Source organism: Styela clava, chromosome 14, assembly GCF_964204865.1.
Source record: "Styela clava chromosome 14, kaStyClav1.hap1.2, whole genome shotgun sequence".
NCBI classification, from domain to species: Eukaryota; Metazoa; Chordata; class Ascidiacea; order Stolidobranchia; family Styelidae; genus Styela; species Styela clava.
The window spans coordinates 19,699,293-19,825,483 of NC_135263.1; the positions used below are offsets into that span (position 1 = coordinate 19,699,293).

The window sequence follows — 126,191 nt, forward strand, 5'->3', positions numbered from 1 at the left end:
TGTTCGAACCCCATGAAGCAACTGATTGGACAATGAAACAAAACATGTAGCAAAAAATGAAAAATATACTGCATCTAACAACATGCAAAATTTCTGGAATTGTCCTATAGTATAGAGTCACTTGGAATAGCCCAAAAGTGTTTGTTTTGTATTGCACTAATTACCGGTACCTATTCTTAGTACTAATGCAGTAATGTGGCCAGCGTAGTGCGGCCCCCTTACAATACAAAAATATGTGATAATCAAAGTGATTATGAACGCACTCACTGACGCAACAACAATAATAAAAGCAGCGTAAAGGTAAACAACAACAAACGAAGTAAAATAAACAAAAGCATTCTACGCCCTGCCCCTGGTGTTCCAACTTGAGTTTTAATCTGTGTTATAATTTTTTTTTATCTAGGGCCTATCGCTGTATTCAGTGTATTGTGCTTACAGGCTTAACTCACTACGTAACTACCGGTACAGTATACACAAAAACAACTTATATTTGAAATCCCAAAATCAGGTATCCAGAACCAGAAGTACACCAAAGTTACCCCAGCCCACACTCGCTCAGCCCACACTCAGACTGACGTCAAGGGGTTAACCAACTATTTTACTGACTTTATAAACGTAATTACATAAAAACTTGGTGACTCTGACAATATAGAGACCATATCTGATATACACAACGCAAATACAATACCAAGCACGGCCCAGTTACCCCTAGTATGGCCTGACAAAAACGAGTGTGAGCCAGCGTCACACGAGTGTGGGCTAGCGTCACACGAGTGTGGGCTGGCATCCCACGAGTGTGGACTAGCGTCACACGAGTGTGGGCTGACGTTCTGACAATGTTTCACCGTAAGTTAAGGCATCCTAATCGTTCACAGATTACTAAATTACATATATCCATGTTTAACTCAGCGCCAGAACCTCTCAAAGTCCGGCAATTGATGGCACAAAATAGCCCCAATTGCCGGGAAAATGAATCGAAATCAGCTGAACAATGATATCTCTAATCACTGTTGCCAGATATATAGGTGGACAAGCATGAATTCACAGGAAGGTTTCACAACAACAAAAATTTATATCTAAGCGAAATATCAAACCTATTCATTTCCATCAATAAGAATGAGGTATGAACAAATCGAATCTGATTTGCACAAATACATCTTTTAAAATAAAGATTGAACAAGCAAATTCAAAAGCAAATTGAGTAACATTTACCCAAAGAGATACATCGTCTTGATGGCTTTGAAGTCTGATTTCGGCACTTCTAATACTTTGTACGCCATGAAATCGACTTATTACATTATATATCCAATTATCCAACAAATAACGGAAAATTCAAAAATTCTACCGGGGGAAAGACTTTGAAATAAAAAAAGAATCTACATATGTATAAGGATAATCATAATTCCCGATAATGGTATTTTATGACAAAATGTAACAAGGAATTGAAACTTTTCTATCAATTTGTACATCACGAAATTTTTAATTCCTTGTTGCATTTTGTCATAAAATACCATTATCGGGAATTATGATTATCGTTAGACATAGATAGATTCCGGTTTTATTTTAGAGTCTTTCCCCCCGTAGAATTTCTTTATTTTTCAGTATTTATAAGCTGAGTCACTATTTTATATAATAGGCAAATTTCGGGATGTACAAATTGATAGAAAAGTTTTAATTCCTTGTTGCATTTTGTCATAAAATACCATTATCGGGAATTATGATTATCGTTAGACATAGGTAGATTCCGGTTTTATTTTAAAGTCTTTCCCCCCGGTAGCATTTTTTTATTTTTCAGTATTCATAAGATGAGTCACTATTTTATATAGTAGGCAAATTTCGTGATGTACAAATTGACAGAAAAGTTTCAATTCCTTGTTGCATTTTGTCATAAAATACCATTATCGGGAATTATGATTATCGTTAGACATAGGTAGATTCCGGTTTTATTTTAAAGTCTTTCCCCCCGGTAGAATTTTCTCAATATTTGATATTTGTAAAATAATTCACTATATAATATAATAAGCAATTTTCGTGATGTACAAATTGATAGAAAAGTTTCAATTCCTTGTTGCATTTTGTCATAAAATACCATTATCGGGAATTATGATTATCGTTAGACATAGATAGATTCCGGTTTTATTTTAAAGTCTTTCCCCCAAGTAGAATTTTTTGTTTTTCAGTATTCATAATATGAGTCACTATTTTATAAAATAAGCAATTTTCGTGATGTACGAATTGATAGAAAAGTTTCAATTCCTTGTTGCATTTTGTCATAAAATACCATTATCGGGAATATGATTATCGTTAGACATAGGTAGATTCCGGTATTATTTGAAAGTCTTTCCCCCGGTAGAATTTTTTTATTTTTTAATATTTTTAAGATGATTCACTATATAATATAATAAGCAATTTTCGTGATGTACAAATTGATAGAAAAGTTTTAATTCCTTGTTGCATTTTGTCATAAAATACCATTATCGGGAATTATGATTATCGTTAGACATAGGTAGATTCCGGTTTTATTTTAAAGTCTTTCCCCCCGGTAGAATTTTTCCAATATTTGATATTTGTAAGATAATTCATTATATAATATATTAAGCATATTTCGTGATGTACAAACAAATAGAAAAGTTTCAATTCCTTGTTGCATTTTGTCATAAAATACCGTTATCGGGAAATATGATTATCGTTAGACATAGGTAGATTCCAGTATTTATTGAAAGTCTTTCCCCCGGTAGAATTTTTTTATTTTTTAATATTTGTAAGATGATTCACTATATAATATAATAAGCAATTTTCGTGATGTAATAATTGATAGAAAAGTTTTAATTCCTTGTTGTACTTTGTCATAAAATATCATTATCGGGAATTATGATTATCGTTGGACATAGATAGATTCCGGTTTTATTTTAAAGTCTTTCCCCCGGTAGAATTTTTTTATTTTTTAGTATTTATAAGATGAGTCACTATTTTATATAATAGGCAAATTTCGTGATGTACAAATTGATAGAAAAGTTTCAATTCCTTGTTGCATTTTGTCATAAAATACCATTATCGGGAATTATGATTATCGTTAGATATAGGTAGATTCCGGTTTTATTTTAAAGTCTTTCCCCCCGGTAAAATTTTCTTATTTTTCAGTATTTATAAGATGAGTCACTATTTTATATAATAGGCAAATTTCGTGATGTACAAATTGATAGAAAAGTTTTAATTCTCTATTGCATTTTGTCATAAAATACCATTTTCGGGAATTATGATTATCGTTAGACATAGGTAGATTCCGGTTTTATTTTAAAGTCTTCCCCCCCCCCCCGTAGAATTTTCTCAATATTTGATATTTGTAAGATAATTCACTATATAATATAATAAGCAATTTTCGTGATGTACAAATTGATAGAAAAGTTTCAATTCCTTGTTGCATTTTGTCATAAAATACCATTATCGGGAATTATGATTATCGTTAGACATAGGTAGATTCCGGTTTTATTTTAAAGTCTTTCCCCCAGGTAGAATTTTTTTGTTTTTCAGTATTTATAAGATGAGTCACTATTTTATATAATAGGCAAATTTCGTGATATACAAATTGGTAGAAAAGTTTCAATTCCTTGTTGCATTTTGTCATAAAATACCATTATCGGGAATTATGATTATCGTTAGACAGAGGTAGATTCCGGTTTTATTTTAAAGTCTTTCTCCCCGGTAGAATTTTCTCAATATTTGATATTTGTAAGATAATTCACTATATAATATAATAAGCAATTTTCGTGATGTACAAATTGATAGAAAAGTTTCAATTCCTTGTTGCATTTTGTCATAAAATACCATTGTCGCGAAATAGGATTATCTTTATACATAGGTAGATTCTTTTTTTATTTCAAAGTCTTTCCCCCCGGTAGAATTTTTGAATTTTTCGTTATTTGTTGGATAATTGGATATATAATGTAATAAGTCGATTTCATGGCGTACAAAGTATTAGAAGTGCCGAAATCAGACTTCAAAGCCATCAAGACAATGTATCTCTTTGGGTAAATGTTACTTAATTTGCTTTTGAATTTGCTTGTTCAATCTTTATTTCAAAAGATGTATTTGTGCAAATCAGATTCGATTTGTTCATACCTCATTCTTATTGATGGAAATGAATAGGTTTGATATTTCGCTTAGATATAAATTTTTTTTGTTGTGAAACCTTCCTGTGAATTCATGCTTGTCCACCTATATATCTGGCAACAGTGATTAGAGATATCATTGTTCAGCTGATTCCGATTCATTTTCCCGGCAATTGTGGCTATTTTGTACCATCAATTGCCGGACTTTGAGAGGTTCTGGCGCTGAGTTAAACATGGATATATGTAATTTAGTAATCTTTGAACGTTTAGGATGCCTTAACTTACGGTGAAACATTGTCAGAACGTCAGCCCACACTCGTGTGACGCTAGTCCACACTCGTGGGATGCCAGCCCCCTCTCGTGTGACGCTAGCCCACACTCGTGTGACGCTGGCCCACACTCGTTTTTGTCAGGCCATACTAGGGGTAACTGGGCCGTGCTTGGTATTGTATTTGCGTTGTGTATATCAGATATGGTCTCTATATTGTCAGAGTCACCAAGTTTTTATGTAATTACGTTTATAAAGTCAGTAAAATAGTTGGTACACCCCTTGACGTCAGGCTGAGTGTGGGCTGAGCGAGTGTGGACTGGGGTAACTTTGGTAGAAGATACCGGTATCCATCTATCCAGCACTAAATTTTGCAAGGAGATAAATATAAAACCCTAAAAAAATCCTGTCACTGATATAACCGGGTGTAATTATCAAGCGCGGATGTCATGAGAATGAAGAGTTAGTTTTTTGGACACATCAGCGTACATAACGATCGTTTCAATATTATGTTGTTGTTCTTGTTAGAACTCTTCTCTTTCGTCATAATGAAATCGCTTTTCTCTTCGAATACTGGACCAATTGCTTTGAAATTTTCAGTGGTTTAAGATTGATTTTTTTGCCAGAAGGCTATTAATTTTACTTATTTCAAAAATTTCTGTGGACTCCAAGAGATTCGTTTTTTATGTGTCAGAATAAAAAATAGCGACACCTCGTGACGTGTTCATATGATTTAAGCACATCTCTCTTGTACAAACGTTTTATTTTAATTCATTATATGTTCCCGTCAGAATTTTTTTTCATTCTTTTTATTTTAGAATCTTGCGTGGGAAAACAAAAATAATACTAGAAAGCAATCAAAGCATGCATTCAGTTTGTCGAATTATAGCCCAGAATGGTTTTCGTTTTTTATTACATGTTCCTCAAATTGGATTGTGATATACCGTATTTTGCATTTCAAAAGTGATTGAGAAAGTATGCATCAAATTTGCAGTAAACAACGACCAGCACCGCCCCACTGCAGTCGCACTTCAAGTTAACGTTGGAATAAACTGTTTTTCGGATTGCGACGTCCGTCATAAGCGATAAATATAAGAAATCTCAGGAATGGGACGAGATCGGTGTTACAGGGATTCGGCGAATCCGAGTAATAGGTCAAAGATTCAAATCGAATCCTCCGAGTTCGTGACGCCACAAAGTAAACGTCAAAAACACATTTTCGACTGTGTTGCAACAATATGCGGTCACCATCATTTGATCTTGTAGCGCTACGAGTATATATATATATATATATAGATTTATTACGTGAACCTTTTGGGTGATTGTATAATAATCTACTCGAGGTAGATTGTTTTGGAAAGATTTGCGGGTGAAATAAACTACCGCTATAGTTGTATACTGGTGGTTGTCCGAAGGCGACATTTGTGCAGGTAAAAATAAGTCGTGGGAAATGTAAATCTTCATATACAACGAGTACAAACACTGCTTAAACACTTGTCAACTTGTCCGCAGGTTCTCGACAAAACAGATGGATCTAAGAGACTCCACGCCCAAAGTATTGCAGAATGCAACAGTCACCGGCCCACCATCGTCGAAGCCTTGTCAAAACGTAAATTGTATGACAATTCACGGTGACCGTACATTTGAACCCATGTTAGGGGATATCCGTAAAACCAAAAAAATTTCCATAGGTGCAATTGTCGTGGGTTCAAATGTAATTTATTCATATAACATTAATCGAGTCAATAATTTTTGAATACTGAATGAGTAGGGCTTGGCATATATTCGAATATTCAATTATTAGAATAGCAATTTAATATTCGAAAATTTGGTAACAAGTGACGCGACAGGTCACTTGCGCGTCGTTTAATCAAACGATTGGATTTAGTCGTTGTTATTCGAGGAATGATTTTTCTGGTAGGTGTCAATGGTAGCAACCTAAATTTTCTAAATTGAAAAGCGGCAATACAAAATACTAAAAATAAAACTGAAAACACCATGAGTTTTCTTTAAAACGCTTTTTTAGACATGTTGCAAATTGCAAAATTTCGGGTGCTACCGTAGTATTCGTATCAGGGCATTTCCCTCAGAATTCTTTGCTTTATTGCAGGGTCCGCAACCTACGGCCCGCGGAGCAATACAATCAGGCCCGCGACGCTTCTCTGAATTAAAGTAACAAAACATCTTTTTTTGCGATTATATTCTTTACGTGACAGAATTTATTTTGCGGCATGTTTAGACTAAATTTTATCATAATCTAACAAGTATATAATTCACAATTACTCGTTGAATGAGCCTATAACTTCATTATAATTAGGAATTCAATGGCAACCAAACGCAGAAAAGTTGAACGATAAGTGCAATTGGTTCAATATTCAAATGGTCAGTCTTCGGGCGCTGCTTAAAATTTTTAACTTCTGATCTGTATGAAAAAATGTGATTCATTGGCCATACGCCCGGCTTTTAACTTCCCAAAAATATGCGCGGCCCACCAATGACTTGCAACCTTTTATTTTGGCCTGCGAGCGACAAAATGTTGCCGACTCCTGGCTTTACTGTTGTACGAACAGCTCATATTTGTCGAATTCACAAAAATAGGAATCGCAGAGTAAAATGATCACAATTAAATTAATATTAAAGCAAGGCGATGAATATTTTTTATTTTTATTTACTAATATACTAATTATATTTTTAATAAGTACTAAATCAAGTTGTACTTTCTAGGATTTATAGCAGATAGTAGGATTTTTCTAACGGCGATAACAAATTCGCAAGATCGCAAATAATTTATATCAAAACTAAATAAAACCGGGCAATATATTCTCACATTATTATGTTTGCAGATTGCCGTGTCATTTAAAAGAAGTAATGCTTTCATCTCGTCATAGTCAACGCAACCGCGAGTGACCATGAACACAATTAAATTAAAATAGGAACACATTTTAAATTCTTGTCGTTGTCAGGAATTGAAGATTGTGCAACAAAAAAGGTCATTTATACACCAAAAAAGTCGGCCCTTTCAACAAAGGCGTAATTGCGTAGCGTTTCCGATTTTGAAATTCGGAAAAATTCTGTTGTGTTTGGTTTTATTACTTCTTCACACAGAGTACGGTTGCAATAAACTCACGTTGAGTCCGCAAAGGTTTTCGACAGTGACAAAAAAGTCCGCGACCAAAAAAGGTTGAGAAACACTGTGCTAGATACTCCATTCCGTCATGAAATTTTTTTACAACACTGTTATGCCGGGAATATATGATGATGTGAAAAATAAAATAAAGAATTTGTTGAACAGCGTCGTTGGACCCATAGTATATATTATGTGCTACAACAGAAGAATGGACAAATCTTCAAAATGATTCATTCATGATTATAACCTCCAATTTTCTCACTTGGAACAAGGGTGATTTACGCCGCGTTATGCCCGTCATTTCCTGTTCTGAGCTCGTGGGCTCGCAAACCTTGCTGCTGTCAGAAATTCGAAAACAAGAAAGAGAGTGGGGCGTACCTTTGCTACTGTAATATACGATGTATGGCACACAACTTTGAACTTGATGGTTCACGACGCCATCAGATCGAGCATTGATGTGGAAGCTATCGTGGCCGATGCCCATTGTATTATTGCTAATGCTAATGTTTGTTTAGATGTTTGAACCTTGGGTGTCGTTGCTTGATAACCAGCTTTGGTTCCTTGTGGCTTCCCTTCCCCAGTGTAATGTGTATTCAATGTTACTGTATTCGTCTTAATATTGAATGTTAATTTTTTTTACTGGATGGAAAAAATAAACTCGACTATGACTCAAAAAGAGAGTATATTTCAGCTATCCTTTCTTTTTAAACTTGCGACGCAATCACTTTCATCGAAACAAATCACGACGCATTGAAAAGAAAATTAGACTTCATTACCGCACTACAAATAGTTTTTACTTTTTTTCGTGCTTGCCAATACAGTTAGTGATATTTTTTCGAATTAAACGCCACGGGAAAGAAATTTGCGATGACCTAATCATTTTTGAAGAAACATTACAGTATAGAGGTGATTTATACCTGGGATTTAAAATCGGCTTCTAAAATCGGTCAACCATTTACGGACCTATAGTACTGATCTTTACAGAGGCGAAAGTACATATCGGGTGATCATTAAGTAAACACATGGACTTCCGGTTAGTCGGATAGCAAAATTATTGAGTGAAATTTCGGGCGCCATAGAACTGCTCAAATACATCTCCTGATGTGAAATGAACCCAATCAAAATTTAATGCCGTTGTTTTACCGTTCACCACAAATTTAAAAAAGTACAACTTGAATGATTGATTTCTTCTAGACTTCGAACACAACAATACTTACCAAACGAATTTGAGCATAAAACAGCGAAGCCGAAATGAAATTCCTCAAACTATTCACGAGTAAGTATTGTTGTGTTCGAAGTCTAGAAGAAATCAATCATTCAAGTTGTACTTACATAAATTCTCATTTATTCGTCCTTCTACATTACAAAATTTGCATGCACCCATGTAAGAAGCACTGTTCATGTTGATGAATTCAACCCAACAGAAAGGATGGACGTGATTCATATTATCTCTCAAATTAGAAATACCTCTTCTCATTACATTCCAATATAAATTTATAGTTCTATTATGAAAATTATCTCCAAAATAGAAACTATTATGACCGGAGCTCCACGCATTTTTATTAGATGCTATAGACAGCTAACGTCAAACAATAATGACGTTCCTCTCAGCAGCAAGATTCCCTTTATAGTCATGCTCCTATTTAATAACTACAGAACGATAGAAAATAAAAATGATTGAAATGAGCCTTGTCGGAGTAGATGGTGCATTCGCTAAAATAAAAATGCTGAGAACACGAAAATTTCTGTTTATGTGTCGCTTGCAATATATGAAAATACTGACAATATAAAAATGTCTATTTCTGTCTTGCAAAATGAGTATAAGAGTGTAGGCCTACACATTTTGTCAATATTACAAAAACTATTGTTTAGATAGGGATATTATACTCAATAAATATTCGCTTTCTCATGCACTAGAGCGCTTTTTGCTTCACGGCGATAAGGTAATCGTGTTTTTCAATATATATTAGCACAATTCATTAATTTTATGGTTGTGTTGCGCGAAATACTTTTAATATTCACTGCTTATCACACCTGCAAAATAGAAACATGCTAATTTAAATCCGGGTAAGGTGTTAATTTATACGAATGCCTACATTATTCACCGTGACATTCATCGCTGATCGAGGCACTGTTGGTAAAATACTGTATTGATTTATTCGCAATCACTGTATTATTTTGGACTGCGTGATGCCTCATCAGCAATGTCCTGTGCGACTGTTGTTACGATACCCGATGCTTCGTTATGAACTATTTTCTCCCCTGGTAAAATATGTTGTTTGTCACTGGCACCACGGCGTGACAACCAAGTCTGTTGCCATGCCTCCAGTTTTTGCCACATTGATTTTTCTTTCGCTGCTTTTGAACTGTCATCATCTCCAAAGTTTGTCTCCTGAGCTGATTCGGGCGTTAGTTGCATGTATAACAAGGTAATTATGACAAGAACAACACCTTCCAGAAATTGTAATCCACCGTATACCAAGGGAAAAAGGAAAAAACTCCCAATCATTTGGGCGGGAAATGCGACTTTAAGTATGGCTGCTCCCATATGACTGTTTTGACACCCTGTTTCAATTGCAACAGTTTTTCTTGCCGATCCCCGTAGTCCGCAAATAGTTGAGCCTATGAATCCTAAGGTGAACCTTGAATAGGATGATCAAAAATTAATAAAAACTCAAATTAAACAACCAGACTTGCGTCAACAGGTCCATGGTGAGCAACGTCGGAGATTTGGTCGTTGAGCACAAGCGTCTACATGTCGGCAAAGCAATGTTCATGACTAGGTTTGACTTAAGTTGAAACATCAACTTTATTTATATCGATCTCTTAGCACAAAATCAAACAGGAAATAAATACAACATTGATTCGTAACCGCTAGGTCGTTTCCATAAATTTTTCGAAATATTTTCGCTTTGGGATCGCAGTCAATTTAGATCTCAAATGAATTTGCTTGGTTTCATCTCCCTTCATGCATCAAAATGCCAGTTGCGATGATTTTGAAAGTGAACTATTGCATCGAACAAAACGTAAACAGTACTAAATAAGTACATGATCAAACATTCTGACCACAAACCTACTATTTGAATTTGTCAAAAATATTCACCAGTGACACGTATATAATATATATATATATGTTGCTTTACAATTATGGTTTACACTCTTTTTTAATGTTGTTTAGGCCAAATGTTTTAAATTATTGTTCTAGTCTTTAAACTTACCCGATAGCTGGCATAAATATGGCAATTAGCCATAACTTGGGTGGTATATTTCTCAATAATTCAGTTTCATACAGGAACACTGATATCACAATAAGGGCGGAAATTGTTAAAATCAGCAAAACTTTGCAAACCTGAAATATATTGAAATATATCTCTCTTAGAACATCACATCCGCTACCTAAATAACACGTACCATGCACTTTTGTATATATAGACCTTGCTGTGTTTAACGTCCAATTAAACAGGCGAATCACCGCAGCATATAACGCAAGAACAAAGTTCCCACAACTCACCGTCGTAATTTTTCCTGCTATTTCCGGCCATTTCCATTTTATAAATATTCCACACAGAGTGGGTCCAATCATGAGTGCAAACGACAAGATAATAGATGAGTAAGGGACTATTGTACCAAGTCCTGTATCAACTGGGAGCCAATGAGAACCATATAAGAACAAATTGAGAGGAATAAACGCCAAGGCTAAGATCGTTGAGGTCGTCGTCATAAGTATACTGAATTGTAAACAAATTGTAAAGATATTGAAACGAACCAATTTTTCGGCATGGAAGAGAGCAAATAATTTTTTTGTCAGAACTTTAAAAACTATCGAGGAAAGGGTTTAGGTGTAAAGTGATGTTGTTATGGGCATGTCTGCAAACTTACGACTATTCCAGCAATTTTTTTGGCGCTATACCAATATGGAGGTAACTCATTTTGTTCGCCAAGTTGTGTAAAGGGACTGAAACCTATCGAAAGGGGGACATGCACTTTGCTAACACAGACCCCGAACAAAAATAAGAAAAATCGGAATGAAATTATGGCTTAACCCTAACCTGGCACACATACTACGGGAGTATCATTTTTTAAATTTCACATGTATTCCTTTACTCAAGGGTTCGATGTTAATATTTTCACGTTTATACAGAAGTTATAACTTCATAAGATAGATTGTAGTTTAGAATGCAGGAACATTTGTATTGTTACCTTAAACTCATGTCTCCTTTGATTAAGCATGCTAAAATGTTTGATAATATTCCCCCTGGTACGCTAGCAGTAACTAAAGTTGCCAGTGCAGGAACAGATGATAAATTTGCGGCTTTTGCCAATCCGAAAGCTATCAAGGGCATCAAGATAAATTGTGTAAATCCTGCGACAAGAATACCAATAGGTTTTTTGATGTGTTTCCTGAGCAAGTCAATTTCAACCGAGCAACCTGGAAAATGAAAAGAAAGTAGTCGCACAATTCTCAAATTTATGACAGGATTTTTTACAAAGTAATTTTGTCAAAATAATTATCATAAACTGGAAGACCCTTTTGAAATTTCGAATTGAATTATTGACAAAATGTTCAGAAACATAACATTTATATTTACTATTGAGCACATTTCATCTGCAGCAAAACGTAAAAACATAGAGTAAGGGCTATTGCAAATAGATTAAACATTGATCCAATTATTTTCTTTATGACTAGATACACCAAGTAAAAAGGGAGTCACTTACCCAGACCAAGCATGACCTCAACGAGAATTAATATTGACAAAGCAGTCAAACTTTGACTTAGTCTTATTTTGTGAGGATCTCCATCGAATATAGGCTCATCAAGGAATACATGAGACGGATGTTTCAATGTTGTATTCAAGTCTGTCGTTATAGTCGTGCTTTTCACTGCATTAGTCTGTTCTGTAACAACTACGTTGGGTACCGTAGTCAAATTGAAAAATTCCGATATGTTCATCCTGATTAATGCGCCTATAGACTAAACGTATTGCATGACAACCTGGTTAAAGAAACAATGTAAAAACATTAGCGAGTGTGTCACTGAGCTGGAAACGTTAGTCTGTGATAAATTTGCCAACCGAACTACGTCTACTTTTTGTGCTAATATACAAGCACTGCCTTAATTTGAGATCCGTCACTCACCCAAAATGATCGCACCATAACGACTTTCTGCTCTGCTGCTAATCACAGCCGACATTGTCGGCTTTCTAAATCTAAGTGCTTCAGTCAGACGATAAAGCCTACGATACCATAAGTGTTATTACGCGCAGATGTTCACTCATTGAGTTCGATTTGGGGGAAATTTATTGACTTAATCAACGTATCAATCCGGGTTCAGGAAGGACGATAGGCTAAGTTTAAAATATTTTGTTACAGCTGCCACCTCAACTACAAGGTATATACTAAAAATTTCGTGACCTCGTGCTTGACCACATGCAAAACAAATCTGAACTGTAATGACAAATCACGGACATTCATTCCTAGTCAAAGTCTGAATGTCTCAAATAATCAGAGTGGTAACAATGAGATACCTTTCAATACTCAAGTTAAATAAAAATTCACAACAAAAATACTAACCGGCTAACGCAATCACATATCGGCATACACTGTATGTATATTCGGATCTCATCTATCGACAACCAATATTCCTTACTTGTTGACGCATCATCGTACAGGAAGCGTGTTGAATCACTAGTATGAATGCGCTTTCCTACCTGCTATAACCTATGTTATGTTATTTTAGCGTTCTATTGGATTTCTGTCACGAAATTGACAATAATAATATAAGAAGACCGTTAATCATGCGCCCAGTTACTCCATGATGAATGTAGGGACACCACAAAACATTGCCAGTGAATTCATTCGTACGCTCATAATGAAATAAACGCATGGCATTATTTTCTTTTCACCAGTAATCTATAAATCACAACATCCGATGCATGTCGGGTACATAAAATGATTGGCAATGTCATTCCGCACCCCATGGATTTCCGATTATATATATATATACTGTCCTGCATGGTGAGTATGTTAGGGAAATAAAAGTCGTTGATGATATAAGACTAGGGCGAATAAAATATTCAATTTTTGAGCATTGGGCTAATGATCCAAATAGAGCATTTTTTCGGGCCATGATTTCTGGGATATTTACTACATACATACACACGCATTTAGGTGTTTTTTTTTAATATTGAAATAGGTATAAAGATAAAATTATTTAAAATATAATTTGAACATGGTTTGGAAAATATTATGTTTTTTTTGTGTGATTTGTGAACTTTCCCAGTGTAGAGAGAAAACTCGAAAACATGCATGTAAGTGTGAAGAAAATTTTGGCATAGGACCAGAGAAAAATTACATTTATATATATATATATATAATAATTGGAGGGGGAGGGGGTAATTTCCCAATTTTCGTGAAAATAAAATTGGAAAAAAAATTATGTCATTTTTTTCCAGTTACTTGGTGTAATCCAGGGGCGAAGCCAGAATTTTTCCAAGGGGGGTTACCGTAAAATTAAAACATTGCACAAAAAGTGCAATTCACGACGACGTAATGCCTTCAAATTAAAATGTATGGTCGTTCACAGTGAAATTTCGCATTTACGTGTAGCCCACCTCTCCGCATTTAGAAATAAAATATTAAAAATTGCAAAAATTAATTTCGAAGAGAACTATAACCCGCAGATGTCAGTAGCGTCAGAATGGTTTATATATATATATATACAAAGACACGCTCGCATGTAGCGCCGATCAAATTCATGAAATGTGAAACTAGGTGACCGTACATTTGAACCCATGTGTATATCCGCGGGTTCAATCTATATGCGGGTGCTAAAACCCACGGGTTAGGGTTAGTATGGGTTTAAATATCCGTCAAACAAAAAAAATCCATAGGTGCAATAGTATGCAGGTGCAATTGTCGTGGGTTCAAATGTAATGGAACCGTGAAACTGTTACTTGGTATTATGGTTATTCACTAGCAAATATTAATTCTCACGCAACGGCGGATATCGTAGTTTAGTTTTTATATTTTGTACAGAATTGTGAGTTCACATCGGCGAAGATGTTAGAGACAACTAAGGAGTGCATTCAAAACACAAATTAATTTTATACAAAATAATTATTCATGACACTGCGGATGCGATATTTGTGAAGCGGATACTTGACATTTCTATGATTTTAATTTTAGATCGTTTCCGTGTTACTTTCGCATCAAATAATATTTAAAAAACTCCGCAAATTGGTAATCTCTTGAATACTCAGTGTTGAGTATTCACGTAACTCAGCTTTGGGTTAAAACACTGATACTAAAAACGGCAATAATGGCATTTCTACGTGGTCAAAATAATATTTCTCCCCAATATCGAAGCCCATGTAACCCGCAGCCCCCCACCCCGGAGCCTATGCCCGGAGTCAAACTTCCCAAATTTAAGATTAATAACTTCCAACTGAAACAGAAAAAGGCAAGTTTACTTCAAACTGAAAAATTTGAAGGTAAAATTTTGTTTTCTTGGAATGGAGAGCTGTAAAAAAGTATTGCAATTATTCACAATCCAAAATCGTTTTTCAAAACTATGCGTAATTAATAATTTTGAATACAACTTTCGAAGTGACAGTTGATTTTTCCTGTTTCAATTAAACGTTGTTGACCTTGCTTTGAGCAAATCCGCAACACATTTTATGAAACGTGCGGTTTTAATTGGCTTCTAATGGAATCATATATTTCCCGAACTGCCTTGGTTGACCCTTGCTTGAAGGAGACATTACGTCACAACTTTACAAAGATCAAATGATAAAATTTCACGTTGTATGATAAGCGACAATTTCCATCGTTTTCCTCTGATATGAAAATCCCCTCTATACATTTGAAATCAGGATTTTGGGGAAATACCCCTTCAAAATTGCATTAAACACACCAACTCTCGAATAGTTTCATCGCAATGTAATAATTGTCAGAAAATTACCCACAAAAATTGAAGGAAGAATGAAAATTTTCTGTGTACTTGCAATTTTAATCCCAGCTGTACAATGTCGAAGAAGTAGACAATTTGAAAATTTAAACGAATAGATTAAAGCATAATGATTATTGTAAATCAGTTTTAAATATCAATCCAAATCTTTATGGTGGCTTATAAAATTAAAAAAAACTTAACATACTGAAAATATTTTATATATACAACAAATCTTATAAAAATGAATTATATAAAAAGGAGTAAGGATTTTATATTTTATTCGTCGATCATTAGCTTATAATGTTATATACATTTTAATTTAAATAATAATGTATATGTCATATTATATATTTTGCCTTTTAAAATTTCAAGATTAAATCTTTAAAATAGTGTAACAACTAAGGTATATCACAACGCGATATTAACAATAAACGACATCAAATCTATTTATTCCGCCAAAGTACATACTGTATCCAAAACACTTTACACATAGGGATGTACCCTATACGTAATTTAAGAAAACAATATTTATATTTGTAACATTTACCATTTGCATAATATTACTCTCTGAAAGCAACAACAACTAAAAATGGAATTCTATCACGGAATACAAGTTCATGTTGATTCAATTATTTCAGTACCGAAGAAACCCAATGTAAATAAATACCAATTGTATCTATTTGTATTTTGTTCTGGACACTTTCTGTGTGGTTGTGAGATTGTTAAAGGACAGAGATGTTAAAAAGATTGAGACCAGAAAATTATGTCATGCCATGAAGTTGAAATATATTACTGCTGCCAAATCAATTCATTGCGTCAGAAATACGATAGGTCAGCAGACCAATCGCTCCTCAATAATAAATATAAACAAAGGAGCAATACTCAAATACATGGATATGAAGGCAAAAACGAAAAAGTACGAGGATGCAATCTGTCACAGTAACCTACCGGTACCGCAGCCTTCACGATTTCGCCTGACAACCAGATCGCGAAACCGCCAAAAAGTGGGCAATTTTTATGGCGTCACGTAATCGCTTGGAGTCCACAGAAATTGATTTCAAAGCCAGTGATCCAGTAGTTAATGAGTAAAGTACACGAGAAAAATTTCTAAAAACAACATAATAACAGAACGATCCATATGTAAGTTCATGTCCAAAAAGTGTCAGCTTAAGTTTTTTTCAAAATGATAAGTCTTATATGCTTTTCTATTTAACAGTTGTCTATGAAGTGCTGCGCACCAGTTTTGTTAAATCAGACTTTCTCATCAGAGGAAAGCCGAAACGCATAACAGGGAGAATAAACGGTTTTTGTTTTACAATTGTTTAATAATATTGCGTTTCACTAAGACCACTGAACGCCAACAAAACCGTTTGCGAGTTTTTGCATCGAAGTTTTAATTTGCACTCTCGAACAGGAAAGTTTTTCAAGAATTTTTTATGCTTACTCCAAGCTGAAAAAACGACTCAGGCGACGTACTTCTGTTATCTGAGTGAAAATATATATTCGTTTATCAGACAAATAAAAGAGTTCATATTCTATATGCGCTGGATTACTGCTCTCCAATCATTTTTTATCTTCTCGGTGAGGATTGAAATTCCAGAATTTAAATATAGCATCAAGTTTGAACTGAAACTGAAAAAAAAGTTATTTCCTTGCTATTCTTTTATTATTTTATTTTCCAGTTTCAGTCAAACGTTGTTAACCTTTCGTTGGAACGTGTGGTTTCAATTACCTATAATGAAATTTCAAGAAACTTGAAATTATTTCCTGAATCGGGTGATCGAGATCATTCGGTAATTTTTTTTTGCTTGATTGCGACATTACGTCATATTGTTCCAAACAGTATACGCTAAAACAAGATTTGGCTTATGTGGTTTGCGAAAATTTCGATCATTCGCCTCTGATGAAAATTATTTGGGGTAACCACGCTATTTTTTTACAAGATGGTATAAAAGATGTCAAAGGGTGAATAGTTTCACCATAATCTATTAAGTGTTCAGAAAAGCAACTGCAAAAATGGAAGCGAGAAATAAAATCTTCTTCGTGCTTGGATTTCTTACAATATTAATCGTCGCTGTACAATGTCGAAGAGGTAAGCAATGTGAATATTTAAACGATTAGATCAGATTTGAGCATAGCTATTTAAAAAAACAATTTCAAGTATTAATCCAAATATTGAATAGGGTCCTTTATAGAATAAAACAAAGATCTGAAATACAAAAACAAAGATCTGAAATACAAAAATACATTTGTTTTCAACCAGGTTGCGCCGCCATATTTTTAGCTTATCGAAATAATCCGTAACATTAATCTGTTGATGCAATGGATTGTTACAACAAAGCCAGCATTGCTCACTGATAAAAACTTCATCAACTTACATGATTGTCGCTATGTTTTGTGTATACATATATATACCAATAGCAATTCTTATATAAAGTATAAAATTCAAGAATATAATTTAACCCTGCTAAAACGCTTAAGCAACAAGTGATATTATTTGCAGGCAGATTCAACAAGAACTTCAACAAAGAACGCAGATTTAGAAATACATACATTGGCAAAACAGGGGTATGCCAATGGTTTTGTAGGATGAATGATAGAAGTAATAATTTCGAAAGAAACTGCAATAAGATGTACAGAAAAGGTAAGATTTTATATTTTATTCGTCACCTATTTATCCTATAATGTTACATATGATTTTAATAATTCTCAATATTAATGTACATATTATATATTTTCAAAATTAAAATAATATAACAACAAACAAATATTACAACGCGATATTAAATATCAACAACATAAAATCTCTTCATCCTCCCAAGGTACGTGATGTACCCAAAACACCTTACTACACCTCCATACCGAATACAAGAAACAATATATATTTATATTTGTACAGATCTCTGCGAGACTTGTCGTCGTAATATTTGCCATTTGCAAAATATTGCTGCCTGAAAGCACCAACAACCAAAAATGGAATTCTATCACGAAATACAAGTTCATGTTAATTCAATTCTTTTAGGACCATAGAAACCCAATGTAAATAAATACAATTCAAATTGTTTTATTTTTTTTTGTCCTGGGCACTGTCCGCGTGGTTATAGGATTGTTAGGGGGCAGAGGTGTTAAAGATAGAAATCAAGAAATAACGCCATGCCATAAGGTTGAAATAAATTACTACTGCCAATTGGAGCACGATGCACAGCCAGGGGATATCACATATTGGCATAGGACATGGGTGGGCAATTACTTTTGTGATTGGGTCGGATACAGATAATAGACTTGGTTACTGGACCGAATACTCAATGGTGTTGCGATTTCGGGAAATCCCGATATTGGGATAGTGGGCTTTTTCTCCGATCACGGGGTCATTTTGAATCTAATTCCGGGATTTAATACGTGGCGTAGTGTTATTCTAAAATGGATTTACTGCGTATTTCGTAAAAGGGGTCGTCACTGACTTGGTGACAAATTCCCTTGAAAGATTAAGAATCTAAATAATCAATTTAAAAAAATAGCAGCCACGGCGAAGACACTCAAATGAGAACATCCGGCTTTGGTTGCACGCGATGAAAACGATGAGGATCGAAGTGTGTCGTGAATGACATGCGGTGGTTGAGAAAGAAATGCTGTTAATATGAGACAATGTTTGTTGCTTTTTGTAATCTTGTGTGCTAAACCAAAACTTTCCTTTGAAGCAGCCTCTCGGGTAGATGAAAACATGATGAGGGCACGCTGTTGTTGTTTCAGCTTTATAACCATATTTGCTGCCTTGACTTTCAGTATGTTTGGCTAGCAATGTCTTTTTATATTATATTCTTTGAACACCGCACATGTTTCATTTCAAATTAACCAGGCAGTTTTTGATTGGCCATTGCTATGAAAAAATCCACTTTGCGTTTTTCACTCATTCTAATGGTTTTATTACAGAGGATGACAAATTACGGCTGCTGCGCATAGAAAGTTGATAGAAAAAGAAGCTCAATAGCTTGGCTTACGTTTATATAATAAGCAGTACAATGTAACAACAAGAGTCATTAAGACGCTTTTTGATAAATTCAAATTCACTGATGTAAAGCAATAGGTCAGGGTGGTCCAGACCCAGACTCGTCGCTTCATTATCTGTGTTCCGCGTCGCATTTCCGGCAGGGTAAACAAAAAATCTCATTTGGTGGCGTTTCGCCATAAAAATAGCCAGAAAAATCTTTTGACATATTGCTACATCACTGAATTGACTAGTTTTATGGCTAGCTGAGACTAGCGTAGTTGAATAATGTGCTTGGCTAGTATAAATTATTAACTGCTGTGTGTTTGTTTTGTATTGCACTGTTTACCTATTCTTGGCAATATTGTGGCACGCGAATAATACAAAAATAATAGTGTGGCCCTCGAGGCCGATAACCTTGAACCACCTGCAATAGGTATGTATTTGCAGCAGGGGGTGCAGTAATAACATTGAATGATTAGCAAGTGATGGGAGGCAGAATAATTGGATTTAAGTACTGAAATTGATGTACCGGGTAAAAGTAAAGAACATGTGTTGCGGAAATAAAAAAATTGGGCAGGTCTAAACGCTGATATATCAGGCCCTAGGGTTTTTGGATGACATAAATAATTCGGATGGATGATTTTGCACATTATATTCAGGTGCTGATAACACGAGGGGAATTACGGTATACGATTTGTTATTTTTTCGATATTTTCAACGGAAATTTATATCCACGAAAACTATAGTCATAATTCCAGCAGGAACAAGTGGGCGGGATGAAACATTCCAGTGGGCAGGATCCGGCCCGCGGAACGTAAATTGCCCACCCCTGGCATAGAATGTCATCTAACCCTGTAGTGAAAAATATGAATAAAAACGTACTAATGCAGCGCGTCGGAATGCAGACCGATAGCTCTTCAATAATAAATATAAACAAGTGAGCGATAATCAAATAATCAAGGCGAAAGCGAATTAGTACTGGTATGCAATCTGTCACAGTATAGACCAGGGGTCCGCAACTACTTTTTAGCGCGACCCAAAATATTTTTTTTTAACTTCTTGCGACCCAAGCATTTGGTAAACATGTAATTAGTTATTGATTTTAAGACTAGTGTCGACGCTAGCATTTTTCTTGCACAAAATTATATGAAACTTAGCACATAAAATTGTGAATAATAGCGTTTATTATGACGAATGCAAATTATAAGCTTTGTGCATAATACACAACATATCTTATCGAGGTTTAATTTGGCAGACGGCAGCTCGAGGATATTTTTCTACCTCTAGCCTTGATCTGTAATTGTATTTTATGTATGAAAACGCTGATAGGCGGGAAAAAATGTATTGGTTTTTTAATTAATTTTGGATGCTTTGCGTTTCAAGATCGCTGCTTTCAAGCTTTTGTTGGTAAGAACATGAGGAACGTTTGTTCGTAGGAACAAACAACACATTGAGGACGTGAATCATCATTTATAAGAATAAACGTGAAACCAATCTTTATACATTGTTCGCTGTTATTCCGCTTATATGTATGGTTTGAGTGAAGTATTTCTATCCGACGAGGGTGAAAAGATGAGTATTTTGTCGGGCGTTGATCCCCACTGCTATAAGTGCTCCGTACGGAGCCTCAGGGCTCCGCGAGCTATTCGTTCACTTAAAAAACTGACGCAGCAGCCATGGTTTTCTAAAAGGGAGAGGGTTCAGAATAGAAAATTCCCGAACAACACATCGCGATTAGACCACTTTATAAAAAACGTCTTTTTCATCGGATAACGAGATTTCTGTTGCATAAAATATTCAATCCATTGCCGACCCGAGAATTTAAAATGTCTTTTCATATCAATTCAATTGTGTTTCTCGTTGCTCGTCTTTGAGTTGACTAATATACTACGGCAACCATGAAATATATACTTGTTAAACCGTCTACTAGGAATGAATGGATTGAAATCGTATTTTTGAGTTGCTCTTCCAGCACCTAGGATTGTCGCAGTGTTTCGTTGTTAAAGGGAGAGTTTGCAGTCATGAAGCCAATTATATTTGATACCTTGATATATTTGATCGAATTCAGTCTATGCATGAATGGATCAGTGATTTCTAGATGCAGTAATGGGACAAATATCGGCCGACACAGTAAAATGATCAAACTTTCATTGAAGGGTTTAGAGCCAATGAAATGTAGCGTTGCCAACTGCCCTTTAATTCAGCGTATACTACATGAAGTTGCAAAGGACGCAGTTCGTACGTAATCGTTGGCATCGCTTTTACTATAAAATGTTGAAGAAAAATACTTTATACGTACCAGAGCACTATTGCTTATTTCGGATCAGCATCATATTGTCACAATTGAGTAACTTATATACCTAACGAACACAATCAACTGCGCTAAACCAGACGTATCCGTGGATTCATCCAATTGCAAAGCGTAATTTTAATCAGTTGACACCTAATATCTTGACCCGTTTCGCTGATACGTCGGCGAATGGTAAATACACTGTAATACAGACTTTGGGCATAGGTCAAAGTAAAAACTCCCAACTGAAACATAGAAAGAAAAATTCATCGCAAACTAAAAAGTTGAAAAACTTGCAATTTACGAATACAAAGTTTTGCTTGCTTGTAGTAAAGAGCTAGAAAAATGTCGAAATTATTTATAATTCGGAATCGTTATTTCAAGTTTCCCGCAAAAATTTTTTTACATTCAACTCTCAAAGCGTCAGTAGTTCCTTGCTATTCTTTTATCGATTTTTCCAGTTTTAGTCAAACGTTCAACTTGCGTTGAGCAAATACGCAATACATGTTATGTACGTGCGATTTCAAGCAGCTATAATGAAATTACAATGAAGCTTGAAATATTTCCTGAATTGTGTGACTTCCAAATCAATTGAAATCACTTTTTGCTTTATGAAGACATTACGCCATAGTCTTCCAAATAGTGTACGCTAAAATAAGATTTGGCGTTGTGTAGGCTTGCACGTAATTGACAAAAATCAATTCCGTAATTACGGCCAAATCGATTACGTAATGACCCCGTAATTGCGATATTTTTTTTCACACTTTCAAACCTATCATAACAACCAATTTAATCCACTTCTATTCCGAATGGGACATCGACAGTTGAGACAGTTTGGTTTTCATATTTCCGCCAGTACTACACGCCGGCGACAGATGCTAAATACAAATATCAAGGAGTGAATTCAAATTAATTTTATTGTGATTTTTATCTTTTGTGTTAACTTTGATTTTCCTTTATCAACCTTATCACCCAATTTTATGCGATCAATTTCATCATTACCAACACTGGTAAGTGGTAATAATTTATGAAACGATAGTTGACTTTTTTAAAATCGTATTAACGTATTAATACGAGTTTCGTATTAAATAAAAATTCCGGGTTTCTAATTTATAAATCAACGACGAGCGTATTCTCTCGTTTGATTATACTTGCGCTTGCCTCGCGACGAAGACTTGTTATTGTACCGTTTTTTTTACATTATCCGACTTTACTACCTAGTTAGCATTTTATAATAATTATTGATGCCGACTTATTGACGATATTCCGATTACCATGCTTCATTTTACATTAAATCATTTCGCGGCCTAAATGTTATAACATTATTTGCGATAAATTTAGATCAAATATTAATTATTTGCACATAATTTAAATACCGTACTTATATGACATGCCCTCTCCGAAAATACAAAGTTATATCGCAAAACAATGCATTTTGTGACATTTATTTTGCACTCGCGAAAATATTAATTTACTTTTCTAACTCAAGTCGACAATCCTATCGGCTAAAATTGACACAAGTTTGGTCGAGTGCCGGTGGTGTTTGAGTCGACGATAAATCAAAATAAGTTGCCGCATTTGGTAAAGACTTAAAGATTTTGTAAAGACATATTTGGCCGAAATAGTGCGAGGCATTGTGCAAACAAGGCCAAGTCCGGACAGATATATAACGATAAAACCAGTAACAGAGTATCAAGATTTTGTAATAGAAAATGGATCTCGCGCAGAATAAACATGGGAAATCCCGTCTTTTTGTTGTTTCTCTGCCGTCTGAATCGCTTTACCGATGCCGAAAAGACTAAGTTGCGTTGGTTCATTACGCAATTTCTCTTCCGTCGTCATATTGCTGTTTGATAAGCGCGACATTAATTATCACGGCATTTACAAATAGACCATGTTTGGTAAGTTGATCTCTTACATTCTTTAGTCATTTCACCCGAAGAAGTTGAAACCAGGTGTGTTGGCGTCCATCGGTCTCAACACAATTCTATACCATATCTACGCTTAATATGTACATTTGCCATGCTAGATAAGTTGATAATAGGTTAGTAAATGGCAACGCGTTATGCCTTCTCCATCTGCGTAACAAGAGAGAGAAAAACGGCTGCGAATACCGGAACTCTAACTTCTTCTACTTATTAAACTTCAATTTTTTACAATCGACGGAATTGACTGCTCTGAAGAGAGCTCGTTTCAATCGCGAAAGCGCTCCACCAATAATTACGAATTTACGTAATTCGTAACTTCGCTTCCGTAACTCGAAATAATTCCGTAATTCCGTAAATCCGTAAATTACGTGCAAGCCTAGCGTTGTGTGATTTGCGAAAATTTCCATCGTTCGCCTCTGATGAAAATTCCCTTTGTACATTTGAAATAGGGATAAAATGTTGTAGAAAAAGTAAAGGTAAGGAATATGCATATTTAAACGATTATCCAAAACACTATACTACACCCCTATACGGAATAAAAAGAAACAGTATTTTTTCGTACAGATATATGCAAGACTTGACGTCGTATTATTTGCGATTTACATACTTTTGAAAGCAACAACAGGTAAAAATGGAATTCTATTACGAAACACAAGCCCATGTTCATATAATCCTACTAGGACCATAGAAATCTAATGTAAATAAATACCACTTTAGATAAATTGTATTTTGCACTGGAGTGTGACAACGTGGTTTTAAAATTGTTGGCGGGCTGAGATCAGAAAATTATGCCATGCCGTGAAGTTGAAGGAAATTGCTTCTCCAAAAGGAAGCGAGGGATAGGCCTACAATCCCTACCTCCAGCGGATATTACTTACTAACGGAAGTTAAAAATTTAGCAAATATGCGCTCATGAAATGCAAACAGCATCATGTTAGGTTCAAATCATAACATTGTGTAACACAAGTTATGTTTCTGCCGTCTGAATATTATTTGTCATTATTTCATTTTTTATTTTGTTTTTGTATAAATAGCTTATCCTGGTTGGACCCTTGAGTTTCTTTTTGACGTTGCTTTTACTACCGAAAAAAAGCTGTATTTGTTTGTTTGGTAATTTGCGCTTGTTCAAATGTGAACCTGGCGCAATTGAGAAATATTGTTTTTGTTGAGCAAAATATGACTCTTTAACTCCGGCATTTTTGGAAAAGAGTTGTTTAGTGATCCCGATGAACCTGGCAAATTCCAATGTTTGAGCCTCGATGTTGACAACTTTGCATTGCGTTTTGTAGAACCCAGATCTCAAATTAAATCATCATGATATCTTAGTTATGTAAGCTTTATTTAGAACCAAGTAAGCTTTTTTTAGTCACCATATTGAAATGGTTGACTCTTTGTCTTCAAAAAATTCTGTTAGGATACATTGCTTCAAGTGCACTACTTTCACACATTATCAATAACTTAAATAATGAATGGGAATGATGAAAATTTAGATATGGCGAACTTAATTTATTTATATCAGCATCTAACTCAATAAAAAAAATATATGCCCTCAAATTAAAATGAGAAGTAAATAAGATATATAGAAGAAATAGATAAATGTTAATGACTATTTTTCAGTTTTTGCATTAAGTTCAAAAAGAGTAAAGTGCCCATAACTTTTCTCCATGTCCGACTAGCCTCAGTCAGTCAGTAGTTTATTTTTCACTTAAATGAAAATGCACTTACTGTGAACATAAATTTGACGCGAAAAACCAAAGTTGGTTATCGAGCAGCGACACCTGTGATAGAAGTCTAACTTTCATACAAGTTAAATAGGAATAGGTAAGTCGAACTATATATAAATTAATATATTAAAGTCCAAAAACCAAATTTGGTACAGAATAGAGACTCCGGGCACCGTCAAGTACAGAAGGGGTAACCATGGGCAACGAACAGCATAGCAACGACGAAAGTCTCAGTATAGTTTGCAAGATTGCGAGACATTCCAACCCAGTGGTTCTTAAAATAAAATTTATGTACCGTTAGCAAGGAAAAATTAATTAGAAATCAATTTAACTAGTGAACTTATCACTAATAAGGGATTCCAGCATGTAAGAAATTCGTTATTACATAGGATTGCCAACTTTACAAAATTTCAATAAAGGACACGGTGACATATATCCCTAGGTTTTAATTTTATTTACTTTCTATCATTTCCCTGAATTGTGTATGAAAACTATGATTTTGACGAAAACTGTCAATAGCTTTATAATTTACTGTTATATTGAGTTCGCTTTGAAGTTTTAATGAATCAATTAAATCGAAAAATAACGCAGTTCTCAAAAATATATATGCTTATAGTTTGCTAATAGTTACCTAAAAATATTAATTTATATAATAACAATTATAATGCATGTAAACGCATGCAAATATTGATAATTCGCAAATTCATACCAGGGACGCTTCAAGACATTACATCACAATGATTAAATCACTCAATCATGAGTTCATTAATTATGAGTCTTGGCATGTCGTTTTGCTGAAGTGCCTGTAATATTTTAACCTTGTAAGCATACAATCCTAAATGTTTGTGTAGTACTTTGTGCACTGTTGTACTGTTGTCCAATCGTCTGGCAGCGGTACGGATGGAATTCATAGGAGAACGTTGAAAGGCTTGCCGTACACGCTCGAAGTTTTCTTCATGTTCTTGGTCGCCCACTCCTCCTTGTATGGAACACTGTCCATGTCTTCATAAATTTCTTGTGCCATAAACGCCTGTAGTTTCGTTGAGTCTGAACATATGATTTTCTTAGGAAACTAGGATAGACATTGAGCTTTTTCTTGAGGAGTAGTTATTCCATTGGGGTTCGGTTCCTATAATTCAGTCATTAAACATAAGAAACTTTATCTGGAACAATGAATTTTAGTGTTAATAAAAACTTTACGAAATACCGATTAACATAAAACAATCCTCATTGCGTTATCTCATCATTTCACACATGGAAATTGTAAAGAGATTTTATGGACACCCTCTATTCCACGCAATAACATATTTAAACAAAAAAAAATATGATTTTCATACTGTACACACCAAGAGCTACCAGAAAAATCTTGGTGAAGAACAAAATAATTTTTGTTTTTGTTAAACTGTGTTATTAAAGCTTCCAGGGATTACGCATTCATGAATTAATTGGACAAAGAACATGAGGCATTGAAAAAATCGATATGTCCATGCTTGTTTGTGACGGTTGGGTCTATTGCGACAAACTGACGTAGTTTGGTGCTCCTGAAGTATGCGCACCAAGATGTCGCATAACCTGAACCCTAACCTGTCCTTAACCTGGTCATGTGCGCCATCTTGGTGCGCATACTTCAGGAGGTCCCGTAATTTTATGGGACACGAAGTAAACCAATGAATTGAATTTCCATCAATGTTATTGTTATTCTGGTTCAGGAGATTGCTGATGTTAGTTTAAAACGCTATCTCGTTATCTAGTGGAGCATTCATTTAAAATTTCCGTTACGTAAAATGGAAGAGGTCGCTCAAAAGCTATTGCTTTTTTCTTAATTTTCCTATTCCACAAAAATTGTTGGTGTATTTTATTAATTAAAGAGGAACACGTTTCATGGTTATGGTTAAACTCTATTCACTAACACTATCTGGTGTTACTAGTGGTGGTGATTAATAGTAAATATCTCAAAATGGAATCATGCCTAGCAGAGGCGTAGCCAGAATATTTTGCGCCCGCGGCAAACTATAAAATTGGCGCCCCAATCTCCAACAATTCAAATTTTAATGGAACATTTTATTTGAAGAAGAAGCAAAGCTATACAAAATATAGCATATGTCCATAATGCCCCACTCAGTTACTGTCAAAGACGATTTACATAGTCTACAATAAATTTATTTTTCTTGATTTCACTGTCGCAAACTGGTTAATCACGTCATCAAAATCTGTTTTTTCCAATGTTTCTCTTTCAACACTTAGATCAGGGGTCGGCAAACTACGGCCCGCGGAACAATATACTCCGGCCCGCGACGCTTCACTGAATTTTATTAACAAAACAACTGTATTGACGATTATATTCTTTACATAACAGAATTTGTTTTGAGACACTAAATTATAGTATAATCTAGCAAGTATATAATTTACAATCCCTCGTGTAAATTGATTATAGATAGACAAATGGCAACAGAACGTAAAAAAGTTGATGCTGAGTGCAAATGCTTTAATGGCGCAGAAAATGATCAGTCTTCGCGCGCTGCTTGAAATTTAACTGAAATCTGTGTGAAAAAATGTGATCCATTGACCATTCCCTCGGTTTTCAACTTTCTAAAATATATGCTGCCCGCCAATGACTTGCAACCTTTAATTTTGGCCCACGAATAACAAAAGTTTGCCGACGCCTGAATTAGAACATCACCGAGACGATCCTGTCCCATTGATGCACGCGAATACGACAAAATAAGTTTCAATTTGTTGGAAGACCATTCACAGCTTGCAATTGAAACTGGTATTGTTAAGAAAATTTGTAGAGAAATTCGCAGATTCGGGAAATAGTCGTCTCCAAAAGACACAATCAAACCAAGGAGAGTCAAAGTGGTTACTGGTTGACACCGATGCATCAAACTGAGTTGTTGCGATGCCGTTGCAAGTTGTAGTCATTATAAATATTAGGCCCAGGGCTTAGAAAACCACACTTTTTACGAATGCCGTTGCCAGGCGGGAACTGAACAATCCCTTGCCACCAAAAGTTAGGTCTGCATCGTGGGCTACCTGGAAACGTTTAGCAGCTTACCACGTATTACTCAAAACATGTATTACCAGCACTTCGCTGTTTAACATCATTCAATCAAATTCCGTTGCTTTTCGTCTCCAGCACAGAACTAATATATATATATCAACATACATCAGAGTGCGCAGGCAAGAACTTATTGATACAGAACCACGTAATGAACCTCGTGCATTTTGTTACCTAACGTTACCAAATCAATTTTTGCTTTGTTTCCTGGTCAGCTTTTTTGACCATTTGACCATAATTACGATGGAAATCTGACCGTGCGCGAGCTATGTGTCTGATGACGTCGGTGGTCGACGTAAGTGGTCTGACCAAGTGTGCAGTTGGCCATGTAGCCTACGAAGACTAGATGTCTGCCACCGGTGCAATCTTGCTTGTGACCGGTTTTTTACCCTTGTTGTGAAATTTTTCCATTTTGGCGCCCCTGTACCTTGGCGCCCGGGGGCATATGTACCCCATTGCCCCCCGCTAAGCTACGCCTCTGATGCCTAGAAGAACCTCTATTTATAGACATTGATTGTGCTGCATGTCCTGAGTTTAGTCGGAAAAAGTGCCAAAGGAGACGCCGATTTTTTTTGTAAAACAATACAAAAAATCACGACAGAGACATATAGCAATGGGGAGCATCATAGATTCTAAATTTAAAAATTTATCACAAAATCAATTACAACATAATAACTTCTTATCGAAGTATGTCATTAGATAGGCTCTATCCTAATACAATAATATATGGTTGCAGAATAATTTTTTATATTAACTTTAGTGACCTATAAGTTATAACGAGGCTTTACAAAAAGAGCCCATACTGTTGTGTGGTAACGTTCACACCTTTTAACTTTTCTGAGCTTAGGGCAATGAAGTAGGGTGTACGCCCCGTGTCTGCCCGGTTACGAAAGTTGTAATCTTTTTTAGACGAGGTTTTAGGTACAATCATACTACATGTCTATTTCCAAATTACTACCAGGCGTACGAAAACTTGTATACGGATATTAATTGAAATGGGAGCTAAATAATAAACACGCTTTCAACATATCGGTTGCTTTTCTGTCGCCGCCTCGACAAAAGCAAATAAAATTGTGAACTTGGTTACCAGGAACGCGCGACCCAGTATCATGTAAAGTTGAATTTTAATTAAAATAGAGAAGAATACCTATAACCTTTGTTCACTGCATCAAATTGTCTTCGAGGAGTGTCGCAAGAGAATAATGCTCTTGCATCAGACTCGACCATTGAATATTGGCGGCGCTATTTTATCCTTTTCATTTTAGACCAGAAGTTACGTAAAGTGGATTGCTTTAGCTGTTTGTATGTTTTGTTCCAGGCGCATACTCTCGACCAAAAACATTGAATTATCTCTATGATTTGGGACATGAACACCGCTGAAGCAAGGCTTTTCGTTTTTGAACGATTTCCATATGCAATTTAGTTTTCCCTACACTCCATCGAACCTCGGTGGCATACATTCGTCTAAGACGGGTTCTCAAACTGGGGCACATTTAGACTTTCCAAAGAGTACATTAGATCAAGCCTACTGTACAAGGATATTCTTCCCATAACTTCTCATCTGCATTAAAATATTTTATCACCTGACGTTAATAATTTGAAGACAAGACATTAGATTAGCAAGTCTTCTGAAGGGCCTATGTTAATTTACCTCAGTAGAAGCTTACGAATATACGATATTGTAATTGACAACTCAGCAAAAATGCGTCTTATAGGAAAAAACTTGCAGACGCCAATCTTTGAATTAGCCAACGATCTTGAGGTACACGGCGTATGATTAGCAATTATGGAATTTCGGCGTAGGCAGTTTAATAGGCTTTAAACTAGTCGGGTCACGTGGAGTGTTGCATAGGGCAACATTTTATTTCGCTGCAAGATTTGAATATGGTAGAAAATAAGCCGGTGGGAGGCGAATATTTCTAAATACAACATTTTTCCATGCAAATATATCTCGTTAACAAAAACCATTCGTTTGAATTCAAATCGCTCTAATGGTCATAACTAAATAGACTACATGTTGGAAACAGTTTCGCTCTTCAAAACGTGAAGTATATCACACATATACCAATCGAGAAATGGATTTCACTTTGAAAGTTTACAAATTTATTGAAAAATCATTGCACAACTGAAAATAATTTAACCGTAATACAGTACTCTAGTTCGAACATCTCCCGAAAGTCGTTCTTTCGGGTGCATACCACAGCCATATAATACATGATTTCCACTGGATGCCATATCCTGCACCTAAAACTTGGTCTCATGAAACTTGATCACCGACTCAATTCAGCTGGTTAATAAAGAAGAGTATCACAGCGTACAGAACATCACCAGACTTGCAAGGAGAAACTTCTTAGTCGCTCTCGAAAAAACATCTCATAAAATAGTGTCGTTAAATGCCAGTGATACTACTGCTTTGGTGTGACCATTGTATTCACGCTTTACAACGCCTTGTTCGATATTCCATAATCGAGCCATGCAGTCAGACGATGCTGCAGAAAAGAACAAAACGATATGATAGCTCATCATTGTAGAAGTGATAATAATAACGGAAGTTTTCACGAAATATTCACAAAATTCCATCACCCGTTGAGGATATTTTAAATTTAAGCAATGGTACCAAATGTGATACTGTGTATATTATATATATACAAATTACTAATTGGACAAAATGCTACCACCAAAGTTATGCTGTGTAAAGGTACCTGTTACAATATATTGAGAGTCCGCAGAAAACGCACAATCCCACATCCATCCGTGGGGAGGATCAGCTGGGTCTGTACTGTTTAATTTCAACGTTGATAAGGGTTGAAAGTTTGACGTTTGCCAGATTTTTACAGATTGATCGGCAGATGTAGTTGCAAGAAGCCTGTAACAAAATTAATAGAATTTGCAAGGAGCTTCAGGATAAACCGACAGCGAACGATCGATCCTTCAGGAACATTCAGAAAACACGTAATAAAGTTATAGCAAAATGAATTTGGTAGGCCGTGGCAAACTCTAAAATTTGGCCACCCCAGTAACCGTATTTTGGTCACTAAAATAAAGCCTTTAAAAATATGTTTTTGGTGATCGTTTTCCTAAATAATACTATGACTATGACATTATTTAAACTTGAACAATTCGAATTAAAACTAGTTCGGTTTGATTGTAATGTGTTTATGTTAAAAAGCAAGAATCGCAAACAAATTGGCTTGATAGCAAACACCATCTATATCTGATCACCATAGCTGAAGCAATATTTTCCGCGTCCACCAGACCGTGACGATGCTTCAGTGAAAAATTCCGCTATCTCGGCATACGAATTCGATTACAACGAAAGCATCCCCGAATAAGTATTATGAAAGAAATTTATGGACCGAGCAGCCTTATCGTACAGCCGCCGTCGATATAATTCAGCCAAACATCAGCTAATATAATCTGTTATGCTAACGCAGTATTTACCTACAGCAAAGTACGTCGATGAGGTCGTGCGCATTTAGCCCGAAGGAAATCAAAGTTAGAAACGAAAGATTTGTTAAATCACGAAAATAGAATTTAGATCATCAAAATGCGTGAATTATGCTACTTTCTTCGACGATATATTGTAGTTTATAGCAGAATAAGTTAATCAGTTTATCTATAAGGTACAAATATAAAATTCTTTAGATGAGAGTTATGGTTGTCGCAATGACTATTATTTCAAGTAATTCACGCTATTGCATGGCACTGTAAAGGGATGAATAAGATACATTTCCGACACTTAATGAGGAAGGTGTCGTACAATGACATAAAACTGAGAAGTAAGGCCAACTCGAAATAATGGCATACAAACTACAGCAGACGGATATGTACAATGGTTCATAATTTCTTTAGATTACAGATGAAAATAGAGTTTATTGAGTTTCCAAGTTAGTTCCGTGGTGTGTCTACAAAATTATTGTGAAAAATAAAACATTATTTAGATAGATTTTGCGGTTACCATGTGAAAGATTGCAGGAGAACCCAATAAAAATCGCACAAATATTTAATAGGACACATTTTGGAATTATCAGAGAACTCAGTGCCACAGTCACACGTATAAAATCAGTATAATGCTCAGTTGATCTAGCTCGAGACGACAAGCCCATATGGCGCAAACATAAAATAGTACAACTGTTACTATGGGATAATTGTTAAAGAGGGCGATTAGCACGGTAATTGTATGGTTACACACTTAGTCCTGGGAAAGGCTACAGTAACGTATGTATCTGAAAATAAGTTAGCAAGGGTGGTTGGTTAAAACTAGAATAGGGTCATGGCTTCTAATAGCGTTCGTTACCAGTTAATAGAATATCAATATAATAGTTCATCTCAATAATAATTTACTGGCCACTGAGCAACTACAATTATACCACGCTAAGCCGTTTTTCGGAGCGAGGTTGCAGAAGCGTGAAAAGTAATTAGACAATAGACATACGGCGGCACGATACGAATGTTTTGTTTTTGTAACTTCCAGACAAAAGAAAGTTGACAGCGTCAATAATTACGGAGGCGACATGAAACTATTGTTCAAAGGGAATAACTTGAAGAAAAAAAAAACGCTGGATTGTGAGCACATTGGGGCTATAAGCTTATGATATTGTGATGTGGAATGATTTATGTTGTGGGAAAACGATCGAATGTGGTACATTTCGTTAGGGACAGAAAATTATTTTATGGGCAAAATGGGCAGCCTTCCAAGGACTATATATTTCAGTGTACGTTGATTGTGATGTGGAATGATTTATGTTGCGGTAAAACGATCGAATGTGGTACATTGTGTTGGGGACAGAAAATTATTTTGGGGGTGACATAGGCAGCCTTTGTACCTTACTAGGACGATATATTTCAGTGTAACGTTATCTGTTATATGAAGTAGGCTGGAATATAAACAATTTTATATTGAATTAGGCAGTAAAGCAACAGAATGCCGAGGTTGTGAGGAATCGGCAATTCCATAAACACCCAATATCAAACATCAACGAGATCTATCCAAATTATATGAAACCGATTTGTGAATCATTATTTTGTTATATGTCAACAGAAATCGCCAAACAAGCGGTCATGGTGAATTATTCGAATCGGTTTAGACGAAAATTTGAAATCGCCGCCATCTTGTTTTTTTGCTATCCTCCAAAGGTTGAGGTGAATTCCCAAATTATTTTTTATTGAAGCTATATTTTACTAATATGCAATCCTGACATAAGGCTCTATTCTTCCTAGTGAGTTATTGATAAAACATGTTTTTTATTGTTGTGAACACTCAGCAAACTGTATGAGTGGTGGATTTTATGTTTTCAGTTATCCATTAATTCGATTAATGAATTAATTAATCATTGATTAACATCAATCCATTGATTCGAATAGAAAAACAAAACAAAAAATATGGTTTGTAAATGTTTCTAAAGCAATGCTGGGAAAGAAAGTTACGTCGGTTTACGACGTAATTTCCGAGGGTATGATGGTCACTGAACAGTCACTGTATGTATAGATCTACGTAACTATAAAAATGCGCACTTTGTGGTTGGCCGTTAGGTCCGAGAACTTAGACTATAATAATAATAATCCATTCGATATGACCAAAAAAGACACGCTAAGATTGATTGGATGACATTGCGTTGGCCGTACCTTACGCATTACTTCTAGCGATGACAAAACTATGTGGTCATGCGATATTTTATTTTTTTATATCCTGTCGATATGTATCTATGAAAGTTGAGTCAAAACCACACACATATCGACTATGCAAATAACTTATTCAGTTCAAATCGTCATCTTATCATAAAAGCAGCAAATCGTCAGAATCTTATCCAACGAAAGCAAGTGGTACCGGTACCTTGCAGCTGCTTATCAGAATAGTAATATGGAAATCGTTTTTCTCATAAAACCTTAGAAGCGAATCTACTTGGCAAGCAGAGCGAATATAGAATTTTTATAGTAAGAATTCTATAGAATGCGAGGAAATTTCCAACTAACTTGAACATAATGTAATCCTCAGTCAAAATACCAATTCTAATTAGACCAAGATGTAACTTAAAACAATTGAATGAAAAAGAAGATGTTTGTATGGTGAAATTTCTAACATCAAATTGTGTTTCAGACGCCAATTTTTAATACATTATTACATCTTAACAAGAAATTGAGCAAAGAAAATAGATTCGACAGGCGTATAGGCAACCTTATTTGAACTTTCTTAATAACTGTTGACATCAACAAGATTTCATTCGATAATCATCCCTTTCTAACTACCATGGGGAATGGCCCCAGCAGTGATAAAGAAGGAGGGAAAAGCGGAATATTGAAAAAACTATTTTCCAGTAAAGAAATTCGAATACTAATGGTGGGGTTGGACTGCGCAGGAAAAACAACAATTTTGTATAATTTGAAGATGGGAAAGATTGTGAGAACAATACCAACTATTGGTGAGCTCTTTTGTTAATAATATGATCATTATTTGATTCTATATGCAGCATATGGGAATAGGGGGACAAGCTGCAAACAAAAAGTATGCGGGTTGAATGGGCAAAGACAAAGTAGATCAGTCAAAAGGGTCTGTGATGTTTTTACATTTTCAGATAGTTATGCTCTAATGAGCAAGCCTAAGTGTTCCTGCGGTCTTCACCAGTCTTGGGTACCAGCAAGGTGTGTATGTACCGCATGCTTACATCAACAATTAAACTGCATGTAAGACATTATTACAAACTGTTTATTTAATATCTATATACAGGTTTCAATGTGGAGACAGTGGAATATAAAAACATAAGTTTTACAGTATGGGATATTGGAGGACAAGACAAGATCAGACCTCTATGGAGACACTACTTTTATAATGTGCAAGGTATATGGATTTGCTTTCATTTTAGGTACCGGCGAAAGAAAACAAGTAGCCTAACTAGTTAATGAAATTTTGTCAAAAACTTGGGTTCAATAATGGTAACCTGACCGTTTTTCTATTTGGTTAATGTTAAACATTTTGTTAGTTACTAGCTGACTTAACGAATTTATTAAAATGAGATGGTGGAGTACTACCTAATGACACATCTAAGACTAAATTTCTATTGGGAACTGGAAGATGAGATACAACCATTCAAGCCCTGGTTTACGCAATATAGCAATGCCATGCATTAATCATAAATCAGTAGAACTGAAAAGTTATATTCAAATAATCAGTCGTTTATGAAATATTGTGTCCCACAACTTGAAACTTAAATTTCTAGGTATAATATTCGTTATTGATAGTAACGATAAAGAACGAATAGAGGAAGCGAGAGAAGAATTATACAGCCTCCTTGATGAAGAAGAATTGAAAAATTGCGTCCTGCTGGTGCTCGCAAATAAACAGGCAAGAGGGCAAATTTGAAAATCAGGATTAGTGATTTATTTGTGATTTATGACAACGGTTAACAACGGCCTAAGTGAACTAACTCATTAGCGAGATTGATTTTTTCTTTTGGATATAGTTTCAAGATTAATCAGAGACGAACTATAAACCAAAACAATCAAAAATGAGCAATGTAATTTAACACATACTGTTAATTAAGTTTATTATGTGAATTTTATGTAATATTCTCTGAACACAAGACCATAGTCAAACAAAAATGAAGAAACTAGAAACACATATAGTGCTGAAAGCCACGAAAAAGCGAGCTAAGTTGGTGGACATGGAAACAGTAAGAGGGAGATTTTCGAGAATCTTCAGGGAAACTCAAAATTATTATTATCTCTTTTCAGGACTTGCCAAATGCAATGAGAGCAGAAGAAATTAGGAGCAAACTAAACATAAGCTCTCTCACATCACGACGATGGTATTTGCAGTCTACATGTGCAGTGACAGGTCAAGGATTGAATGACGGAATGCATTGGCTTGCCGCACAGTTTAAGACGAAGCATGGTGAAAATAAAAAGCAAAAAAAGACCTGATTTGAATTAGGCTACTGGCTTATTGACTCAGACATATCTCAGGCTGTGTCAGGCATAGAAGCATTGAGATAACTACTGGGTGGTGCAGTAATAAAATGCCTGAAAGTGTCACAGCTTCAATTGAACAATAAATTGCATAATGAGATATATTGCCTCATCAAATCTGCAGTAGGCCTACTTTAAATATGAAAATATAAAGACTTCGAATGGAAAGAGATGCTCCTATTACATATCAAACTATTTCAAATATTATGCTATTTTTAATGAATTTAAACTACCATTCACCGAATTAATAGAAGCAATGTCAATTTTTCCACTTCTTAGTTAGTTTCAACAATGCCACTGTGAATATTTGGTAAAACAAGCCGAAGTACATATCTGGAGAAAACACTACTGACATTCGAAAATAAAACAGTAAACATTTAGTGATCATTTTATGCAACATTTGGCCTTATTTTCTCATGAAACAGGTTCATTTTGCTAATAAATGAATTTTTTCAGAGGAATCTTGGACTAAAAATAGGTGGCGTACAATATCAATGATAACGCCATACTTGCCAACTAGTAAAATAATGAAATCGTCTTTGCCACATCTTCTTAAACTTATAGTTATATCATTTATATGCCCTGGAATTTTACTTTTAATTTTACTTGCAAGTTATACTTTTCTCATGAAGTTCACATATCAACTTTTTTATGAAATTGTAGTCAATTTTTTCTTCCATGACAGTCCACTCCTTTCACTGCTAATTATTAACCAAGCATTTCCTTTTTTTTTGTTGTCGATGAAATCTAATATTGCTCTTACTTTATTTGAAAAATTGTGAATTGAGCCCAAATTTCATTTCTAGCCATGTTATAATATATTGATAATGTGGTAAAGGTTTGTGTTTCATAGTTGAGTTAAGTCTTTGTTTTCTAAATAAGTTATGTAATCAGTCAACTGAGTATTTCTTCAGGGCGAAGCAAATATGTTTGTTTGGAACAGTTTAATATATTTTTAGTTGTCAACCATGAGAGAGAGAGAAAGAGAATTTTATGGATAAGAGAAATTTATTATTTCGTCAACCAAAATGATGCTGACGTTGAACTTGCTCCTGTTGCACAAGCTTATACCAGATACAAATGTGAATTGGCCTATCTTTTTATCTCAAAGTCATTGGGGCAAAGTAATACCAATATTAAAGAAATTTGAGCCCATGGATTTGTTCCATAATTTTGATATTCACTAGTAAATTACATATTTGTATTAACTGTCTTGAGCCCTACTGAACAATCCCTCTAGTAATTCACAGTTGGCACGGTGGAGCGGGCCACGGTGAAATAGCGCTAAAATTGGTAACTCCCGTCTATATAGCAGTTATATGTATTTAAACTAGTTTTGTTGATTGTTCAGATAATTTATAATTATCATTCACACATCAAATTTTCATAGAATATACTGAACACAATATGCAATGTGACTGTATCTAATTAAAATTCATAATGGAGGATCAAAAATATTTCCACCTTAAAGTATTGTTTTGCAGTTGAATGGTGGAGTTTATTGGAGTTAGGTCCATTGCATGCAGGGGCGGACACCCGGGGGGGCGGTCGCCCCCCCAATAATTTCGCAAAAAAATTTGATACATGTTGTTTCCGCCTTACAAAATTATCATTTCCGAAAAGTGCGATAGTCAAGCGCAATTAAACGGTTAATAGTCACCGATATTATAACTGTTTTCTCACAATAATGTGGACCAGAGCGTCTTCGGAGCACCTCACATTTTCGTGAAACATGCGCGCCCGCACGGGTAATACTCCGTCTTCAAACGCACCGCCGATCACGCGCCACGGTTTTTCACAACTAATTCATTTTTGTACAATTTAATATGATTTTCTCATTGTCAAAATCTTTCAATAGTGTTATTGTTGGCACTTGCGAGAGAAGTGAAAGAGGCAAACTGTGTTTCATTACAACAATTAATTATTATCGCTAAAAAATTAACTAGATCTAAAGCTGTTATAAACAATTTTCACCGCTGGACGTATCTTTTCACGTTATGGATTACGTGCAAGACCCAGCATAATTTGCGGGCAAAGATCAAAGCATTTACTATGTCGAAAAGTTGAAAAGCTGCAATATAAAATACTAAAAATAAAACTGTAAACAATATAGGTTTTGTTGAGGCCCGCGACAGTCTAAAAACGCTTTTCTAGGCATCGAAAATCGCAAAATTTCACAAGTTATGTTTGCTTGACCTTTAAAAACATTTCGTCACTAAAATCGAAACACGGTCAATTGTGAGCGGGATTTGCCTTTTTATCCATTACTTTCAAATTGACGTCGAAAATTTTCGTGTTAACATTAAACAAAGCTGACAACACGACTTTTCCCCGGTTTGTGATGATATATAAGATAATTAAAGTATTTTCGATCACTTTTTGTATTTATTTATGTATTTTTATTGTACTGAAATAACTTTTACTACGTGAGAATTGACAAAAAATTTATGGATTTTTCGGAAGGTTTTATCTTTAAAAATAATCGGAGTGACAACATTGCGATTGGTGCCAGTGTTACAAGTAAATCTCAAATTTATCAAATTCGCAAAATAGCAAAAATACGGATCAAAACAATATATAAACGGGCAGTTTACCACACATTTTTATGTCCCCGGATTGCCGTCGTGTGTTAGAATGGCTCTTGTTTTGTCGACTCAACCGTAGTTTAAATTGAAGACAATTAAAATAATGAATCAAGACATTTTGAATATGCCGGTATCGGTCTTTGATTGATTACTTTGCACAAGTGAAAAATCATTTTTCGTTGATAAAGTCGGCTCTTTTAACAAGTGGCGTAATCGCGGCGACTGTTCCGCGTGGATTTCGAGGCGGTGAATTTGTATTTTTGATTTACTAGTATACTTTATAATTATTTTCATTGTATGAAGTAAAATTGTACTATATGGGATTTTATATCAGATATCGAGATTTTTGTAACGGCGATAACGAGTTCGGAAGATTGCAAAAATACGTATCAAAATTAAATACATCAGGCAGCTTATCTCATATTTTTATTTCCCCATATCGCCGTGGTACTTTAGTTTAGTAATATTTTTATTTTGACCTAAGAAGTCGCAACCGCGAGTTACGCTGCACACAATTAACTCTTTTGATCCGTATAACATATATATTCGTACTACCATCCTTGGTCATAATAGTTATTTTCGGACTATTTTACGTTTATGTTCATGTTTTGTGAAGTATTCCGCACTAACTAAATCATTTTGAGCATCCAACTATGATCCGTGCTTGATCTGTCAACATTTTGTTTTTTTGTAAATTTTTTATTTTACTACTAAGTGAATTTTATTTGTGTAGGTATTTCAAAGCTTAGAGATACACGAAAGTATTTGTCATTACTTCAAAAATAAGTCATTTGAACGAGCGGGAAACAATTTCGCGCACATAATAAACAAACAAAGATTCCAGACAACTATCGTGGACATGCTCTCACATATCATTGATTATTTCGCGTTTCGCTTCGCTTGCGAAGCTGAGTCTGGTTTTTCTTCAAAGGTGACGTAACTCTCTTTCAGAAGAGCGCTTGGAATTTCGTTTCTTTGTAACACGTGTTCATCGAAGCGATAAGAGTGTGAAACGTTCTCTCAAAAATTTTTGAAATTTCTCTCTTCTTACACGCGTAGGGTCGAACGGTTTCGCCTACGTCACTTGGGCGCGTTTTAGTAGGAAGACGCGAAAATAAGCTTTTTAAAGAGATATTGGGGGTGTTCCTTGTACGTTTGGTTAACTGGTCATTACATATTATAAAATGGTACATAAAGTCGATTGTATATAGCGGAAAAAAAGGGTTAAATTAATATGTAAGGACATTTTAGAATCTCGTGGCTGTCATGGATCGACAGAAAAAAACATTATACGCTTAAATAGGCGGCTCTTTTAACTAGCGCGTAATCGCGGTGCTTGTTGCAGACGGCAATGGGAAGTTCCGACCTCAAATTTGTTATTTTCTGTTTGTTAGCGAGAGCCGTGGGCTAATTCTCGCGGAATTCAAGAAATTGGTTCAGTGACGCGCAAGTTCCGTGTCCGAGCCAAGCAGCCTAGGTAATCGATATATTAGTAGCAAAATGACATGCTAATACTTAGAGAATGACATCGACCAGTTATTGTTACGTGACGATACACGGCGCGGTGTTTTTCGGTAGGCGATCCAAGTTCGCCCCCCCAAAATTATGGAAAGTGTCCGCCCCTGATTGCATGTTATATACGACCTACCGCTACTCTAGCTATTTTTATAAAACAAAAATACTCACACTGAATCGGGACTAAATTTGCACTTCAATCCATATTTTTTGTGTGCATCGAGTTTTCTTCGAGGATTGAGTTGCATTATACCTTCCAATGTTTTAGCTGGAGAAACGCTCCAAACAAAGCAAGTTCCTAAAGGTAGAATACCATTACATTTGATATCCAAACAATATTTGGAGAACTACAATATTGGTTAATGGTTATTGAAATGTAGCTCCCATAGTTTTTATACTATCTCAGAGATAATCAAAAAGCCCCAACAACCCCATCACCAATCATATTAACAGCAAAGGTCATACGATAGAGCAGACATGGACAAACTACGATCCGCAGGCCAAATCCGGCTCGTTGGGTAATTCAATCTGGCCCGCCTGATGCTGCCACAACCGAACTGTAACCAAATTTGATGTTTTAGTTAAAAAAGTTCAAGGACTTTGTTGAGATTGCAAATTAAAGTTAGTTTTGGCCCGAGGCTTATTGTTTTCCACTTTTGCTTTGCAACACTGTAAATATTGTTCATAAAATGTAACTTTTTATGTCACACCTACATGGCCCGCGAGACTAGGTAGGCGAAGCTTTTGGCCCCTGGTTCAAAAATCTTGCCCACCCCTGCGATATGGTACTATAGACATCTTAAATACTCTTGGCATTGATGCACTCATTTTTCAAAATTTATTATAACACCTTGACTCGAGTATTATGTAATTTATCTTTACAGAAATATTTTGTTTTGTCTGAAGAAGATAGACCATGATCAAGAGAAAGCTCACAAATATACAGGCTACTTTGTAGAGATTACGTTAATGCTTATTTGTTTAAAAATATGATTATTTAGATAAGATTGTCGGAAGCAACATTGCACTTCATATAGACTTTTATGTCAATAGCATCGATTTGCAGGCTAGCAGTATTGCAATTCGCATTCCTATTTTAAAACAAAAATGAATTCAGGTGGTACTGGTATCATTTACTACTGTAATTACATTTTTAGTTGCTCGTACAAATATGTTATATTGAGACTTGCCAACAACAAAAGGTATTCCTGTAGTGTGTGTGTACCAAGGTAGAGTTAGGCCATAATTTTATTCTGATTTTCCCCATTTTAGTTCTATCAGAGTTCGGAGACTGTCGGTGTTAGCCAAGAGAATATACCCCCAGCCCATAGGTTCCAATCCCTTTACACAACTCGATGTAAAGTAGGTGAACAAAATTAGTTACCTCCATATTGATACACACACTTCTGGAGCGCTCAACAAATTCCTAAGCACACCACAACCAACTCAAAGATTCAGCTCAAAGCAACACCGACTACCCACGTATAAATATAGACTCACCATGTGTGTTCACTGCAGCGAGATAACTTGCATCAGGATCAATATCAACACAGTTAATACTAACATTAACTTCAGGTATCTAAATCATAGAAGAAAAGTTGCATCATAAAACAGTAATATCATTTTATTTAGCGAGATGAAAAAACAAATACCGGTATGCGATGCAAAGTAATGGAAAATAATATTCGGACATCATACATTTTTGTTATGTACTCATTGAATGTAAATAATGAATTCTTGAAATGTTCAAAATGTATACAAATGATCCTAAAATCTGCTCTAATTTGAAAATATCAATATTCAATGATATCAGATTTAGCCAAAGTCCAAAAATGAATATCAGTGTACCAGTTGCTCTGTTTTGTCAGATCTAAGATCCCAAACATTTATACATCCTCCCTGGTCAGCAACAATCATTTCTGCTTGATTTGGATGAAGGCATATTGATGTTATCGCAGCATTTACTTGAAACATTCTATTGCATTGCATGTTGCGAGACCTATATATATATATATAAAATATCAGAAAACTGTTCTTGATACAGTCAACGGAACGGATTGAAATAAATAAATCTAAAACCAAATCCACGGAGAAGCTACCAAAACAAATATAACATTCACAGAGCGAATCAATAGTCCAGGAGCATCAGCAATAGGTTGGTTGAACAGGAGTAGAACCAGTGCATAACAACAAGAAAACTTACCATAGTTATAGTAAATGTTATCAAAAAGCTTGTAAATCCATGGATTCCTGGTAATGGGATGTCCAATGAGTTTCTTACCTCATGTCCCATATCCTAGCCATATGATCTTCTCCACCCGTGTACATCCATTTACCATCTTCTTGAAAACCAACTGCAGTGACGTTTTTGTTCAGTCCATCATAACATATTATTGGATTTTGATGAGAGGACTTAATGTCGTACATTCTGAATAAAAATTGTCAACCATTACAAAAATTAGAGTGGAGTTGCAAGCCGAAACAATGAAGGATGTTAAATCTTGAATTTAGAAGTATTCATTAATTTATGTAACTATTACACTTTCTGAAACTCTTTTAACTTCATTAAACTATTACGATTACAAAAAAAAACAATGCAATACCACTAACCTGACATGTTGGTATCCCGCAGCGGCTAGGTGTTTCTTATCTGGAGTAATCTGCATCGCATTCACTTGCTGATGTTTGCGTATAGTGAGAAAATAATACAAATTGAAATTATATATCTTATAAAATGTTTACTTCTAGTATTCAGCAATTCCATGAAAACCGTCATCCTGGTTCAAATTACCAACTGCATTATTAATAACTTGAGAGTCATGTATTGAGTCTAGCGGGTCTTTGATGAAGGAAGAAAATCTCAGCGGTCACGACTTGGGTCATCTCAGATCAGTCGAACATTCCCAACTTTGGAAATTTCAACTTGAACCCTGGATTAAATGAACAACGAATACCTATCTTTTGAGATTATTAAAACAAAAAATTTATAAAAAGGATACAGAGTCGGGATGCTGAACAGTCTTTGTACAAAACCCACTATGGGCTTGCCAGAATCTGATTGTGTGATCATAACTACCAGTTGCCAAAATTACTTGATCTATTCCACCAGGATCACCAGACATTATGATGCTATAATCAAGGCTATAAAAAGGAAAAAGGGTGAAGTCCATTCAATTACTTGTAACAAACTGAAGCATATTCCCTGGAGTATTAAGATTCATATTGGGTTCAACTGACATAGAATGGTAAAATAATATTTCACGCCAACAAAGATGTATACCTTCTACAAAGTAAACTTACTGCAATTAACACTGGAGCACCACAATTGCAAGGCTAGACACAAAAAATTAGAGAACTATAAATTTGAACTGATGTAGTACACATGTCATAGTCATTGTTTTTCATAATTGACACTAAATGTCGTTACACATGCGGTAGAATTGTTTATGAGTCACATTCAAGTTCATAAACTTTCTTTATTAGATACATCTGTATTTTGTACATATTGCTAAACCTTGTATAAGCACCATGAAACTACAACACCATTATAATTTATCAACAGTTATCGATAAAAAAAGTCTTACTTTTAGCAGCATTCAACCCCTGACAGCCTGAGCTTAATATTGAGAATTGCACACTTCAAAATAATGAAATTTAACAAAGATGATACGTGCCCTTTGAATCCCAAGACATGAACAAGTTCTGGAACTAGTTTCCAAAACTTTTGCATTAAACTAACTTTATTAAATAGCATTGTCGTGCTCAATACGCCTATCATACAAATATACAAAAAGTCATCCCTAGTGACCAGTCCGTATTCTTCGGTTACTTATTGTTGGTGCATCCTGAGCTGCAACTGGATCCCCAACTTTATAATATCTTCTCTTCCAAACAGGTCCAGGTCTTTTCACAGCAGTTTGTGAACCAATGGGAAAGTTAGTGAGATAACAATTCAGCTTTGGTATTTCTTTTCCCAAATGATCTATTCGAGGTTCTTCACCAGGTAATAGGTTGGCACGTTGTGCCATTTTAATAGCTTTTGTTACTTTTAGGTGTTCTCGTAAACATAGTCCAGTGATAGAACGAGGAATCACATCTCCATTATTTGTCATGAACTGATTGAGTATTAATACATCTTCATATGTAACCTGAATTCCTCGACTACGTATTGGACATGTATCTTCTGGATTATCTCTATCAACAAACTTAGAATTGTCATCTTCGTACATTTTACCTTCAATTGTTGTTACATTATCTTCCTCTTTTATCTTAATCTCTCTGTATCCTCTAGTAGGCAAGATTCCAACAAGATTTAACAAACTCGATAAAGGTTGGAAGCCTAATTTATTAATATTTTTAAACATAAAATGTGCCATCTAAAGGAAGGAAGAACAAATAATTTTAAAACAAATATATTTTTAGTTACGAGTATAGATTCCATTTATAATTAATATCTTGGAAGTTGGCGCATCGTACAGAGTGTTGGAAATATGCTTGCTATCGCATCGTTAATTACCCATTTAGCAGTTTGCCATCCAGCCATCACTGCATCATGACAAATTTGAAGTCTTATAGGTATAAGTTTATTTCGACACTTCAACTTCAATAATCTAATCAACAATGAATCATAAATTTGATAACCGCATGAAACACTCGCACATAGGCTTACCTTGTACAAACCCCAGCAAAACAGAAAATAAAAAACACAATTGTTTCAATCACCAGTTGTGGACATAGGCTGGTTCTCAACCTTTTTTCTTTTGTGGCCCATTTTCATTGCGAAAAATTTTGTGGCCATTAAGTCAGTGTTTCAGTATAAGAGAAAAAAATTCTTTCCGCAAAAAACCAACAATTCCACCTTAATATTTAGAATGAAAATTTCCACCCTGTAGCAAAAATCACCATCAGACCAATTTCCAATAGGTTTGTGGCCTATCTAAAAATGTTTCTGTGGCCCAGAATTTTACCTTGAAAATTCAAATTAATTGAACAGTTTTTATCAAAATAATGCTTTAATATAATTTACATCTAGTAACTATTTTTTGATCTTTATCGTAGAACCGTTTATTTCACAAAATATAGAGATAATTTTATGTATCAGTAATTTATTGGCGGTCTTACTACTTACTGAATACAGCGCGAAACACCGCAAAGAGCGCAAAACAGAGGGAAACAGCGCAAAACAGTGGGGAAACAGCGCAAAACAGAGGAAAACAGTGTGAAGCAGAAAAAAATTTTGCAATGAGTTCGAGGCACCTTGTTTTTAGTTGAAGTATCACGGCAGCAAATTAAAAACACAAACCAGCGTATGTAGCCAGTAATGCAGTAATGGCAGGTCTGCCCCTGCTGGTGACACATTTTGGGTACCATAATTTTGAACATTTTCCATATGGATATGGTTGGCTTTAGGGTTAGGGTTAGATCAAAAGGGACCTCCAGAGGTATGTGCACCAAGATGGCGCACAACCTGAAGATAGTATGTGTGTGTGTGTGTGGCGGATTCAGGTTGTGCGACATATTGCTGCACATACTTCTGGAGCACCAAAAAGGTAGATAAAATTTCGCATGATGACCTATAATCCGGTACATAACCTTGTAAATATACCGGAAACAGCGCCACAAAACCATGGCGAGAGGCGTCGTGGTTCTTTCGTGACAGGAGGTGGTAATGACTGCGCCTCCTGTTTTCCGCTGTTTCCCTCTGTTTTGCGCTGGTTTCCTTCTGTTTCGCGCTCTTTGCGGTGTTTCGCGCTGTATTCAGTAAGTAGTAAGACCCATTTATTGGTACCGTAATTGAGCCATGCTTACCCACCTCTCGCGACCAGCGTGTATTACAGTACGGAAAAAATCAAAAAAGATTCCAATATGCTGTGAAATAACAACCTTATTCCTATACCCTTGTCTGAAATCAATACCCAAGAATGAAAAACCTCACTTACACCCTTTGTAACCAATTTATTTCCATATCCTACTTTACTTAATTATAGTAATTTTTCTGTTACCGGTAACTTTAATTTGGCAATAATAGGCTCTAATTTGGAGAATGAAATGGTCTCGCCCACCTCTTCATGCACCCAATTCTGGCAACTTTGGTTGGGCAACTTGGCATTTGACTCCAACTATAATCAGCTTGGCAATATGTTTTCAATAGAATCTTCCTTTTATATTTTAATTAACGATTAGAAGATCGATCAATTTGGCAATGGCAACCATTACAAAAATATCAATATAGTGTGGCAAATAATTTTTTTTATTTTCTAGTATTTATTTATTTATTTTTTGTTTACTGTACAGTATACCCTAAATTTATCGCGTTTTATTCTTATTTAAATAACTTCTCAGTGGTTGTGTGTGTGTGGCTGGTGGGTGCATGTGAGCGTGTGTGAAATAACTTAATAATTTTAGGTGAGTAAACACGTACCACTTCCTCTTGGCAAAACCTTCCATCTTATATTTTGTACTTTATAAACCTTATCTTAGGTTTCGTTTGCTCCCCTGATTCCATAATCAGTTTTTATTTATTTGTTCTTATTTGTCAAATGTATTGTTATGCTGATTATGGAGTCGAAATAAACTTTTTTACGTTTTATTAAATCTTGAGTTTGTTAAAGTTTCTTAAATTCAACTTACCGGTTTCATCCAATCTACTTGGTTGATTAGCGTACGTATCTTACCTGTAGTGTACACGGCGTACCGATAGCTTTCGTATTTCACGCAATTTAACATTTATTTACTCCCAATCCTTCCTCAATGCCCTTGCGCTAGTGGATCCGTATGCGTATAATGCAAGAATGCTGTAGTGGGAATAAAATACCATACTATGCAATTCAAGAGTCCTGTTGCACATTAACACAAAGGTATTTCTGTAACGTTTCGTCTGGCCAAAATCGGACTTCTTCAGACAAGCAGTTTACAACAATACCAAGAAACTTGTCTACAACAATAATACATCAATCAGCTACACCAGGGGTCTCCAGACTCCAACTCAAAATATGTCGCGGGCCACATTTTGAAATTTATTGACGACGCGGGCCGCAAACTAATAAATTATATACAAAAATAAGCAAATTAAATCTGAATATATTAGTTGAAATTAACCTTGAATCCAACGACTAACCAACGACTAACATACCGCTTGAATCTTACACCATTTTGTAGCGGTGAGACGCTCGATGTTCAGCCTTATTTTGCGTTGGTTTGCTGGTCTTTAGACAGCATACAAACTCTCGTCCGTTAGTCGTGTGCGAAAGGCTGATTTGTTAACTCTCATTGTTAAAAAATTATTTCACAAGCCTTCAACATACACTCTTTAATAAAGCTTCACTCAACGAAAGAACGCGACGATTTCGCAATCACCTCGCTTATGGCAAATTTTTCTTTCGTCGAATCTTCACAAGTTTTGTTTATGTCTGGGAAAAATTTCTCTGTTTCATCAGTGAAAATTTTATTTGCGATACCTTTTTCTTGTGTAGTGATCCATAAGTTTATAATAATCTAGTTTTGCGTTAACTGCACATATGATTCATAGTCAACTAATGATTCACAACACTTCCATGATCTGGCCGAAGCTTGTTTATTTCGTCCTAATAAAAACGCAAAAAGAAATGATTGAATTTACAATTTAATTATTACAAGAAAATAAAATATGAAGGTGGTAAAATAGAATAACGTTTTTTTTGTTGTTTTACTTTCAACGGTTTGTTGTACCGGACTCTTGATGTTAAATAACACGATAAAACTCATAGTTGACACCACACTATTTTAGTCTCAATCTCAAACCACGACGCGGGCCGCAAAAAATGCTTTGCGGGTCTCGTGTTGAACACCCATGAGCTACACAATCCCTCAAAAAATTGTCAACGCTGTGAGGCGCACCCCACTGATTGAGCAGAGCCATTATATAATGGCTCTGGTTTGAAAACCACTGTTTTATTCAGTAGTGTTCTATTCTATTCAGCAAATTTTTGTCCACAGGACCAAAAATTTCGAAATAACTCGATTGTCCTGTAAGGAAAATCAACTTTCACAAAACTTACCACATTTGAACCCCAAATAGTTAGAAATACCCGATGTCTTAATTACTTATCGATCTTGATCGGTAAGTGTGTTGATAGGTATTTGTCTGTCTGTATGTCTGTGTGTTAGATGCACGCGATATCTCACGAAAGCGAGGTTCAATCTGCTCCAAATTTTGCATGTGCATCCATCTTAGCTTGGATCAGAAGCCTATTGATTTTGGATGGATTATGTCGTATAATTAGCGAGTTATTAATTAATTAGTGATGGGACAAACGATGTCACTATGGAGTAAGACCACTGTTTTGGGGGATCCCCTAACCTTCGATCGATAAGTCTTCGGTTTCCAACCGAATTCTAGTTTCTTTGTTGGACACGGAATGTAAAAAAGGATCGTTTTGTGATTATGTTGTTGTTTTTCTTGTTGGACACTTCTTGTATATATGGATCGTTTTGTTATTATGTTGTTTTTGTTGGTATTTTCTTCTTTTATATCGATAAGAATCATCGCTTTTGTCATCACCACAAGACCAATTACTGTGAAATTTTCAGTGGTTAAAGATTGTATTTTTCGCTTTCGCGTTAGTCTACTGTGGCAGATTGCATACCGCTACCCGCACTACTTCGTTTTGGCTTCCGTGTCCATATATCTCGGCATAAGTCTTTCGTTATTTTTTGTTTCCCTAATTTTCCATATTTGTTGTCATTTTGCAAGGTCATTTTATTTGATGTTGCGGTAGAGATGTATTCGGATGATTTTTGACCGTACCATAGAGCAGGGCAAGTACTGCAAGTACTTTTTGGCGCGACACTAAATAATAATTTTAATTTCTCGCGACCCAAGCATTTGGTGAGCATATAATTGTGAAAAATACTTTGTAATTAAATATCGATTTAGGACTACTATTGGCAGTATCAACTTTCTTGCACAAAATTGTATGAAACATATATAAACAGTAAATAATTGCATTTTATTGCCTAACGAAAATTATTTGTTTTTCTGTTCTAAATATGGTAAAACTAAAACAACTATTCGCAATAGACCCTTCGACGACAAAAATATTGACGATTTGGCGGAGGAAGACGGAATCGACACACCATTACCCCCTGTGACGACGGGAAGTCCAGCAATCCTCTTGCACATTGCCACATCACCCTTGGGATTTGGGCCAGGGCCAATTATACCATTAGGCAAGGTAAGTTAAAACCCAGAGAGGTTAAACCTCAAGGGCCTTGACAATCAATTTTGAACTATTATTCATTTTAAATCGTCGTCTAAATCCGGTCCTGATTCGAACCTACATATGTTGCCGCTGATCTAAGTATATTCTCTATTATATTATTGACGCACTTGTTTTGCCAAATGTTGTTTGTTTCGCCCCTGATCCAACTGCTTTGGAATTGTAGTAGGCCCGTGAGCTATGCTTCATGATTTTCTTTCCCTTTTTTACTCAAAGCGTATCTCTGATTAACATTCCTGTTGAAATCTTATGGCTTTGGTATCGGTACTAACTTGGCGATAAAGTTACGAGGAGAACGTGGATGTGCAAACAAGAATTTTTCCCTACATTTTTGAAACTTGTATTCCGGTACCCTGGGCAGCTGCCAGTAGGGTTTTGTTTTTATCAATTCTAAAAAATAACAGCATGTTTTAAAACAAGGGCTTGTTTTAAATCAATTTTTTTCTGTATTTTTTATCGAATTACCCCTTGCATCGCCACGAAACTACGCCAAAACGTTGCATTCTGGCAGCTGCACATGCAGCCGGAATTATAATTTCGAAAATGTAAGTAAAAATTCCTATTTTGACTTTTACTCCTATTGCGTACATTTATCGCCACGTTTGTATCTCCACCAAAGTCATACGATTTCAATCGGAATGTTTATCCGAGATATCAGAGAAACGTTTTGAGTAAGAAAAATCATGAAACTTTGCCCAAGAGCCTATTACAAAAGCAATAAAATCAAGAGCAGCCTTCGGCAAAACGAATGGGTTGCGATAATGAAGAATATGCTTACATCGGTGGTGATCTACTGATATAAACGATGAGACACCCTAGCCTAGACTATGCTAATTGTAAGATGCCTCTGGTGAAAAGACGCCACAACTAATCTGTTATGACGCCATCATATGGATTTCGAGTTCATGTCATGACAACTTTCCTATAAAATGAAGGCATTATTACGATTAATACTGTCCGGTTAATTTATGCTTAGCATACTTTGCTTTAAAGGTTGAGGGGATAGAGTTTTTCAAGGTTATACAAACTCATTTATTCGATCGCATTTCAAATTTCGCAAAGTGGTTTCGTCGCAGTAGGGTCGTTTACGTAATGTCTGATCGGTTATGTCTTACTGCGCCAACCACTGAACTACAGCTTGAGGAGGTGTGTATGAGCCTATATCGATATTTGTAGCGTTTTGAAACATTTATTGCAAATAAGAAGCGCTTAGTAAGTTTTTACATCCATTTTTCTTCAACCTATTTGATACAATTTAATACAAAAAATCAACCTATTCAATACAAAAAAAAAAAAAAAAAAAATAACAAAAAAAAAAAAAAAACAGGCAAAAAAAACTTGATTTAAAACAATTGTTTTAAAACAATTCTTTTTGAACAAATCCATAGCTGCAGACCGCAAGATTTTGTCGTAGTTTCACTTGCATTTCAATGCAAAATACAAAAGATACCAAAAAAAAATTGATTTAAAACCAGCCCTTGTTTTAAAACTGGCTGTTTCTTAGAATTTATTAAAACAAAAGCCTACTTATCGAGCAATTCCACACAGCTACTGCTAATCTCGAATTGCTACGAAACAATGCAGTTGATTACGTATAGTAGGCTAATAACAAATAAAAATGCAAACAACTGCTTAATAATTATATTTTGGGGTTTATAAAGCTGCTGTACATAAACACGGTACAATTAAGGACGCGATGCTTTTATTTATGGCAAGTTTAAATAGGTTTGCGACCCAGAGTGGAAGGTCTCGCGACACAAATCGCTCTCTTGTTGTAATCAGTTCTCATATCGGTCCTCTGACAGGTTACCTTTTCATTTGGGCGGACCGGTAAAGAGATGTGCCGATGTATCGGCCAGTTATCGGTATCGGCTAAATCAGTGGCCGGCAACCTTTTTCAAGTGACGGACTGGTAAAGCCTGACCAAAATTTTGACGGACCAACTTTATACAAACGGACTAAGCCTCTGCAATAAATTATACGCATGAGGAAATTAATGTTGACAATATACTGATAAACGAAAGTGATGCTATTTAATGCGATATCTGTATTTGTTTGCTGGCCATGCATTAACTGTCTTCATATTAGAGATATGGTCGACATTGACACACGTAACGTGTTTCTTACATCCGGACTACTTCGAAATTTCTGCGATGTTCTGGAATATATATATCGCCGGATGAGAACAGAAAAAGCCTAAATAACAATTTTGAGTTTGGAGAAAAACGCAAAAAACAATTTGAATTTTTATTTTATTTTTGAATTTCTAGATATTCACAGTCAGTGAAGACCTGATCTCTGGTTATTTTAATGTGAATGATAATATCTTTGTAATCAATATTTTTTGGCACTTCAGCTTCAATTCCTTCCTGCTTTTTTACCCCCATAAAAGACTTTGGCCCATTCTGTTCTCAACAACTTCTGAAAATTTTGGTACGGAATGCAAGGTAAAACAAGGTGACTTAGGCGTAAGTTGCACTGAACAAATTCTTAGGGATGTAAGTTTCGGACATTTTAAATCTGATGTTCATGCCCATCATATTGGAACTTAGGACTCTCTCTTTTTAGCTGGACTTAGGCCTATTTTGTTATCAACTTCTACAGTCCTAAGTTCAGCTAAAATTTTTATTATTGAAAAATTCAGGGTATTCAAGACCACCACCTTGTAGCGCATGGCTCAAACCCCCAAAATACTGAAAAAAGTGAATTTTCCAAAAATGTGACTTAGGCCCCTTCTGTTCTCTAAATTTTCACAAAATTGACTATGTTCAAACCTCAGAATTGTTTTTTTAAAACAGAAATAATACAATACTGTGTACGCGTAAAATACGATACAGTATACATAATACACATATAGTATTTGGGCCTAGGCAATACAGATAGAGCCTATAGAGCAAGGCAGATATGTTTTGAATGGATCTCAAATAAATGATGAAGTACTTTTTCCGGGTATAGTTACGTAATCAAATTAAATAGGACATAAAGTTTTTTTTATAGCACACCGACCTTATTGGCAGCGGCGACATTTTTGTATGTGCTTGTGTGCAGTTATCTGTATATTCAAAATCATTTGTTTTCGTGTATGACTTTATTACCGATCAGTCGATCGCGAGCTATTTTCACGATTTTAGTCGATCGCGCTCGCAAGTTGGTTGACCATACCTGGACTATGAATCAATCAATTAATAGTTTTATAATCTTGGTAATTTTTCATTGTGAGACACGTTTTTATTGTTTTTAGTAATATTGATGATAGTGACTGCCATGAAGTTGCCTCGAAGTTAAAAACGAACTTTTTCATACGACTGCCTTTTGCGATGTCAAAAGTTCTATCATTTCTCCATATTTTAGCATTAGATAGCAACTATTATACTTGTTTTGCAGGGCAAAAATTGAATGTTGTGCATCCTCGGACAATAAGGGGTGCGATCTCTGTGGAACCGTTTTTATATTTTGGATGATCGTCTTTTCGCCGAAGGTTGCATACCTTCCTTAGCGATTCTGTTACAACGAAATGTGAAACTGTGTATAGGTAAAGTAGAAAGGATAAATCCGAACACAAAATAGATCATTCATCGGTATAAATATTAGGCTCAAAGATACATTTGCTGAACTAACAAAACCTTTTGGAGTCCGTATGTGGGCTATGTATGCCCAGATTTATTTTTCCAAATCTCCAGTTATCTGGAATTCACTACCCAAGGGCGGATTAAGCAGCTCTGGTGCCCTAAGCACTGAAGACTTTGGTACCCCATCATGTGTAATTTAATTATAAAAACAATATACCACATAAGGGTATTATCCATTAAAAATAATCACAACCAACAGTAAATAAAACAACTTTTACGAACATTTCTAGGGTTTTTAAAGGTTATATAAAGCCGATATCGGCCGTTCACTGCCGATATGATATATCGGAAACACGCAATATCGGCAGATATATCGGTTGAGCTCTAATCCTGGGGGAGTGTGACATTTAAGATGGTGATAAAATGTTAATTGAAGTGTCATGCATGAAATATCTTGGGATAATTATTGACAACAAATTTAAATGGCATGCTCATACTGAATATCTATATAGCAAGTTATCAAGAGTGACTGGGATTATGTTCAAACTTAGACACTATTTGACATTGCATGCTTTAAAAATCATTTACTATTCATTATTCCATTCTTGTATTCTGTATGGTATCGTAACTTGGGGTTGTTGTGACAAAACCAGTCTTAACAAATTACAGCTAATCCAAAATAAAGCAATTCGAGCCATCTGCGGGGTGCCACGCTGGGCAAATTTGAGTAGTTATTACAAAATCCTGGGTATTCTTAAAATAAAAGATCTATATTTTTATGAAATGGGAAGGCTCATGTATCAAGCGGTAAATAGCACTGCCCCTCGCGTAATACAACAATATTTTGTTACAACAAAAAATGCACATACATATGGTACTCGTTCATCTCGAAAGGGAGGATTATTTGTACCACGATTTTCATCCTCGCGGGCCCAAAATTCCATAAAGTACCAGGGTGTGAGAATTTGGAACGATATTAACGAAAACCTAAAGGAAATTCCCAGTTTTAATGTTTTTTCCAAGAAGTATTTCCAGTCTTTTCTGAATAAGTACTGATTCATAACTTTTCTACTTGTACGTTTTTATTTTTTTTTATATAAAACTAAACGCTTTTTCTTGCCGCTTCTATTTTAAATTCGTCTCAATATGTGTCACATTACTCTTGTTGCTCAATTGTTAGTTACAACAAGTTAAAATGTTTTATAATTGGTATAATATAAAATGTAATCTGTCAACCTTTTTTATGCCAGGAGAGTTGTTTCGATTTAGTGACCGTATGGTCCTTCCAACCTCCTATCAATTCCGTTGTTAGTCGATTTATTCTTCTTTTACCTATCGTATGTTGTTGTTTGTGTTTGATTTATTGGCTAATGACTGGATGATGAATAAACTTCTATCTATCTATCTATCTTAAGATTCATGCCTCCAGTTTCAACGTGAATCGAAATACCAAAGCATACAAGTCACAACTGTAGTTTGAAATTTTACCGGTACCTATAGTAGTCTACCTCAGGGAGGTTCAAGGTTGCTAGGTTGAAGGACCGCAAAAACTTTTGACGAGGTCTCGCGGGCCGCAAGTCGGAGAAAACCCAAAAGTGATCGAAATATCGCGAGTTTACTTACTTTAAATTTAATAAACAGCGAGAGTTTACCGTTCTAATCAGACTATTATTATGTTGCATGGGTGGCGTTCTTTTAAAGAAGATATATAAAGCCTTCAGTCATCTTAAAGTTAATTCCCGAGAACTACCGTTGTATTTTGCGCATCTCGCTTTAATGTCGCTTCAAATTATATTTTTTTTGTGACAGATAATACTTGATATCAAACCAGACACTGTGTGATGGGCGAGGAAATACGTTTCCGCCGTGTTTTCCTTATGCCACCTTTCTTGAGACACTCATTTTTTTTCGAATTGTTATATTGAGTAATTTAAAAACTTGCAGCGTGAGCAAGCTTAGTGCCATCGTCAAATACCAACCAAGTCCGTCTAAGTTGGTATTTCGGGACCTAGCTAAAAAAAACTGGATTGCGCGGCGTTAAGTCGGTTCTGCGTTTCGTCACTACTATCACATGGCCGACGCTTGAAAACAGAGGAGTGTTTTTACTAAAATAAAGGCACAAAGCGATAGAAAAAGGGTTTGAATCTTGGGATCCCAACCCCAGTTGAAATATTTAAAAAAACTCAAAAACGTTCCTCCATTAGCTACAAATATACGCTAAAATTGTTTTGTGAGCAGCACGGAATGTATCAGCATGACAGGGTTTGGACCACCCTGGTCTACCTTATCAAAAAACTCCCGACTTCGCTGACCACTAGATCGTTGAAATGCGATCGTGGAACCGCCACATAGTGTAAATAGTTCATCGATCCAATTGTTGAAATAAAAAGATTTTTTTTTAAAACAAAAATGCAGCAACAAGGAGAATACTAGAAAGAAAAAACAACAACAATTTAAGAAAACGACTCATATTCCCATTTCGTGTCCAAAAAATAAGTTTCAGTGTTTATTTTTAATAAAGAAGGTCAATATGATACTTGAAGACGAAAAATAAGTGAACATTTTGAAGTTTGAGTCGTCTGGTGAACTCGTAATATTTTATTAAACACTATAAACTATATAAAATTCTGCTGAAATTCGCCATAAGGTAAGATTGCGTTAACGCATTTTCCCGTGGTGGATTCAAAACATACTAATCCTAAGCAATTTTGGTACTGAGTTCCGTTTTTAATGGATCCATATTAATGCATGTATTTGAAAAATGATGGACGCTTGGAATGTATTCAGACGTGTATTAACGTATTAGATTAAGTCAGTATGTGATTTATGTATTTTTCCAACTACGATATTCAAAATTTCAAACCAATATTTGGACGTGTTTCGGGGACCACATTGGAGAGAGAAAATGTGTTTTACTATATCGGGAGCCAAAATCGTAATTATAAAATAAGTAACAAGCAAAACAAAGACAGAAGAGGCTGACATGCAGCCATCAAAGCCAACCCCCGCCAATATTAAAAACGTTCGAAATATCTCCCGTCCATGGTACGTAGTTATTATATTCACATGATGATTTGATGACCTATACTAAAATAAAGCTTTGACCAACATTTCGATACAGTCTTGTCGGCACATGCCTACATATATGAGTACGTGGATATTTATGAGTCTTGGCTATAGCCTCTGGTAACACAGAACTCGTTATAAATTTCTGTGTTAAATCTCTCAGTGTGCGATATACCTTTGCACTGGGAATTTTTCAAACATTTTCCCGCTTGAAATTTGATGTTCCCATTATTTTCGATCCCGCGCCAGTTGACTTTCAAATTTAAAGGGACAAACGAGAGAAATTTCATTGGGCGAGCCATACCGGTTGCGTTATATTTCTCTCGGCCATTGTGCGGCGTTAAAAGTTACGGCGGAAAAGAAAGTCATTTGTAGGTCACGTAATATATCGCGTTGTACAACGTGAATAATTTTGCTTATCCCGCATCAGATTTATGAAATTAATTTTTCTGTTTACTCTACTGAAGTTTTGGCAACTTGCCTGGATTTCCGGCTTGTGTGTTTGCTCTGTGCTTGGTCGTTTTTGTACTATCTTAGCTAAATGTTAAGAGTTTACGTCCTAAGCCAATTTTGAATAGCTTGGTGACGGTGCAATATTAGGGTACAGTGCATAAATTTTGGCTATAAGCATCAAAAATATCGGCTAGATATGTACATTTTAAACGGACACAGCTGATAACAATATATATAAATGATTCATAATGTCCTTATGTTAGAAAAGTGCTGGAGTGCTTGAAAATGCTAGAAGTATCACATAACACATTTATTATCTTCGATGAAGATACTATTCTAAGTTATATATAAACGTACATCCCTTTGAATGTCGTTATCACATTGTTGATACATCCCTAAAACTTGCACCATAGTGGAACAGGGTTAAGTAAGAGGAAACAGCAAAGGCATCAGCTGATAAACGAGAGAAATGTTAAAAATTGATAGCCCGACCGTCGGCAGTACAGATTGTATATTTCGCTTGGTTGCACGCGGGCTCCTGTTTAAATAATTGATTTTATTTTCCTTATGTATATTGTAATTTGCAGTGGAAAAATTAATGCCATATACTTTTGATACGAGAAAATATTATATATCACAAAAGATTTAGTGGAGAAAATCTGCTTATCAGCGGACCCTCGACTAAGAATAATAAATGGTAACACCTTTTCGTTTGCCTTTCTCTCTTTGTTGAGCCAAGCCTAGTTTTCAACAACAGCGGACAAAGAGCTCAATCATAGCGTCAGAGACCTAGCGAAGCTAAGATGTATTGCAAACAACTGCAGTAGAGTTAATAGGAAATGGGATTTTTATAATTTTTTCCTATTCATCATACATGGATACCACATCAGTTAAGTTGGAACCTACAAACAGCTGTTGTGGGGAGGTAAAATGTTTTAAACTTTTAAACATTGTTGGTATAGTCTAAGCAGAAAAGTTTCTTATATTTCAGTATTTGCCAGGAACTTACTGCTGTACAAATTTGATGAACAAAAACAATTGGGTGAAATATAATTGAGGGACCAGACCATTGAAATGTTCATGTCTGATTGCCTAAATCTTAAAATACTTCATTTTGCTGTTTTGCATCTTTTTTAAAGCTCAACAAATAATTCCTGAGTTCATGTCTGCATGTGACCTCTGTATATGACCTCTTATATTTATATAATTGTATATCCTAATTCTGTAATTATTGTATTAGGCTATGTTTTTTAAAATAATAAGGAAGAATAGAAAATACCTGGGCAAATTTTGCCAAGCTCAGAAGCTTGTGGATGTAGCTCTGTAGCTTACATTTCAGTATTTTGTAGAATGTGAATTTGGCATCTATCGTAATTCGTAATATAGGTAAAAGGTTGTCAACTTTCTATGGCGATTACAATGTTGACAGATTAAATAATGGGGTGATACTGCAATTACAGATATTACCTGTTTGCTGGTTTATAATGTTAAGTTTTCTAACACATTTGATTAATACTGTCAGACTGTAATACAGTAATATAGTATCTGAAGTTATTGTATCTGTGAGTTATTACACTGTTTTTTCATTGTTGATGTAAATTGACTGGCATATCCAGATATATGGATATCTGGATATAGTTATTTGTATTGTACTAATTTTTATTTGTTTTTTAGGCAACGTTCTGCCAGGTGATCAAAAGCCATCATGATGAGGTCTTCATCATCTCATCATGGCTGGTCCCCACAACAGCTGTTAGCCACACTTAGAGACTCTCAAGCCAGGGAAAGGGAATCATGGAGACATCAATTACTCTCCGAATCTGCCAACAAGGTTTGTTTACTTTCATTTGCTTCGGTTTTTCTTTTTAATGGGGATTCCCATAACAGAAAAGACTGTTATAACTTTAAACAAGATTTCCCTTTGCTTATAATTTTTTTGATTTTCAATGAATTGTCTATTATAGCATAATACTTCTTGAGTCTTACTTCTCTCAAGTTTGGTGAAACAATTTTTATGCCACTGGTGCTATTTCACTGAAGCTTGTGTCAAACACTGTATACAAATTGTGCTGCTTGCTGTGAAGTATCTGAGCTTATTTTCTCTTGATTTATCTTGAAAATACCTATAGATATATTATATGCTTTATTATAGCTCTATTGACTTATAATTGATAGATTGTGAATTGTGATGCTATTTTCATTGTGATCTTTAGAAGATACAAGCGTACCCGCTAGGCTTTTTTCTCATTTTTATCAGCAGTGGCAGTGAGAAAAGTCATCTACCAACAAATATAAAACTGGAGACAGGGAGTGGCATTTTTTTCATGCTAAAATTAAAAAATGTAGCTAATTTGGTCTGCTTTCCAGAACCAAAGCAGGTCTTACAACCGCAGTAGCTCCTTGAGAGTATTTAGGATTAGTTTTTAAGAAGTGGATATTGATTGTTTCCACCAGAAGTAAGGGAGTTTAAGCAAGATTAAAAATTTAATGATGTGCTTATCACCTGATAAAAGGTTTCAAAGAAAAAATTGTGCATGTAAAATGAAAATTTGTGTTCTGGACTTGAATGGTAGTAATTTTGTTTTTTTGGTTTTTACTCAGTCATAGGTGTAAAAATGTAAGAAATGAACTCCTGTAGTTTGTTTGGACCATTGCAAGCCCTCCTTTGAATTTAATGAAGATCAATTTATCCGAAAATTTGCGTTTTCAATTTATTTGTCTTGATTATGTCTTTTCGTCCATTTAGGTTTACAGTGAGTAAAATATTATGCTATAGATACTTATTATAACTTACATTTGATTTCGTTTGTAGTTTTGTTATCTTTGAAAATGTTTTGTTATCAAATCTGTCTTAAATTCGTCGGTGTGGTGGGGCTTACTCTAACGTTTAAAGTATTCACATTCGTGTTTCTCCGCTACTCTGACGCTAATCTTGTCGCGTAGCAGATGCTTTTCTTTTGTCACGCCCAGTGACGAAATTTGAAAAGGGAGTGCGTCCGACCGCGTCATTTTATTTAAACGTTACTAATGAATAGGCTAAAATAAACCGTTCCGGCCTGTGACACTTCGCCCTGAGCCTTTATATTCATTATAAAAGCCTAAATTCCAAGTGGCACCGCACCGCTTGGTTGACTCCGCCGTTATATCGTAATCAATCGACAGGAAACCTTTAATACTATTATTGCCTTGTCGATCCCGTTTGTTTATAAACTTATCTATATCGAATTGACATGACGCCGCGGTTGATTGTAACCGTATTAACTTGGACGATAATTGTGATTAGCTAAGATATTTCAACGTGACTGCTGATCCCTAGGCAAGCAGAAATAACTCAAGCCGACAAGTCATTTCTACTAAAACGGTCACGAAAATTCGTATTGGTTGGCGGTCAGCTATCGCCGCCCGACAAGTCAACGAAATACCCACACTTGTTTTTGCAGTCTGTTAAATAAGGTATACACCAGAGAAAAAAAGTCGAAAACTCGAAACAAAATTGTTCTCTATTGAACCGAAAGAAGGAAGTCGTGACGCATGGAAACGTGAATGAATGATATCTCTTCCATTAAACCACAGCAAACCAGAACTAGTTTCATATCGCTAAAAAATGATAGTCATTTGCTAGTTAGATTTTAAAAATATTTTTTGTCGTTGTTAAAGATGTTTTTTGTAGCAACCGCTTTTACGTTAGTTTTTGAGGTGACGATTTGATTAATGACAACTTCATGAGTATTTCTCATTTAAATAACCTGAAATAACACGCAAATCTACTTTTAAACGCTTCAGGCAATTTATGACACCAATTTTGTTAGTATTTGATGTCAGGACGTCATTTTCCCCGTATTATCCACCGCTCTTAAATACCACTCAGTACACAGTACGTTTGCTCAGTAACACTATTGCTTCGCGTTTGTCCGTTCCTACTTTGTTAAATACATTTCAACTTGTTTACTTCCGTATTATGTCTTTTATATTTTGTGGTAGTTTTAACGCAATCACACTTCTAGATTAATTGACCCCGCGTCACCTCCATGAATGTTTGTAATTGGTAGGCCTGATATCCATTACGACTGTTGTGTGCTCGAGACGAGCGGGATAACAGACAGAACGTTCTGGAAGCTCCGATGATTTCTGACTGTGGCATGTTGTAATACCGGCTTCCACAATCGCGCGGTATTCCGTTGCGTTTTTGTTAATTAACATGAAAACTACAAGAGTGAATTTGCTAAGTCGCTTTGTATGAGACAATAGGCGTTCGCCACCTGTAAAATTTAATCATACTTTCCGGCTTATTGTGTGACTGAGATGGCAACAAATGACGATGTTAGTCTTCGGCGAAGCATCATTCTCTTATAACACACTTCATTCATGAAGCATAACTCGAAGAAAATTGAAAACATTTAAGGCGTGAGTTAACCGGTGATCACAGCTTGCGTTATAAATCACAAACGATAAATATTATCAATGTGTGGTTCTATAATCATGAAAGTATATTTTTAGAATTGGGTCTGGCACTGTGGAGATGTTTTGCATTTTACAAGAATATTTTGTTCGCCGTTCAAGTATGCACGCTATCGTAACTAACCAGTGTCTGGCAAGTCTGGGCTTGTTGCGTAGGTGATTGAAAATATTTACGCAAGTATTTACTTGTAGAGAAATCGGACGCGTTCTTCAACTAACTGCCGTGTAAGACTAGTATGACCGTAAGATTTTCTTCATTTTTATTGTCTGGTAAATGCGTGGGCAAAGACCAGTAGCAAGTTGCATTAATGCACTTCCAATATTCAACAAGGGAATAGTATAGGGACCACATGAATAAAGAGCATGTTATTCCCTTTCGATTTTTTTTTATAAAAAGATAAATATGCATCACCTGGGAAATTTTATCAAAATTGTCCGCGGAAAATAAACCGCTTGTTTACGCGGAAATTCTCACGTTTCGGAAGCAGAGTAAACCGGTCAAAACCGGCGTGGACTGCTTTATCTTATATATCGTCACATTTGGACTGTGATTTACAGACAAATGCGATAACATATCTACACTATGATATTGTTCAATGCACAACAATTTAATTTTAAGCAGCATACTTCCATAAATAATAACAATAAAATATATAAATTTGGTATAAATAAACTTATACTTATAAAATCATAGTAGGAAGGAGTGAGTTTATAATTATTCATATTACTATTCTCATACCACTGAATTGTGATTTAGAATTTAGATAGTAAAAGTTCTCTCCAAAATAAATATTAAAGTATTCTCATTTTTTACACAGTTATAGTTGGTGACAATAGTATATTATATATCGCCGGATGAGAACAGAACAGGCCTAAGTCACAATTTTGAGTTTTGAGAAAAACGCAAAAAACAATTTGGAATATTTTCATTTTTGAATTTCTAGATATTCACACTTGGTAAAGTCCTGAGCTCTGGTTATTTTAATGTGGATGAGAATATCTTTGTAATCAATATTTTTTGGCACTTCAGCTTCAATTCCTTTCTGCTTTTTTACCCCCATAATGGATTTCGGCCCATTCTGTTCTCAACAACTTCTGAGTTTTTTTGTATGGCATGCAAGGTAAAACAAGGTGGCTTAGGCCTAAGTTGCACTGAACAAATTTTTAGGGATGTAAGTTTCGGACATTTCATTTCTGATGTTCATCGTTCATGCCCATCATATTAGAACTCGGGACTATCTTTTTTCAATATTTTGGGGTTTTGAGCCATGCTCTACAAGGTGGTGGTCTTGAAATCCTGAATTTCTCAATGATAAAAATTTTAGCTGGACTTAGGACTAATAGTCCTATATTGAAAAAACGATATATATTGAAAAAAGTCAATTTCCCAAAAATGTGACTTAGGCCCCTTCTGTTCTCATCCGGCGATATATATATATATTTCAAAATCTTGATAAGAGCAAACACTCGAAACACCTGTGCTAACATGCAAGAAAATAATTAATTGAAAGCTATTGATGTCCCAATTCAGATGCAGTTTGTCACTTAATGATAAGAGCATACCAGCTGAATATGTCACTTCTGTTTTTTCAATTTATAGGTTGTCAAACAAAGAGGTCTTTTTGTGTTATTAAAATCACATGTTCAAAACCTGCACAATAAATTGAAACTGTTGGTACAGGTTTTTCTTATTTGCCTGTTTGATGTAGACAATGCACTATATAATATTTGTATGGTATGCATTTTTGGTTTTTCAACAACCATTTAACGTATTATAGCTATTCTGTCAGCAGAAACTTTCCATTCAAAAGGCCTTCTGACATTTGATACCCGTTATGTTTCTACAGTTAATAGAAGTTGGACCAACAGAACGCGATTTCACTGTTACATGGATGTCACAATTGAATTCTCGATTCAATTTCTATCCTGAAACCTTTTTCCTGGCTGTCCATACTTTGGATCGGTTCCTCACTGCGGTGAAGGTAAGGTCATCTCATACAGTCATATACAAACTACTGTATCCCAGCGATTAAAGTAGAAAGCATATGTTTAAAAAATTAGACCTGGTTGATTCAGAATTCCATTTATATAATTGTATAATTTTAATTTTATGCCTTCAAACAATATTGTATTCATTATTCTTTAGCAGACTTAGCTGTAGAGAAAATTTTATTTACTGTACTATGTCTCTGTATTACTATCAGAGTATCAGTGAGATTCATTGATACATTCCTCACTTATTCAACAATTGCTGTATATCATGCTTTATATTTGCTGCATGCGTCATTTTCATGACATTTTCAAGCCTGGCATTTTATTTTTCAGAGTCGACCCAAATATCTAAAATGCATTGCTGTCACTTGTCTTTATGTAGCAAGCAAATTGGTTGAGGAAGAAGAGGTAAGAATATGTGTAGTTTTAATAAATTCCCAAGAAAAAAACTCCAAATTACAAGCATTTAGCTTTTTTTTAAAAGAACAGTAGGCAAATTATTGGATCATTTATGTTGTGAAGACATCGACTATTAATCGTTAACATTTGTATAACATGCATGTTCATACCGAGATCAGAATATTTTATGATTGCCTGTACAATATCTGGTTCAAATCTTTTCGATTGATTGCATTGTTTGAAAACTTGAAATAGAAATGTTAACTCAATACTGATAATTCTTAATTCTTTCCTTAACATTCCTATTTGTCATTATTACAATTTTTCAAACCTCGTAAAATATTTGGTTTCAGTTCATACCAGGGACTGGAGAACTTGTTGAAGCCAGTGAAAGTGGTTGTCGAGCAAAAGACGTTCTCAGAATGGAACGAATAATACTTACGAAACTTGAGTGGGACTTACACACTCCAACTCCTCTTACATACTTGGAAATCGTAAGTCTGTTTTTTTTCCAGTCATTTCTCTTTAGAAAACTACTCAACGATTTTTGAGTGGTAATTTTGAAGTTGTTAAATGTCTTCAAATAGATGTACATTGGAAGTTGATAAAATTTCTTGTTGGAATCATACTTAAAAAAAATCAAAAAAGGATTCTCATTTATTTGGGGGTGGGAAAAATTGCATATTTATGATACTGAAAAACAAATAGTGAATAGTTCTAATTATCAATTGAGTTGGGGCAGAACGCTGGGAGTCTCCATTTTCCTTTTACATATCGCTTGAATATTTTGCCCACCCTGTATGTATATTTACTTAAGCTTAGATACCAATCTTCATTTTTATATTTTGCCATTTTTGAAAATTTTTATTTTATTTACGAGACTAATCATGTCTACTTGTTTTCTGTTATTTCATTACCAGTAATTATATTTCGGTCCCAAATTGATCATATTTGATATTTTTTATCCAATAAACATCGTTTATTTTTTATTTCGCAACAGTTCCATGCTCTGGCTTTCTCCAATCAGTCAAAGAAACCTTTAACAGTCCATCAAATGAAGGATTGTTCCAAGTCTGAGAAATCTTCATTTCTTGCGCGACATTTGAACCAGTTGACAAGGGAATTGCAACATGTCATATGCAATTATTCTTTGGCCATATTTCCAAGCGCTTCCATCGCTTTGGCACTCGTCTCACTGGAGATAGAGAATTTAACTGCGGATCCTAGCCGCTGGCTCATAATTACAAGCCAGATTCAAGCTTTTGCTAAGGTAACTCAAAAGTGAAATATGTAAACTGAAGTGTAGTATGATCTTAATTGGAGTTATATATCATTATGTTTTCAATTTTTTATTATAAAATAAATGGAATTTAATTACCGGTACATTTATAACTAAAATGTATATGATTTATTGTTACCTAATCTAAAATACTTGAATGCAGTACCTAAAATTATTAATCAATTAATTTCTATGGTTTGGTATAGTTTTTTGCCAATGTATGGAGGCTGTGAAATTGCTCCAGTTTATGTCAGCAAGCTTGAACCGTAGACCGTAGTTAACTTGACGTACTAAACTCACAAAAATAACAAGTGTCTCGAACATATAATCCTTTTATTCTTGTATTCTGGTTTGAGGTCATATTGAAGTACCTTACGTCATTATCTATATATAATCCTAAATATCTATTCCATCTGTTTTGTGATTGTTACATACTTCTGAACTGAAGTTTTTACCAGTCTCCACTTATGATGGATTATTACGACAAATGCTTGACAATATGGCAATGCTTTATGAATGGCTGTTCGCATATGAATTGTGGGGGCATTTTTAAATATTAAACAATTTATCACTAAAAATAATTCTATCGTGATATATTTCCATGTTTTAGGTCAAAACGAATGATTTGATGAGTTGTCGCTCTGTGATCTTCAACCTCTTGCCAAAAAAGATCTGCAGTTCTACGGCCCGCAATCCGATATATTACATGGTGTCATATACCGGCAATCCGGACCAAAAATTGTATGATATACCTGCAGCTGAGCATACGATAAATAAAGATATCATTCCTCTTGTTTATCAAGTATGTATTATTTTATCTGAATGTTCAATAATATTTTTAATCAATACTTCATAGATGCGAGTAAAAATCTACTTTCCTTGTTTTGTTATGCCTATATGTTTACATTGTAAGCAGAATCTGACAAAAAAACTTTTTTCCATGATACCATGAATTAACTAATTATTCACAATTTACATTAATTTTGTTTGGGTTGTGCTTTCCATGAAGTATTTTCAATTCGCTTCCGCTTGCCTGATTTTGTTCTCATTGTATGATTCTAGGGAGCAGCTACAAAACGAAAGGCAAATGACATCAATCCTCATGTTCCAGTATCCGATTTCGTCAAAAAAGTCCACACAAACTATTCACAAAATTGTAACATTGGTGACAAAATTGTGCAAGTGTGTGACCATAATATCGAACAGTCACCAATTATTCAAAGTGTCGTTGAAGCTCACAAGCTGCCTTATCTTGCCTCTGGGCCGACAACAATTACAATATCTCAGGGAGAACGACAAGAAATGCATGGTGATAACACTGTGACTAACTATGTCCATGCAATGCCTCACAATTCCATTAACAATAATTCTTGTGTGCTCAAGTCACAGAAATCCCAAATTGATTATGAGCCTTTTGTTGGAAATCTGTTGAATGACAGCGGAATTTCTCAAGACAGTGACTGGAACAGCTCCACTCAAGATGAAAATGATGAAATGGATTCAGATGGATATGACAGTGACAAGACACTGACAGCGTCTGAAGGCGAAGATGAGGAATATACAGAAAGGTATCTCAGTTATAAATATATTCAATGTTATTCTGCAGTAATTTAACAATGATGTCTATTAATCAGTCTAATTAGGTTTTTAAAAAAATATTTCAAAAAGAACATTGCTTTCTACCATCATCTTTATACTGATAATTTGGCGCTTCAGAAGTGTATGTACCAATATGGAGGTAACTTTACATCTAGTTGTGTAAAGGAACTGAAACCCATGGGCAGGGGGTATATTCACTTGCCTAACACAGACAGTCCCAGAACTCGTAATAGAATAAATTATGCCCTAACCCTAACCTGGTACACCCACTACGGGAGTTCCGATAATTTTGTGTGACGATCTCTGCAATTTGTTTCAAAGCATGATCTACAATGAACTTAATTTTATCTCAGTTTTTTTCTTTATTCCAGAAAAAAACATGAAGCAATGAGAATGAGACCGCTAACTTATGCCGAAATTGTCAAGTGTGGTATTCTTGAAACTGTTGCGCTGTAAGTGGTAACAAAGCTGTTTTTTTCTCAAGGATTTCTTTCTGTTATAAGATGTCAAAATTCTTGTGAAGGAATAAAGAGATATGTGGATAACTAATTTTTGATAAATACCTATTGAAGTTTTCCTCAAAAGTTGTGAAATTATTCTGTCAAAAGTTAGGAATGTAAGGTAGTACTAATAGCTACAGAAGAATTTTTGATTTGTTAAAATCGATCTGCAATCAGCAACTAGATCATTCGTAGAATAAAACCTAAAGATATTAAATTTTGGGCGTTTGAAGAAGTAGGTATGGTACCAATATGGAGGTAACTAATTTTGTTCGCCTCTTTTACATCAAGTTGTGTAAGGGGACTGAAACCTATGGGCAGAGGGATATTCACCTGGCTAACACGTACAGTCCCAGAACTTTTATTTGAAACTCAAATGAGAAAAATTGGAATAAATTAATGGCCTAACCCTAACCTGGTACACATTGCGGGGGTATCTGATTTTATATTTAGATCATTTTCCATGTCTTTTCAGATTGAAATAATCTGAATCTAATAAATACTTTTATGTTTTGTTTCTCAGGTCTGTATGAACAAGACCTAACTTGTTACTTCATCAGCATGAATCTGAAACACAATTAAACTGTGGAGACTATTCTCCAATCAACGAACAGGACTCTTTGTTATATATGAAGTTCTCAACACGATTCTGAGGAGCACAAAATTTTTTTATTGTCTTTATTAGTCTCTTTGATGCTATTTTTATATCTTAGAATGATTTTCTGGCTTTCATTTTTCAAGCTTGTATATTATCGATAAATATTATCAAATATATATTGAAACCTTATTTTTGTATCACAACATTACCATATAACCGCTTTATTTTCCGTTTGTTTTCATCTTATACTGATGAAAACCTCTAATTATTATTACATGGAATAGATACTTCATCATTAAAGAAATAGTATATTTTTTGTCGATGGTTTGTTCTGAAATTCATAACAAGTATTTTTGCAGAAATATCACTATTGCATTTAGTCTTTCTCAGTATGTCTTGCTTGGTGGAATACTCATATTTTTGAAGTCTCAACATTATTGTAGGGTTTTTCTTCGAAAACAACCCCCTTTTCAATGGTTGACCTCTCCAATCGAGTATCAGAAGTCCACAATTCTTTTGCAGCTCTTGTTTGATATTTCTACTCTAATGTGACGTATGCAAATCACATCAATTTTAATTTTTCCGTTGTCTCACTCTCATATCAAAAAATAGGGAAATGTCGAATCGAATAGACTATTGCCACATTCCTATTCTTTACTGCATCAATATATCATGGCAATATATTAAAAGATAAGAAAAAATCGATGATGAAATACTATATTGGGCCACTATTCTGGAGACAATACATCTCTTACATTATAGAACAAAACTTTTTTGTTTTGGTTGTCTTGGTTACAAAACTACATTGGGGCTTTCATAATCAACATTGTATTAAATGTTTAAAATTGAATGATGATTTGTATTTTTATTGTGTAATTCTTCAGTAAAGAATTTAGCTGTTCATAAAAAGCTGGTTTCACCTTTGACAGATTTGAAATTAATTTTTTTGATTCAAGGATCAATAGATATTTATTGTCACATAGTCAAATTTTCATTGTTCCTTGTTTGGTTGTGTATTTTAACTTTCTGGGTACATTCATTGTATTGCACGATTAATAACAAGTCGCTATGTTTGGTAATCTTGGTCTAAGTGTCATATATATAAAATATATACTTCGTTGGTGTTTTTGTGACATCGGTTTTTCAAACCGTCAAGTTTCACATTATTTTTCACATGTCCAGTTTTTGTTTTCTTATTTGAAAGATTGATCTGTTTTAGTTGAGTTTTCAATAGCTTTGGTATTTTGTGGTCTTTTCATTGTGTTTTCATGTATGTTCTTTTTTTCTATCTCACTGCACTCTGCATGATGTGAATTTTAGCAGTTCACCACTATTTTCCCAATTATTTATATAGACTTGTAAAAGTACAGTGAGGTATGGTAAATCTTATTGCCGTTATATGAAGCTTAATCTTTATTGTTTAACAGATGTGTAAATACCAAGATTTGAAATTGGGAATCAAATTTTCACCTAATTTAATAATGTGCACATTAAATAGACACAAAATGAGCTGGCCGCTGTTAGCTTATTCTACAGTAGTTCTTATAATTATCGGTTCCAACATGTCTTGTCAAGAAATTTTCAGCTATTTTTTATGCAACCATATTATACATTTGGTGGTTGTATGTATCTTGCAAACAGTATTAAAATACTCTGAAAAGGAGATGTGTATATATTCAACTGTCCATATATTAACTAAATATATATATATATATTGTGTATATGTGTAATATATGATATTATTAAATATAATCATTTAGAAATGGGTGCATAAACCAGTATGAAATTGCCCTATTTTTCTAAAAGCATAGTGTTTACAATTAAACAGCTGGCCTATAATTGTAAAAAGTGTTTGGGTCCGGATGTCCATGGTTCAATAGTGGAAACCAATTCGATTGTTACTCTGATACCCTATTGTTGCTTTCAAGATTTTAGTTTAAGTTTCCCGACCAATATTTTTCAAGTCTATTATTCTTTTTCGAAATAGAGCCATTGTGTTATTGGGTCGTACAATTCTGTCAACTAGATGTATTACACATTCTTATGAACGTTTTTGATTTCTTTTCAATATTTTATAATTTGCTAGTTGTCTTTTGGTATTCACTTAATTTCGTTGAAAAATATATGTCTTCACTTTCATGTATAGTCTATTTTTCGTGTTCATCATAAATGAGGCAAGCATTCACGTTTTCAAAGTACGATGCTGTAATAAAGGATTGTAGAGTTTTCTATATATCCCCGTGTCGATTGGCGCGCTGGTTCGTTACGCGTGCCCTGTCGCACTTTTTATGAATATTTGTTCAAAATATTACGTTTTCCTAATTCCAAATTAAATTCGAAATAAATAAATGGTAGGTTGCCAACATGTATAACGATGTTGTAAAAGTAGTCTATAATATTCGAATCCTTGTTGAGGCTTGGTTACAGGCTTTGCTATATAACGGTCTGCTAAAATTTGGGACTTTACGAGGTTTACGAACTCCGGTTACAATTGGAGATGGCGATTTGGAATAGAGCGCCTGATGCTTGTATCGGAATGCATTAAACTGCGCATCTCAATTTGAGAATGGCTCGTTTGGTGCTCCAGTGACTTGATGCAATATCAGAAAAGCCGCCTGAAACCTCACATTTACTTGCAATACACGGATGACGATATATTGCATCAAATAATGTTTTGAAGTTTGGGAACTATTTCACAAATGAATTTACCCGAGTTGGCTCCATTTGCATTTTGTGTCTGGAATTGTCAACGTTCAAAAATATAGTTAATGTAGATGACTATGTTTGTTTTGATGGCAGTAGGCTTACTAGGTACCTACGATTTGTATTGCACGTAATCACAAGGATACAAGGTTTATATTTTTCCCTCCTAAGATTTTTTCTATCAAGTGAATGAGCGCGTGTTTATGTACGTTTTAAACTCATTTTAGGCTAAGCTCACCCTCCTTGTTTTCCTTGCACCTTGTTGACCTGTTTGAAATTTTTATGTGTTTTGAGTATCGTCATGTTTTGAGCAGAGGAGCAAAAAAAGATTGATTGATTGATTGATAAGCCAGCGGTTCCCCTAGTGGGCGAGAACGCGTCCTTTAGGCCTTCGCAACAACTGGGCACTGACTGAAAATTGTGCGCTGGGTGGGCGCTGGCTGTCTAACTGGGCGATTGGGGAGCGCTGTCAACAAATTGGGCGGTTACACAAATGTAATAATATTTATTTTTTCCACTCGATTTATTTTACGATATCACCGTTAGAAAAATTTCTAAGTCTAAAAATCCCACAGAGTAAAATTTATCAATCAAGTCGGTAGTTTTAGAACACTACAGGTGTGTACAAGGCATTTATGATATTTGCAATGTCTAAGAAAGTGTTTTCAATCTGCCGCGGCCCACTCAAAACAAAAATCATGGTGCTTTCCGTTTTATTTTTAGTATTTTATAATAGCAGTTTTGATAAGTAATGATTTTATTTAGTCGTAAGTCGACTCAACCACAGTTACATCCGACACTGAATGGATGCTCCTTGCACCACTACAGTCGCGTGTTGCGTCAGTATGCCAATCAACTGTTAACTATGCTGTAACGTCCAACGTTGAATTTCCATCTGCTACTGCTGTACTAGCAGACTGCTTGACTAGGGCTTGTATAACAGTTAACGGTAGATTTCTTTTTTGGTCATTTTGATATGGATAATCGACAAGAAATTCAAGAAAAAATAAAAACGCAGGGTGGAATTGTTCGTAGTCTAAAGCAGGCAAAAGCTGATAAGCAACAGGTAAAATATAGAAATACCGGTACCGTGTCTAGTGTGGTTTAGTACCCCAAGTAGGCTACTTCTAGTCTGCTACACTGCTAGTGTAGCATGACGAATTTTGCACATGTCAATCCTAACCACTACCTGATTTCGCCATACAAAAATTATGTCACTACTGCACTAGCATTTTTACTTGCGAAAAATTGATAACCACCTTGATAAGCAGATAAATCAAGCAGTAAATTCGATAGGATAGGATAGGATTTACATATTTATCCCGGGGGAGAGGAAAGCCGATAAGACAGCTTATCCATATGGCGAACCACGGCCTCTCGTCCGGTTACCATTCCAAGTCGGGTATGGGATTAGTTTTTACTGTATTGTTTGTTTTCGGAAGCATGGACTTGGTGGTGGAGGAAGCCGTAACTGACCAGCGGTTACGTGAACCACCCAACGACGGCGAGGAGTCCAGCAATCCTCTCGCACATAACCATCCCTGCATGGGATTCGAACCTGCGAACCCACGCAGAGTAATTAGAGGTGCGGTGGCGAGCGTATTCTTAAGCCGCTTAGCCCGTTGAGACACACCACTGCCACATGTCTTTGAAAAGGCGTGAGAACCATTGTTCAGTTGGAAGGGGCTGCACTTTTTTGAGATATCCTGGATATATCCAACCACCTTGAAAAACACAATAAAATATGATAGACAAACTAAGACTGTAAGTCGTTGTTACAGCTGTACAGTATGCCAAATGCTGAAGGAAAATTTACTTTTACAAATTAATATTATCATTTTGAATCAAAATGATTGTAAAATGTGAGGTACAACACTGATGTTGAACAGCACAAAGATAGGAAACACAGGCCTCAGGCACTGAAAATAGAAAGATGTGCCTAGCATAGGACTCTGCGGCATCGCTTTACAATAAATTCTGAAGAATAAATAGCATATCTGCATATGTGACAACACGATGACTTCTGCTATGTTTTTTTTAAGTCATCAATTCTTACCTTATATATGAATTGCATGATGTCATAGTATGGGATGTCTGTTCCTATGGCTGAAAGCCTGAAATAATATTCAATGTAAATACCTGACACTGATGAATATTTTGTGCCAAAATTTGGATAACTTTATTCTCAAGCACCTATGTCATGTAAGAAGCATGTATTTTAATACTAATATATGTCTTAGAATATACTTTAGCGATGAATGTGAATTGGACAAAACTTCTTAGAATTTCGACTTCCATTACCAAGTCGTTGAAGCTTCGCTCGACATATGCTTTCTGTCATCATGCCACTACAGTAGATGAGGTACCTTTGTTTTTTTCAACATTTATGACTCGTTATATCTAATTTAATTTGTTTTTTTCATTTCAGATTGATGAAGAAGTTTCAAAACTACTGGAATTGAAAGCAAAACTGGGGGATGGAGATACGAAAACAAAGTACGTTCTCAAAGCTCCAAAGGGAACTAGAGACTTCACGCCAAAGCAAATGGTGATTCGTGAAAAGGTTTTTGACACCATCATCGGTTGCTTTAAAAGACATGGAGCGGAAACAATTGATACTCCTGTATTTGAATTAAAGGTATTTCATTGGTTAACAGTTAAACATAGTTCAAGTCCTTTCTGCATGATTTATTATTTAGGAATATCATTGCATTTTATTTGATCTCAAACTGGCACCCTCTCCCGTTATTAAAAAATTTAATAGTCCTTTAGTACTTAAGTGAACTAAACACAGCTACAGGAGTGGTGACTCTTCTACGGCCCATGGGTCAGGGCCACGGCCCATCTAAGTGGGCCACATGGGCCGTGGCCCCATCAGGAAAAATTCAATTATCTTACCAAAATTTTCAATTTTTACAAAATTGTCAATATTCGTACCAAAAAAATATACTCCTGTAGTATGTCTACCAGGTTAGGGTTAGGACAAAATTTTGTTCAGATTTTTCACATTAAGTTCTATTTGAGTTCGGGGACTGCCTGTGTTAGCCATGTGAATAGTCCCTTTACACAACTTGATGGGCCGCGGCCCATAGCCTGATTGGCCGAGGCCCAATTCGATGAGCCGTGGCCCCGGCCCATGGGCCGTAGAGGAGTCACCACTACCACTCACTCAGAGATAACGCTTTATTTCTAACTGAGTGTACGTGACCTTGCTTTGAAAAAATTCCGTAACAAAATGCATCCTGCCATTGGATCATTTTGGATCCAAATACTTTTGGATTTGGTATTCTGATCTGCCCATTCCTATCCTAAATCTTAGTTTATTTTCAGTAATTGATTAAAATAGTGGTTCTCAAATGTTGCGTCGCGCCCCACAAAGGGGTCGTAGACAATTTTTTGAAGGGGCATGAAGCTAATTAAAAATAAAAATATTTTTTAGATTTGATCTTGTCCGCCTTATTTGTTTTTTGAAACTTTTTTTCATTCATTCTATTATTTATGTTCCATCCACCTATTTTTTAATGTGTTTCACCTTACTATCATTTATTTGTAACTTATTGTTAGCTATCAAATTCTAAAAAGAGGTGCGGCCTAAAAAGTTTGAGAACCTCTGGATTAAAATATGGAAGATGACTTTTGTTTGCCTATCGCCTGGTGTAAATAACCTACTAATCACTTACCTTGAAGTTAATAACATATGGCAGATGCTCATCTCATGCCTTATGATAGACAGATTTTACTGCTCCTAATAACATTTTTCGTTGCTATATTTTTCAGGAAACTCTGACAAATAAATATGGAGAGGACAGCAAACTAATATACGATCTTAAAGATCAAGGAGGTGAAATGCTGGCTTTGAGATATGATCTTACAGTAAGTTTTTCTATTTGGCCAACACCTTTTAGATTATATTTTGTGCAAATCGAATGTTGGACATTGAAGAACATCTGGATTCCGCTTGAGTGAAAATTAAATGAAATTGTTATTTGTTAGTCATATCAGCTCATGATCTTCTGCATACCACACTCCTACTACGATTCTCTCATGTCTATGTCTAAATTATATTGTTTAACTTAATTTTATTGCCTCGTATCCAATTAATGATTTCCTATAAATTAATTCAGGAGGGCCAATATTTTTAAATTCTCTTCGAGCAGCAAATTAGGAAAAATTCACTTTCAGGTACCTTTTGCAAGATATTTGGCAATGAACAAGATACAGAGTATAAAGCGATATCATATTGCAAAAGTGTACAGGAGAGACCAGCCTGCCATGACGAAAGGACGATATAGAGAATTTTACCAGGTAAAATCTGTTCAGTGCACTACAGCCTCTGCTGTCTCCAAAATACGTAGTTTGAAATATATGGTTCAATTGAATTATAGGACACTGTTTGATGTGTCTTTGAAGTATGAAGAAGAAGATACTTTGCAATTGTTTTTCGTTTAAACAACGGTTATTCACGCTTTTCGCTCGTAAATACTTGTTATAAAAAGTTTTATAATTACACCTAAAATCTCCAACCTTCCATAATACAGGTTGTCTCAAAATAAATGAAACCCACAAAATTGGGAATTGATTTAATGGGTTTCATTTATTTTGGTACACCCTATATCCTCCAGCAAATTCTTTTTGTTCAATTCATATCAAATCAACATTCATTCATTTCAAAGCAACATTGCTTTTCACTTAGTTCTTTTTAATTTTGTTATTCTCTGTTGTTTTAGTGTGATTTTGACATCGCTGGCCCTCATGATTCAATGATTCCTGATGCGGAGTGTCTACGTATTGTTTATGAAATTCTTTCTGATCTCATGTTGGGGGAATTTAAAATAAAGGTTGGTACTTTTAATGTTTCAAGTACACACAAGACCATATATTTGGATTGATAGAACACTACAATCCAACAACCGTCTTATGGCGACGAGGAGTCCAGCAATTCTCTCGCACATAACTATCCCTACATGGGATTTGAACCTGCGAACCCACACAGAGTAATCAGAGGTGCGGTAGCGAGCAGATTCCTAACATTTAGCATGATGAGCCACATCGCCATGCCTCACAAATCGTCATCTCATTTCAACAACAAAATTGTTATATAAATTGGATATGGCCAAGTTTTATAAATGAAGATTACAATTGTTGATTTAAGTTGTCCACTAAATGTAACTGACTTACTTGTGTTTTCATGATCTACTTAGTAATTGTTTGTTAATTTAATTTTGACTTAGATTTTAGATTTTTCAAAACAATTCTTTGTAAGAATGTGCAATTAATTGTGCATATTTATATGACATGGAAATATTCTTTTTTATTCCTTTCGATTTCATATTCCAAAAATTGTATAATTTTGCTCGTGTTTATTAATCATGTTTAATAACAATTATCCCTACATAACGTCATCTACTAGTGAGAATTCTTTGATTGAACAAGGTTTGCTAAATGAAAATTTTTTCAGGTTAATGATCGACGTATACTTGATGGTGTGTTTGAAGCTTGTGGGTGTCCTACAGATAAATTCAGACCAGCATGTTCTGCAGTTGATAAGTTAGACAAGTTACCGTGGGTAGATGTCCGGAAAGAAATGTTAGAAAAGGGATTGGCAGAAGAAATAGCTGATCATATTGGCCACTATGTCCGAATGTCAGGTAATTAAATATTGTCAGTGTATTTGAACAAATCCAAGATGGCGGACACCGGAACGTAGTATGTGTACCAGGTTAGGGTTAGGCCATAATTTTAGGTACAAATACTACGGGAGTCACTTGGCCAGTCCCCGAACTCATAATAGAACTAAAATAAGGAAAACTGGAATAAAATTATGGCCTAACCCTAACATTCTGGTACACATTCTACGTTCCGGTGTCCGCCATCTTGGTACACATACTTGAAGAGTACAGTTTATGTTTTAATAAAAATACATTGAATAATTTTAATTTTAAGTTTGCTTAGTTTAAATTCTCAAGGATATTCCTTGTGGCTGTCACAATTTGTACATCTATATTTATACCAAGTATACACCAATATTAATGCTGATTAATCAATCTTTTTCCAGGTTCTCATGAATTAGTAAATCAATTGCTCAATGATTCCTTCCTTATTAAAAGCAAATCTGCTGTAGCCGGATTGAATGATTTAAAATTATTGTTGGAGTATTTGGAATTGTATAACATAATGGATAAAGTGAGTTTTATGTTGTTGATACTTTAGGTCTAAAAAATATGCAGGGTTAGTCAGGAGTTGAATTGGAACAATTTTGTGTAATGTATGTAGAAAGTTTGTTTGTTTTCTGTTCTGAACTTTTTTCTCGTAGCATCTGATGTATTAATGATGTATTAATGATGTATAATTTTGCGTGGTGGCAGTACAAAATATGGTTCGCCATATGATTGAGTCGTTTTGTCAGTTTTCGTTCCACTTTGAAAATCATATTCTTCTTACTTTTATTTCTCAACAAGGAATTTGCAAAATTCGAATAGTTCAAATATTAAATTTTTAATTGGATTCTTAACAAACAAAATTAATCATTCTATCAGAAAACAAATTGAAACTAAAAACAATCTTTTTGAATATCAATCGTTTTTTAATTAATTAAATTTTCTTACTGCAACATACTATGTCAATGAATATGTACAGGTATCTAGTGTCTGGCGATACACATCTGGTATTAGCGTCATCTATAGAGATTTTCTAATACTTGGAACTTGAAAGTAATCAGTATATATAAGAAGTTTGTTCATTCATTTATATAAACCTCATTATACATTATTACATGAATTTAGAAACAATCCAAGATTACTTGAGTTTTGAGGGAGTTTGTTACTTCAATTCTGTTTTTAGGCAACAGAATATGTATCATAACTTTATTAATCTTCACATGGAAAAATCACAATTATCATTCAATGAACACTAGGTTATTGATCTTTCAAATTCTTGTTTTAGACTTCATTTGATCTCAGTCTCGCTCGAGGTCTTGATTACTACACAGGAGTTATTTATGAAGCAGTTCTGACTGATAGTTCTGTGAATGAAGATCCAGATCGTAAAAAAGGAGAAACCGTTGGAGTTGGATCTGTAGCAGGAGGAGGTAGATATGATGGTCTTGTGGGAAGTTTTGATCCAAAAGGAAAATCTGTGAGTGATAAAACTATTATTTGATGATTTTTGGGTGTGTCTATCAATTTTTGATAGGTGTAAAGTTTTATCTTTAAATTAATCAAGGAAGTCAACTTTTAGATCGTTGGTTCCCAATCCCAAATCTTGTTCAATATACAGTTATACCTAGGTAGTCGAACGAATAGACCAGTGGTTCTCAACCTTTTTTCTCTCGTGGCCCCCTTGTTGCACAAAAAATTCTGTCGCCCATTTACTTTCTCATTGATAAACTACAAGAAAAAAATTTTTTTTTATTCAAAATTAGACACTTCACCTTTAATAGAAAAAAAAAAATTTCCATCAAGTAACAAAATACAACATTATCATTCATTACTACTAATCCAACTACAATCAAATTTACTTAATTTATCAGTAACTCTGTAATTTTTGATGTCTGTGGCCCGCCTGAAAATGTTTTGTAGCCCAGCAGTGGGCCATGGCCCACTGGTTGAGAACTGATGGACTAGACACTCTGACAATTTGGTAGTCGACCAAAATATTCGAATCAAAAATGCTGTGGGACTCGAACAGAAATTCGTAGTTCAAACTATCTGTAGTCGAACATGAATCCCAATGAATTATGTTTGACTACCTAGGTATCACTATATTCTTTTTTTGCCTAATTTAGATTTATTTATGTGCATAGAAACTTCCCTTTATTTGTACAATCTTTAAAAGAAACTTAGCTAGTGATTTATGTGATTTGCACTCTGGCTTCTGACAGGTTTGAATAGTTCATAATATTTAGAAAATTGATGCCATAGATTCAGTTGATGATCAAGCAACCGATTGGTTCCGTTTTCCGCCAAAATTAATGGGGACAAAGGCAAATAAACTGGTTGAAGATCAATAATTGTTACAATTTCCTGTAAATTTTATTTTAAACATTCAAAATTCGTATCTAAAATGAAGTAATTATATAAAGCAGGGGTTCCCAAACTTTTTTGACCATCGCCCCCCTAAAGTAGTTTATTCAACTTCATCGCCCCCCGGCAATACAAAAAAATGTAAAGTCAGAAACGAATATATTACAGACCAAATAAGAAGACAAATTATAGTTTATAGTGTTTTATGAGATAGATGAGCTTGGTGTTCGTCAGCGAGTTTTTTATTATATCTAAAATTACCCCGTTTACTGGTGGAAAGGCGATTTCGTTGTTTTGATAGCAATAGTAACACGACTGAAACCCTTTTTTCACCATATAATAGGTCGGAAATGAAAGAATCCAGGGTTCTACCTCCTCAAAAACCGCCGTGTACTCTTGTCTTATAGCATTTCACTTTTTAAATTCACCCCATTTCACATTGGAATAATGAAAACAAAGTTAATTTTCCCAAACTTATAATAATGATTTTCGTACATCCCATTCATTCGTACTGCCTGATGACCTGCACCAAAATCCTTCGGTGAAATTCATCCCCGATTCCTCATTCTACTACGGCCTCCAGTCTGATCACCGGTCCATAATTAACCAGCCATTTGGTTTTGGATTCATGGACTCGGATGTGGAAGAAGCCGTGACCGACTATCGGCTATGGCCCAGGGGTCGGCAAATTTTATGTCGCTCGCTGGACAAAATTCAGGGTTGCTAGTATTTTACGGGTCGCATATATTTTTTGAAAGTCAAAAACGGAACAGCGCGCGAAAACTGCAACAATTCGTGAACTCAACTTAGTCGTCTTATTAAAAAAATATTACAATGACATTCAATGTGACACTGTCTTGTTGCTGCATCACGCTGGATAGCTTTACGACGCCAAGATGGAAACATTTTCTAAATGGGCATCACTAATCCCAGTTCTTTGCTTGTTCTTTGTAATGTTCATTTTCAAAAATAATTGTTCGCACAAATATGTACTTCCAAACATCGAAGTGAATATTTTCGCATGATTTGTGAAATTTTGATAAAGATTTTCTTTAAGAAGATACATTCTTACAAACATTAAGCAGTGATGAATCTCTCGAATAGAATATGAATTTCATTTCCTTATTGCTTTGCAATATATTCAAATATTGACTGCGCTATTGAACCCCTGCCCTCAGCATCAACTTTTCTTCGTGTTTCCATTTGTCTAATTATAATTAAATTGTAGGCTCGTTAAACGAGTAGCTAGCTGTTCAATGGAATTTTTAGGATATAATAAAATTTAGTCCAAACGTGTCTCACGATAAATTCTGTTACGTAAAAAAATGTAATTTACTCCTCGAGTGTAGATTATAAATAAAAAAATTTCATCGTCAAAACCGCCGTTTGGATGTTTCCCCGGGCATAGACTTCCTTGTTTACTTCGTGACATTGGCCAATCAGCAAGATGTAAAAAACGTAACAATGCCCCCTTTCGCATCCGCGCAGGCTCTCAGACACGCTCACTCAGACAGATTTGCAGGCGTGGTCGTGAACATTACCTCATTTTCGCGTTTTTAAATCATATTCGTTAGTTTTTAGTTGTTTTTCTAAAATTTAAATCAAATAAGTCAATGATTACTTTGTCTCCCTATGAGTTTCAGTTTAAATACAGCAATCACAAATTAGTGTAGAAATAGCTGTGATAGACTAGGCTAAAATTCTTTATCGGTACTTTTAAAAATCAGATTGTTGAATGGTGTGTATTAGAATGATAGTTTGAAACACCCCATTTTACAGGCAACAACTCGCAAAACCATTCTTAAAATAAGCACCGAAAATTTTTAAGTGGTAAAGTATGGGAAGAATTTTCCGCGGTCAAAGGTCGGGGAAAGATCCATTCAGTGAATCGTCCCGGGCCAGATTATTTTACTCCGGCCGTATTTTGCCGACCACTGGGATACGCAAACTACCGTACCTTACTGCGAAGACGAGTCCAGCAATCCTTTCGCGTGTGATAATCGCCCACATGATTCAAACCTGCGAATGCACACAGAGTACAGAATTAAGTGCGCCGAACATAAAACAGGTTTCGCGAAATTGCCCCCCTATCGCCCCCTGGACTTTTTCGCCCCCCCCCCCTCTGTATCGTTTTCGCCCACTGGGGGCGATATCGCCCACTTTGGGAATCACTGATATAAAGTATGCCATGAATAAGGAATATTTTGCTAAGTAAGAATGAATGAATACTCTTGGTGACTTATATATTCTGGGTAAGTGTTAGAGATTGACGACTTAAAATATGCCTATTCTTTTCAGACACCATGTGTTGGCGTCAGTATTGGAATTGAAAGAGTATTTGCGATATTGGAGGCCAGATCAGAAAATTCAAATTCCAGAACAACGGAAACTGAAGTATATGTTGCATCTCCTCAAAAAAATATGTTGAAAGAACGAATGAAAATTATAGCAGAATTGTGGCAAGCAGGAATAAAGGTATTTGTTATATCTTTTAAAACAAATTTTATTTAGGGATGACCATATCTTACTAGTTCACTACCCTTTTTGGTCTTTGTTGAATTCAGTTTTAAAAATTAAGTAAAAGAACAAGGCTATTTTTAAAAATCTTATTCTTTCTGTGAATTTTCTAAGATCAAAAAAATATCATGTCTCTGCGACATGCATCAATATTTCATCTCAAGTGCATATCATAAAACATCAAATGGCATTGTGGCTTCACTCAAAAAATCTTTTATGACCCTTATGCATGCAGCCATCAAATGAACATGGCAGTGATTTTTTGAACATGGTTCAAAAACTGACTCGTTTCAAAATATCAGGCGTCTGTTTTAGGTATGCTTCCGGAATTTAGGTATGGATCAAGTAGCTAAACGATGGCGGGAAAAAAGCTGGGTCACGCGTTAGAACTTTAGTTTTGTTGAAGTAATAAATAATAATGTAATAAAAAAAAACGATCACGAATTAGCTAGTATTTTAATTTAGTAGTTTTTATTGAAGCTGTTTCGATATTTTGGCGTGAAATAGTGATAAAGAAGTGAACCGGTTTGTAAATGCAAGGTCGCAAAATGTCTCTTGAAATATGCACTTAAAATTTGTCAATGTTAGAATTAGAAGTATAGGAAGCATTTTTCATGAATTATTCTATTGAAATCAATAATGTACAATAACTGCTGCATACTCAACGGCCACACTAGAAAAGTGTGAATTTCTTGCTTGTAAAATTTACCCCCTAAGGCAGATCAAATTCACCCCATCCCTTACCCGGCCAAGTTCCCCTGGACTGGTTACGCAGTTTATGACTTTTTACATGGCCTAAAAAAATGCGTCTTTGGCTTTTTGAATTGACAGTGATCAAGACGAATAGATGCACTTAACTATGTTACTGTTTATTTTTGATACATAATTTTTAATCCCAGGCTGAAATGTCGAATAAAAAGAATCCAAAACTTTTGAATCAACTTCAGCATTGCGAAGAGAATGGGATCCCCGTCGCTATTATGATCGGTAGTGGAGAATTAGAAGAAGGAAATATCAAAATTAGAGATATAAAAACCAGAGAAGAGTCTTTAGTGCCACGATCAGCGATGATAGAGCAACTGAAAGATATATTACATCAAGTGCGAAATGGAGAAAGTTGATATGATATTGAATTCATTAATACTATAGTTGTTGCGTGAGGAATGGTGTAAACAAACATCGGTAGTTCGTGCAAAATTTTGATGAATATATGAAGAATCCCTATCATTTAACAGCGAATATTGCGGTTTTCTATAGAGTATGAGACTTTTGGAGCATGTCAATACCTTCCAATTGTTTGGAAAGGGTCTTGGATTGTATATTGGGAAGGGAGCTTTATCTTGTAGGAAACATTACTAAAATTCTATGGCATATTTATGTTAATAATTTTGTATAACATTAACAATGCTTTTTGGTCGAAATTTTATCTAATATTATTAATTTTAGCATTCCTGACACATTTCCCCAGTATTTAAGTGGTAGATTTATTTTATACCAGATTGTTTTCATCAAAGCTCACTCTCTGCAAAATAGACGAAAAGCTTTTCCTCCAGCTGAACATTTATGACTGAAACATTTTTATTACGGTGATAATTTTTTGCGACCAACCTGTAGTCTTGTATAGCAAATTGCAATACCGGGTGCACGTTTCAATAAGTTCAGTCCACAAGACACAATTTTTGTGAAGGTATCCGTGTTCTTTTCAATATCTGAGTTTTGTGCAGAAACACTATCGTAAATGCAATATATATGTATTTTAAGAATCACATTTCGATCATTACCAGTAGTATGTTATTTATTTATGGTGTTTCGATGTCGTTAGAATGCAATGTTATTAAAAACAAAGTCTTACATATTCAATGATCTGCATGTCTTGTTGTGTATGATTTATTTTCGGGGTTAGCTTGTTGACCCGGGTTGTTTTCGCCGTCGATAGCTAGGGTTTTTGGAGTTTATCAGATTATGATATTATTTTCATCAAGGGAGAATCTTTATAACGAAAGCCTAAAGTTATCCGAATGCTAGTTGCACCTCGTTGATAGTCGTTGGCGAAAGTCTTAAGGGATATTCGGGAACTTTGTATTTTGTATATCTGCCCGTACGTGATGTTCTTCGTGGAGTCGGCGAAGTTGGCAAGACAGCCAAATTGAAAATTCAAAAAACAGACTTAACGGCGATAAGCTGATGTAGACTTAACAATTGAAATCTAGCCAGCCGCGTGCGTGCACATTTCTATCTTACTCTGGCAGATTTTCCGAGCATGGTTGTTTGTCGGGCTTTATCTACGTTGGTTGTCAGGATATGTTATTGGCGTATTTTTTAACATTTAGAAACAGACTCGTGACTTTGGATATGTATTTTCATGAAAAGAGAAATCACAGATATATACTATAGTTGAGAACTATTCACACCATATAACGTTATTTGTACCGGTTGGTTTCATTATCTTCGAAGTACTAACAGATATTCGCAACTACCGATATTGCACCCGTGAACATTTATCTACATCCATAGACACAAGTCTTCAAAGTAAGAAGTTTTTGTCATTTGCCTCTAAAATAAAATAGTGGCCATCCTAATATTGTAACTAGCAACGAACGTGTTTGATTTTTAAACTGCACGCGATTATAAAGGATTTTCCTCCACAAACTTAGCTCAATCAGTCGCAGCAGACTCGCAACGTTGAACACCATTATATCGAAACAATACTAATTTAGGTACAAGGTATATGCAGGGCGAGTGCAGTAAGAAACTTGCTTAGACTAAATCGTTTTTCGTTCTCTATTTTTCTTTACGTTTAATTATTATTTTCTCAGCTAAATTCCCATGCACAACTGCTTAACATTGGCCATCGATGGTGATCAACGTGGTGAATTAATTTTTTACCAGTTTCGTTGACACAATTGCCAGCGTGTGCTGACTGATGGTTAAAACGTAACTGTACGATTTATGATTGTACTACGTTGCAAATGTCTGTGCGTGGAAACTTTTATGAGTAAAAATGTCCGTAGTTGCAAATGTCCAGGGCGCATATGTCTGTGGGTGCAAGTGTACGTGGATGCAAATGCCATAAGTTCAAGGTATCGTCGGTGCAAATGTCAGAGGTTGTTTAGCCATCAGTTAAAAACATGTAGCATATAGGAACATGTTGTTGAACCAGTATGTTCCCCAGCTTTTCTTTTTAGGGGGGGTGTTTCAAAATTTAGGGGGTGGTAAATAATTTGCTATTAGAGATAAAACTAGGCTATTTGTATTCTTAAAAAAATGGTATGGAAACGATGTACACGGGGCCCCCAAGTTGATTGACGCGAGCCAAAATCCACAGCAGAATGAAATTGTAGTGCCAGAAAAGGGGAGCGAGGAAAAGTGCGGGACGACACGGCTGGGGTTAGGGCGCGCTCAAGCGCCCCGAAAGTTTTTTGAGAAATAGGCACCAAAATAGACTCTAAGCTTGATTTTAGATACACCTAGCATTGCAGTTTGTTATGTAATGAAATCAATAATTATAATATTTAGCTGATAGAATTCCCGGGGAATAGATAACAAGCACGGCTTTCAACCGTAAATATATACTACTACGTTTCAACAAGTAATTTGCAACTGATAGTGACTAATGAAGTTACTTGCTCATCTGGCATTGTATGAATGGCTACTTATGGCTTGTTTTGTTACACATTTCTAATTTTCGCTGACAAATCGCTGAAGTTTGATTCTTTTCAATAAAGAAATAAAAACGCTGTCATTCATCTAAAAAACGTCTGTTTTCAGTGCCTAGTTTTCGTTTTGTGACATCTTTAAGCTTTCTTATTATACGGCTAATATCTAAAATACTGCAGTGTGTAATCCTAATACCCATACGTATACATAAGATACGGGAATAATCCAATTGTTACGAAATAAACGTGCTTAAACTGTGATAATGATGTAACAATAGACGGTATCTAAACTCAAAAGGTACCACATGAAGGGTTAAACTATTTCACTCAAGTTCGGCGGGCCATTTTGAATCGTCACGCGGGCCGTAATTGGCCCGCAGACTGCGGTTTAGAACCCCTCAGTGTAGAATCGCACCTCAAAATTAGGGGGGGTATTTGAAATTTTAGGGGGGGGGGGGTGTAGGGAAATCACTGTGTTGAACGTTGTTAGATATACACGGAGCACAAACGATGAAGACATGACGACACGACACCGATCCAGACGACTTGACTCCTAATACAAGACCTCTCAATACATGACTTCTTCAATAGCCCTTTCCAATATCTAATTGAAACCTTATATACGTATGCGCGTATGGTGATATCGATTTCATTAGGGTTATCGATTCGGGTTGGAATACTAATTAGCATCTGATGTCATCGATCCAATTATATTTTTGGTTGGCATCTGTTGTATAATTACAACGGGTACTTTATCGATCTAATTTATGAATTTGGAGAATTTCGAAATAAGCAATTTTTAGTCTTTTTATAAATTTTACTTGAAATAACGAATTTATCCCTAAAGTTGCAAAAGTATGCAGGTGCAAATGTCTTTAGTATAGTTACATTTGAAAATTAGCGGGTACAAACGTGCGGTCACACCTCACGGTACCATTCCTTTTACTCAAATAAAAAAATTACATGTTTATACTCGCCTTTTTACCTCTAGCCGATACATAAATCTTATGCCAAAATTGAACTCAAATTTATATAAACGTTAGTTACACACGGTTACGAATTGGTTTGGTGTAAATTTCGTCATTCACAACTTAACATTGTATTAAACATTTTCAAATTAGTCTTGCTACTGTAATCAGAGGTAATTCAATCTGCGAGTTATTCGTTTGCATTTAATTTAGCACAATTAATATTGTATAGACGCTGAATGAATCGCATTATCTGGAACCATGTCGCAGTATGCCATCTTCTTGATCAATCTCGTCTTCTTCCGGGACGCTCAAGAGTTCTGACTTATTAGCGTTTTCTATTGGTGTATCAGTTTGTTCTTGTTGAGTTTTATTCTCGGAATCATCCTCTTCTTGATCGACGAATTGTGCATCGTCATTATCTTCACCGTTGTCTGGTGTTGAACGCGGTTGAGGTGACATCGGGCTAGCTTTTCGTTCTTGTGATTTTCGCCATTGTTGTAGGACTCCCATTAAAACATGTGCAGATTTTTCTTTTGTTTTTCGTTGAATTTTTTCTACAAATTGGTTTTCTCTATCTCTTCCCCACGAAGGATCAATGAGATTTGCGGTTTGACGAAGAACTAAGCCTTGGTGCCACGGTTTCTTTAATTCTCCGTGAATAACACGCTTCTCGTCTTCTATTACTGTGAATTTGATTTTTTAAATGAAAACAAAAGGTTGCACTGGATAAAACCATTTATAACTTAGTGCAGGTCACATGTACTTGCTCCTGATAATAAAAAGGTGCAGTTATAAAATTCCGAAAAAGGTGTGTAGGACTTTTATCGTTGTCAGAAAGATTTGTCAGACGCAGAAAAAGCAGTCTTGTTACCAAATGGTTGAAGTAAAGTTAATTTTTGTCATAGGCTTAAAAGTAGCCTATCGCTTCATTTTTTGAAGAGCAAAAACCAAATGGGGAAATTTGTTTTACTTACTTGATTTCGTGGGTAATGTGCAATGTTCTGATGTATGAATTCTTTTCATTAATTCGGGGTTGAATCTCTGAATATCTTGGAGATAAGCCGGCATTCTCGAACTTGTCATTTGTGTAAGGTCAGGTCGTGGACGTTTTAATCTGAAATATATATATCACAACTAGGTATTAACATGGATTCGACTGGATGATAATTTTTCCTTATGATTCATCTAGTTGAATTTTGTTCCACGAAAAGAAACGCAATTAAATAGTAGCAATTAGTCTTGATTAACCTAATTCTGTAGTAAGATTTCTACCACGTTCAACAAGTGATCGTCTTTTAGTGGACGGGTTGCAAGAATTGTGTTAAAATACTACCAGAAAATGGGACAAAAAGCGTACCTAAATTACAATGAGGATTATCTGCTAAAAGTGAATTACTTTTCACAATCATTGATATTTTCTTTAATATATATATATTTATATGGTATTTATAATATTCAAATACACAATCAATTGTCGATTTTGGAGCTGTTTGCATATGCAAAACAATATTTATGATGAGATCAATGTAAACAAAAAGCGTAGAATAATGGCTCTTGGAGAATTTATAGATAGTTGTAAGGTCTGTACTATTCCTCAGCAAACGAATATATCTCAAAAAAATGTCCATCGATTATATCTACTCACATGATATCACGCCTGCATCGCTTCATGAAAGTACTTAATCCCTGTTGATGTTGTTCTGAGTCGTGGAGAATACCATATTTATCACATTCTACATGGTGCTGATTAGTGGGAGGAAATTCCTGAAAATAAGTTCAATATTTAACAAGAGACACAGTGACTTGAACCTATTGTTCGATACATTTCTACGTCGTCGAAGGAAGGAAGTCTTGCACTGAGCTTAAATTTTGTTTTCACACTCATTTATTTTTTTTATGAATTAAGTAGCCTATAGCGCTTCCATCCTATCCTACAGAAGGATTGCAAAGTGTTTACTCTTTTGTTCCTCGAATCAGCCCATAACTGCAGTTCGGATTTTGTAAATCTTTCTGGTAGATCAGGCTCTTCTTCGTTGTCGGTACGATTAGCGTCGGCTGTCATTCACATTGGTGTAAGGTGTAAGCTAGATCAGAAACATTCTATTTGCAAACAGTAGTCCGTTAAAGTCAAAGCTAATGAGGATGATTATGACTACCACTATAATAAAAATATGTTTCGGTCTTTTCTAAAGCAATCTTGCTTATACTTTGTTGCGTCATAATATGATTGATATATTTGCTAAATTCCAACTTGGAATTCAAATCCGAATCGAAGTTGATGGCGCAATAATGTCACCATTTGATATTCCGGGTCTACGATTTAAACGCGGTTTATTTCAAATTAATCTACTTCTGTTCAGTTCTGACTAGCGTTGAGTAAGTGACGTGAGAACACGAAATTGAATTCTGTCCCTGACTGACCCATGGTCCTAAGTGTTCGGAAGACAATCATATTCCATAATGGAAATAGAATAGTAAGACTAAGCTTAATGTAACCTACCCCTACAGTCAATGAAACACTTGACATTTCTATAAAACTCAAGTGTAATATAAACATAAACCTTACAAAATCGATATTTAATCTACGGAATCACGAACTGATGTGTTTGTCGATGGCCTCTCCGCTTTGAATAATTATTTAAATTTTCACGTTCTGAAACGGATATATTTTAGATATATCAAGAAATATTAAGTGGTTATTTTCTGAATTGGGTTTTGTTGAATTAGTTACTTATATAATAATAGAAAACTATTTTCTTCTTAAGTCGAGGTATTTACTTTGGTGACGTCAAAGCACAATAACAAAATGAAATCTACGATGAGCTATATATATCTGCCAATCCACATTGTCTATCGCCAAATAGCTATAGCATATTATGAGCGTGACTAGGTTGCAGGACTAAACTCAGGTTTGAGTTCGACCAGTATTCTGCTTGAGTTAACTACAATATTTGTATCGGAAACGGCACTGAGAATTAATTATCTATACTCAGAAAAAACATACGTTGTAAGTTATACGAGTTATGTTTTTTTAACAAGCATTCACGGCTATTTATTTTCAACTATTCCATATACTCCGTTGTTTACTCAAACTTCCCTGAGAATACACGACTGTGTAACAGAACTACTGTCAACGGACTGCCGGCTATTGTTGGTTTTATACCGACTGAAAATGAATAACAATAGGATTCTATTATCTCGTACAAATTGCCTATTGGCAAACCATTAAACCGAGACAAAGAAGGGGTTTCTTTTGTTGCGAATTGCTAAATTAAACTGGCTATTCTTCCATGCGATGATCGATGAAATTATTCCTACAAGTATGGGCCATGCAATTATCACATCGAATATACGCCGTTGCTTGCATTATCAAAGCACAATATTTGGCTTTGTTAGTATTCATTTATTGGCTATAAAAATATAATCAAATTGTATTGATATATATGTATAATTAATTTCCTTCCAAAATGAAAAGTTAGAATTTAATTAAATTCCGTGTGAAATATATTCGAGCAATTGCTAGAATAATTCCAGGCTCAGTTTTTACTCGGCACTTTTAATGTTTGTTTGATCCCTGGTTTTCTATTTTGGTTCCATTGACAATTGCCTATGTAAAAAAGCTGTATTAAAGAACAATTTTTGTACATTTAACCAGTTAATTTTAATCTATTCTCAACAATTTTTCGGTAACGAATCTTTGTGCACAGTAAAACAAAATTGAGCAGATTTTATATCGGTCATTTGAAAATATAATGTTCAATAAATTCGAACCACAACTGTATAAAATCAATTTTAACTTATTACTGCAGAAATTCTTTGTTTAATCTTTCTTCCTCAGGGGTACTTGGACTTGGTCCTACATGGGTTGATCCGAGCGTCATCAAATGCCAGTATTCTGTCAAGGGTATGTCTTCCATATCCGGACTATGAATTTGGCTTTGCTCGTCAGTCTTCCTAGCCAAAGTTGTTTTCCACATGCAAGAACATTTTGTGAGTGCGTTTAACATAGAACTTCTGACGCCAGGTAGATAACCCAATAGTATAAAAGGAATGAACGGCATGTGAATATACGAAAAAAGGACCGCGACTTGAACAGCGGTTTCGTAAATCTCTGAAAATAAACAAGTACAAAGACAATTTCAGTAGAATTGAGTAGCATGAGCAAATTGTTTTGGCACCGTATACTTTAAGCATATTTTATGGCGCTCCAGAAGTATGTGTACCAATAGGTGGGAACTAATTTTGTTCGCCTACTTTACATCAAGTTGTGTAGAGGGACTGAAACCTATGGGCAGGGGGTATATTCACTCGGCTAACACAGACGGTTCCCGAACTTGTAAAAAAACTAAAATAAGGTAAATCAGAATAAAATTATGCCCTAACCTTAACCTGGTACACATACTACGGGAGTACCTATTTTTTATATCCAATATGCCACTATTTCGACGAGGCTTATTGGGTAAAAAAAGAGGATTTTTTAATTGTCGACCGCGTTCTAGGCAGACTTTTAAGAAGCCCCATCTAATATTGGGCACGATCCATTATGACATGCTAATATTTTTTGTTACTACGTATATTTTTTTTTACTTACCGAGTTGTGCAACAGCGTTGTAAAATAATATAAGAACAAATGGAGAATTTGTGAGGAAAGTAGATACACAGATGATAATAATTCCTCTAATAGAAGATTTAAGTGACTTGAACTTCCAAGCAGTATTCTGTTTCGTTTCCGTGTTGTCAAAGTGAGATTTAACGAGGAAAATAAGGGTCGAAAACGTGATTATATTGTTGACGATCCAACATGTTGTAATTGTAATAACAAAATTTGTGGTTAAAGGTGGCCAGAAAAATGAGCAAACAAATTCGAAATCATCTGCAAAAAAAAAAAAAACAGTAATGTTTCGGGAATGCACTGGGAGTATAAATTCTGATATTCTTATTACAGACTATCCCGGTTCTATGCATGCCAAAGAGTCAACTTTATGCCATACCGTATTATTTAAGTATTTTTTAGGCAAACAAATATAAACTAAATCTATGTTTTTCACTTACCTGATAAAGATGTATATAAATCATGCGCAAGACTAAAATATCCGGAGAAGCAGGGATGTTTTGAAATACAATTCCAACCAGCAGGCACTGGAATAGCTAAACACAGTGGAAGAAGCCAGCAAAGTACCACAGCTAAAATTGCTTTGAATTTTTCTCGCTTGTAGAATTTCTAATAAAGATTTCATAAATATATGAGAGAAAATGTTTTAAGTGTATGTCAAACTATCATTGGAGCATTTTCGACAAAGCTTATAAATCTTGCTATTCAAGTGGCAAAAGTTATTGGATTTGCCTAAAAGGCGTGAAACATGTTACCTTCATTGCCATTTTCGTATTAGCTGGCCGTTGACGGAAGGAATATTGTTTGGACACCAATTTTCCAATTTTTTCATCAACTCGAAAATGTCGCCTTTGTCCATAAACTAATGTCAATAAACTGAGCCCAATTGTTAAAATCAAAGAAAGACGAAGGGCCCTTATAAATCCAAGGAGTTGAAGATGCAGCATGTGAAAGTCTGCGTAGCTGAAAAATAGATATAGGTGTGACTACACATCAATATTGATTGAATATATTTTAGGAATTTAAAACGCACAAAATTTCAGCAAAAATATTTGACGATATTCTAGGGCTAGATACTGACTAAAACTGCGTTCTCTTCGCTAACTCTTGTTCACTATTCAAGAGTTCCTTTGGCGCATCTTTATGTTTAGCTATAAAAGGTGGTCACTTTTCACAATGCTTGTTCATATTGTATCATAGATTCATAATGAAAATAAAAGAAAATCGATTGCCTAGTAGTTAATCATGCTACCTTGTTTCCAAGTGTGTAGAATCAAAATCGGCAATCATCGCAAAATCGAATAATGCGACCGAACTTAACACCATCGTTGACAGCAGCAAGTTCACAGCATGAAGATTTTCAAAGTTTAGTGTTTGTCGACGTCTTGACAACACCAGAATAAATGATAGATTTATAAGAATCTGATGATAGAAGATTGAATTCCAAAATAATTATAGTTGTTGGTTTTTAGAGAATATTTCTATTTGGTAAATATATTGACAGATATAACTTTGACATAGCATTTTGAGACGAATCCAGCTTATTAGATTTCCTCTATTTCGTGATAAATACAAAACTCTGTATAATCCAGGCACTGTAATTAATTTAAATGAGCTCGATGATCAAGTGGTCACAATTTGGGTCTGGCTGTGGGAAATAACAGTATAATATATCTATATTCCAACGAGAAATAATATCATCAAGCGTATAGTAGCTTCTTCAGGATGTATTAATCAAGAAATTGTTGGATAGGAAGAAACTATACCTGAACTATACCATGAAAAAAATAATATTATTATACTCACTGTTATAGAGTTCGCGAATCCCGATATCCATAATATCTCGACTGAATTTATTTTGCTGGGGCATAACGTAGTTGATGATGAATTGTGCGGTACATCTTCCATACTGTAAATTAAACCGAGCAGCTACGTCTTGTCTGTGTCTGATTAAGTTTAACGAAACGATGACAGCTGACAACATTTTATATAAATTTTCATATCAGACTCATCTAGTGCTAGGTCATTTTCTTCATGACTTTGTTTATGACATGTAATGATGAAACAATGCTCTATGAACTGATAATAATCTCGTAATTCAATGGCCATCCAACTTCCATATATAAATATATATATATTACTTTTTGCTTTTCACGTGAGTGTTGCAACATCTAATAAATGATTTAATGCGTCTGACACCCACTCAAGATGTCGTCACATGAGTATAAGTAGAGGTATAATGAGTAATTTCGTCTAGAACTGACGATGCAAACAATGACATCTACAGATACCTCCCGCGTATTTTATACCTAAGTGATGCTATATTAGCTATTGTTTATTAAAGTATGACTGGGCCACGCCACAAAATGCGTAATTTTATTATTCAAAAATTGGTATTCATATATGATAAATAGATCAGAAAATATTACTTAATATCTATCCACTTGAATTTCATTTAAGGGGTGGAGAGATATAAATTTGATCACATCATTTACTATTCATATAGGTAGTGAGACCGGATTAAATCGGTGGTAGATAGGGCCGCAGCTCAATGCCGACTATGAACACTATGAACTAATGAACACTATGTATAACTGCAAAAACGAAATCAGTGGTATATTGCGAATATTGTAGATAAGACCTAGGAGTTTCCGCCTGAAGAGATGTTTTATTTTATGTAGTGCATAAACAGCAATATTCGATGCAATTCAAATTCTGGGCTTATATTTGAAAAAAAAACTTCACTTTTGCTTTCTGTAAATCAGCTGTATTTTTAAGAATGTGTCATGTTTGATGATTTCGAATTGTTAAGACCGACACTCATTCTCAGTGCTCAATGAGCAACGGATCACCTGCCGTAGTCTATGGGCCATACAAGTGGCCACACTAGTTCCAGTCTGTATTGGAAAGGAAATGTTAGAAAAATAAAAAAACGATGATATTATTGGGAGCTTTGCTTTGTCTAGAAATCCAGAAAACATGTCTCATAATATCTAAGTGAATACTTAGATTTCCACTCCGATGTTTTCTTTGCAATCGTCGGGACATATGAAAAACCTGGCATCACTCAGCGAAGAGTAGAAGTCGTTCGGTTTCATATATAGACTTTTTCGTCTGATACAGTCACATCGAAGATCGATCAAGTTTTATTATAGTCCTCTTGCACCGGCTTAAGACATTGAGAAGATGCAATTTGAAACGATGTTTGCCTAGGTAAGAAACCTCGGTACACAAAGCTTCCTCGCTAAGAAATGTACAGCTCATTTCGCTAAGATATAGGTGGCTTGGCGTTGGCATACGAACTTGCCAAGGGTTTATAATGATATATATATTATAATACATAAACGATCGATCATGGCGGCGGTACAGCTTAGCTGTAATGAGTTGTATTGTCAGTTGTTTTGTCAACCACACAATACACAGCAATTGTCGATATAGAATTCATTTTACCCAGAAATATATGACAACAGCAGGTGGGATCAGGGTTTAGATACCGTTTGCTGGACGTCCCTTGGCCGAGTCTGGTATATGTATATACAGGTGTGTTGGAACTGTTTATGCTGTTTTAAAAATTTAAAACTATTTGACTAGGGTATCAAAGCTATAAATTAGTACCCGTTGTCCGAATAAAAGTTCAGGGGCTTAAGGGATTTTTTAAGAGAACGAAGCGTAGACTATTGTAAAGCCTGGTTTTCAAGTTTATATGTTCACATTTACCGTCGGCGGACATGGGTGACTTCCTTATCTAGTGATTTAAACAATATGAAAAAGGTGTTGCTATATATATTTTTAATGCAGATTTAACAATAAATAGAATGCAAATAAACAATATATATTGATTTAATAAAACACAAATATAGTTCTGATGAAACATAAATATTTTTCTCGGCGATATATCTAAATATATAATATGAATGAAGTTTGAACTTTATTTCTGGTCAATTATATGACTTTATGAGACACAGACTAATGCTCGAGAAAGATCATGCATTAAAAGCGTTTAGTCACAATGATGAATATGGATTAAAGTTGAAAGGAAAGTTAATTTTCATGACGATGATTTGCGAGGTTTGTTGCTTCTGCTTTTTTTGTCGCGACTTTAAGTATTTTCAACATACGCCAAGCTCTTAAATCATAACAATATCTAACAGAATCGGCATTTTTCAATATTCTTACCAGAAACTTGAGTGTTAGCCGTTGTTGTGCCGTTTAGTTTATTCTACAAGGTGGAGCTCACGAGAAAGTATATATATATATATATCACTGTCCAATACTAACCAATGATGAGTACCGATATTGACGGACAGCGTCATGATAATACGTGAATTCAGCTGTATTATAAATCCATATACATATTTAACCTTGTGTTCGTTAAATACGTTTCCTTCGAAAGCAAAGCCTTAGCCCATTCACTTGTCATGGTGGATATATCTTGGATTGGTGTTTCTTACTGACACCAGTAATATATCACGGGTATAGTTGTATAGAATATCGCGAATATTAGTCAAGTGACTTGGACTGGTGTTTTCGTTGCTATAACTTGAAGAATTTCATTAACAATTTTTTCTGCGAAAACCTCGTATACATCTACGTGGTGTGTATTTGTAGACATAGCCGTGTTTTCAATTTCATTTTGCTTGGCGGAAGTGTTTTCTTCTACTTTCAAAATATTTTCTTCGTTTTCGGAGCATTTTATACTTTTAGACGTGCCTATTGCAGTACTACTTCGTTTCTTTTTAGCAGATCTTCTACTGTTCGACGCCCAGGCCGGTCTAAGTGTTCTTGGCTTGACGTTGATAACAGTGGTATGCAAACACGGACACTTTACTAAAATTTTTATACAAGCTTTACGAAGGCCACCCATGTATTTGAGCAAAATGAATGGAAGACATCCAACGTATATGAAGGTCATTGCCATTGTGAGAGAAAAATGTGAAGTCGTAGGACCTGAAAATATGTTTATTTTTTAAAATATTGTTCAGTATATTAAAAGGTACATGCCCACATCTGGTTGTAAATTAAAATCTTTGGTCACGTAAATATTGTATTATAATTAGTAGAATGCTGAATATATACAACGAATTTGCATATTTCAGGCTCTTAACGTTCACACGGGTGTGTGCTAAGATCAGCATGTTTAGAAAAAACTATTGTTCTATAACTGTTTGTATAACATCTGAATAGATCTTTAACCTGGATCAATTATAACATCAAAAAAGCACAAAAGCATCATTGGAGTTACAGATGAAAACAACGCCAAAGTCATCACGATAAGAAGTTTCACTGTGTCACTAAGCGGTCGACGATGACGCCTGAAAAAACAATAAACAACTATGAATGTACTTACGTTTGTTGCCTGACTTAAATATTAATGCCTAAGCAAGTACGTAATTCTTATACACCGTCACCCAAATGCAGAAACTATTAACTAGATTTTCAAGTCTGTCGACGTAAAATGGGGTACAGTGAAATAATTAGTGGCATGCAATTTACTTACGTTAAAAAAATATTCGTTCTAATCAAATAAATTTGGCTAATAGAGGATTTTGTCTAAATGATATTTATGTATATAAATATATATATATTATTAAATAGGCGACTGAGAGAATCAATATAGTTGTATGCGCAATACTGTAGTTACGTCATCGCATTGGAATTGAATTGTCACTGCAGACAGAATAGTCCCATAAAGCAGGGTGGTCCAAGGTTGCAAAAACTTTTGAGGGGGTCTCGCGGGCCGCAGTCGAAGAAAACCCAAAATTGATCAAAATATTGCGAGTTTACTTACTTTAAAAATATATATATTGAAGAATGAGATTCCACCGTTCCAACAATCTCGTTGTTATGTTACATGGGTGGCTTTTTTTTCAAAGGAGATATATAAAGCCTTGTTTAGGTCTCTTTAAACTGATTTCCGAGAAGTACCGTGGTATCTTATCTCGTGCTGAGTTTTTTAATATTGCTCCAAATTATATTCTTTTGTGGCTGATATTTTTTTTCTCGTATTTTCTGTGTTTATTTGTTTTTTATTTACTGGTTGGAAAAAATAAACTTGACTTGACTACACCAGATACAGTGGTTTACCGTTGTGGGCGAGAAAATACGTTTCCTGCCAGTTTTCCTTTGTTACCGTTCTGTTGACACTCATTTTATGATGAATTGTTATATTTGACTAATTTTATAGCCTATTGCTATCGTCAAAGAACAACCAAGTTCGTCTAAGTTGGGATTTAGCGACCTAGATGAAAACAAATGGATCGCGCGGCGCTAAGTCAGCTCTGCGTTTTGTCGCTGCTGTCACGTGGAACACGATTGAAAACAGAGGGTTAGGGCAGTGGCGGCGCGTGGTCATTTTGACAACCGGGGCAAGCTACTGCGGGACCAAGTCACCCCCATCTACGGGGACAGGATGAGCGCTGTAAGTTCTCCCATCATTTTATGAGTATAAAAACCATTCCATCGGTAACAACCAATCGGCAAAAGCGACAATTTTTAACGATAAGAAAGTGTCTTTAAAACAGGTCCAAGTCAAGGGATTAATAAATATAGACATAGTTTATTTTGAAACCTCTTTCAAAAGGAAAGGCAACATTTACCCAGATAAATACAATGACATATTAACAGAAACTTCGGGAAAGCAGACAAAACCTAAAATAAGGTTTAAAACGTTACTATGAAGAAAGGAAAGTTAATGCAAAGATAAGGACATGTGTCGCTCACTCATAGATATATATGCTGCTAGACTTCTACTGCTTGAACATATATGCAACACGCCGCGGTTTCTTGGAAGCAAAATGCTCAATAACGCGCTGATTAAAGTCATGCATCCCAGAAATAACGTCTCTGTGAATGGATAAAACAGCCAAGGAATTTAATCTATCTTGCTTCATTGTGTTTCTGAGATACGTTTTAATACGCTTCAGCGTGCTGAATGTTCGCTCTGCGTCGGCGGAAGAAATAGGCGTCGTCAAAATGATGTCCAGAAATTTTGCAGACGCCGCAAAGGTAGTTACTAGAGTGTTATCTATGAGGCACCCATAGAGCGCGCAAGTTGATGTGATGTTCAAAAAAGTTTGATTGGTGTATATACATCGCAATTCATTTTCCAATTTACCCACGTTTATCATGGGGTAAAATTTGGAGACAGTAGCCAACAAATGGATGGGAAATTGACGTGCAAATTTTGAAAAATTTTTGGGGTTCATCAAAGAGAACGCGGCAAGGTGTTCAGTGCGCAGACGATCGCCTATTTGATTCACCAGAATGTCACAGCATTCCTTTGCAGACAAAATCAAACGCTGCGTTGTTTGCCCGCGGCGTAAAGAAGCACTCCATGTGTCGTCGTATTTTATTGTTTCCCGGATACGAGATACAGCATCGCAGAAGTCTGAAATACACGACTGCACAGACGCTCCATCCATTAGCCTTGACTGCAATGCACCGTATAATACATCCACGTGATAGAATATTGTGGAGAAAAAAGCGAGAAAAAATGAAAACTCACCATCTTCTAGCAGACGCTTTAGACCTGCCTCCTCCCTCACAGCGCGTTCGTCCCAAACCGGAGAGCTCTGAATGCCATTGAAACACTCAATGAGCTCAGACCTAATTTCGGACACGCCCTGCACCACGCGTGATTGGAAGTTCCAACGTGTTGGTGCACAAGCTGGGAGACGGCGGTTACATATCTGGCGAAGGAGGTCAGAGCGCTTCGGCGAAAAAAATGAAGAAAACCCCGAAACATTTGCAAAAAATATACGGACGAGAGGGGTATCAAGACACATATTTTTAATAACGAGGTTAAATTGGTGTGCATAACAATGTAAAAAATGCGCATGAGGAAAATCTTCTTTTATATAAACTTGAACACCATGTTTCGACCCACTCATGACTGCCGCGCCGTCATAAGTTTGAGCTATCAATTTTGACTTCGCGTTGTAAGGCTGTAACATTTCTTTCAGTACAGCCGATATCCCGCAAGCCGTGTGATCAACGATTGGTACAAAGCTGTGAAATCTCTCGGTAGGTTTACCATCTTTCACAAACCGAAAAATCACAGCCAGTTGGGAAACGCACGTGATGTCAGTTGTCTCGTCAGACTGAATCGAAAGAAACTGGCAATTCTCAATTTCCAGAGTCAAATGTTGTAAATAAATTTTATACATTGAGTCGAGCAAATCATTTTGGATATCCTTAGATGTCCCTTTCGAAACAGTTGCGGCATCAAGATGATCTCTCAATACTGTATCTAGGGATTCGGTGTATTCCACCATATCCAAAATACCCCTCTATTAGAAGAGCCAGCCCGTTCATCGTGCCCACGGAGGGACAGCTCGTGACAACCAATGAACTTCAAAACATCTATCGATCGACCGAGATCAAGGCGGTTTTTCTCGACGTTTTGGTTGTGCCGACGAATAGAAACCGCGCGTCCTTCATCCAACTGTGCTGCAATTAGGGTTGCCACTTCTGGATACATTTTTTTTCGAATCGAATCTCGAATCAAAAGTTTTCGAATCGAATCTTTCCGAATCTGATTCCATTAAGCTTTTTTTTATTGCATGCGTATGTTTGCTCAAAGTCACAAAAAAGTTCAAATCTGGAAGAGAAAAACTTGAAAATGGAATACGCTATATAGCAAGGATGATGGTTTTTCAGTGAAAAGCCACACTTATTTCCATCATGATAAAAAAGATGTAGGTCATAGATATCACCAATAAATGCATTGATGAAAAACTTGCAGTTGCAACTAATTATCTGTGAGTCTTATAATACTGAGTTATTATTGTATTATACTTGTATCAGGACTGAGGCAATTTGATGGAATTCATATGAGAAAATAAGCAGGGAACAGTTGTACTGTTATGTCATAAACACAGTAACAGCACTGCTTTCCCTAGTCTCACACCATTCACTTCTTGTTATATTGAACTAGGGCCGGCGTTAATACCGATTCTTTATCTTTAAAATTTTAGTACAATATTTTATATTTATGCTAGCAGCATAGGGTAATAGGACAAAAACATTCTAATTGCATCTCAATTACTATAAATGGGAAATGCTTGCAAGAATATGATTGAAGACGATAAAATTAACCACGATTAAATTACATTAATTTCGAGAAAAACAATCGTTCACCCGACTACGATTGCAAACAAAAATTTCTATAAATATTTGAGACAATATTATTTGTTGGCTAACAGCGTTATTGGCTATCTCGGGCTTCATTAGTATCGTGGATTACGTTTAATTTCGTAATTCAGAAAGTCCGAGTGTGCATAATGGACGCCGTGCTGACGAGCGATAATTGGTCGGCGCTTTTTCTCGATCAAACATAGTCGCTGGGGCTAATGCAAGACGACATTTGCACAGTATGCTTGGTCTGGTATGAATTCTGGCACGTGTTGATGTAAAACAGTGCACAAGTTGCCATTCCTCAAGTATTATTTACTCCCACCTGTCCGTTATGACATTTGCCAGAAATAATCCGAAATGTTTTATTCCCGCTTGTATCGCGCTAACAAAATTAAAAGAAAAGATTACATTTCTCTTAATGTAACAGCTGGACAAAGAAACGTATGTTATGTTCCTCTCATTTTGTTTACCGCCCGCCACGCGAGTGGAAGGCCTGACAAACGCAAAAAAAAAATATATATTTTAGGATGCGAAACATGATTGTCAATTAACATTGCCGGCCGGTGAACTCATTCAGTTATAGTTCTCTTCAAATGTACGCGAGATATTTCACTCAGAACAAAGTTTGAATTAAATTTGAATCAAAATTAAGTATTATCTAGACGTCGGTAACTGATTCTTTATCCAATCATGTCAGGGCGTACAATAACTTGGTCGCAGAGCAGGTGTGCTGTTGACAATTTTCATCAAAATTGTCACGAAATTTTAGGTATACGATCTATTTAAATTTGCGCATAATAGAAACTTAGGCTATTTAGTGGAAAACTGAACTCGCAGTTTGATGGAAATTATGCCACACATCATCTCGAGTGATGCGTAAAAGAGTGTGTTGTGCCGAACTTGAAACAAATGACGGCAGATAAGTAGTAAAGTCAATCACGAAAATTTCATTTTCATTATTTCCGTCCCGTAATTTGATGTTATTTGGACTGCCGCATAAACGCATTAGGCAGTTTTAACGTCGCCGAAAGCAACGATTAACAAACGTTCATTTTTTTTTTCGGGAAATCGCTCTCTTTTTCCGAATCGCGTAAATCTGATTCGAATCGATTCGGAAAAGATGCGATTCGAATCGATCCGATTCGTAAATCCAAAAGTGGCATCCCTAGCTGCAATATTAACATTTCCGAATGTTCGGTATTTTACTGCATTGTCCAGATGCTCCATAGAAGATTGATGATCCCTGGCACGCTCGGAAAGATGTTTAAGATCTCTAAAACCAAATTTACACCAACGTGAGTCACGGGCGGTAGCAAAAAGTAGGCAATAAAAACAAAAAAGTGCATTTTTGTCCTCGCTGTAACACAACCATTCGTGTTTTTTATACCAAGTTTCTGCGCAGAATGTACGCCGACGCTTTCCTCCGTCATGGGATTGTTCCAGTGAACAATTTTTTGGTTGATAAGGCCCAAGACGTTGTACCTCTAATTTTTGTTCCAGCGGCAGCTGCGAAAACGGAGTGCGAAGTAGTGCATCAACCTTATTCATTATGAGGTCTAAGGCTAAGAAATGCGAAGCCGGAAAGAAGTGAGGAGCTTAAAAGGAATGTGGAAAATCGAAAGCAAATGGACTAAAGGTCTCTAACTGATTCAAATAGCGAAACAAGCGACAAAAACGAAGGCGAGGAAACTATCAACTCTTCAAGCAACCAACGAACGAGAAGGAATGCGTGAATATGTCAACACGTTGTTGTAAGAAACGTCGGCATTGTGTTGTCATAATTTCGGGGCTAGCCCCGATCGGCCCCGATGATTTAGTAAAAGAAACAGAAAACAAACGAGACAAACGCGGCGAGTGGAAGATAAAAGAGAGAATACGATATACAATGAGCAACCGGGGCAAAATCGGCGTCGCCCCGTCGACGTTCGGCGAAGGCTTTGCGAGCGAAAAATGAACCATGTCGGGAGAATATGGCTAGTGTAGACAGTCTGTGCAACCGATATTGAGGTATTTTTCGAATATTTTTTATTATACCGAAAAAACAACCGGGGCATTGCCCCGGTTGGCCCTATTGACGCGCCGCCACTGGGTTAGGGTTAGGGAAAACAGAGGGTTTTTACTAAAATAAAGACACAAAACGTCTCTCCAAAAAAGGAGTTGCTTGATGCGAGCTTACGGTGAAAATCGCGACTCATCTCATCGGCTGGGTCCTGTCTGCACCGTCTTGACGTTTGTAGATACAACATTGATATTCGTGATTTTAACAAACATCATTCTCGATATCGGGATTAGGAGAAGGGTTAAAATCTCGGGATCATAACCTAAGTTGGAATACGCTTAAATTGTTCTTCGGGTCGCACGAAATGTGTGTGGTTTGGACCGCCCTGTCATGAAGAATTATTTAAAAATTACATTAATAAAAAACAAAATAACACAGCGGTTAGCTTACTTGCTGTTTACAGTGACTTGGGTCCTTTTCAAATTCAATGTATTCGATTTCTGAAATATATTTCTGTTAGTTAAACTTGCAAATACTCTTAGAAATTGGTGAATAAATAGGAAAAAGCTTTCTAGGTGTGCCACATCATGAATACCGATACCATACTAAAAACATTATCACGTAAGTATAGGTCAATGAAGATATACAGAATGCAGAAAATGACATTTGATGATTCATAATGTAGTCAACATTGTTTTCAATTTTGCTACTGAATTACGACAGTACTGAATCATTTGTGAGAATGATTGCTATACCAGAATTTAAAATTAATTTTCTAGGAAATATCCGTTATCGCGCGCTCGGATCAAGGAGAAAACTGTAGTTAAAACCGGACGCTAAGAAGTCAAAGAATTGGTTTCTGATTAACTTCATTTCTCGCTTCGCAAAAATGATATGTAATTTATACCGTATAGGTAGGCTATAAGGTTAATTTCAATAGGAAGATGTACACAATTTCCACAATAGAAAACACTTTGGAAAAATATACAAGTTTTAACATACGTTCAAAAAATTAGATGTTGATTTCTGGCCAGGCTTCTCATCACTTGAGTTTAAGATTTCTTCCGCTGAAAACACCATATTTATTGTTTATCTTTATCTGACATTAAAATAAGTGTAATTTAAAATATATGGGCTCACTATTTATATATTTTATCTATTTATTTATTCGCATGCTGGACTGTTCGTTGGGTCTAAAAACAGTCAATTTATCACTAACCCTAACAGAGAGACTAACTCCAGGATATTGGTGTGTTATAAATAATATTTAGTAATATTGTAATGCACTTCACTTACTAAAAATCCTTTAAAATTAGAAGAAGAATTGAAATATAGTTTTATGCATAGTGAGAGAGGAATGAAGATATCCAAAATACGCAAAGGGAAGACTACATTGCAAATGGTTGGAAACCACTATTTTAGGTTTATGATCCAATAAATCTGCACAAGTCATCAAAAGATTTGATACAAAAAACAAAAAAAAACTGAAATCTTTATAGCTCGGCATGTGTTATCGACTATATAACACCCTGGGTTAGTGGTCGTGTTGAACCTAATATCCCATTTTCCGAGTTATTACGCCCAGTTAGTTTATCACCAACTATAAAGTGGTCTATTGGTATTCTGAAACCAGCTTGCCCAATAGTATCTTCGTTTTGTAATGCACTGGAGTGTTATCGAGGAAAGCAAAATGTTATGTTTTCACCTGCTTTTAAAGATTCTTTTCTAGAATTCTTTCGTCGTAAAATATTTTTTTTCCGGAATTGTTTGATTTCGGTTTTCATTTCTGTTCTTGTATCTGATTTTCTGGGTGTATACATCTTGCAAAACTTACAAATGGTAGAAATCAGCAATCCAAACATTGCTACCATTGCAATAAAATATATCGATGTAAATGTTATCACATAACTTCGAGTCAACGGTGGCCACATTCTCATGCAAGCTATTCCATATTCTGGAGCTGGAAAAATATCAGGATAAATTGCATTAAGTAGCGCAGGCAGGCTGAATTTAGACGACAAGAGCCCCCAAGCTATATTCATTTGTGAGGCCCTTCCAACAATATTGCCACAACGCTTCACATAATAGGTTATGGCCTCATGGTAGACATTTAAAATTTTTGTTGAATACACAATTTTTTTAACTGTTAAATACGAAATTTCAATTACAGGTGATATACGTACGTTAATAACTCGAATAGATTGGATGGTAAGTTCAATTTAAAAGCACTTAAGAAACCTAAGACTGTGATAAAACGTCACGGCACGGGATGACCGACTTCATACTAACCATTCAGCTCCAATTGCTGATAAATGAAACATTATCAATAAAATAAAAAATTCATTCAATTTTTTGGTAATAAACGGGTCTACGATAGTAAAAAATCCGAAAATCGAAAATATATTTATTAATTCTTAGATTCGTTGTTGCTTAGACAAATAAGTATAACTATAGCCTATATATCGATTTTTATCATCCTTCCCAACAACAAAGGCAATATTAGGGTAAAAAACTGTTCAATTAATTTAAATTAGTGTATTTGTTAATTTGAAAGCGTGAGTTCTTCAAATTTTGAGAAGTTCATTCATTCGATGATTGTATTCCATTTTTAATCTTGTAAATGAAATGTATTTGGTAAGAAATATTAAGTTGATTAATAAAATGAACTAGTGAATGAATGCCAGAAATGTTATTGAACTGGTACAATTCTTGAAGAAGCTTTTAAATTTAAAAACGACTAAAAATGAATAACAGTTCAAAATTGAATGTTGAAAACCCGAAGGCTTAATAAGGCTCCTACAGGCTGGAGCTTACTTTACCTCATAGCGCAGGTATGTGACATAAAACTAGTCGTAGCAACTTCCGTCAAGATCCTAGTTAAGGCATAGTCACAACATATATACTTATGTTTGGTAAAAGCAATATAGACACAATCGTTGGAAGAAAGTAACCCCCATCCGCCTAATTGTAAATAAAGAATCCTGATGCGAGAAGTGGATATACACATGGGTTCAAATGTATGTGGGTTCAAATGTACGGTCACCCAAATGTATTACTGTGGCATTTCGTCTGGCCTAAATCAGACTTTCTCAGACAAGCAGTTTTGATTGCTCTTTTCCTGTCGTTGTTGTAAAATGCTTATCTGAGGAAGTCTGATGCTGGCCAGACGAAACGTTACAGAAATACATTTGTGTTAATGTGCAGCAGGACTCTTGAATTGCATGGAATTGTATTTTTATTCCTGCTACAGCATTCTTGCATTATATGCATACGTATCCACTAGCGCAAAGGCATTGAGGGAGGAGGACTGGGAGTTAGTCTCGCGCAATCTCAACTGATAGTTTAATAAGCAGACTGTTAGAAAATTATGAGGTTGAAAACTATCTACATAACACGCGGAGTTTAATATAAAACTACACTGTTGTATGATTTTCCATATTTGACATAAATCAAGAGGAAAGTCGATAAAATGTATCATTTTGGGGGCAAGACACACCATTCCGTCTGGTTAACATTCGACGTTGGTAAAGGTAACAGTTCCAAATGCATGAACTTCTATTAATTGAACCCACGAGAATATACGCAGGGCAGTCTGTCTCTGATGCTTAGCACAATACGACAATCGTTAAAGCATTTAGATGTTATTTTGCTTTCATCTCGGCGGTGTGGCGCATCGTGCTAAGCGTTATGAATACGCTCGCCACCACATCTCTGATCACCCTTCATGGGATCGCAGGTTCGAATCCCATGCGGAGATGATCGTGTGCGAGAGGATTGCTAGACTCCTCGCCGCCGTAGGGGGGGTTCACGTATCCGCTGGTCGGATACGGCTTCCTCCACCATCAAGTCCATGCTTCCGAAAACAAATAACTGGCTAACTAATCCCATACCCGACCTGGACTGGTAACCGCACGAAAGGCCGTGGTTCCCCATATGATTAAGCCGCCTTTCACAGTCATATTTAACGTCGTATCCAGGATGATTTAAACGTAGAATATTTAGCTCGCCAAACATAAATAGATTATAAAATTTTATACGATTGCTGATGAACGAAGAAGCAATTGAAAATATTAATAAAAAAGAATTTCAATTGGCGCCGTGTTTTCTTCAATGAATGAATAAAAATGCGTTTAACATTAGTGAGACTTGAACTCTATAATTTCAACATTGAACAGGACGGAATACATTTCCAAAAGAAGTTCTATATAAAAAGTAAAAAACGATATGTGCATGGCAGATATAAAGTTATGTCTGGCGCCAAAAAAAATCTCTGCAAATATTGTGGATGTTTATATTGTAAATTTACTCACGTGGAATGCAAACTGGCATATCTCTGTACATAGGCAGGCATCTGCAATAACTTAAACAATTCCACACAAACGGAACTGGGATTGACAATATCATTGGAACCATCCAAGCAAGAATTATAAGAAAGTCGGATTTGAAACGTTTCCATTTGAGTTGTTGTAACTGATAACAAAAATTATGAAATAAGATGAAGATATGAGAACGGAAACTGGATGTGGTGCTCTTTTTGTATATTATTAAAAATTATTATTTTTTTCGTTTACGAGCATCTACGATAGCTTAATTGTAACTTTTAACAAGTTATCTATATTTATCAAGCACAAAGTAAATGTCATCTGACCTATTCTAAAACTGGGATCGGAAAATATTACTCATAATAAAAAGGTCTCATGTTTTGGATAAAAACGCAGCAGTGAAATTTCTTAGAATACAAAACAAAAGGCGACATACCCTCATAAACCATGTTGTCGTTTTATTATTGCTTCGCATCGGACTGCGAAATGCAGGAGGTTCGATATATCGACCTACAAAGTTAGTGCTGTCACTGACAGCGTATATTAAAGCCGCAATGTTCAGCTGAGATACAAGAAGCATTGCAGGTATTGACACTTTCAAATACGCATCACGTTGCATGAGAGAATGATGAGACTCATCGCTGGTATTATACCTAAAAAGCACATTAGTAACTATAACCGAGGTTTTACTTATATATATATATATATATATATATATATATAGAGATTGTAGAAAATAAATAATTTGCTTTCAAAACTAATAAGCAATATAATATCATAATTTTTATGTAATCGACCCATCACGAAGGCTAAGATTTGTTTAAACGATCCGGTATTGACAGTGATGTATACATTTTGGTCCCACAAACTATATGTATGGCAGTTGTAATGTCACGTCCAGGTAAATTTTGATCTAAAATATTATATTATAAGTATATATAAATATTAGCCTGTATTTGGGTACACATTTTTCATAGTGTTTTTTCGCTTGTATATAATAATTTAATTACACAAGTCGAGTGAATTAGGACCTTAGGAGAATTATTATGTGAGCTTACTGTCACAGTTCAAGGGTATTTATGAAAATTGCTCAAGATTTTTGACGGGCCAAGTCACAGTGGTTCTCGACCTTTTACTGACCGCGTACCACTTTAGTGTTTTTACTCTGGTCGCGTACCACCGAAAAATCACTTAATCACAAGTAAGATATTTAATTCACAACTATTTTTTTGAAACACAACTGAAAACTGACAACTAACCCACAAAACTACAAAAACAAGGCATTGTTTACTTATTGTTGCTGATTACGGAAACGAACGAGAAAATTGATGCCCGGGGAAATGGACGTTCAGCGAATGCATACATGGAAGATAAAGCGTTGTCGGCATATTTTGGCCAACTCAAAAGTTAATTGTTGCAATAATTCAAAGCTGCTCGCGTACCACTTGATCATCTTCCGCGTACCACAGGTTGAGAACCACTGGGCTAAGTGAATTAAAATTACACAATACACTATGCTATGTCGTATTGATAAAATTTATCCCGTATAAAAACGACGCACTTCGATGAATGAAACAACAAGCGTTGCGCAGAACGTGCGTTATTTGTTATTTTTTCACTGTTTTTGCACGTTTTGGCAATGAGTCTAATTGAATTGATTTGGACACGCAGACACACAGTGACGTAGAGTTAGTGGAGGGAATGGTATGAGGAGAACCCCAACAAAATTTCGTTTTTGTTACTGCTATTGTGTGACCTTACATTTCAAGAGCCTTGAATGTCATAACAGATTTGCTTGCTTACCTTTGAAGCACTCCTCCATCTACAAAAATGTTGTCCCAATGAAATAGGCTATGAAGCGTTTCATACAACGACAGAAGACAAAACACTATTGTAGATACCAAACAGCTGGTAAGATATCTGTTTACTACATTTTGACGCAAAACTGTCCAGTTTGTGGCAATAGCGACCAAGAGGAACGAATTGCATATCACCTGCGTGTTGAAGTACATATTATGTTATCAAAAAGTACTGATGTGAAAGAATTTGTAATGTGAAGGCGAATGTGAAACTTTGATTGAAGGTAGTAGTCTATTACTAAACATATTTGTAATGAGGTTGCGAGGTTGAAGGTCCGCAAAAACTTTTGAAGAGGTATCGCGGGCCGCAGCCGGAGAAGACCAAAAAAATGATCAATTTATATCGCGAGTTTACTCACTTTAAATATATTATTGAAGAATGAGGTCTTGCGGCCGCATGCCAGGGTTTGGACCACCCTAATCTATATGAGAGCAGCAACAAAACAATAAATAATAATTAAACAACTAAAAAAGACCATTTGAAGTCAAAACTACCAGCAACATAATTTAGTACGAGAGAATTTGATTTTTTTTAGCAATTTCGTACAAAAGAGGGAGCCCCTACGATGAATAGATGCTAATCAGCGGCTAGAATGATAGAACCACAAATGTTATTGCTTTCATTAGAGTTGAAGCAAAATAAGTTTTTGGTACGTATACGTTTCGTCAGGGCTGTTGCATGTCAAACTAGGAGAATGACAATTCGTATATATTATACGAACTGCTATATGTCTATATATACTTTCTAATAGTGTAATGGTTAAAACAATAGCTTTAGTTTTGATACAGTTTCGGTTCCTGCTGCGTAATGCGAATGTCAAATATACTTACTAATATTGTAATGGTTGTAACAATAGTCGTGATTTGATACAGTTTCGGTTCCAGCTGCGTAATGCAAATGTCAATAGAAGCATTTGATACATTTATTGTATGAAGAATTGTCGTCGTTGTTGTCATAACTTCAAACAATAATTAATTTACCATATAGTGATAACTATAAACGAGAAATTGAAAAAATAATGAAAGTTGGCTATTTAAATTTTGTCGATTCAACTTCTCCACTATACGCTTATTGATTAACTAATCAAAAATATTAGGATAAACCATCCTTTGCCGTAAGCCCCTCCGTCAGTATATTCTTGGCTGCACTGCGGGGCATACTTGTTGGTGATTTCTAACTTCGTTTAGATTTTATGCTGGAAGTATTTCATTAAGAATTAGAGATAGAAGAACCCTGTCAGCTTATTACTACTACTATGAGTGTTTTGATAATAAATCATAAAAATTTTATGAGGTAAGTTGTGTAATTTGTCTTCAAAACAACTGATGAACAATAAGATGGCCATTCTCTCAAAAATGCAGAAAAAATCTTTTTTGCTTATCCCATTACACTGCTGTAGAATTCGCTGCGATAAAAATTTACATATATCACCTCCGCTCACACAAAGGACCACATAATATCGTCTATAGGTGTATATATACATTTCATCATTTTCTGAGTCATACTGATATCAATATAAAAAATGGAACTAAAATCTCATAAAATAAAATTCAGCAAGTAAATTGCCTGTACATCAGTTGTTTTGAACAAGCATGTGGCCGCGACTTCACTATATTAAATCGGAAGAAGGTACGCCGACAGTATATTGTTTCTATCGTATTTTGACAGTGCTCAGTTATTTCCTCATACGCAATAATAAGCGCACAATAAGCAGTGCACGTCATAAAAAATATACTACGAGTACCTTTTTTAAAAGTTCACATTATCCGGTTTCTCATTACACTAATAACAAAGAGTTTTGAAAAACTTGGGTTTTGAGCAACTACCGTAGCGCATAATATTGTCTAAATTGAAGTGATAAGCTTTTAGAGATTGAGACTTTAGTTATGGATAGTTACAGTAAATATATTATCTGAACGACAGAATATTATTAATGATTAATCCTACATTGAATTCTACATATTTTACATCAATGATATGTTAAGATTTTTAGGTGCACAAATATTGTATTTACGTGATATTTTCCTCTGAATAATCTAGTTCTAACCTGATACCACGCACGACGAAACGTCCATAGCTTATATATACCTGGTCAGGTGCGATCTTTTGAGCGCAATGGTTCACAACGATTATACTGCACTGCAATTTTCTGCTGATCTATTTGCTGACAGCTTTGACTTCGACTAATCCACAACACGCGTCTGATGTTTGCCATAACACCGCTTAATTCAAAAATTGACATTTCAAATTACTGCTTTAAGAAATTACAAATTTAAGGAAAACACCCCCACCACGTTTTAAAATAACAAACTAGTACTTATTTAGTTGAGAATAGGGTTAGGATTGGAAATTATTTAGAAAATATGAATTCCCAGCGCAATCTGCATTCTTAACCTTACCTAACTGGATATTTACTAATTTTCTTATTTTGATCGTTGGCGGGGTGCAATTTTTGGCTGGTGTTTCGTACAAAAAATCCCAGTAATTTTTGGTGAAGTAAAAAGTAATCTGACAGATTTATCAGCCAGAAATGATGAAACATTCCTGGCCATTCGTGATAAAACAGTCGACTACATTTAATGCGAACAAAATACTGAAAAACGATGGAAAATGTTGCTGTGCCTACATTCTACGCGTATTGAATTCGATTCATCTGAATGAAAACCACATGTAGCGCGATCTATTTCAAAGCTTTCCGTGCGAGCATTGGTTTACGAGAGGAAATATTTACCTCGAACGGTAGTTTATTATCTATTTGTTGAATTCCTTAAATATAGTATGGAAGGAATTTTCGTCCATCCCACATTGCACACCGTTTCGAGGTCGGCCTAAATATTTATTACTTGAAATTATGCAAAATGTGGATATATTAATGAAAAATGCATCTTCGTATAGTTATTTACCCGAGTATGAATTGATATTTCCCAATCAATTAGACTTATATTGTTTAATATTCAACAATTCATTCGAACTGTACGAGTGTTTGTTCCCTTTTACCGTCGAGCTTTCTTACTATTACTTCTAACTGTACAAGATTTAGTGATGAATCTGAACGAAATGTACAGAATGCCTTAAGTACACTCAGTTGACTCGAGAACTTCTTTGTTCAATAGACCTATCCAATTGATTGACACATGTGTGATATTCAAGTATATAAGACTTTTGACCACAAATACTCCCAAGTCCCAAGTATTTGTAACAACTGTAACAATGCGGTAATTATGGAATTTTTTCTCAAACCCCTTGAAACTGCCTCTTTCGCTTCATTATATTTTTTGTTGTTTACCACTGGAGGCGCTGGTGGTACATACGTTCACAGATTTTAGTGATTGTGACATCATAATACCCCGTGCGCATTTGCTGCGCGCGCTGCTTCAGTACCTTGATTCGACCTTCTCAGGACTGTGGGATTTGTGGTGCAAGGTTTTCGTTGTCTGGAGATTTGTAGTTCCAAGGTTTTAATTGTATTTTCATATATATATTTAGATTTAATAACATTAACTTAATTTCAATAACTGTCCCAATCAACTGTCGATTGTTTTGTAAGCTGAAAGCTACACTGTCAAGTACGTATTTCAGTTTATTGTTTTTATATTTAAGGAATATTTCGGTTGTACCGTGTTCTATAATGACCACTTTTGTAATCAGCCGCAACTGTTATTATACTGGCGTAAACCTGCGTATGTTAAGTTCAGTTCTAATGTGTACAATTTTGTTTAGTTAATGATTTCAATTGTCGAGTTATTTCTTGCCGGCACATTATTTGTTGTAATTATTGTTTGTTTTATTTAGAAAACCGTACTGCCGTACTTCCCGTACACGTATTGATGTACTCTCGTACTGACGTACTCTCGTATCCACGTATTGTCGTAATCACGTACTGTTGTATTATCATACCTATAACATCGTACCGACGTATCTTCATACACCTGTACTTTCCTGACAATAAACGACATCAACTTGTACTGTTATACGCGTCTTTTTGCATTGGAGTGACAAAATCAGTTTACTAAAACAGATCGACCATCTAAGAAATACACCTGGTGTGGGCGCTAAAGGCACTCCAAATTTGGCGTCTACATTAGTTTTTTGACATTTGCAATACTGCAACAAAGTTTTTGAAAATATGGCCGAATCAAATGACAATATCAACGTACCAGATGCCGATGATGAAATAGTGAACAAAGACAATAATATGTCAGAAAATATGTCTGTTACTGGATCTTCTGAAGCAACTGAAAATAATGTAATTGCTTTGCAGACTATTCCAACACAAGATATAATTCCTGTTTTGCCTAATGAAAGTCAATCAACTTCTAAAGATTGTCATAGTGCGTCAATCAAAGATCTGTTCCTAAGAAGTCCTGATGTAGAGTCAGATGTCCAACCAAGTTCAGAAAAGAACAACCAAGGAGCATCTGTAGCATCTGGCCTTGCTAAAGAAGGATCAACAAATGCGCATGCTATGACAACAAGGTCGAAGATGAAGACTAATAAAAGCAAGACTTCAAAAAGAAATAGTCAACAGCATAGATCAGTAATAAGAAGTCTAACATCACGCAGTGGTACTTTTCGGTCGCAATCTTCATTTTCATCAAGAATGTCCGATTTAAGTAATTCTCAAATCGAAAATATATTTGAAACAAAAAAGTTGAATCAACAAAGGCGTACAGAACTGGAGAAACAACAGTTAAAGAATCGCCTAGAAAATGAAAAACAAATATGGGAAGATAACAATCAAGTTGAAAACTTAAAATTAAACAAAGAGTGGCAAGCGATTTTACAAAAACAGCAAGCTGAAGAAGAACGCTTGCGTAAACTGAAGGCCGAAGAAGAAGAACGCTTGCGTAAACTGAAGGCCGAAGAAGAAGAACGCTTGCGTAAACTGAAGGCCGAAGAACAGGAACAACAGCGTAAGCTCAAAGCTGAGGAAGAAGAACAACAACGTAAGAGGAAGGTTGAATTCGAAGCCTTTCAACATCGCCGCCAACAAATAATGCAAACAAGGAACATCGAGTTCGCCAAATTCAACAAGAGGAAGCAGATGAACCTACAAGAAATTGAAGATAAAAACCAACGTGAACAACTGGAACTGGACACTAATTTAAATGAAACTTTAGCAGAAAGAGGTGTTGTTATAAATACACCCCCTGTTGCTGCTAGTGTAGAAATCCATCAGCAGCTATCAAATTCTGCCACACAACAAACTGAAATATTAAATGTAACCAGTCCATTATTACCAGCTTTAAGCACACCATTTTCAACACCAAGTCAATTTCCTGTTTCTAGAAGTTTTGATATGCAATGTGAGGAACAATCAAGTGAACGTGTGAACACCGCAGAGCATGGTGAGTCAGTTTCTTATTCCTCCTCTGGTTTTGGGTTTTGCCGTCCACAAAGGGTCCCGAGTGCATGTGTGACTGTTGTTGAATCTGTGTGTGACATGGCCCAAATACCGTTAACATCTGAAAATTTGTTTGTGAGCTCTTGTAGTGTGGTGAATTCTGGTTTGACTTCCTGTGTACCTGCATCATGTGTATCTAAGCCAAGTTTAAGGTGTTGTGAAATTCCAATGTCATGTGTGGGTGATAACAGACAATTGCAGAGCAATGCAATTTACACTGGGGCTGTAACGAACCACAGTGAAATATTAACGAAATTTCCAACTTCATTCAATACTATTCCATTGCATACGACTAGTTCGGCTGTTAATATGAACCCTACATTACCAACACTAATAGATAATCCTGGCAGAATTGAAAATGCAGAGGCAATGCACTCAGTGAATATTGGCTCAATTCGAAAGCCTATTGTGGGCAGTCAACCAAGTAATGCAAATGCACAGAATGACAATATTTCGAATCAACAAGCAGCTAACCCTCAAGTTATATATGTGCCTCAAACTTTAGGTTTGCCACCATCTGAACCCCCTGTATTTTGTGGTAATGCAGGTGAATATAGGGATTTCATTGATATTTTTGAAACCGTAATTGGTAGCAGATTACAAAATCCAAAGCACAAACTAGTTTATCTTCTTCAATATACAAAAGGCCCTGCTCGTGCTTTGGTTAAGGGATGCCAGCACAGAACAGATAGCTATGATGAAGCTATCCGATTACTTGAAGAAACTTATGGTCAGAAATTTCAAATTGGCGAATCCTGCATTAATTCCATAGCAAATGGTCCTCGACTGAATTTGAGTAATAAAGAATCATTAACTGTGTATTCAGCAGAAATCATGTCATGCAAAAATACATTGATAGGGGTTGAATACAAAAATGTTGCCCTTATGACCATAGAAAAAATAGCTTTAAGAATGCCGCCTGAATGGAGATCTGGGTGGTTATCAAAGATGGACAATGTACTACAAATAAAGAAAAAAGACCTAACAATAGAGGATCTTGCTGATTACGTCCGTAAGAAAACTAGAGAAGTATGCAATGTTCCCTCTATCGAATTTAATACTTCAAAACAAATTATTTCCACAAGAGGCTCGAGGCCATACAAATCCTCATTTGCAACTACAGTTCATAATAATAGACCTGTACGCAGATGTGTAAAATGTGATGGAGATCATTACTTAAATCAATGCGATGAATTTCGAGGCATGACGTATGATAAGAGATTGGAGTTTGTAAAAAAGCAAAAGTTGTGTTTTTCATGTTTAATATCTGGGCATTGGGTCAGGGAATGTAAACGAAACAACCCTTGCAAAAATGCAAACTGCAGAAGAAAACACACAACACTTCTTCATCCTCCGGATAAGGAACCAATAAAAGTCCCTACATCAAGTAGTCATGAAAGTACTACACAAACACATAATGATTATAGGACACAGATGTCTGAAACCAAATTTAATGCATTCCTAAATGCCTCTGACGAACAAAAGATTTTGCTCAATGTTGTACCTGTTAAGGTACGCATAGCTGGTAGAAGAAATGCTGTTATAACCAATGCATTCTTTGACAATGGATCGACTTGCTCTTTTATAAGTAATTCGCTAATGAATAAATTAAAGGTCAATGGACCAGTTACAAATTTGAACATTCGTACGATAAATAATACTGTGGAACACAAGCAATGCACTGTTATAAAGAACCTCGAATTAGCAGATTTCGAGGAGTCAACATATGTAAGGTTAAATCCCTTGTTTTCAAACGATCAAATTGGTGTTGATCAAACAGATATCCCTACACAAAGTGATCTTGATCAATTTAAAGAATTTAATGGTATTGTGATACCCAAAGTAGAATGTGATGTGGAGCTCTTGATTGGCAAAGATAATCTTGGTTTGCATAAACCATTGGAAGTGATTTATGGCCCAAACAATTATTTTGCATCGAAGACAATTGCTGGATGGATGGTTAACTGTCCTGCGAAAAATGGAAAAACCAAAAATTCTACATATTTCACCAAATCTCAACTAAATCCTTTGTGCCAAATGTGTGCAGATGTTGTTGATTCTGCAATTAATGAAAAAGATGAAGTTTCACCAATTCAACAAGTTTTTCTTGACAAAGTTAGTAAGTCAATTAAGCTCAGAACTGATGGACATTACGAAATAGGTTTACCATTGAAGAATCCTGATGTTAAGTTGCACTCAAATAAATATCAAGTTTTGCAGCGAGCAGAATCATTAAAGCGTCGTCTTCACAAGGAACCGGAATTTTATGCAGAATACAAGGATTTTGTTGCAAATATGATCACAATGGGTTATGCTGAAGAAGTTCTGGATGCCAATGAAGAAGAAGGAAGGACTTGGTACCTCAGCCATCACGGAGTTCGTCATCCAGAGAAGAAAACGTTAAGGGTTGTATTTGATTGCTCAGCAAAATCAGAAGGAATTTCATTTAATGACATCCTGTTACAGGGGCCGGATTTAACAAATAATTTAGTTGGAGTCTTGTCACGCTTTCGCAAAAATATTGTAGCTGTTCAAGGGGATATACGGTCCATGTTTCATCAGGTAAAGGTGAAAGAATGTGATAGAAATTTCCTCCGTTTCTTCTGGTGGGAAAATGGTGACATCACTTTACCCATGAAAATTTATAGAATGTCGGTTTTTCTCTTTGGAACTGTGTGCTCTCCAAGTTGTTGCAACTTCGCTTTGAGACAAACTGCAATAGATAACAAAAATGATTTTGAACAAAGTGTGATTGATGCAATTAATGATTCATTTTATGTTGATGATTTTTGTGATTCTAAGCCGGATGCTGCTAGTGCCCTCCAACATATAAAGAGTGTTACTGAAATTGCTGCTAAAGGTGGTTTTGAAGTGACGAAATGGGTGAGCAATGACCGTGAAGTATTGGCCTCAATTCCAGAAGCTCACCGATCGAAGGAAGCAAAGCGTTTGGATATCTCTATAGATGAATTGCCTGTTGAGCGAGCTCTTGGCATGATATGGAACGCAAATGAAGATACATTAAGTTTCAGTACTAAATACACTGAACGACCAGCTACCAGACGGGGTATGCTGGGTGTTGTGAACTCAATATTTGACCCTCTTGGCATTGGCCAGCCGGTCATTCAACCTATGAAAGTCCTTATGCAAGGATTGTGCAGGAAGAAGCTGGAATGGGACGATTCAATTCCTACAGAGTGTGAACAGGAATGGCTAAAGTGGATATCAGAATTATCCAAATTGAAAGATTTCACTATTCCGAGATGTTTTTTACCTGCTAATTTCGGTGAAACCACAGAAATACAAATTCATCACTTTTCAGATGCATCCGAAAAGTCTTATGGTGCTGTTTCATATATACGTTTAAAGAATTTTTCTGGACAAATTCATTGCTCAATTTTGTGTGGTAAAAGTCGTTTGATACCTCTCAAAGGCTCAACGATTCCCAGGTTGGAGTTATGTGCAGCAACAATATCTGCACGAAATGAACAATTCTTTCGTAAAGAACTCAAGCTCCCAATTGATGCATCGATATTTTGGACGGATAGCACCACCGTATTACGATATTTGGCAAATACTGATAAAGTTCTAAAAACTTTTGTTGCAAACAGGGTGAATGTTATCAAAGAAGTTTCCGATGTGAATCAATGGTACTATGTGCCTTCCAAATTAAACCCTGCAGATGTTGCATCTAGGGGCATGTCTGCTGATGAATTTTTGAACTACCCACAATGGAAATTTGGACCAGAATTTTTATGGAAAAATCAGGAAGAATGGCCTAAACAACCAGATTTCCTGCATTCAATGAATGATAAGGATTTGGAATTTAAAAAGCAGAGTCCACATTCACAGATGTGTTTTGCTCTAAATACAGATATACCTACTGTATTAGACCAAGTTACTACTAAATATTCAAATTGGTTCAAAATGAAGAAGATTGTAGCATGGGTTTTATGTTACAAGCGAGCACTGCTTTCCAAGGTCAGAGAGGATGTTTCTTGCAATTTGGGGAGTGGAAATAATAAATTTTTATCTGTGGATGAAGTGAACTTGGCAGAATTGGAAATAATCAAAAATGAACAATTCAAATATTATTCAAAGGAAATTAATGTATTGGCCAAAGGTGAACAATTGCCAAAATCAAGTCCATTGTGTAAATTGCAGCCTATTATGAAAGAAGGTCTTCTCCGTGTTGGTGGAAGAATTGGAGCATCGAGTCTTCAATATGACGCAAAACATCCTATAATAATTCCAAACAAGAGTTCTATTGCTAATTTGATTATTGAACATATTCATCAAGTTACATGCCATAGTGGAAGAGAATATGTAATTGCTGAATTACATCAAAAGTTCTGGATTATAAAAGCAAATGCAATGACACGAAAGATTCTCAACAACTGTATATCTTGTCGCAAGAGACAGCGGGCACCTGAATCTCAATTGATGGCCGACCTCCCAGAAGACCGATTAATACCAGACAAGCCACCTTTCTCTTTTGTCGCTCTTGACTGTTTCGGTCCATTTCTTGTTCGTCAAGGACGAAGCGAAGTAAAAAGATATGGTGTTATTTTCACTTGCCTAGTGACTCGTGCAGTGCATGTTGAAATTGCACATAGCCTAGATACAAGTGCCTTTATAATGTCTCTTAGAAGATTCATTTCAAGAAGAGGACAAGTAGTTGAAATAAGATCAGATAATGGAACAAATTTTGTCTCTGGAGAACAAGAATTGAGAAATTCTATCAAGACTTGGAATCAGAATCAAATACATAGGTTTTTGCTGCAAAAGAACATCAAGTGGCTGTTTCAAACTCCAGCGGCTTCTCACCATGGTGGAGTTTTTGAGAGACAAATCAGAACAATTAGAAAAATTTTCAACGCTATTTGCAGAGAACAAAAATTAACTGATGAAGGCTTAATTACACTTATGTGTGAATGTGAATCCATAGTGAATGGAAGGCCAATAACAACTGTATCCAATGATCCAAAAGATTTGACACCTTTGAGCCCGAACAATTTGTTGTTGTTGAAAGAAGAACCTATACTTCCTCCAGGAGTATTTGATGCTAAAGACTTGTATGTTCGTAAGAGATGGAAACAAGTACAATACTTAGCTGATGTGTTTTGGAAAAGATGGAGACGAGAATACCTTCCTCTGCTTCAAACAAGACAAAAATGGAACAAAGTTCAAAGGAATTTAGCTAAGAATGATGTTGTACTTGTGATGGATGAAAATTTGCCAAGAAATGCATGGCTGTTGGGTAGAATCATTGGAACGTTTCCCGACAACAAAGGCCGTGTACGTTCTGCTACGGTGCAAACCAACCATTCAATCTTAGATAGGCCCATTACTAAATTAATTCTTCTGTGTGCAAGTGACTCTGATTGAGTTGTGTGCAAAACCCATTTCGTTTGACTCTAGTTGAATTGTGTGTATGTGAGATCAATTTCGTTTTTAAATTTTGTGATTTTGTTTTTGAGTGTGTAGAAATTTCAAATTTGTGGATGGCAAATTCTCAATTTCTAAGGGGCCGGGATGAAACTGCCTCTTTCGCTTCATTATATTTTTTGTTGTTTACCACTGGAGGCGCTGGTGGTACATACGTTCACAGATTTTAGTGATTGTGACATCATAATACCCCGTGCGCATTTGCTGCGCGCGCTGCTTCAGTACCTTGATTCGACCTTCTCAGGACTGTGGGATTTGTGGTGCAAGGTTTTCGTTGTCTGGAGATTTGTAGTTCCAAGGTTTTAATTGTATTTTCATATATATATTTAGATTTAATAACATTAACTTAATTTCAATAACTGTCCCAATCAACTGTCGATTGTTTTGTAAGCTGAAAGCTACACTGTCAAGTACGTATTTCAGTTTATTGTTTTTATATTTAAGGAATATTTCGGTTGTACCGTGTTCTATAATGACCACTTTTGTAATCAGCCGCAACTGTTATTATACTGGCGTAAACCTGCGTATGTTAAGTTCAGTTCTAATGTGTACAATTTTGTTTAGTTAATGATTTCAATTGTCGAGTTATTTCTTGCCGGCACATTATTTGTTGTAATTATTGTTTGTTTTATTTAGAAAACCGTACTGCCGTACTTCCCGTACACGTATTGATGTACTCTCGTACTGACGTACTCTCGTATCCACGTATTGTCGTAATCACGTACTGTTGTATTATCATACCTATAACATCGTACCGACGTATCTTCATACACCTGTACTTTCCTGACAATAAACGACATCAACTTGTACTGTTATACGCGTCTTTTTGCATTGGAGTGACAAAATCAGTTTACTAAAACAGATCGACCATCTAAGAAATACACCTGGTGTGGGCGCTAAAGGCACTCCAAATTTGGCGTCTACACCCCTCTTCACATTTCCACACACACCGCCCAATACTCTTGCCCTTGTTAAAATATAGACAGAACATTGAGACGTAAAAACATTCCAAATGCTTTGAACGGTTCTGTAATGTTTCTTTGGTTGAAGAAATATGAATTGTATAGTCAGTGTGTGTGACGAAGCGCTACAGATATAGCCAACCATTCGGTTTGCACTTATTCGCGCATAACAGTAATTATGGAGTAGACCCGAGTATACACAACGATAGACAAGGCGATAGGTTCTCAATTTACAACTCAATAGCGGAAAAAAAAAATTGAAGAAACAAGACAAATAAGGTGGCATCAACACCGTCATCTGAAGGTCATATGACGGTCAATGGTTCCAGTTGCGGCGCATATTCCAAATAATAATATTTTCAGTATTTCGTTCGAATACGAGAGAAAATTAATAGAATGCTGTAATACTGTACCCACCTTTCTTTGTTTACTACGAAGTTCAAGTTATTTTGCCATATTTCTTTTACATCAAGTATATCGGTTATCTTAAAAAGTAGTCACGCATGATTTTCGAGGTTGAATATAGTTATTTTCAACCTTGATTATGCTAGCAAACTTCCCCCCTCTGATACGCAAAAGTATGATTATACGTTACAGACAGAAAATAACCAAAAATATATACATATATAATCATTTGGGTTTATGTCGTTTATCGGCAGACTCTATCGTCTCAATCTTTCATTCAACTTTTAAAATAAGAAAAATTTTCGTTTTGAATTTCTGCTTGCAGTGCTAACTTCGATTAAGTCCTCGAACGAATATTTTTGATATGTTGCGCAAGATCAAATACAGTTTATAGAAATCAACAACTCGATCTAGCTGAATCTATATATAATTTGAATGGATTTTGGACTAAGAATTAAAGTTAATAAAAATAAATTAATTTGTTGTGAACAAAATTCCTTGACTAAAAATAAAATTTGAACTCAATTGCAAATTGTTGGCTCTAAAAGACGCAGATTGTCATTATAATTATATGCATATACAAACAAACTACTACTGGCAATTCAGGCATGTGTCTGGAAGTGAACAAATTAATATTTGTGATTAGTTGAGGCATGAGAGTCAATACTAATACAAAAATAGTTTCAAATTGCATAAATCACTTTCACATAAAAACACGTTTATATTAATTTCGAAAATTTAGTCAGAACAATTTGTACTGGTCAGCGAAGTATAACTAACCTTACTCGCGCTAGCAAAGTTATAACGGTTCAGTGAACTCAACGCTAAGTCAGATACTAATCAAGTATGCAAAATGTTATTAGTTTTACTCTGTGTCTGAGTTGGACCTGGTGATGGATTTTCAAATCATTTGGTAAATGGGTCACATCAAATGGTTTTACTTAAGATCAATAAAGAGAATCGATTGTGACCAAAATATGACAGTTTTTAAAAATTTTTACTTGCATAAAATAATATAATCCCAAGGTTTTCGTGTAATTATGAAACCCAGCAGGTAATCTGTCACGGTTTTGACATAAAATGATATATTTGGACAAAAGGGTAAACTTTCCTTTTAGTTGTAATATTGCTTTGTGCATAATTGTGTATGTATCACGCCAAAATACCAAGACAACAAGATTGGATTATTGAAGCCTCATGCGTCAATGTTAATGCTATAATTTAGATATTTTGGTACGACAATCGGTGCGGATCAATTTATTCGACTTGCTCAACAAAACAAACAGCTTGGTCGATTTTTCAACGAGGGAGAAACGTCAAATATCTATTTGGCTCCGATGCCAAAATAAGCAGCAATTAAACTGGAATTTAAAAATAAAATGAAAACTATTGTATGTTAGTCTTTGCATCTTCAACGCATTTTGGCTGAGTTTGTGAATATTTTTGTCTGTCTCATTTTAATGGAATACTGCATTATCATCTCAGCATTACGGACGACTACAGATAAAACAAACTAACTAACTGACTAAATAACCTATTTCTGCTCACTTGTTTTCCTATATTCATTGCTATTCATAATATTTTTTCTCAAAAGTATGTTGACGAACTATAATGTTTTCCACATCTAGGTAGTTTATATACTAGAAGTCAAACGCTATATATTGTAAAAGCACTCGTTCAATTTGAAACCGCTGCATTCAGACGTAAACTAATTCGTTTTTATGCGTTGTTGCTCAGTACAAGCCGTCGCGAAATGTCGCAACGACGGCGTCGTCGCCATCGCGTAAAACCTACCCTCGTTCAATATTAACGCAAAAATAATTGCTTCGATCAATAATGCTCTCGCTTGTTTATAAGCCGTTTTCCTTCGTTACATTCAGTTTATACGAAAATAGTACAACGTCACCCGATAAAAATTATTCCCTATCAACCGTGTTACATACATGAAAAGATTTCAATGGCGCTTCATTATAGCCTACCCAGCTGTGTTTTATTAATAACTTATCAGAATACCCAACCTTCGATTAGGCTCTATTAAACATTTGCGTCTTCCATTTCGAGTGCGTTTTTTCAATTAAATTACTTATGACTTCCATATGAACAAATTGTTTAAAAAAAATGGTAGATTCGCGGGAAGCAACTAAGGGTTAGTCATGTTTGTTTATAAAAACGGTAACTTTTTTACGTTTATGAACAAGCTTATCTGCAATATTTTTTTGGATTCGCCTGTTGTAGAAAATAATTGATCGCATATCCAAAATTGAGTATATCAAAAATCTAGAAGCTTGCATCAATATGTTTTGTTCTTCATGATAAACATCGGTAAATTTTTTCCCGTTTTGTTTTTATATTTCTTGCAGTGAATTTGTTTAAAACAACATAAAACTAAATAGTACAATTCTGTCATGGTTAAACTAGCCACGGTCATATTTATTTCAAGTAAGTCCTAGTTATCAAACATGTCCGAACGAAAGTCATTTCTATTGTATTCATGTGGTTGTTAAAAGAGATCTCAAACCAAAGCTTGAACGTGATCATTGACAGTCAATATGAATCCACCCACAGAGCGTTCTATTGTTACTTGGTTTAATAATGTTTTAAGTTTAGGTTTTGATAAGATAAATATTTAATTCAACTGAAATAATACGCTGAAAGATTTTTTTGTTCATTTTCTATTCATGGAATACACAAACATGAAGTTTTATAAAAGAGAGATTTAATGTATCGAATTGGAATAATATTATTTTATTAATAAACACAGACAATGAATGTACTTATACTTTGGTACGATGAGTGACGTAGCCGAAAAGATTTATTCGTGAAAATTTTTGCAACCTCACTGAAAAAAAAAAAATTATTTCATTTCAATCATTCGAGCAAAACAATTCATTAAAATTTATGTTTGACGATATGCTCAACAAAATTATTCAGACTATAGGATAAAAAGAAAAGATCTCACCTTGAATATACTTCCATATTCTAATATCCCTTTCGCCCATTATATTTTGAAGTAATAGGCTCATTTAGTGTAAGTACGTCAATGAGGGCCTTGAAGCAACAATTTATAAATAGGTTGTATATATATATTCTGATGCAATATTATATGGGACGATTACAAGAACAATATTTATATTATCCGAATAAAGAAGTTTGCCGAGGGATCTGCATTTAATGCGATATTTCATATTGCTGTGCATGCGAATTTAAACCGATTATATCAGTGATTCTCAAACTTTTTCAGTGTTAGAGCCGCGTATTGAACATTAAAGTTGTAAGGAGCCGCATAAAAAATAACGCATAAACAGCATCAAAACAAAATTTAAGTATATATGTATTTTAAAATAACACCAACAAAACGCTGATTTGATGCTAAACTTGACATTTTATTTGTCTTTTAATCCTGAAGTTTGAAAAACCGATCCACAATCCTGATGAAGGCATCTACCAGCAATATAGAACAATATCCATAGCTACATAACAATACCTTCATATTTTCATAATGTTATCTAGTCTATCCAATTTGAAAATACTTCTTCCAATAGAATTGAAACGCCCTATTATACTTATGAAGAGTGCGAGCTTTTTTGAGGGTGTGCTAGACATTTTGTTTTGACAAACTAACAGATTGATAGTTTGTCCGAAAATACATACCCTTCACAGCGCGCGGGATAGCCTGCATTTGATTACAGGAAATAGTGAATTCAATGTACCTAAACGCAGGCTAAACATTGAGGAAAACACTATGACATCACAATGAAATGTTTCAAAGTTGCTCTCAAAACGACCTAACAGCTACAGTTACATCGATTCAACTAGTGGAGTTCAGTCTTTCAATTTCTAGTAATTGATTTATTTTTAATGTAAAATTTTAACTGAGAATGTTTACTTTTTCAAGGATAACGAGAATAACGATAACCCCAGGAAGGATAGTTGAGAGCCGCTACAGACCGGTGCACATAATTATTTTTGTCAAATAATGTAGCGTTAAATGGGGCCACAGTTTTATGATAACTACCCTCGAGATAATTATCACATTTTACCGTAAAATATTTGTTAATAAATTGTCACGTGAAGGAAAGCTATCCGTAGTATGTGAAAGTAATACTTACATTTTCTCAGGTTCATTTTTCATTATTAAATGTGGGGTGTAGTGTGTTTAGTATATTCCTCTGCGCTCCGGAAGTATGTGTACCAATATGGAGATAACTAATTTTGTTCGTGAAGTTGCGTAGAGAGACTGAGACCTATGGGCAGGGGGGGTATTCGCTTGGCTAACGCCAACAGTCCCCGAACTCGTAATATAACTAAAATAAAGGAAAATCGGAATCTAATCCTAACCGGGTACACATACTACGGGGAATAAAATCACCCAATGGATCTGTTAAGATAATGATCTACTAGTGTTGTCCAAAGAAGATGACATACTGTACTTGGTATTATCCATCTTCTATTATACAGAGGTGTTCCACCTCCGTCGTATATCTAATATTTGCTGACAGGATTCTAAGGTTTATCGAGTGTTTGATGAGCTGTATGTATGCCTCGCTGCTTGTGAGAAAAGTTTTTTTGAAACCATATCAACATGAATTTGTTGGAAACTGTGATTTGGGCCACAAAGTTGCTGATTATGCACAAAAATCAAGTTGGATTATTCAGTTAAAATATGTAGTGAATGTCAAGTAGGTCGTTTATGATATGGGTACCATATCTGGAAAGACAAAATCCCTGACAAAATTTTATTGAGACACGTTGACCAATTTTGCAACCAAAACACTTATACTGTACACGTGTACAGTATCATGGTATAAACTCACGATGAGAATAGAATGAATACAAAACGAAAGGAACAAAATTGTTTGGTTACGTGACTTATGATTGCCGCATTGTTATCGAATATAATATTCTTTTGGTCTAGTTTTCAAGTTGATGAATTATAAAGTACCATGAATCAAAATATATCCAGGCAGACTAATATGTTCATTCAGTGTCCGACATTTGCTTTATTACTGTGTTGCTAGGCAAAATCAAGTTGCTATATTTTGTGGTTAAGGTCAATGTCACAAAATAAATATGAAAATGCTTGTAGTAGTTTATTGCAGATATGTTATCAAATCGGCTGCCAATAAAATCGTTTTTTTTTTGAAAAATTCCGACATTATGGGAAGGCAAGCTATGACAATTATGATGTACTATACTTCCTTTTCCGACCATGGTTCACGTACTTGCTGCTACCATGAATCTTAAACTGGTTCAAAAAAGTTAGGTTTAGGAGATTTTCCATTTCATGACACTTTTTTGTCAGCGACCTGGAAACTTTTAGATATTGCTGCTGAGTTTGTAAGTCGTTTATTAAATCTTTTATACAAATGTACGTTGCGCATGTTTTTTGTGCCTGTTTCATGTGTCCAGCATCTCTTCGCATCTTCGCATAACTAATGACCACATGTAAGCAGTGCGCAAAATTTGCGTCGATTGTTTTTTCGGTACGGTAGGTCTTTTCGGGAATAGCTCTACCTACAGACTCATATGAGAATGTGGACTTCAGTTGAACCGCTCTCGCATCGAAAAAAGTCCATGGATTCCTTCCAATACCCAGCCATTCACTTATGTAGAACTATTTTTCACCGCAGATAACCAAACACCCACGTTTAGCTCCCCGCAAACTTGCTGTATCGCCTAAGGTGTCGCGCGATTAGGTGCACTTCTGTATCACAGCGTTTTGACATGCTTTCTGCTTTGGAAATATCTTAAATTGTTGTGACAAGTGTAGTGCAGTGTTGGTTGAATATTTGCGTCAACGTTCGTACTCATGAATCATGATCCACTTACTGATTAAGTGTACATGAGTTTAACGCACACGTAGGAGTATGAAATCATGGTGTTTGAAGTAGCCTATAATGAACGATAGAATTTGCTGCAATATTAGAATATTTCATGACAAAGAATATAATTTTAACTTAAAGTTATTATCACCCGTCCAGGACAAGCTTAATATGGTGCTGATTCATCTATTTTTTCTTTCATAAAAACAACCATTTTATCCGCATCCAATTTTCATTTGAAGTCTGAGATGTTATTGACTCGGGCTTTTAACGCTTGCAATACATTATTTTACCTTTTGGATTTTCAAAGTTGCAAGTTTTGTCTTCTTAGTGTTTCCCCTTGCCAGCCTCATATGTTATACTTATTTCTGCTAACAATTCCCCCTGGCTCGGACTCTATTGCGGCACAAAAAAGGCTATTTCGACATCTTGTATTGGTATCTAATGTTACACAAGAATGATAGTGGTAGAAACACGTTTGTTGGAAAAACTCTTTGCAATTCCGAGGAGTTTATTTTATTTTTGGCGAAATCGAAAAGCGCAGATTGTATAAATACATTTTTGCCATTCTCCTGACTTTGTCTTTCGCGCATTTTGCATCTTGGAACAAAACTTCAACGAATATTTTATCCAATATTTACCAACACTATGCGTACCCCGTTCCATATATTCCTTTAAAAAA

At 35.4% G+C, this 126,191-nt stretch overlaps 10 protein-coding genes and 1 long non-coding RNA gene across 14 annotated transcripts; 5 read left to right on the forward strand and 6 right to left on the reverse strand.

Annotated features, from left to right (window-relative positions):
* Positions 1 to 9,128: 9,128 nt before the first annotated feature.
* On the reverse strand, positions 9,129 to 13,209 carry LOC120340696 (hepatic sodium/bile acid cotransporter-like). Its single transcript, XM_039409033.2, has 6 exons — positions 13,076 to 13,209; positions 12,221 to 12,497; positions 11,705 to 11,933; positions 11,016 to 11,232; positions 10,723 to 10,853; positions 9,129 to 10,146 (listed from the first exon to the last, which is right to left on the reverse strand). The coding sequence occupies exons 2-6, from the start codon at positions 12,453 to 12,455 to the stop codon at positions 9,678 to 9,680; spliced, it is 1,281 nt and encodes a 426-aa protein (XP_039264967.1). The 5' UTR covers positions 12,456 to 12,497; positions 13,076 to 13,209; the 3' UTR covers positions 9,129 to 9,677.
* A 4,109-nt stretch (positions 13,210 to 17,318) lies between these two features.
* LOC144431910 (uncharacterized) lies at positions 17,319 to 18,508 on the forward strand. The gene is made up of 3 exons (XR_013480268.1): positions 17,319 to 17,544; positions 17,956 to 18,096; positions 18,352 to 18,508. It is a non-coding gene; the product is annotated as an uncharacterized LOC144431910 (long non-coding RNA).
* A 12,012-nt stretch (positions 18,509 to 30,520) lies between these two features.
* On the reverse strand, positions 30,521 to 43,672 carry LOC120340443 (target of rapamycin complex subunit lst8-like). The gene is made up of 8 exons (XM_039408702.2): positions 43,502 to 43,672; positions 43,113 to 43,180; positions 42,784 to 42,930; positions 42,351 to 42,501; positions 42,003 to 42,081; positions 40,674 to 40,800; positions 31,143 to 31,306; positions 30,521 to 30,929 (listed from the first exon to the last, which is right to left on the reverse strand). The coding sequence occupies exons 1-8, from the start codon at positions 43,670 to 43,672 to the stop codon at positions 30,814 to 30,816; spliced, it is 1,023 nt and encodes a 340-aa protein (XP_039264636.1). The 3' UTR covers positions 30,521 to 30,813.
* Positions 33,709 to 37,239, forward strand: LOC120340444 (uncharacterized). Its single transcript, XM_039408703.2, has 4 exons — positions 33,709 to 34,859; positions 35,165 to 35,275; positions 35,655 to 35,779; positions 36,169 to 37,239. Exons 1-4 carry the CDS (start codon positions 34,688 to 34,690, stop codon positions 36,355 to 36,357), a joined length of 597 nt encoding a protein of 198 aa, XP_039264637.1. The 5' UTR covers positions 33,709 to 34,687; the 3' UTR covers positions 36,358 to 37,239.
* LOC120340445 (large ribosomal subunit protein mL66-like) lies at positions 43,644 to 44,898 on the reverse strand. Its single transcript, XM_078120246.1, has one exon. The coding sequence runs from the start codon at positions 44,876 to 44,878 to the stop codon at positions 44,303 to 44,305; it is 576 nt and encodes a 191-aa protein (XP_077976372.1). The 5' UTR covers positions 44,879 to 44,898; the 3' UTR covers positions 43,644 to 44,302.
* Positions 44,899 to 57,492: 12,594 nt separating this feature from the next.
* Positions 57,493 to 69,811, forward strand: LOC120340608 (uncharacterized). Its single transcript, XM_039408912.2, has 10 exons — positions 57,493 to 57,772; positions 58,522 to 58,678; positions 63,153 to 63,287; positions 63,631 to 63,705; positions 64,050 to 64,190; positions 64,697 to 64,966; positions 65,586 to 65,777; positions 66,038 to 66,543; positions 66,946 to 67,026; positions 67,598 to 69,811. The coding sequence occupies exons 2-10, from the start codon at positions 58,553 to 58,555 to the stop codon at positions 67,605 to 67,607; spliced, it is 1,536 nt and encodes a 511-aa protein (XP_039264846.2). The 5' UTR covers positions 57,493 to 57,772; positions 58,522 to 58,552; the 3' UTR covers positions 67,608 to 69,811.
* Positions 69,812 to 71,181: 1,370 nt separating this feature from the next.
* LOC120340966 (histidine--tRNA ligase-like) lies at positions 71,182 to 82,780 on the forward strand. Of its 2 annotated transcripts, XM_039409368.2 has the most exons (11): positions 71,182 to 71,441; positions 72,616 to 72,737; positions 72,804 to 73,013; positions 74,153 to 74,248; positions 74,558 to 74,680; positions 75,103 to 75,213; positions 75,834 to 76,023; positions 76,431 to 76,558; positions 77,318 to 77,509; positions 80,695 to 80,871; positions 81,813 to 82,780. In XM_039409368.2, exons 2-11 carry the CDS (start codon positions 72,630 to 72,632, stop codon positions 82,032 to 82,034), a joined length of 1,557 nt encoding a protein of 518 aa, XP_039265302.2. In that variant the 5' UTR covers positions 71,182 to 71,441; positions 72,616 to 72,629; the 3' UTR covers positions 82,035 to 82,780. The 2 variants fall into 2 exon arrangements, with proteins under 2 accessions (XP_039265302.2, XP_039265303.2); XM_039409369.2 differs by lacking the exon at positions 72,616 to 72,737 and having other exon boundaries at positions 71,187 to 71,441.
* Positions 82,781 to 85,727: 2,947 nt separating this feature from the next.
* Positions 85,728 to 87,749, reverse strand: LOC120341609 (uncharacterized). Its single transcript, XM_039410148.2, has 4 exons — positions 87,498 to 87,749; positions 87,186 to 87,304; positions 86,515 to 86,654; positions 85,728 to 86,223 (listed from the first exon to the last, which is right to left on the reverse strand). Exons 1-4 carry the CDS (start codon positions 87,600 to 87,602, stop codon positions 85,787 to 85,789), a joined length of 801 nt encoding a protein of 266 aa, XP_039266082.2. The 5' UTR covers positions 87,603 to 87,749; the 3' UTR covers positions 85,728 to 85,786.
* Positions 87,750 to 88,253: 504 nt separating this feature from the next.
* LOC120341608 (uncharacterized) lies at positions 88,254 to 92,353 on the reverse strand. Of its 2 annotated transcripts, none has more exons than XM_039410146.2 (7): positions 91,959 to 92,353; positions 91,405 to 91,574; positions 90,908 to 91,115; positions 90,593 to 90,761; positions 90,132 to 90,413; positions 89,345 to 89,651; positions 88,254 to 89,147 (listed from the first exon to the last, which is right to left on the reverse strand). In XM_039410146.2, exons 1-7 carry the CDS (start codon positions 92,058 to 92,060, stop codon positions 89,123 to 89,125), a joined length of 1,263 nt encoding a protein of 420 aa, XP_039266080.2. In that variant the 5' UTR covers positions 92,061 to 92,353; the 3' UTR covers positions 88,254 to 89,122. The 2 variants fall into 2 exon arrangements, with proteins under 2 accessions (XP_039266080.2, XP_039266081.2); XM_039410147.2 differs by having other exon boundaries at positions 91,405 to 91,536; positions 91,959 to 92,350.
* A 1,436-nt stretch (positions 92,354 to 93,789) lies between these two features.
* Positions 93,790 to 108,457, reverse strand: LOC120341617 (uncharacterized). 2 transcript variants are annotated; one of them, XM_039410159.2, is made up of 9 exons: positions 108,299 to 108,457; positions 107,412 to 107,602; positions 106,045 to 106,261; positions 105,597 to 105,756; positions 102,992 to 103,246; positions 102,289 to 102,353; positions 101,737 to 101,786; positions 95,346 to 95,464; positions 93,790 to 95,099 (listed from the first exon to the last, which is right to left on the reverse strand). In XM_039410159.2, the coding sequence occupies exons 1-9, from the start codon at positions 108,422 to 108,424 to the stop codon at positions 94,657 to 94,659; spliced, it is 1,626 nt and encodes a 541-aa protein (XP_039266093.2). In that variant the 5' UTR covers positions 108,425 to 108,457; the 3' UTR covers positions 93,790 to 94,656. The 2 variants fall into 2 exon arrangements, 1 of the variants encoding a protein (XP_039266093.2); XR_013480351.1 differs by lacking the exon at positions 93,790 to 95,099 and adding an exon at positions 95,941 to 100,560.
* A 2,379-nt stretch (positions 108,458 to 110,836) lies between these two features.
* On the forward strand, positions 110,837 to 119,129 carry LOC120346953 (uncharacterized). Its single transcript, XM_078119709.1, has 3 exons — positions 110,837 to 110,923; positions 111,261 to 118,619; positions 118,957 to 119,129. The coding sequence occupies exon 2, from the start codon at positions 111,595 to 111,597 to the stop codon at positions 118,258 to 118,260; it is 6,666 nt and encodes a 2,221-aa protein (XP_077975835.1). The 5' UTR covers positions 110,837 to 110,923; positions 111,261 to 111,594; the 3' UTR covers positions 118,261 to 118,619; positions 118,957 to 119,129.
* The last annotated feature ends 7,062 nt before the right edge of the window (positions 119,130 to 126,191 follow it).

What these genes read in the sequence shown, in the direction of transcription:
- LOC120340444 (XM_039408703.2), top strand. Translation starts at nt 34,688, where the DNA reads ATGGGGAATGGCCCCAGCAGTGATAAAGAAGGAGGGAAAAGCGGAATA. An exon ending in GAGAACAATACCAACTATTG is followed by an intron (nt 34,860 to 35,164) that starts GTGAGCTCTTTT and finishes ATCTATATACAG; the next exon opens with GTTTCAATGTGGAGACAGTG. An exon ending in TGGTGCTCGCAAATAAACAG is followed by an intron (nt 35,780 to 36,168) that starts GCAAGAGGGCAA and finishes ATCTCTTTTCAG; the next exon opens with GACTTGCCAAATGCAATGAG.
- LOC120340966 (XM_039409368.2), top strand. Translation starts at nt 72,630, where the DNA reads ATGAATGTGAATTGGACAAAACTTCTTAGAATTTCGACTTCCATTACC. An exon ending in CTCCTGTATTTGAATTAAAG is followed by an intron (nt 73,014 to 74,152) that starts GTATTTCATTGG and finishes TATATTTTTCAG; the next exon opens with GAAACTCTGACAAATAAATA. An exon ending in TTGATCCAAAAGGAAAATCT is followed by an intron (nt 77,510 to 80,694) that starts GTGAGTGATAAA and finishes TATTCTTTTCAG; the next exon opens with ACACCATGTGTTGGCGTCAG.
- LOC120340696 (XM_039409033.2), bottom strand. Translation starts at nt 12,455, where the DNA reads ATGAACATATCGGAATTTTTCAATTTGACTACGGTACCCAACGTAGTT. An exon ending in AAAGGAGACATGAGTTTAAG is followed by an intron (nt 11,233 to 11,704) that starts GTAACAATACAA and finishes TTTACAATTCAG; the next exon opens with TATACTTATGACGACGACCT. An exon ending in TAGCAGGAAAAATTACGACG is followed by an intron (nt 10,854 to 11,015) that starts GTGAGTTGTGGG and finishes AATATATTTCAG; the next exon opens with GTTTGCAAAGTTTTGCTGAT.
- LOC120340445 (XM_078120246.1), bottom strand. Translation starts at nt 44,878, where the DNA reads ATGGCACATTTTATGTTTAAAAATATTAATAAATTAGGCTTCCAACCT.
- LOC120340443 (XM_039408702.2), bottom strand. Translation starts at nt 43,672, where the DNA reads ATGGACTTCACCCTTTTTCCTTTTTATAGCCTTGATTATAGCATCATA. An exon ending in CTGTTCAGCATCCCGACTCT is followed by an intron (nt 43,181 to 43,501) that starts GTATCCTTTTTA and finishes CGCAAACATCAG; the next exon opens with CAAGTGAATGCGATGCAGAT. An exon ending in CTCTCAATATATTGTAACAG is followed by an intron (nt 30,930 to 31,142) that starts GTACCTTTACAC and finishes TCTTTTCTGCAG; the next exon opens with CATCGTCTGACTGCATGGCT.
- LOC120341617 (XM_039410159.2), bottom strand. Translation starts at nt 108,424, where the DNA reads ATGACAACAACGACGACAATTCTTCATACAATAAATGTATCAAATGCT. An exon ending in CGACAACATGGTTTATGAGG is followed by an intron (nt 105,757 to 106,044) that starts GTATGTCGCCTT and finishes TTTTGTTATCAG; the next exon opens with TTACAACAACTCAAATGGAA. An exon ending in TATGCCAGTTTGCATTCCAC is followed by an intron (nt 103,247 to 105,596) that starts GTGAGTAAATTT and finishes ATATTTTTCCAG; the next exon opens with CTCCAGAATATGGAATAGCT.
- LOC120340608 (XM_039408912.2), top strand. Translation starts at nt 58,553, where the DNA reads ATGATGAGGTCTTCATCATCTCATCATGGCTGGTCCCCACAACAGCTG. An exon ending in GGTTCCTCACTGCGGTGAAG is followed by an intron (nt 63,288 to 63,630) that starts GTAAGGTCATCT and finishes TTTATTTTTCAG; the next exon opens with AGTCGACCCAAATATCTAAA. An exon ending in CTCTTACATACTTGGAAATC is followed by an intron (nt 64,191 to 64,696) that starts GTAAGTCTGTTT and finishes ATTTCGCAACAG; the next exon opens with TTCCATGCTCTGGCTTTCTC.
- LOC120346953 (XM_078119709.1), top strand. Translation starts at nt 111,595, where the DNA reads ATGGCCGAATCAAATGACAATATCAACGTACCAGATGCCGATGATGAA.
- LOC120341609 (XM_039410148.2), bottom strand. Translation starts at nt 87,602, where the DNA reads ATGACAGCCGACGCTAATCGTACCGACAACGAAGAAGAGCCTGATCTA. An exon ending in CTGATTCGAGGAACAAAAGA is followed by an intron (nt 87,305 to 87,497) that starts GTAAACACTTTG and finishes ACTTATTTTCAG; the next exon opens with GAATTTCCTCCCACTAATCA. An exon ending in CGATGCAGGCGTGATATCAT is followed by an intron (nt 86,655 to 87,185) that starts GTGAGTAGATAT and finishes TATATATTTCAG; the next exon opens with ATTAAAACGTCCACGACCTG.
- LOC120341608 (XM_039410146.2), bottom strand. Translation starts at nt 92,060, where the DNA reads ATGGAAGATGTACCGCACAATTCATCATCAACTACGTTATGCCCCAGC. An exon ending in ATACGAAAATGGCAATGAAG is followed by an intron (nt 90,762 to 90,907) that starts GTAACATGTTTC and finishes AATCTTTATTAG; the next exon opens with AAATTCTACAAGCGAGAAAA. An exon ending in TTAAACAAAGAATTTCTGCA is followed by an intron (nt 89,148 to 89,344) that starts GTAATAAGTTAA and finishes TTTTTTACATAG; the next exon opens with GCAATTGTCAATGGAACCAA.